This window comes from Loxodonta africana, chromosome 12 (assembly GCF_030014295.1).
Source record: "Loxodonta africana isolate mLoxAfr1 chromosome 12, mLoxAfr1.hap2, whole genome shotgun sequence".
NCBI classification, from domain to species: Eukaryota; Metazoa; Chordata; class Mammalia; order Proboscidea; family Elephantidae; genus Loxodonta; species Loxodonta africana.
The window spans coordinates 56,871,979-57,016,157 of NC_087353.1; the positions used below are offsets into that span (position 1 = coordinate 56,871,979).

General features: G+C 41.3%; 1 protein-coding gene, 1 non-coding gene and 5 pseudogenes across 2 annotated transcripts; all 7 read left to right on the forward strand.

Moving 5' to 3' along the window:
* Window positions 1–11,959: 11,959 nt before the first annotated feature.
* TRNAK-CUU (transfer RNA lysine (anticodon CUU)) lies at window positions 11,960–12,032 on the forward strand. The gene has a single exon. It is a non-coding gene; the product is annotated as a tRNA-Lys (tRNA).
* A 19,491-nt stretch (window positions 12,033–31,523) lies between these two features.
* LOC100654626 (olfactory receptor 1F1-like) lies at window positions 31,524–32,540 on the forward strand. The gene is given in 2 exon segments (XM_023557452.2): window positions 31,524–31,591; window positions 31,593–32,540. Coding segments are annotated over 2 exon segments (930 nt in total). The 3' UTR covers window positions 32,455–32,540.
* An 8,009-nt stretch (window positions 32,541–40,549) lies between these two features.
* Window positions 40,550–64,924, forward strand: LOC100654346 (olfactory receptor 1f45-like; annotated as a pseudogene).
* Window positions 64,925–88,621: 23,697 nt separating this feature from the next.
* LOC100654059 (olfactory receptor 1f45-like) lies at window positions 88,622–92,006 on the forward strand (annotated as a pseudogene).
* LOC100653778 (olfactory receptor 1f45-like) lies at window positions 91,358–93,578 on the forward strand (annotated as a pseudogene).
* Window positions 93,579–121,286: 27,708 nt separating this feature from the next.
* Window positions 121,287–122,349, forward strand: LOC100677770 (olfactory receptor 1f45-like; annotated as a pseudogene).
* Window positions 122,350–129,733: 7,384 nt separating this feature from the next.
* LOC100677489 (olfactory receptor 1f45-like) lies at window positions 129,734–131,205 on the forward strand (annotated as a pseudogene).
* Window positions 131,206–144,179: the final 12,974 nt, after the last annotated feature.

Genomic DNA, 144,179 nt, shown 5'->3' on the forward strand with positions numbered 1-144,179 from the left:
AGATCACTACTGCAAGGGGTAGTAATAGTCTTAGTCTACATATTAAAAAAAAAAATTAGGCATAATAAAATTTATCCTCTATTGTCCTGCACACTTAAAAGGCAAAAGAATAAGCCTCGGGCTAAAATGTTGATATACATTGAGTCTGCAATTGATAAAAGCTTTACTTAAGATCCTGGTGAAGAACCAGATGGTATCTGATAGAAAACCAGCACCCTGGGTTTAAAGAGCCTGCCATGGCCGCCATCTAAGAACTCCATTAAGTCCAGGTATTGATCATCGATGTGTTATCTCCAATCTCCAGTCAAAAAGAGAGAATGATTTAAGAAATAATATTAGAGTCATTATTCCCTGTCCTTGAACACTGAGAAAGTGACCCAGCTGAAGCTGGGCTCACAAGGACTCACTAGGACACATTAACTGAGCCCTGAGATAAAGACAATAGATGGGACAATCTTAAAAACTAAGAAAGAAAAATATCTTTAGGAAACCTTTCACATAAGCCAGAACACAAAAGACTCCCTTTTTTTCCACTAACGTTTAGTGAATAGGAAATTTGTTGGACCAGTAAAGACCCTCCTGTCAGTTACTGAAACCTGTACCAATAATTGTTAAAAAGGACAATTCAAAATATAAAATTACAGTTTCTAGCCAATTTGTAAAAAGGAGAAACTTTCAATGGTTTTGCCCATTTTATACCTTATAATATTCTTAAGACTTAAAGAAGACATGACTCTAGGAACATGCTTGTCTGCTTTCCATTTTTGCCTTTTTAATATATGAACCAGTTAAAAGACTTATGTGACTATTCAAGAGACAAAACAAAGACCGGTAAATAAGCATCATAAGTGCCATAAAAATATTAAGAATTGTTTTTACTCTAGCCCTTTTACTAATCGCTATTTTAACATTTGCATGCATTGTTCCTCTCACTAGACAAGCTTATGTGTTGTAGTGTATGCCTTAATGAGTTGGTGCCTTCTCCTCCGAAACATAGAGTCATTTCAAGCGATTCAAAAATTCCAACTCCAAATGGTGGCTGCTCAGAGATTTCAACCCATTCCCCATCAAGAAGAGAAACATAATAGTTTAACTCAGACAACACAAGAGTTCCACTTCTCTAACCTTTAGGCCTCTACACCCCCATCCAGCTAGAGAGATATGACCCCCCCCGTTTCCCAAGAATGAGAAACTTGCAAAAAAAGAAAAGGGGGGGGGGATTGAAGTAGAGAAAACATATTTTCTTTAGTGTTTTAGTATTGAAGTAGAGAGAATATATTTTCTAATGTTTTAATATAACTGTATAAGCTAGTCTTTGAAACATAGTAACAATATCTTCACAAGCCTCCTTCCCCAAACTGACCTCCCTTTCCTGAAAAGCCCTTATTTGTGTTTAAAACTCAAGTCTTTCTTTATTCTTCTCCACCAAATCCAATGGAATTGCTTGATTTATGCTCTCAATGTGTCCTGTACAACCTTCTCCAGCAGTTGTTTGCATTTTTGGGGGTCTTCCAGAATGAGAATTATGAGCCCCTTGGAAGGAGAAACACACTTGTGGATCTATGGATTAGGGGGACACTCTCTGAACAGAGTGATGCCTTGTGAGTCGGAAAGACATCCCAAGAGAAATCTACTCCAGGAGCCTGGAGTTCCTCAGTCATGACATGCTATGCACTTCCTGGTATTTCCCCTTCTTTCCCCTACCCCATTACACAAAGATTGTCCTTCACACCAAATGCTTTAAGGATTAAGGACAACTTTATAAAGTACCTCAGCATTCCCATTGACTAAAGAATCACTAAGTCCATGCAGTAGACGATCAGAGAAGAGAAAAAAACAGGTTTACAGAGATAACAGTGTAATCCACACAGTTTCTGAGCTAAAAAAGCAAGAAGAAAAATGTCTTAATAATGACATTTCCGTAAGTGGAGATCAGCGAGCTTTGTGATGAAATTTGAGGGCCCCAGGAATTTTGTCTGGGAATTGTCTCCACCCAGATCACTTCATCTCCAAATTCTGACCTTGGAGTTAACTAATATTCTTTGTCATCATTATTGGATCCAAAAGGACCAGGAAGTAGAAAGCAAAATTGTCATCGTTAGGTACCATCAAGTTGGTCCCGACTCATAGCAACCCTAAGTACAACAGAACGAAACACTGCCAGGTCCAGCTTCATCTTCACAATCATTGCTATGTTTGGGCTCATTGTTGCAGCCACTGTGTCAATACATCTTGTTGAGAGTCTTCCTCTTCAGATAAACGCAAATACTTTCTGCTTATCTATAATGAGGCTCTCAGGGAATCTTGCCCCAGTGGCCAGGGAGGCTCTTGTAAATGGCTGTTCTGTGATTGCCCCAAACATCCTTCCTGCACACAGGGCCAAGCCCATGAACCTCTTATCTTCACTCACTCAGGACTTGCCTTTATTTCCAAAACTTTCACATCTTTAGAATACGGTGGAGCATTGGCCACTCCATAGTGACAGCACCCATTTCTCTCAGGTAGGACTATGTTGTTGTTATGTTGTTAGGCGCTGTCAAGTTGGTTGCAACTCATAGCCACCTTATGTATACCTGACTGTAACACTGCCCAGTCCTGTGCCATCCTTATAATCATTCCTATGTTTGAGCCCATTGTTGCAGCCGCTGTGTCAATCCATCTTGTTGAGGGTCTTCCTGTTTTTTGCTGACCCTCTATTTTACCAAGCATAATGTCCTTCTCTAGGGACTGGTCCCTCTTGAAAAACATGAGACAAAGTCTTACTATCCTCACTTCTAAGGAGTGTTCTGTCTTTACTTCTTCCTGAGACAGATAGGGTTAACTGTGCCGGTGGTTGAACAAAAGAGCTTTTAAAAAGATTACCATCTAGAAGTTGGGTAAACAGGAACCCACCCTGCCAACATGAGATAGGATTGGGGCAGCCTGTGAATCACTATCTCCTTCTTAATGTCTTTCTAGTCCCCTCCTCCTTTGCAGGCTCCATATGTGCAGAGGAGAAGAGTGTGACTGCTGTTTGACCTTCTTTAGCCCTCTGAAGACGGGGATGTAGTGCCGAAGATCAAGTGCGCTTTTGCTGTATCTCATAATAAGTGATGTCAAGGGCTGCTGAGAGGACTCCATCTTGAATATCAGTGGGTCCCCTCTTAGATTCCAGATGTGCAGCAACCTAATTAACATACACCGCCATTCTGAGAAGTACCCGCCCCTTGAAAGAAGCCCACTAAATATTCATTACTCTATTGTCTCCACCAAACCCATATAAGCCCTAGCCTTGCTTCCCTTTTCCAGTCAGTCTTTTGGAGAGGCTTAGATCCCCGCTGACTCCTTTTACTTGATTCAAGCAAAATAAAGCATGCTGAATGCTGAATATAAAGTTTGTCTTTCATATGTATTCTTACTCGGGGAAAAGACAAGTACCCTTTGTGTCAGGTTGGCAATTGGTGACATTCAAAGGGAGATTTGTTTGTTCTGGCAGTCCATCGAGTATTCAATATTTTTCACTAACACCGTAATTCAAAGGCATCAATTCTTCTTTGGTCTTCCTTATTCATTGCCCAGCACTCGTTTTGATCAAGTCAATGCACAGAAGTGAACAAAACCTCTAGTTTCTTGTTCTCTAGTATCTTCCCTTCCCTTCCATATTTAGGACTACAACCTACCATGAATTGGTTTCTTTGTATGGTGTGAGGGAGGGTTCAATATTTATTTTTTCTGATCCAGAACTATTTATTTAAAAGACCACCCTTTCTGCCACTGCTCTGCTGTGAAAACATGTTCACAGGTCAAGAATCTGAATACATATGGTTCTATTTCTGGAAAGCTTTTTCCATAGTCTCTTTGTCTACCCTTGCTTGAAAACCAATTTAGCTTTATGATAAGTTTTGACATTCATGAATTTATAAACCCTCTAGACTTTTTTTTTTTAGACTTGTTTTAGTTATGGTTCTGTCTTAGTTATCTAGTGCTGCCATAACAGAAATATCATAAGTGGATGGCTTTAACAAAGAGAAATTAATTTTCTCACAGTCTAGTAGCTTTTGAGTAGGTTACAAGCCCAAATTCAGGGCGTTGGCTCCAGGGAAGGCTTTCTCTCTCTGTCAGCTCTGGAGGAAAGCTTCCGCTGGTTGAGGAGCTTCTCAGGTGCAGGGACCCCATGTCCAAAGGATGCATTCTGCTCCTCGTGCTGCTTTCTTGGTGTTATGAGGTCTCCAACTCTCTGCTTGCTTCCCTTTCCTTTTATCTCTTGAGAGATAAAAGGTGGTGCAGGCCACACCCCAGGGAAATTCCCTTTACACAGGATCGGGGAAGTGACCTTAGTAAGGGTGGTGTTACAATCCCACCCTAATCCTCTCAATATAAAATTACAATCACAAAATGGAGGACAACCACACAATACTGGGAATCATGGCCTAACCAAGCTGACACATGTTTTTGGGGAGACATAATTTAATCCATGACATGTTCATTTGTTTATTTCCGTATTAGATTCAACTTGTCAATTTTCAGAAAAATAGCAACTGGATTTGTTAGAGATTTTTCTATAGATCAGTTTGGAGAGATTTGCTATCATTACAATATTTAATCTTTCAATTCATGAACATGCTGTATGCCTCCATTTATTAACATTTTTTTTTTAACTTATCACATTAGTGTTCTATAGTTTTCTCAGATAGGCTTTACACCTTTCATTAGAATTTTCCCACGTATTTGATGTTTTGGACAGTAGGGTAAATTATGTTTGAACGTAATTTTCTATTTTTTGCTGATCTTTAAAAATGCTATTGATTTTTGCATATTGATCTTGGATTCAGTGACCTTGGAAATTTATTCATTATTTCTAATCTAGATTTTTCTATGTATTCGGGCATGTCATCTGTGAATAATGGAAGTATTTAATCATTTAATTAAGTATTTAATGATTTTTTGATTCTTATTTATACCTTTTAATTACTTTTCTTGCCCTATTTCTCTATCTAGGACTCCCAATAAAACAATAAATAGGAGTGTACTAGAGGATACTCTCTTTTAGTTCTAGAATTCAGGGGAAGAAACTTTCAAAATTCTACCACTAAATATATTTCTTGTGTAACAAACATCCCCAAATTTAGTATCATAACACAACTATTTTATGCTGGTAGATTCTGTGGGTCAGGAATCCAACGGGGAACAGCAGGTTTAACCTGTATTTGTCAAGTCTGGGGCTTGACTGGGAAAAGCTGAAGGCTGGGGGCAGCTAGAGGACTGGTGGCCAAATGCCTCTGAAGGCCCCTTTACTCACTAATCTGTCATGTGGACTGAGGGGAATCAAATGCTGAGCTTGTCTGTCATGTGGACTAAGGGGAATAAAATCATGTGGACTGAGGAGAATCAAATGCTGAGCACAGCTGGGACTGTGTGGAGGCTTAAGAGTGTGGGTAGTATTGCTGGTTTACCCAGTTATCCAGCAGAACTAACCCTTCGCCTGAAAATCTGACTAAGGATGTGAACCTGCAAACCACATCCTGGGATTCAGACGTGCCAGTGCTAGCAACCATGGCATGGGGTGATTGGAGTAATCTGTCAATCAGATGAAGGTTAATTAAACTGACAGTGATGTGGTGGCTCCTTGCTCTAGGGGTGTGGTTCTCACTTTAGGTGCCAGAGGTCCCTGGTTCAAATCCCAGATGAGCTCTGGTTTTCCTCCCTTCTTTAGGGTGACATTTTCACCTTTTCAGAGGGAGATGGAGGACCCAGGAGGTAGAAGGGAGACCCAGGAGGTGGAAGGTTCCAGCTGACACTGCCGTTGGGGGATCCCCAGGGTCGGGAAACTCGGCCATTTGGGACTACCTTGTCTGCCCTGACAATAGAGTCAGGGTCCCAAAAGATCAGGTGCTGAGAGTGGGGCTTGAACCCATATTCACAACCCGGAGCTGGGATCCTGGGCCGGGGAAGGTTATTTAGAATAAGGAAATAAACACAAGTCACCCTGGTTGGTTGGTTGTTGCGCAAGTGCTGTAATTCTTGCGTGGGCTCCAGAGGTTCACCTGTCAGGTCGAGATGAGCCCTACTAGTACTACAGATCGCGTTTTAGAGGAAAGCAGAGGGAGGGGCGGCCCGGGCTTCCCCGGGCAAAACTTCAATGGGCGCTCCTGGCTGGTCTGGGTCCGAGGAAATTCGCATGAGTTGGGGGCGGGGGGGGGGCTGCTGGGAGGGGAAAGGTCGGGCCCTGCAGGGCTGGGGACAGGTTCATTTACACCTGCCGGATTCTTGGGGATCGGATCACTCTTGGACACTTGGAAGGACAGACCAACAGCCAAGTGTGCCCTGAATCTGACCCGGACTCCTGGACTCCTGGATCCTGGACAAGGCCACTGCTCTTCGGCGGGCTGTGTCCTCCACCCTCCCCCAGGACCCGGCTCGACACCCCCATAGGGGTAGGGCATTACTGACTCGCCCCTGTACCAGGGCTGTTGGTGGCCTGACTCACTTCCTCCAGGGGCTGCAGCTCAGGCCGCTGGCCTTCTCCGCACCTGAGGGCACAGCTGGCGCTGCCTGCCTGGTTCACTACTGGGGCAGGTGACTCCTAATTTTAGCCAAGTGGGTTCGAGCCCCCATGTCGGGAGCTCGTTTCCTTGGTTTTGCTCTTGCTGGGAGTGAGGGGAGCGGAGCCCAGAGAAGCCTGCGGGTGTGGGAAGGCAGAGGGACAGGTGTATTTTCAGCACCCACTGTGGGTGCGGCCTTTCCAAGGATTTCGTGATTTCGGCTCCAAGGCCCTCGACGCAGCTGCTGCCCTTTCGAGGACTGTCTGTCTGTCCTGTTGGGTCAGGAGGTCCCCGTAGGTTTTGTCCCCAGCGGGCTCGCGGCTGAGACCAATGCCTGTGAACTGACCTAACGCGGGCCTTTGTGGTACCAAGACGCACAGATGCCGCCTGGTAGTCTGCCTTCCTAGGCAGGCTGGTGCTTGTCCCAGCACGCAGTGGAGGCTGCAGCAGAGGAGGGCGGGCTCAGAAATATCATGCTCGAAGGGCGTGGGCCCGCTGGGCTCCCTGTAGCGTCTGAGCTCTTTCCCAGGAGTCCGCGATCCCTAGTCTTCACCCTGCACTGGTTGGCTTTCCCATCTGCTGCAGGACACAGTTGCCACAGAGCCATGCCCTAAATCTGTGGTTTGTGGCTATTTGGTCTAGGGGTATGATTCTTGCTTAAGTTGCCAGGGGTCCCAGGTTCAAACCCGAAAGAGCCCAACTTTTTTTCCCTATGGGTGCTATTCAGAGATCTAAGTTCCAAGGAGACCTGAGAGCTGGACATTGAATCCGACCTTGTGGAAGGTGGTCTTTAAAAAAAGGCCTCAGAACACCAAACCTGCTAGACCGGTAGAGGCTGAGGATTCTCTCAAACTGTCAATTTGTGATACTCTTCAAACCATGAACTGAAACTTACCCCTGAGGTCACCTTGTAACTAAATAATAACAAATAGACTCAAAAAAAAAAAAAAAAGAGTAACACCATAACTACTGTGCTCCTTTGAGAAATCACCTGTATGAGACCAAACCATCAACAATTACTTTAAAACTAAGATGAGAAGGTAAGGGGGGCAGGGAAACTAGACTGATGGAAATGGAACAACCAGAACAGAAATAATGAGCATGTTCCTATTGTGAAGAATGTAACCAACGTCACTGAACAACTTGTGTAGAAATTGTTGATTGGGAACCTAAACTGTTGGATAAACCCCCACCAAAACCACAATGAAGTATTTTTTTTTTTTTTAAAAAGAGGAAATAAACACAGTAATAAATATTTAATATAACTAAAATAAAAAGGCCTTGAGCTTTTTAAAAAATCTGCCACTGACTCTTTTTAAATTTAATTGGGGCCCTGTAGCCACAACCCTGTCCCCGCCTTGATATGTTACTTTTGTCTGTACAAACTTCAGCACAGAAGAAGAGAGGAGTCCTTTCTATTTCAGTAGGACCCATCTTCCCCACAGTCAGACTCCATCACAGCCTGAGCCTGGGTTCCCACCACAGTCCCTGGCCCAGGAGGCCAGAATTTAGTGATTAAGGTACTGGCACCTTGGGGAAGTTGAAGGGATATTGGATTTGTTCTTCTTCCCCTCCCCTCCCCTCCCCTCCCCTCCCCTCCCCTCCCCTCCCCTCCCCTCCCCTCCCCTCCCCTCCCCTCCCCTCCCCTCCCCTCCCCTCCCCTCCCCTCCCCTCCCCTCCCCTCCCCTCTGCCTCTGGGTCCTTTTTCAAATGGGCTTCATCTCCTGGGGCTCCTCTCTGCCCCTGCCCAAGATCCAGAAGGAGTCCCAGGGCCTGGAGCTGCAGGCTGAATTCCAGCACCTACCCGGAGGGACACCTCTTTGCTCTAGTCTGCCCATCAGCTCTGCGTGGGACACCGGGATCACCTCACAGATCAGTAAACAGACACAGGGACCCCAGACGTGCAACACTGGGTTCCACTAACTTGGGAAAGTTATAAAGTCCAAACGTCTGAAGAACAATATTGGATGAGTTGTTGGTTTGAGGCTGTGATTACACATGGCTACTCTCTGCTCCCCCACCCCCACCCCCAAAGCCCTACCAGCTAAAAAAATGTCAAGCATTGGATTCGGGAGAGCGCATGCCTTAAAGCTGTGGTACAGAATATCAAGTGTCTGTTAATAAACCTTGGAAACCCTGGTGGTGTAGAGGTTAAAGTGCTACGGCTGCTAACTAATGAAGGTCGGCAGTTCGAACCCACCAGGCACTCATTGGGAACTCTATGGGGGCAGTTTTATAGGGTCACTATGAGTCAAAATCGACTCAACTGCAACTGGTTTGATTTTGGTTTTTATTAATAAACCTACAATACACAGCGAAACCTGTGAGAGCTGGAACGCCACAAGACTGCCCTGTTTTTCAGGTTTTGCAAGTTTTCTGCCTTTGATAGATTACAGTCTTACCACTTTTCTATTGCTTGCTTTAGTGGAAAATATTTGAGTTTTCCTTCTTTGCCTTACCCAGGCTCTGGCTTTCTGATTTTACTGTACTGTTGAAAAGTTCTACAAGGGGTGAAAATTGGTTCTTCAGAACCCCTCAGCTGGAAGGCATCTTGTTCCCCAAGTATTTAGGCGTGAGAGCGAGGCTCAGTGGGTTTACACCTAGTCAGTACTCACATGAGGGTGATCAGCTCTGCCATCCACCATGGGACTGGAGAGAGCCCTCTGGTGGGCAGTCACAAGTGCTTGCTGTCCAGTGCCTTCAGCATGTTCTGGAAAGAGGAGTGCTGAGGGCCCAACAGAATCTGCCTCAAACAAGATCTGGTGGACCGTCACACTGGAGAGGTGGAAGCAGGGGAATGGAGATCACATGGCTAGACAGATGTTATTGGTAGAGTCTTCGTTTTTTGGGGTGGATGGTGGGTTTGAGACTTTTGAATGGATTCAGACTCATTGTGACCTTATAGGACAGAGTAGAACAGAGTAGAACACCTCCACAGCATTTTTAAGGCTGTAATCTTTACAGAAGCTGACTGCCTCATCCTCCGATGGAGCAGCTGGTGGGTTTGAACCACTGACATTACAGTTAGCAGATGAGCACACATAACCAACTGCACCACCAGTGCTCCTTGTCATGAATAATCCAGTTTCATGTATTTAAGGACCAATTTTGGCAGGGGGCAGGGGAACAAGGAAACAAACCACCACCTTAAGCAGAAATTAGTTTAAAGTGACCTATGACTGAAACGCCCTTGGGACCCTGGCATAGGCAAACAGAAGCTTTCTGTGGTGGAGAAACACACTTTGATTCTAGATTTCACAAATGAGCAGCTCACAGTAAGAAATAACCAGGACATAAAGTACCATGAGCAAGAACCAATAAACAATAGGCAGCATGAATATAACTGCAAAGACTTCAGATGCTAAGATTATCAGACATAGATTGTAATATTATTACTATTATTACTACTATTATTGGAAATCCTGTTGGTGTAACGGTCAAGAGTTCAGCTGCTAACTAAAAGGTTGGCAGTTCAAATCCACCAGGCACTCCTTGGAAACCCTACTGGGCCAGTTCTCTACTCTGTCCTGTAGGGTTACTATGAGTCAGAATAGACTCAACAGCAACAGTTTTTTTTTTTTTTTTAAATCCTTATTATGGAGTCCCTGAGTGACACAAATTGTTTCGCTAAACTACTAACCTAAAGGTTGGTGATTTGAACCCACCCAGCGGTGCTGTAGAAGAAAGGTCTAATGACCTGCTTCCTTAAAGATTACAGCCAAGAAAACCTTATGGAGCAGTCCTACTCTGTAACACATGGAGTCGCCATTAGTGGAAATCTAAGGCATGGCAATATTATTTAATCCTTATTATGCCTAAATAAATGGACAACAAAGATGAAAGTATTTTCAAGAACAAGAACGTGTAAAATGCTCTAGAAGATTAAGACAGAATCAAACAGCACTCTTAGAAATGCTGGCAAAGAGAAGGGGCGAGGGGGCTCTGGTGGGTTGCCAGGCGCTGCCCTCCCTCGGAAGAAGCGGGTGACAAGCTCCTGGTTGCTGGGTGGAGCATCAGAGGGGCAGGACCAGCTCAGCCTACCTCTAAGGCCACTCAGGGGTCGAAACACCCTCGGACCCACGGACAGACAGACATCAGCTCCCGCATACCCAGGAGGCTGTGCCATGGCCTCTCTGATCTACCCCTTGGTGCCGCCGCTGCTACCCAGTGGGCCTGGTTCTTGTGGCCGTCGTCGGAAACTCAGACCTGGATCGGGCCATGCCTCCTCGGCCTCCGTCCGGCTTGTGTCCATCCTCCAGCCGGGAAAAGGACCAGGGAGAAAAGGCCAGAGCACTGGCATGGGCGGGAACCTGGCCGGAAGACCCTAGGGTCTCGTTCAGGCACCCGCGAAGTGCTGGAGTCCCGACCTTGGCTGGCTCGAATCGATGCTCCAGCTAGTTCTAGCCTTGAGATCGGACACTGGGGCCGGGATGAGTACTGTTGACCCACCCGGGAGCCCCAGTTCAGGTTCAGTGTCCTCCCCCCGCCACCCGCCCCGGCCGCCTGGTACCGGCCAGTTTCTGACGCCTTTAACATTCAGGGCAGTTCAGTCAGTAGAGCTCAGGGCGGTGGGTTCCAGCCCCACGTGTGGTGTCGCTGTTTCTGATTTAGCCTTGGGGAAACTGGCCTGGGAACACGGGCGGGGCGGGGCGTGGGGAGCAAGATAGCCTGTTAGTGAGACTCTGCCGTGTGCCTGCCGTGTGGGTTCGGTTAGGCTGTGCACTCCACCAGGGCACCGGCCCGACGGGGGTTTGTCCCATATATGTGGCTCTGTGATTGTTGATTGTGGAGAGGGGGCGGCTCTCCAGGAGGGTGTCAGCAGAACCCGATTCGGCACCCAGCTCTGGGAGGCTTGTTTTGCGTGGGCAGAAGGCCGGGAGTGGAGGGCAAGAGGCCGGAATCCCGGCTGGGTCTAGCAGAAGAAGAGGGAGGCCGGCGGAAGGGAGAGGAGGTTCATTCGAGCCAGTCGCTCTGTCTCCTCACTCAGTGCACCCAGGGAGGGCCCGGCGCAGGCCTGGAGGCTCCACTGTTTCCGCCCATGGAGCAAACAAGAGAGGGGTAATCGTCCACTCCTCTGGTTGTCATCTCCACGCCGTTTCCTTCGGTCCCCTTTCTCCTCCCGCGAGGCTGCCCCACTCTTTGGGGGCGCATGGCGGTCACTGAGAACGGCTAGCTCTCCTGTTCCTGGGAGACGGACGGGCTCCGGTTCCGACGTGGCTTAGGGGCTGGAGCCCCGGGATGGTGAGGGAAGTCCCCGACGACAAGCACCCTGAAACCGGGATGCCAGTAGAGAGCCGAGCGCCTTGGTTTATGGGTGTTGAGGAGGATTATAGCTGTGCGGTCCCTGGAGCCCAGGTCTGATTCGCCTTCTGATTAATTTCCTGCCACCCGCAGTCAACCCCACCAGCTGGGAATTACAAACCCTGTGGCACGCAGGTGTCTGGCTAGCTCAGTCGGTAGAGCATGGGGCCCTTGACCTCAGGGCTGTGGGTTCGAGCCCCACATTGGGCTTGTGTTTAAACTCTGCAGTCATGGTTTCCTGATCTTTCCTGTAGCCTCACCTCAACTGACTGTCCAGAATTGCAACGCCTTGCGGAGAACCTCCCTCCGACAAGGGGTAAACCAAACAAACGTGGCTCAGGGTCTTTGATGTTTCTACCGTTCAGCCCAGTGCAATCACTCTGTGGGTGTGACCTATCCAAGAAGGGCTTGTTCTGGTGACCTGGCTCCAAGATCCGGACGCAGCCACTGGCTCGGTCTCCGGAGGTCTGTCTGCCCAGCTGGATCGGGGCCTCCCCTCAAGGGTTGCCTGCAGTGCATCATTCCTTCCAGGACGCAGGGATTGCTCTCCACTTTGTGCAGCACAGGCAGGGGTGGGGGCTGGGCACTCTCGGCGTTTACGCCCCCATTATTTGAGGGTCTGGATTCTGGTGTTTTCCCGGCACCACCGGCTGGCTCTGCCTCTCCAGTCCTTGGACTCCACATCACATTCAGAGGAGCCGGAAAAGCAGCCTGCGTGGCTCATTGGTCCAGGGGTATGATTCTTGCTTAGGGTGCCAGAGGTCCGGGATTCAATCCGGGACAAGCCCTCGTCTGTTGCAGAAGTAAAACCTTTTCTTGTCCCAGACAAGAGATCTGGATCAGGCCCCGAGACCCCAGCGCTGGGCCTAAAAACCTGGTCCTGCAAGAGCGAATAAAAGAAATCTTTAAAGGCCTCAGGCTAGCTCCTGAGGCTCCTAAGTTTTTAATTGGAGTCCTGCGATGCCAGAGATTCCGGACTCCACAGAGCTTGTGGAAAGGAGCGGACAGGACCTCCGCGGAGGCTCCAGTCACTTCCCATCCCAGTGCCCAAAGGGATAGACAAGCATCTGCGAACCGTAACAATCCCAGGTTCAAGGTCGGAGGACTAGCCTTAGAATCGTGGGTGACTGTGGAGCGAGGTGGGTCTCCCCAGCGCGCAGAAGACCATGTTGGGCGGCTGGGGGTCTAGGCATGACTTTGACCCTTAAGTGAGGCCAAACGTTCTGAGTTCCAATCCCGGGAGCTGCTTTCCGTAAAGGGCGAAGATTTCCTCTTTCAGGACCACCGTGGGCCCGGAGCCGGGGCTCAGGTCCGATCACCTACTTTCGAGGCATCCCGCAGGCCTTGGGACTGATGGTAGAGATTGATTTCTTTGAGAACCACCTCCGCCCTAAAAAAAAAAAAAAAGTATTTTAAAAAATCTTAGGTGTTGGTTGAAGAAACACCACTGTCCCAGCAGGAAATCACAAAGAAAAACGCTCCAGGAAACAGCTGTCTAATAACACGAGAGGTGGAGTGGGTAGTTGAGAGCAAGCCTCTCGCTGAAAACAACTGAAAATACTGATATTAAAAACAAAGGAACAAACTTAAAAGCGTTGAAGAGCTTTCAGGAGAGTAAAGAAATTCCAAGCCAGATTTAAACGGACGTGTGAACCCAATAACCGCTGGGCGTGAACCCAGTGGGGTGCGCGGAGGCCCAAAGTCGCTATCACTCGGAGGTCACTCGCCAAGCCCACAGTTTTGACCGCCTGCGGAATCTGGGAGATAAAGGCAGAGCCCAGGGCCCGCTCCAGGTGGCGGAATCCCTATTGAATGTGTGACCCCAAAAAACTAAATCCTAGGAGGAATATGCACAGAAATACACCTGGCCCACCCCAAGTGGGGCCCCCTGTTGCTTCAGGAAAGTGCCGCAGCCTCGGGCTGGTTCCTAAGACATTGGGACCTTAGTGCGTGCCTCCCTCCAGGGCTTATGCAGAAGAAAAATCGTATCTCCCACGTCAGCCTCCGCCCCACCCCAAAACGCTCAAACTGTGGAATCAAAGAGGTCACCTTTACAGAAGACAGCAAAAGCACTTTGTATCAAGGCCCATTATGCCACCGCCTGATGCAGCTGGAGGCTGCTCTATAGCTTTCTGGATCCGTTCATCGGAAGGTGAATCCGGCGCCTTGGGGAACCTGAAATCCCTGCTGGAGGAACCAGACGCTTCCGAATCCGCCGAGCCCGCGCGTGCGGGAACCCCGCAGAGTAGAGCGTGGCAGGTGGAGAAGGCGCAGCCTGCAGCTAGTAGCTCCCGGCGAGGGCAAGGGGTCTTCTGCTTTGTTGACTACCCGTCCTCGGCAAGTGGAAGAGAGGCTGGTACGTTGCAGGAACTCAGCGAAGTTTTTTCTCCAGTAAATACTCAAACTCCTTCTTGGATCACTTTCTGGCCACTAGTAATGGATGATTCCTTCTTTCAATGTTCTCATGGAAGCACGTACTGTCTGCCCCCGCGGCCTAGTGAATAAGGCACTGGTCCCCTAAGCCAGCAATGACGGGTTTGAGTCCTACCTGGAGTAATACACCTGTGATTATCTTTAGATGTACAACAAAGTTTTGGACTACATAGACATTTAAAATACTTCTAAAAAAAATACCTCTAGCATGAGGAAAAAAAAAATGTCACCGTCAAATGGAAACAGAAATGTGATAGATGGGGAAATATTTGCAACATCAAGAATAAATAAGGAGTTAAAATAATCCATAAGGCTAACTCCTATGCCTTGATAAAACAACAAAACCACAACTTCATAGAACAATGGGAATAGAACCTTGGCATAGTTGGAAGAGTAGTTTTGTATTTCAGTAATTACATTGAACAAAGATGCTTTATCTCACTCAGTGTGAGGGAAATGCAAATTAAAGTAAGGTGAAACCTTTACTTCTCATCCAATACATTGACAAAAGAAAGAAACAAGGAAGAGCAGTGCACTCTCATAACTCATTGGGAAAAAGTGAAATGTCATTGATTTTTGGGAATACATTCTATTAAGAGATAGTAAAAACAAAAACCTCCTTTCCCACCAATTCCACTATTGTGAATTCAATCCATCTTATAGAATAAAAGTCCCAATGTATATACAGGATATTTTATTGCAGCAGACTTTGATATGGTAAGAAAATAAGAATGGCCACCAACAGGGGAACAGATCACCCTCCAGAGCACAGTTCTTTTTTCTTTCTTTCTCTTTTTTTTTTTTTTATTATGGTTTAGATGAAAGTTTACAGCTCAAGTTAATTTCTCATCCAAAAATTTATACACATATTGTGTGTCATTAGTTGCTATCCCTACAAAATGACAGCACACTCCCTCTTTCCACCCCAGGTTCCCTGTGTCCATTTGAGCAGTTCCTGTTCCTTCTTGCCTTCTCATCTTGATTTTGGGCAGGGGCTGCCCATTTGGTCTCATATATCTGATTCAGCTAAGAAGTACGTTCCTCATGTATATTATTTTTTGTTTTATAGTCCTGTCTAGTCTTTGTAGAGTGGGCTTTGGGAATGGTTTCAGTTCTGGTGTCTGGAGGACATTGTTTCTGGGGTGCCTCCGGTTTCTGTCAGACCATTAAGTCTGGGCTTTTTACATGAATTTGAATTCTGTTCTACATTTTTCTTCTGCTCTGTCTGGGACTTTCTGTTGTGTTTCCTGTCAGGGCGGTAATTTGCGGTAGCTGGGCACCATCTAGTTCTTCTGGTAGAGTCTCTGGTTCATTTGTTCCTTTAGTCCTTTGGGATAGTATTTGCCTTGTGTCTTTGATTTTCTTCATTCTCCTCTGCTCCAAGTGGGATGGGATCAATAGATGTATCTTAGATGGACACTAGATAAAAAGCGCAGTTCAACTCTGACACACATGAGGTTGCCATGAGTTGGAGTCCACTGGACAGCAACTCATTTGTTTAATGTTTATGGTGGATATGTAGGCAGAAATAATCACCAAAAGATTGTGTGGAAACTTGTTTAAATTTGGAAACTACAAATTTTAATAATTCTATTTACCTAGAACATTAAATTTCATTGTGTATCAAGAACCCATTAAAGTCAATGCATCATCAATATACTACTCAAAGTCTGGGTAAAGATCTTTCGAAGTGTTAGTATCAGTTTTCATCTACCCTGAATGACAAGGTAGGAAAAACAGTCATACAGAATAGCATAAATTTATGCTGAATATTCCTAAAGATGGGAGTTCACACCCATACAGCAGTACTGCAGAACAAAAGACCTGGAGATCTGTTTCTGTTAAGATTATAGCCAACAAAATCCTATGGAGCGGTTCTACTGTGTCCACATGGTGTCACCATGAGTTGGAATTTACTCAACTCTGTGACACATCGGATAGCCATGAACTGAAATCAACCTGACCCCAACTAACAACAACAGTACAAAATACTGCCTCCAGAAATCACCCACATTATCATAACTGTATATTTTTGTCTTTGCAATTAGCAAAAAACCTGTAGAGTGATATAATTTGATACTATATGAATATTTTGTTTCCAACAACATTTTATCTCTTGCTTTTGACATCTCTTTATGATCTTTGCTTCTGTCAATTTTTTCATTGGAAGCTGCAAAATGATAATTTCCACATTCTGTCATTTTCTACATTTCTTAATTGGCATTATTCTGTGAAGAATAGCTTTCCTCAATAAACTGGTGATGAAATTCAGATTCATTTTAAGAGAGAAGATAAATGCTTAATTCTTTCCTTTATTGATTTTCACCTTCAATTAAGTCAAATTTGCTTTAAATTTCTCTCTCTACTTACAGTATTACTATTGATTCACAGATTTTAATTTACTTAATAGATTATAGTCATTTATAGTTGTTATTCTTTTTCAGGCTCAGATTGTTCAAAATTTGTCCAGTGGGACAGCCTTTTGAAGCTGGATCCTGTGTTCCTTAAAAACAAACAAAAAACAACTCTGTTTATTACCAACTCTTTATGTCCAAAATGTCCAAACCTAAGAGAAGTTGGAAGATTACTACATTGAATACCATACAGAGGTGGTGATTCATTCAATCTTTTTTCTGCCCCAGACCTGGAATCAGCCATTTCCCTAAGGAATCCTACCTCATTTTACTGTTTCTTGGCATAGATGAGTCAGCACTTCCAGTGCTGCATCCATTAGTTGAAACATCTCAGTTAGTACTCCATAGATTCCTGGAGGCTTGCTCTTCATCGATGCCTTCGGTGCAGCTTGGGTTTCTTCCTTCATTACCATTGATTCTTGATCATGTATTAACCTCCTGAAATGGTTTAATATCGACCAAGTCTTTTTGGTAAAGTCACTCTGTCCATTCTTTCATCTTCTTCTTTTTTAAATTTTTATTGTGCTTGAAGTGAAAGTTTACAAATCAAGTCAGTCTCTCATACAAAAACTTATATACACCTTGCTATACTCTTACTTGCTCTCCCCCTAATGAGACAACACGCTTGTTCTCTCCACCCTGTATTTCCGTGTCCATTCAGCCAGCTTCTGTCCCCTTTGGCCTTCATATCTCCCCTCCAGACAGGAGCTGCACGCATAGTCTCATGTGTCTACTTGATCCAAGAAGCTCACTCCTCACCAGTATCATTTTCTGTCTTATACTCAGTCCAATCCCTATCTGAAGAGTTGGCTTTGGGAATGGTTCCTGCCTTGAGCTAACAGAAGGTCTGGGGACCATGGTCTCTGGAGTCCTTCTAGTCTCTGCCAGACCATCAAGTCTGGTCTTTTTACAAGAATTTGAGGTCCGCATCCCACTGCTCTTGTGCTCCTTCAGGGATTTCTCTGTTGTTCATTGTAGTTTTGATTTGTATTTCTCTAATGGCTGGTGATTGTGAGCATTTCCTCATGTATCTGTTACCTGAACGTCTTCTTTAGTGAAGTGTCTGTTCATATCCTTTGCCCATTTTTTAATTGGCTTATTTGACTTTTTGTTGTTGAGGTTTTGGAGTATCATGTAGATTTTAGAGATCAGACACTGATTGGAAATGTCATACCTAAATACTTTTTCCCAGTCTGTAGGTAGTCTTTTTACTCTTTTGGTGAAGTCTTTGGATGAGCATAGGTGTTTGATTTTTAGGAGCTCCCAGTTATCTAGTTTCTCTTCTGGTGTTTGTGTATTCTAAGTAGTAGTTTGTATATGGTTTATGCCATGTATTAGGGCATCTAGCATTGTGCCTATTTTTTCTTCCATGATCTTTATTGTTTTAGATTTTATATTTAGGTCTTTGATCCATTTTGAGTTAGTTTTTGTGCATGGTGTGAGGTATGGGTCTTGTTTCATTTTTTTTGCAGATGGATATCTAGTTATGCCAGCACCATTTGTTAAAGAGACTGTCTTTTCCCCATTTAACTGCCTTTGGGCCTTTGTCAAATATCAGCTGCTCATACATGGATGGATTTATGTCTGGATTCTGTTCCACTGGTCTATGTATCTGTTATTGTACCAATACCAGGCTATTTTGACTACTGTGGCAATATAATGATTCTAAAATCAGGTAGAGTGAGGCCTCCTACTTTGTTCTTCTTTTCAGTAATGGTTTACTTATCTGGGGCCTCTTTCACTTCCATATGAAGTTGGTGATTTGTTTCTCCATCACATTAAAAGATGTCGTTGGAATTTGGATCAGAATTGCATTGCATCTATAGATGGCTTTTGATAGGATAGACATTTTTGTAATGTTAAGTCTTCCTAACCATGAGCAAGGTATGTTTTTCCACTTACATAGTTTTCTTTGTATAGGTCTTTTACATCTCTGGTAAGACTTATTCCTAAGTATTTTATCTTCTTGGGGGTTACTGTAAATGGTATTGATTTGATGATTTCTTCTTCAATGTTCTTTTTGTTGGTGTAGAGGAATCCAACTGATTTTTGTATGTTTATCTTGTATCCTGATACTCTGCTGAGCTCTTAGTTTCAGTAGTTTTCTTTAGGGTTTTCTGTGTATGAGATCATGTCATCTGCAAATAGGATAATTTGATTTCTTCCACCAATCTGCATGCCCTTTATTTCTTTATCTAGCCTAATCGCTCTGGCTAGGACCTCCAGCACAATGTTGAATAAGAATGGTGATAAAGGGCATCCTTGTCTGGTTCCTGATCTCAGGGGGAATGCTTTCAGACTCTCTCCATTTAGGATGATTTTGGCCATTGGCTTTGTATAAGTGCCCTCAGGAATTTTCCTTCTATTCCTATTTTGCTGAGCGTTTTTTATCATGAATGGGTGTTGGACTTTGTCAAATGCCTTTTCTGCATCAATTGATAAGATCATGTGGTTCTTGTTTTTTGTTTTATTTATACGATGGATTACATTAATGTAATGTTTTTCTAATGTTGAACCATCCCTGCATATCTGGTATGAATCCCACTTGGTCATGGTGAGTTTTTTTTTTTTTTTGATATGTTGTTGAATTCTACTGGCTAGAATTTTGTTGAGGATTTTTGCATCTAAGGTCATGAGGGATATAGGTCTGTAATTTTCTTTTTTTGTGGTGTCTTTACCTGGTGTTGTTATCAGGGATATGCTGGCTTCATAGAATGCATTTTGGAGTATTCTGTCCGTTTCTATGCTCTGAAACACCATTAGAAGTAGTGGTGTTAACTCTTTTCTGAAAGTTTGGTAGAACTCTGCAGTGAAGCTGTCCGGGCCAGGGCTTTTTTTTTGTTGGGTTTTAAAATGACCTTTTCAATCTCTTTTTTTGTTATGAGTTTATTTAGTTGTTCTACCTCTGTTTGTGTTAGTTTAGGCAGGTAGCGTGTTTCTAGGAATTCATCCATTTCTTTTAGGTTTTCAAATTTGAGTATAATTTTTCATAGTAATCTGACATGATTCTTTTAATTTCAGTTGGGTCTGTTGTGATATGGCCCATCTCATTTCTTATTCGGGTTATTTGCTTCCTCTCTTGTTTTTCTTTTGTCATTTTGGCCAATGGTTTATCAACTTTGTTAATTTTTTCAAAGAACCAGCTCTTGGTCTTGTTAACTCTTCCAATTGTTTTTCTGTTCTCTATTTCATTTAATTCTCCTCTGATTTTTATTATTTGTTTTTTTCTGGTGCCTGAGGGTTTCTTTTGTTGCTCTCTTTCTGTTTGTTCAAGTTGTAGGGATAATTCTTTGATTTTGGCCCTTTCTTTTTTTTTGGATGTGTGCATTTATTAGTATAAATTGACCTCTGAGCACTGGTTTTGCTGCGTCCCAAAGGCTCTAATAGGAAGTGTTTTCATTCTCATTGGATTGTATGAATTTCTTTATTCCATCCTTAATGTCTTCTATAAGCCAGTTATTTTGGGCAGGGTATTGTTAGTTTCCAAGTGTTTGATTTCTTTTCCCTGCTTTTTCTGTTATTGATTTTGGTCAGAGAAGATGCTTTTTAATGTTTTGATCTGTTGGATTCTGCTAAGGCTTGCTTTATGACCTAATATGTGGTCTGTTCTAGAGAATGCTCCATGTGCATTGGAAAAGAAAGTATACTTGGCTGCTCTTGGGTGGAGTGTTCTGTATATGTGTATGAGGTCAAGTTGGTTGATTGTGGCATTTAGATCTTCTGTGTCTTTATTGGGCTTCTTTCTGGATGTCCTGTCCTTCTCCGAAAGTGGTGTGTTGAAGTCTCCTTGTATAATTGTGGAGCTGTCTATCTCACTTTTCTATGCTGTTAGAGTTTGTTTTATGTATCTTGCAGCCCTGTCGTTGGGTGCATAAATAATTAATATGGTTATATCCTCCTGGTGTATTGTCCGTTTAATCATTATATAGTGTCCTTCCTTATCCTTTGTGGTGGATTTAACTTAAAAGTCTATTTGTCAGAAATTAATATTGTCACTCCTCCTCTTTTTTGATTGTCGTTTGCTTGATATATTTTTTTCCATCCTTTGAGTTTTAGTTTGTTTGTGTCTCTAATTCTAAGGTGTGTCTCTTTTAGGCAGCATATAGATGGACTGTGTTTTTTAATCCATTCTGCCACTCTCTGTCTCTTTATTGCTGCATTTAGTCCATTTATATTCAGCTTAATTATAAATAGGTATGAGTTTAGTGCTGTCATTTTTATGTCTTCTTTCGAGTGTTGTTGACAGTTTCTTTTTCCCACTTAATTTTTTTATGCTGAGTAGTTTATCTTTATATATTGTGTTTTCCTCATATTCGTTGTTGTTGATTTTGCTGAGCCTTTATTTGTTCCCTGTATTTTATTTTGATGAGCAGGATGGAGACCTTAATATTTACCACTATTTTTCTAACTTTAAACCTAACTTTTATTTCTTTATATAGCCTTGTCTTCCTCTCCATATGAAAGATCTATGACTACATTTCTTAGTCCCTCTTTATTGTTTTAATATTATCTTCTTTTACATAATGACATCTTTGTTTCCCTGTTTTGAGTGTTTTTTTTTTTTTTAATCTTGATTTATCTTTGTGATTTCAATATCTGGGTTGACATCTGATTGCTCTGTCCAGTGTTCTAGTCTTGGATTGATGTTTGATATTATTGATTTTCTAACCAGAGAACTCCCTTTTGCATTTCTTATAGTTTTGGTTTGGTTTTTATCAATTCCCTAAACTTCTGTTCATCTGGAAATGTCCTACTTTTGTCTTCATATTTGAGAGACAGCTTTGCTGGACATATGATTCTTGGTTGGCAATTATTTACCTTCAATTCATTGTATAAGTCGTCCCACTGCCTTCTTGCCTGCATGGTTTCTGCCAAGTCATCCGAGCTTATTCTTATTGACTCTTCTTTGTAGATGACATTTCGTTTATCCCTTGCTGCTCTTAAAATTCTCTTTATCTTTGGTTTTGGCAAGTTCGATTATAATATGTCTTTGTGGCTTTCTTTTAAGATCTACCTTATGTGACATTTGATGAACGTCTTGGATAGGTATCATCTCATCTTTCATGATATCAGAGAAGTTTTCTGCCAATAAATCTTTTGTTATCCCTCCCTGTTCTAGTACTCCAATCACTTGTAGGTTATTTCTCTTGATAGAGTGCCACATGATTCTCAGGATTTCTTCATTTTTAAAAAAATTCTTTTATTTGATTTATCTTCGAATATGTTGGTGCCAGGTGTTTTATCTTCAAACTCACTAATTCTTCCTTCTACTTGTTCAATTCTGTTCCTCTGGCTTTCTATTGAGTTGTATAATTCTGTAATTTTATTGTTAATCTTCTGAATTTCTGATTGCTGTCTCTCTGTGGATTCTTGCCACTCATTTAATTTTTCATTATGTTCTCCAAATAACTTCTTAATTTCTTCAACTGCTTTATCTGTGTGTTCCTTGGCTTGTTCTGTGTTTTGCCTGATCTCCTTCCTTATCTCGTTCTGTATATTAATCTTTTGTATTCTGCATCTTGTAATTCCAGGAAGGCACCTTTATTCAGAAGATCCCTTGATTCTTTGTTTTGGGAGCTTGTTGAAGTGATCATGGTCTGCTTCTTTATGTGATTTGATATTGACCATTTTCTCTGTGACATGTATAAGTTATTGCATTAATTAATTTTATGTTTGCTTAATATATCATAGCTTCTTGCTTTGTTTTTTTTTTTTTTTTTATACTCCTGAATAGGCTGCTTGAGTGAGCTCGTTTGATTATTTTCACCTTTGAAGATCTATCATCTTGTCACCAGATGGCTAGTGCTGTTATCAGGTATATGAGCTTAAGAGTCCTTTTACTTTTCTTGTATAGATTCAGCTCAGGTGTCCAGGTACTTGGTCATCAAGTATGTGGTACCGGCTCTGTCCTACAGTCTTAGAGGGGCAGGGATGATTGGTGTAGGTACCGGTATCTGTTTGCAGCAGGGGGTTATGCACTGAACAAGGCAGGAGGCTGACAACTGTCCCCTGAGTGTTTGTGAGGAAAGCACTTTCCTGTCCCCTAGAGCTCAGAAGTGGGTGGGTTGTGTAGATGGACCATGGGCACCCACTGCTTTTGGTTGTAAGGACTGGGAGGTACCAGTTTTCTTCGGACCTCTGTCATGGGTGGCTGGGTCATGTGAGTGAGCTACCAGTCCTTAGGCCTCTAATGTAGGTGATTGAGGACCCTGTTTACTAGGCAACGTGCTGCCAAACATCAAACATCCACCTCTCCACCGCACAGCTGAAAGAGTTGCAATCTGCCAACAAGGGCCTATTCTCTTGAAATAGGCCCACACAGGTCCATGGAGGGGGGAAAGATATTCAAAGTCCACAGGCCATTTATGCCTGGACAGGATCCGTTTCTGTCCTGAGCTCCTTAGGCAGATTATCTTTTCCCCCAATTGTGAATTTATGCCTTATTCCAAGGCCAGCAGAATGGCTCAGCGTGCTCAGCAGGGCCTATCTCAGGCCAAGAGAAATCAACAGCCACTGAAGCTGGCTTGGAGGCTGGGGGCGCAGTAAAATATATGCAAGTAATTAGCTTTTGCTGAGAGCGCCGTTCTTCTCTGGTTCCAGAGGTGTAAGTAGGCAGTGCATCTGGCCCTTTTTTCTATTTTGATGTGTGTGTCTATTGCTATAGATTGACCTCTGTGGACTGCCTTTGGTATGTTCCAAAGATTATGGTATCCTGTGTCTTCATTCTCTTTTGATTCTAGGAATTAAAAAAAAATTTTTCATTGTGCTTTAAGTGAAAGTTTACAAGTCAGTCTCTCATACAAAAATTTATATACATCTTGCTATATACTCCTAACTGCTCTCCACCTAATGAGACAGTACACTCCTTCCCTCCACTCTCTATTTTCGTATCCATTCAGCCAGCTTCTGACCACCTCTGCCCTCTCATCTCCCCTCCAGACAGGAGATGCCTACATAGTCTCATGTGTCTACTTGATCCAAGAGGCTCACTCTTCATCAGTATCATTTTCTTTCCCATAGTCCAGTCCAATCCCTGCCTGAAGAGTTGGCTTTGGGAATGATTCCTATCATGGGCTAACAGAAGGTCTAGGGACCATGACATCTGGGGTCCTTCTAGTCTCAGTCAGACCATTAAGTCTGGTCTTTTTACAAGAATCTGAGGTCTGCATCCCACTGCTCTCCTGCTCCTTCAGGGGTTCTCTGTTGTGTTACCTGCCAGGGCAGTCCTTGGTTATAGCCTGGAACCATCTAGTTCTTCTGGTTTCAGGCTGATGTAGTCTCTGGTTTATGTGGTCCTTTCTGTCTCTTTGGCTCATAATTACCTTGTGTCTTTGGTGTTCTTCATTCTCCTTTGCTCCAGGTGGATTGAGGCCAACTGAAGCATCTTAAATAGCTGCTTGCTAGCATTTAAGACCCCAGACACCACTCTCCAAAGTGGGATGCAGAATGTTTTCTGAATAGATTTTATTATGCCAGTTGACTTAGATGTCCCCTGAAACCAAGGTCCCCAAACCCCTGCCCCTGCTATGCTGGTCTTGGAAGCATTCAGTTTATTCAGGAAACTTCTTTGCTTTGGGTTTTGTCCAGTTGTACTGACCTCACCTGTATTGTGGGTTGTCTTTCCCTTCACCTAAACTAGTTCTTATCTACTACCTAATTAGTCAATACCCCTCTCCACCCCCCCATACCCATCAAAGAATATTTTCTTCTCTGTTTAAACTATTTCTCCAGTTCTTATAATAGTGGTCTCATACAACACGTTTCCTTTTGCAACGGACTAATTTCACTCAGCATAATACCTTCCAGATTCCTCCATGTTATGAAATATTTCACAGATTCATCACTGTCCTTTATCGATGTATAGTATTCCATTGTGTGAATATACCATAATTTATTTATCCATTTATCTGTTTCTGTGCACCTTGGTTGCTTCCATCTTTTTGCTATTGTAAAAAGTGCTACAATGAACATGGGTGTGCATGGGTGGAAGTTTTATAGTGGCCAAAAACAAAGGTGGGTCCATGCTAGAGAGCTACATAAGATTGCCTCAGCAAATTCACACAACAGGGACTTGGAAAACAGCAGGGAATTAACAGAAAGAATAGTGAACTAGCGGAAAGCATGAGGGCAGCCATGTTCAGCCTTGCAAAGCCTGTTTTCCCCAGCAGGTTGCATCCCTGATTACTGCAACAGGTAATCTGTGAATTCCACTTCTCCAGACTGGATTAAAAATTAAGGTCAATTTTCCTTTGTTTCTTCAATTATTCCCGCCTGATCCCATCTGCAGTTTCTAGGAAGGGTCTAGTACCTCCCTCTTGGTGTCCAAGCTCTCTGGAAGCTCACTCAGTCCAAAGGAGCCAGCCAGTCCTGCTTTCCCCCATTAGGTACAGAGAGAGTACACTGGCATGATCGCGTGACTTCTTGGCCCACAGTGTGGCTGTTCACCTTCATCTTGTTTGATATCCTGCAGACCTGTCTGTTGCAACATTGATGCTGAAAGCCCACATCCCTTTGGCGGCTGCCCTTTGGGGTCCACTTTTGGCTCCCAGGCCACAGCAGTCTGAGTCAAATTCACTTTGTTGTTGTTGTTAGGTGCTGTTGAGTTGGTTCTCACTCATAGTGACCCTATGTACAACAGAACAAAACACTGCCCAGTCCTGTGCCATCTGCACAATCTTTGCTGTGCTTGAGCCCATGGTCGTAGCCACTGTGTCAGTATGTCTCATTGAGGGTCTTTCTCTTTTTCACTGACTTTCTACTTTAAGAAGCATGATGTCCTTCTCCAAGGACTGGTCCCTCTTGATAATATGTCCAAAGTACATGAGACGAATTCTCATCATCCTCACTTCTAAGGAGCGTTGTGGCTGTATTTATCCCAAGATAGATGTGTTCAATATTCTGGCAGTCCATGGTATATTCAATATTCTTCACCAGCACCATAATTCAAAGATATCAATTCTTCTTCAGTCTTCCCAATTCATTTTGCAGCTTGCACATAAATATGAGATTGTTTATCCTCAATTAAAGCCGGACTCTGAGCCATGGTGGCTCTGCCCACAGAGGCTTCCAGTCCTGCTGCGCCAAACCAGCTCTCTGTATGAACATCTAGGTATCAGAACACCCTTCTCCTCTTGAGATCCCCACTAGTTCCTTGGGATGTTTGTAGGTGAATCTCACGTCAATCAGGTTTTTCTCTCCCCAACACACAGCTGTTATGGATTAAATTGTCTCCGCACAAAATATGTGATATAAATCCTAACCTTATACCTGTGGATTCAATCCTATTTGGAAGTAGGGTTTTCTTTGTTAATGAGGCCATATCAGTGTAGGGTGTGTTTTAAACTTACTCACTTTTGAGATACACGCACACACACACACACACACACACACACACTTTTATGTACATACATATAAAGGGCAGATTAAGCACAGAAAAGCAAGCACAGAGGGGAAGATATATGCCATGTGTAGATTGCTTGGAATCAAGGAACACCAGGTGTACAGAAACTGAAAGGGCTCTTCCCCCAGAGATGACAGAAAGCCTTCCCTGAGAGCCGGTGTCCTGAATTCGAACTTTTAGCCTTCTGAACTGTGAGAAAATAAATTTCTGTTCCTTAAGCCACCCACTTGTGGTATTTCTGTTATAGCAGCACTAGCAAACTAAGACAATAGCTACATCTGTAAAATAGAATTCAAATAATTGTGTATGGAAATTATAACAGTCAAATGCCTAATGCCTTTATTTATTTTATTTACTTTGTTTATAACATCTTTTTTTTTTTTGTTTCTGTTTTGTTTTTTATTGTGGTAAATTTTATATAACAAAACATTTGCCTTTTTAACCATGACATTCAGTGACATTAATTACATTCACCATGTTGTGAGGTATAAAGAGTCTTATACTTAACATTTCAGTTGTTTTCTTTCTATATGTTAACAGTGTTTACTTTTTGATTTGATGTTGGGTTATGGAGGACATAGAAGTTAATGAATGTTATTTTCATTATGGATTGTACCTTTTAGTAACAGAACGATCTTTGTCCTTTTTATTCCTTTTAGCCTCTTAAAGTCTACTTTGGTTAATATTAATATCACTCGCTCTGCTTTCTTTGGCTTGTGTTTGCTCATCCTCTTAGACCCTTTGAAACAGTTTGCTTGGATGAAGGGTTTTTTCCCCCCACTGTCAGGATTTTCTTTCTGGACAGTTTGCAGTGGGTGAAAAAACATCTGATTCCTAGAAATAATACTCTACAATGGATACCTCCATCTCCCGTCCACTGTTTAAAAATCATACAAAACTTTGTGACTAAAATTCATACACGCTTGCTGGGAGATTCTTTTCCATGGACTCTTGCTTTTTTAGTATTTTTGTTGTTGAAAATATGCACAGCAAAAGAAACACCAATTAATATATGTACAATACGGTGACGTTGATAACATTCTTCGAATTGTGCAGCCTTTCTCACCGTCCTTTTCCAATTTGTTCCTCTCCTACTGGCAAAAACTTACTTTCCCCTAAGCTTCCTATCTAACCTTTTGAGTTGCTCTTAACAATTTGATTCCATATAGTCAGTTCTTTGCTTCTCTGCATATTTTGTGAGCAAAGACAACTATAATTTTGTTACAGACTACGTCTTTGAGGGTGTTTGCATAACAAACAGTCTTGGAAGATAGAAATGGTGTCTCTTTCCAGAGAAAAGAGCGGGGTTTTTTTTACTGCTAGTGGTAGCAACCTATGTCCAGTGAGATCTGCATCCAAACTTCAGGCTACAACATCTAGTGCTTGGTGGCAGCAGCACCAGTATCCTCACCAGCTGGTTCTGGGGCATGGTGTGGGTACTGGCACAGGATGAATGGCCTTTTCAGCATGGTTGTCCAGCTTCCTGGTGATTTTGAAAGGTGCTCAATAATGCTTTTTTATTACTGTTGTGGAGATACATAAAACAAAACACACCCCACTTCAACAATTTCTATATATATAATTCAGTGATGTTGATTATAGTCGTGTAACCATTCTCACTATCCTTTTCCAAGTTATTCTACCGCCATTAACATAAACTCAATACCCCCTAAGCAAAAAGTCCCCATTTCCTACTCTCCCCACCAATGATCTTTGGTTTCTATATATTTGCTTATTTCATACAAGTGAGATCATAAGTTATTAGTTCCTTTGTAACTCAATATTTTTTTAATCAAAAAAAATTGTTATTGAAAATATACACAGCAAAACATACACCAATCCAGCAATTTCTACATGTAAAATTCTGGTGACATTAATTATGTTCTTCAAGTTGTGCTGACATTTTCACCCTTCTTTTCCGAATTATTTCCCACCATTAATATAAACTCACTGTCCCTCAAGTTTCTTATCTAATGTTTCTCAATATTCTTTTTATGATATTCTCTTCTGTTAAAATTGTCCAGGGTTGGTGTTCATTATTTGCAACTAAGAACCCTTACTGAAATATGCTGAAATATAGCCAGTCATCAGAAAATGACTAAAACCAGAACTAGAAAACTGGGAAGATTTTTTCTGACTAATATGTTCTCCTTTCTTTGTGTTTGCTTCTTTAGCCCCCCTCTGCTCCTCAGTCATGGGCAGTCAGTGGGGTAGGCAGAAGTGGGTTGAGTGTACACATTCCAGCCAACCCACAGAGTGACATGGACTGGCTATCTCCCAAAGATAAAGAAATTGAAGATTTTTACTGACTTTTGCAGTCTGAAATTGATCAAACATGCAATCAGGATGCACTGATAATTGCTGGTGATTGGAGTGCAAAAGTTGGAAACAAAGAAGGACTGGTAGTCGGAAAATATGGCCTTGGTGATAGAAATGATGCCGGAGATCATATGATTGAATTTTGCAAGACCAGTGACTTCTTCATTGCAAATACCTTTTTTCACCAACACAAACGGTGACTATAAACATGGACCTTGCCAGATGGAATACACAGGAACCAAATCGACTACATCTGTGGAAAAAGATGATGGAAAAGCTCAATATCATCAGTCAAAATAAGGGGCCAACTGTGGATTAGACCATCAATTATTTATATGCAAGGTCAAGCTGAAACTGAAGAAAATTAGAAAAAGTCGACGAGAGCCAAAGTAAAACCTTGAGTATATCCCACCTGAATTTAGAGACCATCTCACGAATAGACTTGATGCATTGAACACTAATGACTGAAGACCAGATGAGTTGTGGAATGACATCAAGGACATCATCCATGAAGAAAGTAAGAGGCCATTAAAAAGATAGGAGAGGAAGAAAAGACCAAAATGGATGTCAGAAGAAACTCTGAAACTTGCTCTTGAATGTCAAGTAGCTAAAGCAAAAGGAAAAAATGATGAAAAAAAGAGTTGAACAGAAGATTTCAAAGGGGAGCTTGAGAAGACAAAGTAAAGTATGATGACATGTGCAAAGACCTGGATATAGAGAACCAAAAGGGAAGAACATGCTCAGCATTTCTCAAGTTGAAAGAACTGAAGAAAAAATTCAAGCCTTGAGTTGCAATACTGAAGGATTCTATAGGGAAAATATTAAACGATGCAGGAATCATCAAAAGAAGATGGAAGGAATACAGAGTCACTATACCAAAAAGAGTTGGTCTACATTCAACCATTTCAGAAGGTAACATATGATCAGGAACCGACGTTACTGAAGGAAGAAGTCCAAGCTGCACTGAAGGCATTGGCAAAAAACAAGGCTCTGGGAATTGACGGAATACCAACTGAAATGTTTCAACAAATGGATGCAGCATTGAAAGTGCTCACTTGTCTACGCCACGAAATTTGGAAGACAGGTACCTGGCAACTGACTGGAAGAGATCCATATTTACACCTATTCCCAAGAAAGATGATGAAACCAAATGCAGAAATTATCGAACAGTATCATTAATATTACATGTAAGTAAAATTTTGCTGAAGATCATTCAAAAGTGGTTGCAGCAATACATCAACAGGGAACTGCCAGAAATTCAGGCTGGATTTAGAAGAGCATGTGGAACCAGGGATATCATTGCTAATGTCAGATGGATTCTGGCCGAAAGCAGAGAATACCAGAAAGATATTTACCTGTGTTTTATTGACTATGCAAAGGCATTCGACTGTGTGGATCATAACAAATTATGGATAACATTTCGGAGAACAGGAATTCCACAACAGTTAATTGTGCTCATGAGGAATCTGCACGTGGATTAAGAGGCAGTCCTTCGGACAGAACAAGGGGATGCTACATGGTTTAAAGTCAGGAAAGGTGAGGGTCAGGGTTGTATCCCTTTCCCCATACCTATTCAATCTGTATGCTGAGAAAATAATCCCAAAAGCTGCACTATACAGAGAAGAATGGGACATCAAGATTGGAGGAAGAGTCATTAACAACCTGCATTATGCAGATGACACAACCTTGCTTGCTGAAAGTGAAGAAGACTTGAAGCACTTAATGATGAAGATCAAAGACCACGGCCTTCAGTATGGATTACACCTCAATATAAAGAAAACAAAAATTCTCACAACTGAACCAACAGGCAACATCATGATAAACGGAGACACGATAGAGATTTTCAAGGGTTTCATTTTACTTGGATTCACAATCAACACCCATGGAGGCAGCAGTCAAGGAATCAAAAGACGCGTTGCATTGGGGAAATCAGCTGCAAGAGATCTCTTTAAAGTGTTTAAAAGCAAAGATGTCACCTTGAGGACTAAGGTGCTCCTGACCCAGGCCATGGTGTTTTCAATTGCCTCATATGTATAGGAAATCTGGGCAATGAATAAGGAAGACCGAAGAAGAATTGATAGCTTTGAATTCTGGCGTTGGTGAAGAATATTGGATATACCATGGACTTCCAGAAGAATGAACAAATCTGTCTTGGAAGAAGTACAACCAGAATGCTCCTTAGAAACAAGGATGGCGAGACTGTGTCTCACATACTTTGGACATGTTGTCAGAAGGGATCAGCCCCTGGAGAAGGACATCAGGCTTGGTAAAGTAGAGGGTCAGTGAAAAAGAGTAAGACCCTCAATGAGATAGATTGACACAATGGCTACAACGATGGGCTCAAACACAGCAACAATTGTGAGGATGGTGAAGGACCGGCCAGTGTTCTGTTGTGCATGGGGTCACTATGAGTCAGAACCAATTCGACAGCACCTAACAACAACAACATCTCCCAATCCCAGTTCCAAATACCGTGGTCCAACCAGCTATGGTGAGGGAGAGGGAATGTAGGATAAACGTGATAGCTGGGGCCCCAGTACCCTGTGACTATTTGGATTAGGAGGTTCTACTCTGAGAAAAGGCTAAACCATGTGGGTGGGAAAGAGATCTCAAAAGTGGTCTAGAGTTAATAAATAACAGTGTTCTGGCTGCTCCTAAAGGCACCCCCCCACTTCAGACTATCCTTTAGCCCAAATGGTTTTATGGGCTAAGTACAGCTTTTAATGTGTTCCCAACATTCCTATCCACAAAATGGAGCATACAGGTATCGTTAGCCATCTCTAATGAGTACCACACATGAGAAAGCAAGGATTCCTCAGAAAATACTTGAATAGCCCCACTTGGGAGTGGAAACAGGAAAATGTAAGCAGAGACAGATAGCCAGAGTTGGGCTGTGTTTTTTCAACGTTAAATTACAAAATAAGTGCCAGTGATTCCAGTAGAAATCACATCCAGATTAAGTGTTGGAAATCAGGTGTACAGTTGGGATGTGCTGATTCTGTCTTAGCAACGCTATCATCTGATTTGCAAATGTGGTTCAACTTGAAGCTTGATTTGTCACATTTTCAACGTCCATGCCTAGGTTTCTGAATTTGTTGTTGAGCATTAACCTGTTTTTTTTTTTTTTTTATGCCCATGAGCGGGGTAAACCAGTGGAGTGTCTCCGAGTTCCTCCTCCTGGGGTTCTCCAGGCAGCCCCAGCAGTAGCAGCTTCTTTCTGAGCATGTACCTGGCCACAGTCCTGGGAAACCTTTTCATCATCCTGGCTATTGGTGCAAACTCCCACCTGCACACTCCAACGTACTTCTTCCTCAGCAACCTGTCCTTTGTGGACATCTGCTTCTCCTCTGCCATTGTTCTTAAAATGCTGGCAAATCACATACTCCAGAGTCAGACAATCTCCTTCCCTGGGTGTCTCATGAAGATGTATTTTCTCATTATGTTTGCAGACATGGACAATTTTCTACTGGCTGTGATGGCCTCTGATCACTTTGTTGCTGTATGCCACCCTTTATACTACAGAACAAAGATGTCCCATCAGCTCTGCGCCCTGCTGGTCACTGGGTTGTGGGTCACTGCCAATCTGAATGCTCTGTTCCATACCCTGCTGATGGCCCAACTCTTGTTCTGTGCAGACAATGTGATCCCCCACTTCTTCTGTGATGTGACTCCTCTCCTGAGACTCTCCTGCTCGGACGCACACCTCAATGAGATGATGATTCTCACTGAGGGGTCCCTGATAATAATCACCCCATTTGTTTGCGTCCTGGTTTCCTACATTTGCATCATCTCTGCTGTCCTTAGAGTCCCATCCACAAAAGGAAGATGGAAAACCTTCTCCACCTGTGGTTCCCACCTGGCTGTGGTTTACCTCTTCTATGGCACAATCATTGCTGTGTATTTCAACCCTTCATCCTCCCACTCAGCTGAGAAAGACATCGCAGCTGCTGTGATGTACACAGTGGTGACCCCCATGCTGAACCCTTTCATCTACAGCCTCAGGAACAAGGACATGAAAGGGGCCCTAAGAAAAGTGATTTCTATGAAATTTTTTTCTGTTCAATAATCACATGGACTCTGAAAGTCATAAAGGATAGTTTGTAATAAAATCTTTTTTTTTTCTTCCTATTTTTTTTTATTCTCTGAAACAGCAGTTGTCCATCCATGTATTTGTCTTGGGAAAATGAAACACTTCATACAGACTCTTCAGGTTAAAGAGGGAAAGAGAATTGTTTTACCAAATGACACAACTATTCCAACTGCCAATGCCCTCCAGCCATAACCACCAGTAACACACCTCTAGCTTATTGTGTCTATTACACATTACAACAAGAAAGGACATACTCAATGGGGAACCATGGGACTTCTCAGTAGGAGGATGTTAGAAAGGTCTTGTAGGATTTGAGTGTGAGCTGATTTAGGTGAGGATTTAAGGAGTTGGTGCTCTGTTCTGGATTCCATGTTGTCAGAAATCAGGGGTAATTCTTATTGGGCATGTCAATATCTTATCTAGAGGGACAAAGACTAGAGGGAGCCGGAAGCTGTAACTGGTAAGGAATCAACATCACTCATATCAGCCAGGATGGGGGGGGGTTTGGTCATTTCTGGAGTTTGGACTATGTTTATGGTTTTGTCTGGGCTCAGAAATGAGCACAGTGGTCTTGTTTTGTCTTGATCCATCATAGTCACAGAGTGACCTTGTCTGACACTGATGTTCTCTGAATTTCTCTATGCTCAACAGTGGAAGGGTTCATTTAGGGCTCTGGGAAGTCCTAATTCTGCTAAGCGTTTTAGCTAATTATTCTTACCTTTTAACCTGAGCTTTATGTACCATACAACATAACAGTAGGAATATAGGTAATTAAACAAGAAAGAACTGTCTTCCTCAATTCCAGTGCCCAATCATGCCAACTTCAGCTTTTTCTTGTCTTCTGCCAATGTGCTCAGGTATTTGTACATAGATTCTAATTTAGATCCCAGCTTTTTGCTTTTATTTTATAACATTTTCCAAATTGCTATGCAATCTCCACAATTTTTATTTTACTGCCCTTATTTCCACCAGGTTCCTTTAGCAAAATGTACTCACTAGTAATTTTGTTTCTTCATTTAAACATAATGGAAATTTACTATTTAAAATGTAATTTCAAGTCTGGGGCCTTAAAAGCTTGTGAGCATCCATCTATGATACTCCACTGATTCCACACCTTTTGGAGCAAGGGAAGATGAAGAAAACCGAAGACACAAGGGAAAGATTAGTCCAAAGGACTAATGGACCACAACTACCACAGCCTTCATCAGACTGAGTCCAGCACAGCTAGATGGTACCTAGCTACTACAACTGACTGCTCTGACAGGGATCACAATAGAGGGTCCTGGACAGAGCTGAAGAAAAATCTATAACAAAATTCTAACTCACAAAAAAAAGACTAGATTTACTGGTCTGACGGATACCGGAGAAATCCCAAGAATATGGCCCCTGGACACCCTTTTAACTCAGTAATGAAGTCACTCCGGATGTTCACCCTTCAGCTAAATAGGCAGGCCCATACAACGAAATGAAACTAAATGGGCACAGCAGCTCAGGGGCAGGGACCAGAAGGCAGGAGGGGACAGGAAAGCTGGTAACGGGCAACTCAAGGTCGAGAGGGGGAGAATGTTGACATGTCATGGGAATGGCAACCAATGTCACAAAACAATATGTGCAAATACTGGGAAGTTAGCAGAACCTGTACAAGGAAGGTCCATAGACACATCCAAACTCCCTGAGGGAATGAATTACTGGGCTGAGAGCTGTGGGGACCATGATCTTGGGGAACATCTAGCTCAATTGGCGTAACATAGTATATAAAGAAAATGTTCTACATTCTATCTTGGTGAGTAGTGCCTGGGGTCTTAAAAGCCTGTGAGTGTCCATCTAAGATATTCCACTGGTCTCACCCCTTCTGGAGCAAGGCAGAATGAAGAAAACTAAAGATACAAGAAAAAGATTAGTCCAAAGGACTAATGGACCACATCTACCAAAGCCTCCACCAGACTGAGTCCAGTACAACTAAATGGTGCCCGGCTATCACCATTGGCTGCTCTGACAGGGATCACAATAGAAGGTCCCGGACAGAGCTGGAGAAAAATTCTAGCTCACACACACAAAAAAAGACCAAATTTACTGGCCTGAGAGAGACTGGAGAAATCCTGAGAGTATGGCCCCCAGACACCCTATTAGCTCAATAGTGAAGTCACTCTGGAGGTTCACCCTTCAGCCAAAGATTAGACCCATAAAACAAATGAAACTAAAGGAACACAACAGCCCAGGGACAAGGACTAGAAAGCAGGAGGGGACAGAAAAGCTGGTAAAACGGAACCCAAGGTTGAGAAGGGAGTGTTGACATGTCGTGGGGTTGTTAATGCCATAAAACAATATGTGTGCTAAGTGTTTAATGAGAAACTACTTTGCTCTGAAAACTACCTAAAGTACAATAAAAAAAAGGATTAGAAAGAAAAAAATATGATTGCAAATTTACTTTTAAAACAATCATGGGAAATAAAAAATTGAGAAATATTTGAAACTGGGTAAACCACCACTGAACAGGATGCTCTGGGTTTTCCTTACCTTCTCATTTCAGAGATGGGTCAGGGTGACAGCTTGTGCGCAAACTGGCAGGATTCAGCATCCGAGGCTGTTTCTGAGTTTAACGTATGATCTTCTTTTTCATACTTGTCAGATTTGCTTAATGTTTGCCTTGAAGAAAGCATGGGAGTGTTTTCAATATTTAGTCTACATATCCAAAAATTCTTCATAATATGATAGAAAGTGCCTGTTCCTTGAAAGAAATCACCAGCCTTTAGTTTGTATGTGGATGAGAGAAGACAGTAATGTTTTTAAATGTCTCCCTCACTTAGTGAACTATATTGCTTTTTATTTCATGTATGTTAGTTTTGGCTGCCTTTACATTTTTACAGAAAATCATCTACTTCACTAGGTTTTCAAATATATTACTGTGATTGTGTCTAGTATTTCTATATATGTTTAACAATCTTTTTGTATTTATTACTATTCTTCTTGTTTTTAACTTTATTCATATTTTTCTTGATTGCTTTTTGTAGAGGCTTGTACCATTTATTTCTTCTGAATCAGTTCTTGGATTCACAATCAATTCTAATAATTTTCTAGTTTAAAAAATCAATTTTATCTGAGTATCCTTGGTCTTGTTTCCCATGAACATCTACGTTTTGTATCTTGTTTTATCATTAATTCATGTAACATAAAATCCTTAAATGTTCTTAGAAAACCCATTTCTGGGGAGTCTATTCAGACTCTTAGCCACTTTATCTGACAGAGTATAACTGCCCCTCAGGGATTCCTGTGAGTAATCACTCAGAAGGTGACTCCCACATCTCCCGCTGAAACGCTGGTGGATTCAAATGGCAGAACCATCGACGTTTGGGTTAGTGGCTGTCTTAGTTAAGTGGATGGCTTTAGCAAAGAGAAATTTATTCTCACTCTGTCTAGTAGGCTACAACTCCTAATTCAGGGCGTCGGCTCCAGGGGAAGGCTTTCTTTCTCTGTCAGCTCTGGAGGAAGGTCCTTGTCATCAGTCTTCCCTTAGTCTGGGAGCATCTCAGGGCCGGAACCTCAGGTCCAAAGGATGTGCTCTGCTCCTGGCACTGCTTTCTTGGTGGTATAAGGTCCCCAACTCTCTGCTAGCTTCCCTTTCGTTTTATCTCTTCAGAGACCACACTCCAGGGTAACTCCCTTTACATAAGGGATGTGACCTGGTAAGGGCATTACCCAGTCCCACCCTAATCCTTTTTAACATAAAATTACAATCACAACATGGAGGACAACCACAGAATACTGGGAATCATCGCCTAACCAAGTTAATACACACAATGGGGACTTAATTTACTGTGTAAACTTTCACCAAAAACACAATACTCAAAAAAAAAAGTTCTGATAGGCAATTGTAATACATATTAAAATGTCAACTATCATCCCAAATTCCTTTTTGAGGAATTTATCCTTAGGAAATAAAAGACATCTACAGAAATATATTTACAAAGTTGCCTATTGAGATATTTATGTATAAGAGTAAAAAATCAAAGTAAATGAACAAAATACAATTGAATTTGTAGAGCCCTGTTTGCACAGGGGTTAAGTGCTTGGCCATTGTCACGGATTGAATTATGTCCCCTCCCCCACAAAAAAAAAATTTTTTTAACCCCTGTGGCGCCTGGGGTCTTAAACGCTAGCAAGCAGCCATCTAAGATGCCTCAATTGGTCTTAATCCACCTGGATCAAAGGAGAATGAAGAACACCAAGGACGCAAGGTGATTACGAGCCCAAGAAACAGAAAGGTCCACATGAACCAGCTACTACATCACCCTGAGACCAGAAGAACTAGATGGTGCCCAGCTACAGCCGATGACTGCCCCGACAGGGAACACAACAGAGAACCCCTGAGGGAGCAGGACAGCAGTGGGATGCAGACCCCAAATTCTCATAAGACCAGACTTAATGGTCTGACTGAGACTGGAATGACCCCGGTGGTCACGGCCCCCAGACCTTCTGTTGCCCCAGGACAGGAACCATTCCCGAAGCCAACTCTTCAGACATGGACTGGACTGGACAATGGGTTGGAGAGGGATGTTGGTGAGGCGTGAGCTTCTTGGATCATGTGGACACTTGAGACTATGTTGGCATCTCCTGCCTGGAGGGGAGATGAGAGGGTGGAGGGGCTTAGAAGCTGGCGAAAAAGATACGAAAAGAGAGAGTGGAGGGACAGAGCAGGCTGTCTCATTAGGGGGAGAGTAATTGGGAATGTGTAGCAAGGTGTATATGGGTTTTTGTGTGAGAGACTGACTTGATTTTTAAACTTTTACTTAAAGCACAATAAAAAATTTTTTTTTAAAAAAGAGTGTTTTCTTCTCAGTTTAAAGTATTTCTCAAGTTCTTATAATAGTGGTCTTATATAATATTTCTCCTTTTGTAACTGACTGATTTCACTCAGCATAATGCCTTCTAGGTTCCTCCACGTTATGAAATGCTTCACAGATTCCTCACTGTTCTTTATCGATGCATAGTATTCCATTGTGTGAATATACCATAATTTATTTATCCATTCATCCATTGATGGGCACCATGGTTGCTTCCATGTTTTTGGTATTGTAAACAGTGCTGCAATAAACATGGGTGTGCATATATCTGTTCGTGTAAAGGCTCTTATTTCTCTAGGATAAATTCCAAGGAGCGGGATTCCTGGATCGTACGGTAGTTCTATCTCTAGCTTTTTCAGGAAGCACCAAATCGATTTCCAAACTGGTTGTACCATTTGACATTCCCACCAACAGTGTAGAAGTGTTCCAACCTCTCCACAGCCTCTCTAACATTTATTATTTTGTGTTTTTTGGATTCATGCCAGCCTTGTTGGAGTGAGATGAAATCTCATTATAGTTTTGATATGCATTTCTCTAATGTCTAATGATCGTGAACATTTCCTCATATATCCTTTAGCTACCTCAATGTCTTCTTTAGTGAAGTGTCTATTCGTATCTTTTGCCCATTTTTTAATTGGGTTATTTGTCTTTTTGCAGTTGAGTTTTTGCAGTATCATGTAGGTTTTAGAGATAAGGCTCTGATCAGAAATGTCATAGCTAAAAACTTTTTTCAAGTCTGTAGGTAGTCTTTTTACTCTTTTGGTGAAGTCTTTGGATGAGCATAGGTATTTGATTTTTAGGAGCTCCCAGTTATCTAGTTTTTCTTCTACATTCTTTATAATGTTTTGTATACTGTTTATGACATGTATTAGGGCTCCTACTGTTGTCCCTATTTTTTCTTCCATGATCTGTATTGTTTTAGATTTTATATTTAGGTCTTTGGTCCATTTTGAGTTAGTTTTTGTGCATGGAGTGAGGTATGGTTCTTGTTTCATTTTTTTTTTGCAGATGGATATCCAGTTGTGCCAGTAGCATTTCTTAAAAAGGCTGTCTTTTCTGCATTTAACTGTTTTGGGGCCTTTTTCAAATATCAACTACTCATATGTGGATGGATTTATGTCTGGATTCTCAATTCTGTTCCATTGGTCCATGTATCTGTTGTTGTGCCAGTACCAGGCTGTTTTGACTGCTGTGGCAGTATAACAGGTTCTAAAATCTTAGGAATAAATCTTACCAGAGATGTAAAAAAATCTGTACAAAGAAAACTATAAGACACTACTGCAAGAAACCAAAAGAGACCTACATAAGTGGAAAAACATGCCTTGCTCATGGATAGGAAGGCTTAACATTGTAGAAATGTCTATTCTACCAAAAGCAATCAATAGATACAAACAATGCAATTGTGATCCAAATTTCAATAACATTTTTTAATGAGATGAAAAAACAAATCACCAAATTCATATGGAAAGGGAAGAGGCCCTGGATAAGTAAAGCATTACTGAAAAAGGACAAAGTGGGAGGCCTCACACTACCTGAGTTTAGAATCTACTATACCTCCACAGTAGTCAAAACAGCCTGGTACTGGTACAACAACAGATACATAGACCAATGGAACAGAAAGGAGAATGCATACATCAATCCATCCATATATGAGCAGCTGACATTTGTCAAAGGCACAAAGTCAGTTAAATAGTGAAAAGACAGTCTCTTTAACACATGGTGCTGGTATAACTGGCTATCCATCTGCAAAAAAATGAAGCAAGACCCATAGCTCACACCATGCACAAAAACTAACTCAAAATGGATCAGAGACTTAAATGTAAAATCTGAAACGATAAAGATCATGGAAGAAAAAACAGGGACAATGCTAGGAGCCCTAATACATGGCATAAACAGTATACAAAACATTACTAACAATGCACAAACACCAGAAGAGAAACTAGATAACTGGGAGCTGCTAAAAATCAAACACCTGTGCTTATCCAAGCACTTCACCAAAAGAGTAAAACTATTACCTACAAAGAGTGGGAAAAAGTTTTTAGCTATGACATTTGCAATCAGCATCTGATATCTAAAATCTGCATGACACTGCAAAAACTCAACAACAAAAAGACAAAATCGGCAAAGGATATGAATAGGTACTTCACTAAAGAAGACATGCAGGTAGCTAAGAGACACATGAGGAAATGCTCACATCAGAGAAATACAAATCAAAACTACAATGAGATTCCATCTCTGTCTAACAATGCTGGCATTAATCCAAAAATCACAAAATAATAAATGTTGGAAAGGTTGTGGAGACACTAGAACACTTATACACTGCTGGTGGGAATGTCAAATGGTACAACCACTTTGGAAATTGATTTGGCGCTACCTTAAAAAGCTAGAAATAGAACTAACATACGATCCAGCAATCCCACTCCTTGGTATATATCCTAGAGAAATAACAGCCTTTACACGAACATATATATGCACACCTATGCTCGCTGCAGCAGTGTTTACATCTACAAAAAGATGGAAGCAACAAAGGTGCCCATCAGTGGATGAACAGATAAATAAATTATGGTATATTCACACAGTGTAATCCTACACATTGATAAAGAACAATGATGAATCCATGGAACATTTCATAACATGGAGGAAACTGGAAGGCATTATGCTCAGTGAAATTCATCAGTTGCAAAAGGACAAATATTGTATAAGACCACTATTATAAGAACTCGAAAAATAGTTTAAACAGAGAAGAAAATATTCTTTGATGGTTATGAGAGTGGACGGGGGAGGGAGGGAGGGGGTATTCACTAATTAGATAGTAGACAAGAACTATTTTAGGTGAAGGGAAAGACAACACACAATATAGGAGAGGTCAGCACAAGTGGACTAAACCAAAAGCAAAGAAGTTTCCTGAATAAACTGAATGCTTCGAAGGCCAGTGTAGCAGGGGCAGGGGTTTGGGGACCGTGGTTTCAGAGGACATCTTGGTCAACTGGCATAATAAAATCTATTAGGAAAACATTCTGCATCCCACTTTGGAGACTGGCATATGGGGTCTTAAACGCTAGCAAGTGGACATCCAAGATGCCTCAATTGGTCTCAACTCACCTGGAGCAAAGGAGAATAAAGAACACAAAAGACACGATGTAATTATGACCCCAAGAGACAGAAGAGGCCACATAAACTAGCGACTACATTAGCCTGAGACCAGAAGAACTAGGTGGTACCTGGCTACAATGGATGACTGCCCTGACAGGGAGTACGACAAAGAACCCGTGAAGGAGCAGGACAGCAGTGGGATGCACACCTCAAATTCTCGTAAAAAGGCCAGGCTTAATGATCCGAGTGGACTAGAAGGACCCCGGAGGTCATGGCCCCCAGACCTTCTGGTAGCCCAAGACAGGAACCATTCCCAAAACCACTCTTCAGACAGGGATTGGGCTGGACTATAGGATAGGAAATGATACTGGTGAGGAGTAAGCTTCTTGGATCAAGTAGACACATGAGACTATGTTGGCATCTCCTGTCTGGAGGTGAGATGAGAAGGCAGAGGGGGATAGAAGCTGGGTGAATAGACATGGAAATAGAAGGTGGAGAGGAGGAGTGTGCTGTCTCATTGCGGGGAGAGCAACTAGGAGTATATAGCTAGGTGTATATAAATTTTTATGAGAGACTGACTTGATTTGCAAACTTTCACTTAAAGCACAATTAAAAAAAAATCACGTCCACCAACAGAAATAAGAATAAAAATGCTGATCTTCCTTATCTATGCCCATGACTCCAGAGCCCTATGTCACTGTAGTGTTACATCCTCGTTTGAAGGAGAGGTTATAGGATTCATAATTCCAGCAAAGAAACCGAGGCGTCCCTATTTTTAACACCAAGAATAGGTGGCTAATGGTGTGAGAAGTGTTTCTGGGCCAGGTAAGTGTGTGGCACAAATGGTCTCACAAAGGGCTGAGAAAGAAATTCTCCCCCTCACCGAAAGCATATCTACAAGTTAACAGCTTATATTTTATCTAAACCAGTAATTGGCCTCTAGATCCCTACTGTTATATACTACTGTTATTTTCACAGTAGAAGGTCATTATTCTTCGTAACCCAGCCACCACCAAAAAGAAGACAGAGGATAAAGTTTATAAGCATTACTATTTCTAATGAAAATAAAGGTGTTTTTGCCTCCATTTCCTTGCGCTTTGGTTGTAACTTTCTCTATTGTTGTTGCTGTTAGGTGCCGTGAAGTTATTCTGACTCATAGCGACCCATGTGACAGAGTAGAACTGCCTCGTGGGGTTTTCTAGGCTTTAATCTTTACAGGAGCAGATTGCCAGGTCTTTCTCCCATGGAGGCACTGGGTAGGTTTGAACAGCCAACCTTTCAGTTAGCTAAGTGCTTAATCATTGTGCCACTTCATGCTCATGCAGAAGCCTGGAGGGTCCGGAAGAGGATCCAACTGTAGACTCTACCTTAGGGTAGCAGGATGTGTAGAGAAGGAATAAGGGGAAGGAAATGGGCAAAAGACAAACAGAATTGGGGTTGAAGAGTTTGAGTCAGCACTGAGAAGGAAGATCATAGGAATAAAGAAAATACAGGCCTTTAGTGGGATTTGACCGCAAAGAGAGTAGCAGTCAAATCCAGCTATGGGTGTGAGGAGGAGTAAGAGCCAAATTTAAAACTTACAGATTAAGAACAAGTCATAGGTATTTAAGCTTTTATGAGAACTCCATGGATTTAAAAAAAAAGAATGTTAAAAGATGGGTACGTTGTCCATGGTTCTTGGCCTGTGCACGCAAGGTGTTAGCACCCTAAGTGGTGGTGAAAGGCAACCAGCATGATCTCTGCTTGGGCCTTTTTGAAGAATGAAATGGGAGTAAAGGAAAATATACATTCTACCTAAAATCCAAAAAAATCAACATTCTGGGAAAAAAAGAAGCAGAGACAGAAGAATATACTTAAGTGTTTCCTCAGGGTGAACCCAGCCTGATCCACCCTACTCTTTCCTGCATATGCTCCCCACTTTATTTCTTTATGGATTTGCTTATTCTGGGGGTTTCATATAAATGAAATCATGCAATTCCATTTTGGGTCTGACTTATTTCACTTAGCATGTTTTCAAGTTTCATCCATGTCATAACATGTATCAGTACTTCATTCCTTTTTATGGCTGAATAATATTCCACTGTATGGCTGTACCACATTTTGTTTATCCCTTTGTCAGTTGATGGGCATTTGGGTTTCCACTTCTTGGCTATTAAGAATAATATTGCTTAAAATGGTTCAAATACTACGGAAACGGAATAGTGCTTCCTCGAAAAGCTAGAGACAGAAATACCTTATGACCCAGCAATCCCATTCCTAGGTATATATCCAAGAGAGTTAAGAGCAGTGACACAAATAGACATACGCACACCTATTTTCATTGCAGTATTATTCCCAATAGCAAAAAGTTGGAAACAATCTAAGTGCCCATAAAAGGATGAATAAATAAGCTGTGGTGCATACATACAATACTATACAACTATAAAGAAAAATGAGTCCACAAAACATAATACAGGTGAATCTGGAGGACATTATGCTGAGTGAAGTAAGTCAACCACAAAAGGACAAATACTGTATGGTCCCACTGTCATAAATAGTCAAGAATAGATGTACACGTAGAATGCAATGTTCTTTGATGGTTACCAGGAATGGGAGGGGGAGGCAGGGGGAGTCACTTTCTAGATAGCAGACACTTGTTATTTTTGGTGATAAGAAAGCAATACCAAATATGGATAAACTCTGCACAACATGACCAGTGTAAATGAAGACACTAAGAAGTACGTAAGAAAAAGGTACAATTTCAGAAAACGCTATAACATATACAATTTTGCAACAATAGTAATAACCAAAAAATATCTGCATGGTTACACAGGTAGATATGTATGCATGTATGTTTACAGGAAGCCATATGTGAGCAAATGCACATGCACGTATAGGTGTGTTGTAGGCAGATGGAGGCACTGTGTGTGCTGCATATGTATCCATACATATAATAAGACCACATAGGAGGTATAGTTAGAGAGACTTCCTAGACATAGCCAAACAACTCATGGGATTTACTGGGTTAAAAGTTTTAGGACCAGAGTCTCATGGGATAACTTAGTTGGCACAGCATAATTTATAATGTTCTACATCCTAGTTCGGTGAATAGCCTTTAGGGTCTTAAAAGTGTGAGTGGTGGCCATCTAAGATACAACTATTGGCCTTGACTCATCTGGAGCAAAAGAGAATGAAGGAAACCAAAGACTCAAAGACACTAGTCCACAGGACTAATAGCCTACATGAACCACGGTCTCTTTTAACCTGAGACCAGAAGGGCTGGATGGTGCCTGACTATCACTGCCAACTTTTCTGACCAGGGACACAACAGAAGGTCCCGGATAAAATGGGAGAAAAATGTAGAACAAAATTCAAATTCCTAAAAAAGGCCAGACTTACTGGACAGAAAAGAGACTACAGGAACACTTGAGACTATTGCCCTAAGATACCTTTTAAACTTAGAACTGAAGCTAGTTCTGTAGGTCAGCTTTTAACCAAATAGATTGGCTTATAAAATAAACAATATCACCTGTGAGTAATATACTCCCTTAAACAATCAACTCTATACATATATATATAAAACAAATAATACTGCTATGAACATTTGTGTGGACATGTTTTCCATTCTCTTACCTAGGAGTGGAATTGCTGGGTCATGGGAACGCTACATTTAAGTGTCAAGTCAATTCCAACTCGTAGCAACTTCATGCGACAGAGTAGAACTGACCTGCATGGTTTTCTAGGCTGTAATCTTTATGGGAGCAGATAGCCAAATCTTTCTTCTGCAGAGCTGCTTGGTGGGTTTGAACAGCCAACTGAAAGGCACTTAACTGTTGTACCGCCAGGGTTTCTTCTACCAGTGTATAAGGGTTCTAATTTCTCCACATCCTTGCCAACATTTGTTACTGTCCCTCTTTTTGGTTAGAGCCAGCCTAGTGGGTGTGAAGTGGTACTGTGGTTTTGATTTGCATTTCCTGAGCACTCTCCCCCCACAAGTGCTATGCTGATTTTTTGATAGCAACATGGTAAAAAAATTAGCATATTAGGCTGATGAAAATGCCTCTTGGGAGGAAGTGCTCAGCTGGCAAAAAAAAAAAAAAAAACCCACAAATGTATAACACGTTATTTGCAGTAATGACATTCAGCACCTTTTCATGTAGTTAGTGGGTATTTGTATATCTTCTTTGGAGAAATGTCAATTCAAATAATTTGCCCATTTTAAAACTGGTTTATTGTTAAAAGTTCTCCTGAAATGATATTTATGCCCATTTAATTTTTAGAAATCCTGGCTAAGAGACCAAACCTTGGGAAACAACATTTAAAGCCATGTAAGAAGAGCCAAAACAAACAAACAAACAAACAAATTTTGTTGTGTTTTTTTAAGAAGAGCAGTATTTGGAAAGAACAGACAGAGAGGTTGGAGGAAAGCCAGGAACATGTGTCAAAGAAGTCAGGAGAAGAATTTCAAAGGGAAAGGGAGTGATCAATTGGATTGAACACCAGTGATCTCAAATAAGTTGAGGACCAAAATGTGTTTTTTGGATTTGGCAACATGTAAGTTTAAGTCAATAGAGTCCTCAGCAGGGGCAATTTTCGTTGAATGGTAGTAGCAGAAGCTGGATTACAGAAGAGCAAATGGCAGGAAAACACGTGGAGGAATAGGGCAACAGGTACAGGAAGATGTGCAGTCAAGAATGTATTTTTAAATCATGAGAGATATCACAGCATATCTGAATATAGTGTGAAGGATCCTGTTTTGGGGGTAGGAAACCCTGGTGGCGTAGTGGTTAAGAGTTCGGCTACTAACCAAAAGGTCGGCAGTTTGAGTTCACCAGGCAGGCACTCCTTGGAAACCCTATGGGGCAGTCCTACTCTGTCCTACAGGGTCGCTATGAGTCGGAATTGACTTAACTGCAACAGGTTGTTTTTTTTTTTTTTTTTAAGACCACCCATGTGGTCAGTGATTCATTAGGACTCAAGACTGCATATGGTTTATTACAGGAGGATACACAATAGGATCACAAAGGGAAAAAGACAAGTGAAGTCTAGGGAAATCCATGCACAGGCCTCCTTACGCTTTCTCCTTCCTGTGGAGGGAAAAGCACAAAAACAAGTGTACAATGTTTCTGTCCAGGTAAATCCATTAGAGACTCAGTGCACAGGGGTTTTACTGGGGGCTGGTCATGCAGGTATCCTCGTCTAGCTCATACCAAAATTCCAAACCTCCAGAAGGAAAACAAGTATTCAACTGTTTACACAGTCGAGGCACAGTAAAATGCCGTTAACAATTAGGGAATGGTGGGAACCCTAGAAATCTAAGTTCCCAAATGCCAGCCAAGGGGGCTAACCTTGCAAGCATACCCTTCCAAAAACAGCCCAAGGCCTGTTATGTGTGACTTACACACTAAGGACATAACCTAAATCGCCATAGCTTGCTAGGCATGATTGCAATCCCTTCATCTACGAGCAGGCATTTCGAGAGCCAGAAGATTCTCCTCCACAGAGCTAGCTGAGAGGGACACAACCTGCACAGGAGAAAGATAGAGTTCTGTTGCTGTTAGGTGCCGTTGAGTTGGTTCCGACTCAGGCAACCCTACGTACAAGAGAATGAAACATTGCCCGGTTCTGCACCATCCTCACAATCATTACTATGTTTGAGCCCGTTGTTGCTCAATCCATCAAGCCACATAGTCAATCCATCCCATTGAGGATTTCCTCTCTTTCGCTGACCTTCTACTTTACCGAGCATGATGTCCTTCTCCAGGGACTGGTCCCTCCTGACAACATGTTCAAAGTGCATGAGCAAAGTCTTACCATCTTCACTTCTAAGGAGCATTTTCATTGTATTTCTTCTAAGGGAGATTTGTTCATTCTTCTGGCAGTCCATGATGTATCCACTATTCTTCACCATACCATAATTCAAAGGCATTAATTCTTCTTTGGTCTTCCTTATTCATCGTCCAGCTTTCACATGCATACAAGGCGACTGAAAATACGATGACTCGGTCAAGCGCACCTTAGTCCTCAAAGTGATATATTTGCTTTTTAACACTTGAAATTTCGAGATCTTTTGCAGCAGATGTACCCAATGGAATATGTCATTTGATTTCTTGGCTGTTGCTTCCACTGGCATTGATGTAAAGTTCTACAGGGGACAAAAATCTCCCCTCCTTCACTTCCTAAGAGGAAATAGAAACTTTTTGTAAGCTCAGTGACTGGTGAAACCATTTACCCTCCTTCGTGCAAAGGAGAAGAAAGGCTGTTCTCTTGGGAAAGCTGGCACGGACATAAGTTGGCGTGGAAAACAATCAAGTGCTTAAGAAGCAGCAGCAAAATCAAGTTTCTCCCCTTTGTTCTAGCTGCCTGTCCCCTAACCTGGACCCTCTACAAATTGATCTCCTTCTCTTTACATACTCTCCTACTCACTCATTGCCTTAGTTTCCCAGGTCCTTGCTCCAAATTTTGCACCATGCATTCTCACTGCTTTCCAGATGATACTCCTGTACCTCAGGCTTGGATCTTCCTGAGTAGTATGGTCAGAAACTATTTCAGCCCCAGGATCTTCTCCTTGAGTGTAGCTTGGACTGCAGCCATTCACAACAGAGCTCCCAGAGCTGGCAGAAGGCTATGCGAGTCCCAGACACTTGCTGATAACTGGAGAGTCTGAAGGGTTGGTGGGAGATCTCCAAGACGCCAATTTCCTGAGAGGTTAGGCTCTGCCATCATCTGCCTGAGAGAATGTGAGGAGTGGACAGGAATCCCACTACAAACGAGGTAGATTTGTGGCTCCAAATTCAGTTCTGACAACTCTAATGAATCATCTTCAGCTAGCCTCTCCATTAAAAATTCCAATATGGAAAGAGAAAGCGGTTAATGTGAGAGTCCATTTCTTTTTCACTTTCCTACTCACTAGGAAAGAAGGTATACATTTCTCATCCCTGCCAAATCAGCGTGGTATATGAGACATAGTGTTACCTAATGGAAACACTGCAGACTTTGACAGTTAGGTGGACTTAGTTTCAAGGCCCAGCTCGACCCCATACTGATTTTGGGCAAATTATTCAACTTCTCTGAGCCTCTTTTATCATCTGAGGATAACATTACCCACCTTGTGGGACTGAGGACAACATTAGGAATTATATTTGTAAAACATGAAGCCCAGTGCTTGGCACTTAGAAGATGCTGAGTAAATGGTATATGGTGGTAGTAAGACAAGTCCCATCTTACAGGGGCTTCTTCATAGCTTATCTTACCACCTAACATACATGTGTATGTTTAGTATCTGTCACTCCCTTCAAGAAAGTAAGATCCTCGAGAGCAAGATCTTTGTTCTGTTCATTGCTGAATCCCAGCATCTTGAACATTTCGTGTCTGGTATTAAATAAGTATTTCAGATAAGAATAAATGGGTGGAAAAATAAGAAGGCTGGGCTAATCAGACCTGGTTAATCAACAAGTACTTACTGGGTGTCAAGCACTTAAGCACCAAAAAGGATACAGAAGGAGGCTAATACTGGTCTCTGTCCGAGATGTCTCTGACATCTGTCCGCTCTCCATTTCCACTGCTGTCATTCTAGGGCGGGGCTTCTCAATGTCAGCATTACTGGCATTTTGGGCAAGAGATTTCTTTGTCAGAGGTTGTTCTGTGCATTGTAGGATACTCAGCAGCACCCCGGCCTCCACCCACTAGATGTCAGTAGCACGCCCCCAGTTGTGACAATGCAAATGTCCCCTGGGGGGCAAAATCCACCCCTCCCAATTAGGAGCCGCTGCTCTAGAGACACATTACTAGACAGGGCCAGTATAAGAGTCTTCCACCTGGTCTTCCTACAGAGCAGATCTGGACTTCTTGATTCTTTCCTCAAAGCAAGTCCAATTGTACAACCAATCTGCTTGAAAGCCATCAATGACTTCCTAAATCCCAAAAAAAACAAACCCATTGCCATCAAGTCAATTTCAACTTACAGCAGCCCTATAGGACAGAGTAGAACTGCCTCATAGAGTTTCCAAGGAGCACCTGGTAGATTCAAACTGCCAACATTTCGGTTATCAGCTGAGCTCTTAACCACTGCGCCACTGGGGCTCCCAATGACTTCCTACTACCACCAAAATAAGCCAAAGATCAAGCCTTCAAGGCTCTCCCTGGCATTCAAGGCCTCAGCTGTTCTAGCTGTATTGCCCTCTATTCACACACATTCTGAAAGGGCTCTAGTTCTCGGAACAGGCTCTGTGCTTTCCAGCCTTAGTACCTTGCTCAACAAACGTTTCCTGCCTGGGATACTCTTTCCTTATGGTCTGATACACTCATTCCATTGACACTCAACACAGGGACTGCCGGTCTGCATCCCTCCCAACCGGGGAAGGAAGGGCACCTGAAGCTAGGCATTAGAAATGCAGAAATAAGAAAAATTCTATGTGAAGGAGTGCATAAAGAAAACAAGAAATCTACACGATGAGGACTGGTTAAAGCAACACCACTCCATTCTCAAAGTCTCCTGATCTTTGGGCCCTGTCTATAACTCTCTCCCAGGGTGCCTTATCTTATCCCACCTAATAGGAGAATTTGTTTCTTGTGGGCTTATGTCCTTCGCCAGCTGGGAAGCTCTCTGAGGGCAAGGAGTGTGTCTGAGTGATCTTCGTGCCCCCGGTGTCCAGCATAAACACGACGAATGCAAAGGGACCTTAGTGAACCAACGTTTTTATTCAACTGCATGAGAAAAACTCAGGAGCTTTTCAAAGGAGTCTTCCCCAAGGAACCTGGGCTACCCAGCTCCCAAACCTGACCAAACTAAGGGAGGAAGCCCCAGCCCACCGCCACTCGAGTCTTTGCCTCCCAGAACACCAGGATGCAAAGGGCCGCAGCCCTCAGACCCACACCGTCCAGTTAAGACAGGGAACAGAGGGGCCCCCAAATCTGCAAATGAAGTAACAATAAATGGGCCAGGGCAAGAAACAAAGCCATTCCCCAGAACAATGGGGCAAGGTATCAGAAAATAGCCCGCAAACTTTTTTAAAGTTGTCTTTCAGAAGCAGCCAGAGAAAACCAGCCCCAGGAACACGCACAGAACATCCACCTGTGACCGCTGTGTGACCTTCTATCAGGGGCAGTGAGGGGCTGCAGCAGCAGCTGGGAGACTGTGCAGGCAGAACGCCCCATAATAAATCCTGCTAGGAATCCCAGAGGCCTCCGGGACAAGAGCCATCTTGGAAAGCTGCTGCTCACAGAAGGAAGTTAACAAATCCCCGCCTGTGCCTATGAATAAACATGAATCTTTTCCAGCCCCAAACTTTAAAAAACCCAGGCCCCTCTTTTGTTCTGTGAGATGGGGGTATGTGTTGCTTAGGCCCTCCTTGTCTCAGCTTGCGAGCCTCTTCAATAAAGCTTTGCTCCTGTGAAAAACTCTAGGTGCCTTACCTGCTCATTCTTGGCCAGTGAGAGGCAAGAACTTTATTCAGGTAACACTGTCAGGAAAAAACTCACTTCACATTCCGATTCACCAGCCAGCCACCTTCTCCTTCAATGCCACACTGGAAGATGCCGCAGGCCACTTAAGACCTGTATCCAAAAAGCGCAGCGCCAGGTTGGCAAGCACTGCAGTAAAGCACTACCCACTCCAGTTGGTTTCCGCCCTCTGTTAACAGACAGCACTCTTCGCCAATGATAAGACAGGATCTTCTTGCGAGTTATTTCCTAGGACCAATCACAATGTCTGAGAGCCGCGGCCTAGGATCCGGGTGTTCATCAATCCATCAATTCTGGCAGACACCTTATTGAACAGATGAGGTGGTAACAATAGTAATAGGAACACAACAACCCTAGGAAGTCAATGTTGTTAGTTGCCGTGGAATCGACTCCAAATCCTGGCAGCCTTACATATAACAGAGCGGAACGTGGCCCAGTCCTGAGCCATCATGATCGTCGGTATGTTTGAGGCCGTTGCTCTGGCTGTTGTACCAATCCATCTCATTGTGGGTTTCCCTCATTTTCCTTGGCCGTCTAACAAACATGATGTCCTTTCCTAGTTATTGGCCTTTCCTGATGATATGTGCAAAGTAAACTAGTGGAAGTTTTTACCACCTTCACTTCTAAAAAACATTCTGGTTGTATTCTGAGACTCATTGTTTGTACTTTTGGCAGTCCACGGTGTAGTCAGTATTCTTCACCAACACCGCATTAGTTCTTTTGCCTTCCTTTTTCAATATCCAACTTTTGCACGCATACGAGGCGATCAAAAAGACCATGGCTTGGGTCAGACGCACCTTGGAAAAGGAAGTCAATATGATTATTATTTTCATTTTACAGATGAGGAAACCATGGCACAAAGTTTAAGTGACTTTCTAACAGCAGAAGTAGGACTAGAACTCAGTTCTGACGGAATAGTTTTTCTGTCTAAATTGCTTTTAAAATCATGCAAGTACTGTAAAGAACATTCTCTCTGTAAAAAAGAAGTTTCCCTTTGTCCCATACTTCCCAAACTACACACCCTCCCCAAAGGAAATAACTGTTAATAGTTTGTGTATTTTTCTGGACCTTAAATCATAACCTGCTTTTTTTCATTTGCTACATTTTTAAGGTTTTTCTATTTTGTCTACCTCTTTTTTTTTTTTTTTTTCTTAAACTGCTCCGTGTAGGGAGGTAGCATGATCAGCCTTCAACCATTTAATTCCCTTGTGACGGACATTCAGAAACTTTCCTCCTGTCTCTCTCTGAATACTATTAGAAATATTCTTGTATGTGTATCTTTGGTCATAAATGTAATTATTTTCTGTAGGCTGACATAGTAAAAATGCTAGATCAAAGGATATACACATGCCTGATTGTCCCCCAATGCCAACTCTGGTTATTATCAATATTTTAATTTTTGTCCATTTGAGGAGTTCAGTGCATTTTCTCCTCTAACAAAGGGTGGGTCTACAGGTAGTTTTGGTGGGGCCTGCAATTTACAAGCAGACTAGGTGAACAGCTATGTGATGGGGACATGGAAACGGTCTCTATCCTTAAATCTCCACTGACTGCCTAGAATTTTGCCAATAGGGAATGCCGTGTTAAAATGAAAAAACCTCAGGAGAGATTAGACATTAAACCAATCTCAGCCATCAACACCTCAATGTAAAGGAGGTTATTAGACCCAGACTTCCAGAGAGCTCCACAAGAGAACTTTTGATAGTAGGTAAAAGATTAAGAGTTCGCAACCGGGAACACTGGCCACATAGACCTGAGTGGATAGAAGGTTTGGGGAAATTTGAAGTTACAGCTCTTAAGGTACCTTGTATTTGTATAGATCAGGGAACCCTCGTAGGTGTAGTGGTTAAGAGCTCAGCTGCTAACCAAAAGGTCAGCACCACCAGGTGCTCTTTGTTAATCCTATGGGGCAGTTCTACTTTGTCCTGTAGGGTCACTGTGAGTCGGAATTGACTAATGGCAATGGGTTTGGGTTTGGTTTACAGTGTTCATATAGGGCTTTTGGTTATAATGATCGTATTTGATTCTCACAACTGCCTTATCGAAGTTGGCAGGACAGATACTCGTTTCATTTTCCTTTATACACTACTCCTGCACCTATATTCCGTTTTGTTAGGTAACAGCACTATTCACCCACACACTTAAATATGATACCTGAGTTATTCTAGACTTGTTCGTTTCAATCATCCCCTGCACTGGTCAGTCACCAAATCCTGTGAAATTCCATCTCCTCTGTATTGCTTGTATTCGTCTTCTTATTTGCACCATTGAAGAAAATAGACAAAGTCCCTGTTCTTGTGAAACTTACGTTATGGAGAGGGGAAATAGCAAACAAATGTATAGCCAATGACTACAAATGCCCTTAAGAAAAATAAAGTAGGGTAAGGGGCTAGGGTGGTGCACATGATCAGCATGCTTGGCTGCTAATCCAAAGGTTAGAAGTTCAAGTCTACCCGGATGCACCTCAGAAGAAAGGGCTGGTGATCTACTTCTCAAAAATCAGCCATTAAAAATGCTATAGAAACAGTTAAATGGGGAAAAGACAGTCTTTTTAACAAATGGTGCTGGCATAACTGGATATCCACCTACAAAAAAATGAAACAAGACCCATTCCTCACTCCATGCACAAAAACTAACTCAAAATGGATCAAAGACCTAAATATAAAATCTAAAAGGATAAAGATCATGGAAGAAAAAATAGGGACAACGTTGTTGTTGCTGTTGCTGTTGTTAGGTGCCGTCGAGTCGGTTCCGACTCGTAGCAACCCTATGCACAGCAGAACGAAACACTGCCCAGTCCTGCGCCATCCTTACAATCGTTGTTATCCTTGAGCTCATTGTTGTAGCCACTGCGTCAATCCACCTCGTCGAGGGTCTTCCTGTTTTCCGCTGACCCTGTACTCTGTCAAGCATGATGTCCTTCTCCAGGGACTGATCCCTCCTGACAGCGTGTCCAAAGTATGTAGGATGCAGTCTCGCCATCCTTGCTTCTAAGGAGCATTCTGGTTGTGCTTCTTCCAAGACGAATTTGTTCGTTCTTTTGGCAGTCCACGGTATATTCAATATACTTCGCCAACACCACAATTCAAAGGTGTCAGCTCTTCTTCAGTCTTCCTTATTCATTGTCCGGCTTTCACCTGCATATGATGCAATTGAAAATACCATGGCTTGGGTCAGGCGCACCTTAGTCTTCAGGGTGACATCTTTGCACTTCAACACTTTGAAGAGGTCCTTTGCAGTAGATTTGCCCAGTGCAATGCGTCTTTTGATTTCTTGACTGCTGCTTCCATGGGTGTTGATTGTGGATCCAAGTAAAATGAAATCCTTGACAACTTCAATCTTTTCTCCGTTTATCATGATGTTGCTCATTGGTCCAGTTGTGAGGATTTTTTTTTCTTTATGTTGAGGTGCAATCCATACTGTAGGCTGTGGTCTTTGATATTCATTAGTAAGTGCTTCAAATCTTCTTCACTTTCAGCAAGCAATGTTGTGTCATCTGCATAATGCAGATTGTTAATGAGTCTTCCTCCAATCTTGATGCCCCGTTCTTCTTCATATACTACAGCTTCTCGTATTATTTGTTCAGCATACAGATTAAATAGGTATGGTGAAAGAATACAACCTTGACACATACCTTTCCTGACTTTAAACCAATCAGTATCCCCTTGTTCTGTCCCAACAACTGCCTCTTGATCTATGTAAAGGTTCCTCATGAGCACAATTAAGTGTTCTGGAATTCCCATTCTTCGCAGTGTTATCCATAGTTTGTTATGATCCACACAGTTGAATGCCTTTTCATAGTCAATAAAACACAGGTAAACATCCTTCTGGTATTCTCTGCTTTCAGCCAGGATCCATCTGACATCAGCAATGATATCCCTGGTTCCATGTCCTCTTTTGAAACCCGCCTGAATTTCTCGTAGTTCCCTGTCGATATACTGGTTCAGCTGTTTTTGAATGATCTTCAGCAGAATTTTGCTTGCGTGTGATATTAGTGATATTGTTCTATAATTTCCACATTCGGTTGGATCACCTTTCTCGGGAGTAGGCATAAATATGGGATCTCTTCCAATCAGTTGGCCAGGAAGCTGTCTTCCATATTTCTTGGCATAGATGAGTGAGCACCTCCAGAGCTGCATCTGTTTGTTCAAACATCTCAATTGATATTCCATCAATTCCTGGAGCCTGGTTTTTCGCCAATGCCTTCAGAGCAACTTGGACTTCTTCCTTCAGTACCATCAGTTCCTGATCATATGCCACCTCTTGAAATGGTTGAATATCGACTAATTCTTTTTGGTATAGTGACTCTGTGTATTCCTTCTATCTTCTTTCGATGCTTCCTGCATCATTTAATATTTTCCCCGTGGAATCCTTCACTATTGCAAATTGAGGCTTGAATTTTTTCTTCAGTTCTTTCAGCTTGAGAAATGCCGAGCGTGTTCTTCCCTTTTGGTTTTCCATCATCAGCTCTTTGCACATGTCATTATAATACTTTATTTTGTCTTCTCGAGAGGCCCTTTGAAATCTTCTGTTCAGTTCTTTTACTTCATCAATTCTTCCTTTTGCTTTAGCTGCCTGATGCTCAAGAGCAGTTTCAGAGTCTCCTCTGACATCCACCTTGGTCTTTTCTTTCTTTCCTGTCTTTTCAGTGACCTCTTGCTTTCTTCATGGATGATGTCCTTCCACAACTCGTCTGGTCTTCGGTCACTAGTGTTCAATGCATCAAATCTATTCTTGAGATGGTCTCTAAATTCAGGTAGGATAGTCTCAAGGTCGTATTTTGGCTCTTGTGGACTTGCTCTGATTTTCTTCAGTTTCAGCTTAAACTTGCATATGAGCAATTGATGGTCTGTTCCACAGTCGGCCCCTGGCCTTGCTCTGACTGATGATATTGAGCTTTTCCATTGTCTCTTTCCACAGATGTAGTCAATTTGATTTCTGTGTGTTCCATCTGGCGAGGTCCATGTGTATAGTCGCAGTTTATGTTGGTGAAAGAAGGTGTTTGCAACGAAGAAGTCGCTGGTCTTGCAAAATTCTATCATTCAATCTCTGGCATTGTTTCTATCACCAAGGCCATATTTTCCAACTCAGGACAACGTTAGGAGCCCTAATACATGGCATAAACAGTATACAAAACATTATAAAGAATGTAGAAGAAAAAGTAGATAGCTGGGAGTTCCTAAAAATCAAACACCTATGCTCATCCAAAGACTTCACCAAAAGAGTAAAAAGACTACCTACAGACTGGGAAAAAGTTGTTAGCCATGACATTTCTGATCAGCGGCTGATCTCTAAAATCTACATGATACTGCAGAAGATCAACTGCAAAAAGACAAATAGCCCAATTAAAAAATGGGCAAAAGATATGAATAGACACTTCACTGAAGAAGACATGGAGGTAGCTAAAGGATATATGAGGAAATGTTCACGACCATTAGCCATTAGAGAAATGCGGATCAAAACTACAATGAGATTTCATCTCACTCCAACAAGGTTGGCATTAATCCAAAAAACACAAAATAATCAATGTTGGAGAGTCTGTGGAGAGATTGGAACACTTCTACACTGCTGGTGGGAATGTCAAATGTTACAAGCACTTTGGAAAGCGATTTGGCACTTCCTTAAAAAGCTAGAAATAGGACTACCATATGATCCAGCAATCCCACTCCTTGGAATATATCCTAGAGAAATAAGAGCCTTTACACAGACAGATATATGCACACGCATGTGTATTGCGGCACTGTTTACAAGAGCAAAAAGGTGGAAGCAACCAAGGTGCCCATCAATGGATGAATGGATAAATAAATTATGGTATATTCACACAATGGAATACTACGCATCGATAAAGAACAGTGAGGAATCTGTGAAACATTTCATAACATGGAGGAACCTGGAAGGCATTATGCTGAGTGAAATTAGACAGTTGCAAAAGGACAAATATTGTATAAGACCACTATTACAAGAACTTGAGAAATAGTTTAAACTGAGAAGAAAACATTCTTTTGTGGTTACAGGAGGGGGGAGGGAGGGGGGTAGGAGAGGGGCATTCGCTAGTTAGATAGTACATAAGAACTACTTTAGGTGAGGGGAAAGACAGCACACAATACAGGGGAAATTTTTTTTTTTTTTTTACTGGGAAGGTCAGCACAATTGGGCTAAACCAAAAGCAAAGAAGTTTCCTGAATAAACTGAATGCTTCGAAGGCCAGTGTAGCAGGGGCAGGGGTCTGGGGACCATGGTTTCAGGGGACATCTAAGTCAATTGGCATAATAAAATCTATTAACAAAACATTCTGCATCCCACTTTGAAGAGTGGCATCTGGGGTCTTAAATGGTAGCAAGCACCCATCTAAGATGCCTCAATTGGTCTCAACCCACCTGGATCAAAGGAGAATGAAGAACACCAAGGGCACAAGGCGATTACGAGCCCAAAAGACAGAAAGGGCCACATGAACCAGAGACTACATCAGCCTGAGACCAGAAGAACTAGATGGTACCTGGTACAACTGATGACTGCCCTGACAGGGAACACAACAGAGAACCTCTGAGGGAGCAGGACAGCAGTGGGATGCAGACCCCAAATTCTCATAAAAAGACCAGACTTAATGGTCTGACTGAGACTGGAAGGACCCTGGTGGTCATGGACCCCAGACCTTCTATTGACCCAGGACAGGAACCATTCCCAAAGCCAAGTCTTCAGACATGGATTGGACTGGACAGTGGGTTGGAGAGGGATGCTAGTGAGGAGTGAGCTTCTTGGATCAGGTGGATGCTTGAGACTATGTTGGCATCTCCTGCCTGGAGGGGAGATGAGAGGGTGGAGGGGCTTAGAAGCTGGCAAAATGGACACGAAAAGAGAGAGTGGAGGGAGAGAGCGGGCTGTCTCAGTAGGGGGAGAGTAATTGGGAGTGTGTAGCAAGGTGCATATGTGTTTTTGTGTGAGAGACTGACTTGATTTGTAAACTTTCACTTAAAGCACAATAAAAATTATATTAAAAAATGCTATAGAACCCAGTTCTACTCTGACACACATGGAGTCGCCATGAGTAAGAATCAACTCCATGACAACTGGTACTGGTAAAGGGGCTAGAATGGCAGGGAGGTATCATTTTAGATAAAGTGGTCAGGGAAGGCCTCTCTGATGACGGGGCATTAGAACAGAGAACTGGAGGAACAGAGTGAGCAAAGGATGATGATATCTGGGGGAAGAGCGTTTCAGATCACAGCAATGACAATTGCAAAGCCCTGAGATAGGTGTATGCTAGATCAAGGAATAAGCAGGAGACCAGTGTGGCTGGAGAAGCCTGTGCAAGGGGAGAGGGGGAAGGGGAGGTGGTGAAGGAGGTAGCTGGGTGCTGGGTTGTGTCAGGTCTTGTATGCTGATGTAGGGACTTTGGCAAAGTGGGATGGAAAACCATGTGAGGTTTTGAGCAGAAGAGGGGCACTATCTAATTTGAAATGATCACCCTGGCTACTGGGTGGAGAATGAGTGTAGTGAGGAAGGGAAGAAGCCAGGAGACCATTTAGGAGGTGTTATGAACTGAATTGTGTCCCCCTAAATTAAATTTTGTATTGTAGATCCTAACCCCTGTACCTGTGGTTATAATCCCATTTGGGAATGGGTTTTCTTGTTATGTTAATGAGACAGTGTTAATGTAGGGTGTGTCTTAAGACAATCTCTTTTTTTTTCTAATTAAAAAATTTTTTTATTGTGCTATAAGTGAAAGTTTACGAATCAGGTCAGTCTCTCACACAAAAATTTATATACACCTTGCTATATACTCCTAGTTGCTCACCCCCTAATGAGACAGCACACTCCTCCTCTCCACCCTCTGTTTCTGTGTCCCTTCAGCCAGCTTCTGTTCCCCTCTGCCTTTTCATCTCCCCTTCAGGAGGAGCTGCCCAACACAGTCTCATGTATCTACTCGATCCAACAAGCTCACTCCTCACCTGTATCATTTTATATCTTGTAATTCAGTCCAATCCCTGCCTGAAGAGTTGGCTTTGGGAATGGTCCCTGTCTTGGGCTAACAGAAGGTCTGGGGACCATGACCTCCAGGGTCCTTCTAGTCTCAATCAGACCATTAAGACTGGTCTTTTTATGAGAATTTAAGTCTGCATTCCACTGCTCTCTTGCTCCTTCAGGCGTTCTCTGTTGTGTTCCCTGTCAGCGCAGCCATAGGTTGTAGCCAGGTACCATCTAGTTCTTCTGGTCTCAGGCTGATGTAGTCTCTGATTTATGTGGCCCTTTCTGTCTCTTGGGCTCATAACTACCTTGTGTCTTTGTTGAAGTCAATCTCTTATGAGGTATAAAAAAGACAAAACAAGCAAGAAGAGAGCAGAGATGGGGAATGATGGATGCCACATCACATAAAGATCACCAAGGAGCCAAGGAATAGAAGCTGAAGAGACAAGGACCTTCCCTAGAACTGACAGAGTGAGAACCTTCCCCTAGAGTCAGCCTCCTGATTTCGGACTTCTAGCCTCCTGAACTATGGAAAAACAAATTTGTGTTTGTTAAAGGTACCCACTTGTGGCATTTCTGTTATAGCAGCACTAGACAACTAAGATAGGAAGCTATTATAGTAATCTGGATGAACACTGAAGGTGGCTTAGACAAAGATAACAGTGGAGAAGATTGAGAGAAGGGTCATATGCTAGATATATTAAGAGGGAGCTGATGGGTTGGGATGTGGAGTGTGAGAAAAAGAAGAGTGGAAGATAACACTAATGTTTCTCCCTGATTTATTACAAGAGCCTCGTAGGTGGTCTCTCTGCTTTCAGTTTAACCCCACTTCATCCAACCATCAGTTTTGGAGACTCAGAGCACAAAGAAGGAGTGATTCTCAATCAGGATATAATGGAGGGAGGAGGGGTGTAAAATAGACTGATAAACCTTCTTAGGGAAAGTATTCCATCTTCGATTAAGTAACAATAAGCAGTTTTCTAAGCACTATCACACGCATTATCTATTTTGATCCTTGTTGTTAGGTGCTGTCAGGTCAGTTCCAGCTCATAGCAACCCTGCGTACAACAGAATGAAACACTGCCCTGTCCTGCTCAATTATTGTTATGCCTCAGCCCATTGTTGCGGCCACTGTGTCAGTCCATCTTGTCGAGGGTCTTCCTCTTTTTCACTGACCCTCTACTTTGCCAAGCATGATGTTCTTCTCCAGGGACTGGTCCCTCCTGATGACATGTCCAAAGTGTGTGAGATGAAGTCTCGCCATCCTTGTCTCCAAGGAGCATTCTGGTTATACATTTTCCAAGACAGACCTGTTTTTAGTTCTCACAGTCCATGGTATATTCAGTACTCTTTGTCTCTACCACAGTTCAAAGGTGTCAATTTTTCTTTGGTCTTCCTTACTTGTTGTCCAGCTTTTGCATGCATATGAGGTGATTGAAAAGACCATGGCTTGGGTCAGGTGTACCTTAGTCCTCAAGGTGACATCTTTGTTCTTTAACACTTGAAAGAGATCTTTTGCAGCAGATTTGCCCAATATAGTATGTAGCTTGATTTCTTGACTGCTGCTTCCATGCACATTGATTGTGGATCCAAATAAAGGATTCTTACAGTGTTCCATTTTACAGACGACAAAACAGAGGACTGGAGAAATCCTGTAGTTACCTAGCTAATTTGTTGTAGAGTGCACCAAAACCCTCAAGTCTCCAAACCTCTATTGTCATGAACTTTCGGGAGCTACCTTGCTGCCTCCCTATTCAGAGGGCAGAGTAAGCAAGTAACTGTATTGACAGGACAGAGAGAAAGACAAAGAAGAACCTCAGCATGGGAAGAAGCAAGGGCAGAACTTTGTTTCTCAGTTGCCCTGGTCATGTGTGTCCTGAGTCCTCCCTCCCCCCACCCCCCGCCCAGAAGCTTCTTCAGTGTACCCTTATGGTCCCTGTCCTTCTGGGTATAGATAAGACGGTAGAACATGAGCATGACCATGATAAGGAGAGAAAGTAGCTGTTCTCAGTCTAGATTTAGTCAGAGGTCGCTGTCCCAAATAAAGGAAAATTGCTGCCTTTGCTCCTGTCTGTCTTTAGCTGAGCAGATCCTTAGCCAGCTTTGGAAATGACACCATAGGAGTCATCTAGTTCTTCTGGTCTCAGGATGATGTAGTCTCTGGTTCATGTGGCCCTTTCTGTCTCTTGGGCTCGTCATTGCCTTGTGTCCTTGGTGTTCTTCATTCTCCTTTGATCCAGGTGGGTTGAGACCAATTGAGGCATCTTAGATGGCTGCTTGCTAGCGTTTAAGACCCCAGACGCCACTCTTCAAAGTGGGATGCAGAATGTTTTGTTAATAGATTTTATTATGCCAATTGACTTAGATGTCCCCTGAAACCATGGTCCCCAGACCCCTGCCCCTGCTACACTGGCCTTCGAAGCATTCAGTTTATTCAGGAAACTTCTTTGCTTTTGGTTTAGCCCAATTGTGCTGACCTCCCCTGTACTGTGTGCTGTCTTTCCCCTCACCTAAAGTAGTTCTCATCTATTATCTACTTAGTGAATGCCCCCTCCCACCCTCCCTCCCTCCCCCCTCTCATAACTGCAAAAGAATGTTTTCTTCTCAGTTTAAACTATTTCTCAAGTTCTTATGATAGTGGTCTTATACAATATTTGTCCTTTTGCAGGCTACTAATTTCACTCAGCATAGTGCCTTCCAGGTTACTTTTATGCTGAGTCTGTATTTTTCCCTTGTATTTTATTTTGATGAGTAGGATAGTTTGTCTCCTTTGTGGTTACCTTATTATTTACCCCTATTTTTCTAAATTTAAAACTAACTTTTATTTCTTTGTATCACCGTATCTTCCTCTCCATATGGAAGGTGTATGATTACATTTCTTAGTCCCTTTTTATTATTTTAATGTTGTCTTCTTTTATATAGTAACATCACTGTTACCCTGTTTTGGGCTTTTCTTTTTTTTATAATCTTGCTTTGTTTTTTTGGATTTTCCTTTCTGGGTTGACTTCTGGTTGTTCTGCCCAGTGTTCTAGTCTTGGGTTGATACCTGATATTATTGATTTTCTAACCAAAGAACTCCCTTTAGTATTTCTTGTAGTTTTGGTTTGATTTTTATGAATCCCCTAAACTTGTGTTTGTCTGGAAATGTCTTAATTTCACCTTCATATTTAAGAGACAGTTCTCCTGTATATATGATTCTTGGCTGGCAATTATTTTCCTTCAATTTTTAAAATATGTCATCCCATTGCCTTCTTGCCTTCATGGTTTCTGCCTTGTAGTCTGAGCATATTCTTACTGGCTCTCCTTTGTAGGTGACTTTTCATTTATCCCTTGCTGCTCTTATAATTCTCTCTTTATCTTTAGTTTTGGCAAGCTGGATTATAGTATGTCTTGGTGACTTTCTTTTAACATCTGCCTTATGTGGAGTTTGATGAGCATCTTGTGTAGATATCTTTTCATCTTTCACAATATCAGGGAAGTTTTCTGCCAACAAATCTTCAACAATTCTCTCTGTATTTTCTGTTATCCCTCCTTGTTCTGGTACTCCCATCACTCGTGGGTTATTTCTTTTGATAGAGTCCCACACGATTCTTAAGGTTTCTTCATTTTTTAAAATTCTTTTATCTGATTTTTCTTCAAATATTTTAGTGCCAAGTGATTTATCTTTGAGTTCAGAAATTCTAGCTTCTACTTGCTCAATTCTGCTCCTCTGACTTTCTATTGAGTTGTCTAATTCTGTAATTTTATTGTTAATCCTCTGAATTTCTGATTGCTGTCTGTCTATTGATTTTTCCAGTTTATTAAACTTTTCATTATGTTCCTGAATAATCTTTCTGAGTTCTTCAGCTGCTTTATCTGTGTGTTCCTTAGCTTGTTCTGCGTATTGCCTCATTTCCTTCCTGATGTCTTGAAGGGTTCTGTATATTAAACTTCTGTATTCTGCATCTGGTAATTCCAGGAATGCACTTTCATCTAGAAGATCCCTGGGTTCTCTGTTTTGAGAGCCTGTTGAGGTGATCATGGTCTGTTTCTTTATGTGACTTGATATTGACTGTTGTCTCCAAGCCATCTATAAGTTATTGTATTAGTTTATGCTTGCTTACTGTGTTGTAGCTGCTCGCTTTGTTTTGTTTTGGTATACCCCTACGTGTTGCTTGAGTGAGCTAGCTTGATTGTTTTCGCCTTTGGAGCTCTGGTGTCCTGTCCCCAGCTGGCTAGAGCTGTTATCAGGTATATAAGTCTAGGAGTCCATTCAGCTTTCTTGTATGAATTCAGCTCAGGTTTCCAGGTAGCTGATATCAAGTGTGGTACAGGCTCTGTCCTACAGTCTTAGAGGGGCAGGGCTGATTGGCATATATACCGGTATTTGATTGCAGCAGGGGGTCACACTCTGAACAAGGCAGAGGGCTGAGAACCAACCCCCAAGTGTCTGTAAAGAAAACACATCTCTGTTCCCTAGAGTATGCTGGTGGGTGGGTTCTGCAGAGGGACCATGGGCACCCAAAGTTTTTGGTTGTAAGGACTAGGAGGTACCAGTTATCTTTGGACCCCTGTCGCAGGTGGCTGGGTGACCTGAGTGGAGCTTCCAGCCCTTCGGTCCCTGATTTGGGTAGGTCAGGACCTTGTTTAATAGGCAAAGCAGTGTCAAATGTCAAATACCCACCTCTCCACCGCATAGCTGAAATGGTTGGAGTCTGCCAACAAGGGCCTATTCTCCCGAAATAGGCTGACACAGGTCCATGCAGAAGGGAAAGGTGCTGAAGGTCCACGGACGGTTTATGCCTAGACAGGAGCCACTTCTGCCCTGAGCTGCCCCGGTTAGTGGAGCTAGGAAATTATCTTTTCCCCCCAATTGCAAATATTTCTTTCCCCAAGGCCGAGAGGATAGCTCTAGGTGCCCACCAGGGTCTATCTCAGGCCCAGGGATTCAGCCACTGAAGTCGGCTTGGGGGTCGGGGGGTGGCATGGTAAAATATACGCAAGTACTTAGCTTTGGCCAAAAGCGTGCAGTTCTCCTCAGGTTCCAGTGGTGTGAGTAGGCTGTGTGGATGGCTGCCCAGCACCGCCGTGGCTGCCGCTCAGGGAATGGTGCCTGAGGGCTCCCTGTGATTCAGGTCCGGTAACTCCTCTCCAGTTTTGAATGGTGTCTTCCTTCCCCTGCCCCTCAGCTCGTTGTCTAAGCTTACCTTTGATGCTCAGGGCTCCCAGCTTGTCACTTGTTTTTTCATGTTGTAAAGAGGGCTCGCGGGAAGCGTCTGTCTATTCCTCCATCTTGGCTCTGCCTCGATTTGTCGTATCTTAATGATCCATGCACAGGTTTCTGAATTTGCTATTGTGTACTAACTTGGGTCTATGCCCAAGAGAGGGTTAAACCAGTCAGCTGAGTGTCTCCTAGTTCCTCCTCCTGGGGCTCTCCAGGCAACCCCATCAGCAGAAGCTCCTCTTCATGCTCTTCTTGAGTGGGTACCTGGCCACAGTTGTGGGAACCTGCTGATCATCCTGGCCATCAGCACAGACTCCCACCTGCACACCCCCATTACTTCTTTCTCAGCAGCCTGTTCTTTGTAGACATCTGCTTCACCTCCACCACTGTCCCCAAGATGTTGACCAATCATATATTCACCAGGCAGAACTTCTCCTTCTCTTGTTGTCTCACACGGCTGTATTTTCTCACTACGTTGCTGACATGGACAATTTCCTTCTGGCTGTGATGGCCTATGACTGCTTTGTTGCTGTGTACCAATCAGCTTTGAGCCCTGCTGGTAGCTGGGTCATGGGTCATTGTCAATCTGAATGCTCTGTTGCATACCCTGCTGATGGCTCAATTCTCATTCTGTGCAGACAACATAATTCCCCACTTCTATGAGTTAGTCTCCTGAGACTCTCCTGCTCTGACACTCACCTCAATGAGATGATTGTTCTTACTGAGGGTGCCCTGATAATGATCACACTGTTTGTTTGCATTCTGGTTTCTTACATTTGCATCACCTCTGCTGTCCCTAGAGTCCCATCCACAAAGGGAAAATAGTCTTTTCCACCTGTGGCTCCCACCTGGCTGTGGTTTCCCTCTTCTATGGCAGCATCGCTGCTGTGTATTTTAACCCTTCATCCTCCCACTCAGTTGAGAAAGATGTTGCAGCCGCTGTGATGTACAGTGGTGACTGCTATACTGAGTGAGCCCTTTCATCTACAGCCTCAGAACAAGGACATGAAAGGGGCCCTAAGAAAAGTGATTTCTATGAAAGTATGTTCTGTTCAATAATGACATGGACACTGAATGTCATAAAGGAAACCAGTTTGTAATAAAAACTTTTTTCCCCCTGTTTCCTGAAATGTAACAGTTGTCCATTTATGTATTTGCTTTGGGGGAACGAAACTCTTGATACAGAGTCTTCAAGTGAAAGAGGGAAAGAGAGATCCTTTTACCAAATGACTCAACTACTCCAAGTGCCAGTGCCCTCCAGCCAAAACCACCAGGAACACACCTTTAGCTTATTGTTTTTTATCATTCATTACAACAAGAAAGAACACATTCAATGTGGAACTGTAGGACTTCTTAGTAGGAAGTGTTAGAAAAGTCTTATAAGATTTGAGTGTGAGCTGATTTTTGTTAGGATTTAAGGAATCAGGGCTTTGAGCTGAATTAGATGTCAGAAATCAGAGGTAAATCTTATTGGGCATGTCAATATCTTATCTAGGAGGGAAGGCTAGAGGGAGGTGAAAGCTATAACTGGTAAGGAATCAACAATCACTCATATCAGCCAGAATGGGGAAGTTTGGTCATTTCTGTGGCTTGGACAATGTTTATGATTTTGTCTGTGTTTGGACATGACCACAGTGGTCTTGTTTTGCTTTGATCCATCAGAGTCACAGAGGGACCTTGTCTGATACTGATGTTCTGTGAATTTTTCTATGCTCAACAGGGGAAGGGTTCATTTAGGGCCCCAGAAGTCCTAATTCTGCCAGGCATTTGAACTAATTATTCTTACCTTTGAACCTGAGCTTTTTGTATCATACAACATTATAGCAGGAATATGGGTCATTTAAACAAAAAAGAACTATCTCCCTCAATCCCAATGCCCAATCATGCTAAATTCAGCTTTTTCTTGTCTTCTGTCAATGTGCTTAGGTGTTTGTATTTAGATCCTAATTTATATCCTGCTTTCCATTTTCATTTTATAACAAACCTTTTCCAAATTGCCATTCAGTCTCCAGTTTCTATTTTACTGCTTTCATATGTTTCCATCAAGCTCCTTTTGCAAAATTTACTCGCTAGTAATTTTGTTCCTGCCTTAAAACATAATGGGAATTTATTATCTAAAATGTTACTTCAAATTTATTTTGAAAAAATAGTGGGAAATAAAAAATTGAGAAATACTTGAAACTTTCTGAGTTTAACATGATTTTCTTTTTTATACTTATCAGATTTGTGTATTAAGATGTTCACCTTGAAGAATACATGATATGGGGAAAGCAGGTTTTGGGAAGCTGAACATGGCTGCTCTCATGCTTTCCGTTAGTACACTGCTGTTTCTGTTAGTTCACTGCTGTCTTCCAAGCCCCTGTTATGTGACCTTGCTGAGGTAGTCTTATGTAACCCTCTGGCATGGAGCCACCTTTGGCTTTGACCACTATAAAACCTCTATCCCCCTGCTGCTGCGTGCAGAGATCTGCCTTGGTCCTCCTTATGCCGGGAACCACTGCCTAGTTATGCAAATCTCTCTAGTAGAGACTCTCTTGCCACCACACTGGAGTTGCCCACCTCTTTCTTTGGTCTCTCGGCACACTCCAATTTTGGAAGCAAATTTCAAGTTACTGGTGCATGCCTGGACAACACTGGAATGTTTTCAATATTTAGCCTGTATATCCACAAATTCTTCATAAAATGATAGAAAGTGTGTGTTCCTTGAAAGTGTGAGAGAAATCACCAGCCTTTGGTTTGTATGTGGGCATGTGGAAAGGGTGGGAGTGAGAGAGGGGGTGATGTTTTTAAATGTCTCCCTCACTTAGTAAGCTATTTTGCTTTTTATTTCATGTATATTAGTTTTTGCTACCTTTACATTTTTACAGAAAATCATCTATTTCACTAGGTTTTCAAATATATTAACATGTAATTGTGCCTAGTATTTCTATATATGTTTAAAAATCTTTTTATATTTATTACTATTTTTGTTTCTAACGTTATTCATATTTTTCTTGATTGCTTTTAGTAGAGACTTGTACCATTTATTTCTTCCCAACCAATTCTTGGATTCATAATCAATTCCAACAATTTTCTAGTTTGAAAAATCTATTTTATCTGCATATCCTTGGTCTTGTTTCCCATGAACACCTAAGTTTTGTGTCTTCTTTTACCGTTAACACTAATTCATAAAACACAAAATCCTAAAACATTCTTAGAAATACATACTTGAATACTTATTGCTGACGAATCTATTCTGACTCATAGGAACCCTACAGGACAGAATAGAACTTCCCCAAAGGGTTTCTTAGGCTGTAATCCTTATGGAAGCAGACTGCCACATTTTTCTCTTGTGGGGCAATGGGTGAGTTTAAACTGCTGAACCGCTGACCTTTCAGTTAGCAGCCAAGCCAAGTGGTTACTTACCATTTCATCACCATGGCTCCTCCAATTCAATCCTCATTTACTCTGATTTTTTGCTCTTATACATAATATGTCAATATACAGCTTTGTAAATATATTTCTGTATGCATCCTTGATTATTTCCTAAGGATAAATTTCTCAAAAATGAATTTGGGATGATAGTTTATATTTTAACACATATTACCTAATTGCCTATCAGCACTTAAAAAATATATATTTTATTTTGTTTTTGGTGAAAGTTTACACAGTAAATTAGATTCCCATTTGACAATTTCTATACAAACTGTTCAGTGACATTAGTTTCATTTTTCACAATGTGTCAGTGTCTTAAGCTGAGCTCTCTAGAGAAGCAAAACCAGTAAAGCATATAAATATATATAATATATAAAAATACATATAAATATAAATAAATAAGTAAATATACATATATATACACCAAAGAAACAGCTCACATGATTGTAGAGGCTGGAATGTTCCAAGTCAGTGGATCGAGATAGAGGCTTCTCCTGATTCATGTAGCCACAGGGGCTGGCGAACCCAAGATTGTCAGGGCAGAGAGCAGGGCTCTTGCTCACAGGCTGTGAAGGTTGATGAATCCCAAGATTGGCAGACAAGACCACAAGGCTTCTCCTGATTCACGTAGCTGCTGGCGCTGGCAAACCCAAGATCAGCAGGTTGGAGAGCAAGACTCTTGCTCACAAGCTGTGAAGATCAACAAATCCCACATTTGACAGGTAAGGTGCCAGCTCAACTCTCAAGAACCAGAGGTCAGGTGAACAAGAGGCAGCCGCAGGATCCAGAATAAGCCAAAAGGATTGGCAAGGTGAGCAGGAAGGAAGCAGGCTGTGGAGGGTGGAGAGATGAAGGCTGAGGGGGTAGTGAGCTGTCATAGGCCCCACCCCTGTTGGTACCACTCAGCAGATTCCATCTTGGGGGTGGTCACATATCAAATTTCAACAGGGAAGTGATCACATTATGTTGTTGTTAGGTGTCATCGAGTTGGTTCCAACTCAGAGATCCTATGTACAACAGAACGAAACACTGCCTGGTCCTGTGCTACCCTCACAATTGTTATGCTTAAGCCCATTGCTGCAGCCACTACGTCGATCCATCTTATTGAGGGTCTTCCTCTTTTTAGCTGACTCTGCACTTTACCAAGCATAACGTCCTTCCCCAGGGACTGATCTCTCCTGACAACATGTCCAAATTATGTGAGACGTAGTCTCGCCATCCTTGCTTCTAAGGAGCATTCTAGTTGTAGTTCTTCCAAGACAGATTTGTTCATTCTTTTGGCAGTCCATGGTATATTCAATGTTCTTCTCCGATACCGCAATTCAAAGGCGTCAATTCTTCTTCAGTCTTCTTTATTTGTTGTCCAGCTTTCACATGCGATTAAAAATACCATGGCTTGTGTCAGGAGCACCTTAGTCTTCAAGGTGACATCTTTGTTTTTGAACACTTTAAAGAGGTCATTTGCAGCAGATTTGCCCAATGCAATGCATCTTTTGATTTCTTGACTGCTGCTTCCATGGGTGTTGATTGTGGATTCAAGTAAAATGAAATTTCTTGACAATTTCAATCTTTTCTCCATTTATCATGATGCTGCTTATTGGACCATTTGTGAGGATTTTTGTTTTCTTTAGTGGAGGTAATCCATTCTGAAGGCTGTGGTCTTTGATCTTCATTAGTAAGTGCTTCAAGTCCTCTTCACTTTCAGCAAGCAAGGTTGTGTCATCTGCATAACGCAGGTTGTTAATGAGCCTTCCTTCAACGCTCATGCACCATTCTTTATATAGTCCAGCTTCTCAGATTATTTGCTCACCATACAGATTGAATAGGTATGGTGAAGGGATACAACCCTGACTCACACCTTTCCTGACTTAAAAATACTCAGTATCCCCTTGTTCTATCTGAACAACTGCCTCTTGACTTATGCACACATTCCTCGTGAGCACAATTAAGTGTTCTGAAATTCCCATTCTTCACAATGTTATCCATAATTTGTTATGATCCACACAGTCGAATGCCTTTGCATAGTCAATAAAACACAGGTAAACATCCTTCTGGTATTCTCTGCTTTCAGCCAGGATCCGTTTGACACCAGCAATGACAGCCCTAGTTCGATAATTTTCACGTTCAGTTGGATCACCTTTCTTGGGAAAAGGCATAAATATGGATCACTTCCAGTCAGTTGGCCAGGTAGCTCACTTCCAAATTTTGTGGCATAGATGAGCGAGCACTTTCAGTGCTGAATCCGTTTGTTGAAACATCTCAGTTGGTATTCTGTCACCTCCTGGATCCTTGTTTTTTACCAATGCCTTTAGTGCAGCTTGGACTTCTTCCTTCGGTACCATCAGTTCATGATTATATGCTACCTCTTGAAGTGGCTGAACGTCAACAAATTCTTTTTGGTATAATGACTCTGTGTATTCCTTCCATTTTCTTTTGATGATTCCTGCGTCCTTTAATATTTTCCCCATAGAATCCTTCACTATTCCAACTCAAGGCTTGCATTTTTTCTACAGTTCTTTCAGCTTGAGAAATGCTGAGTGTGTTCTTCCCGTTTGGTTTTCTATATCCAGCTCTTTGCACATGTCATTATAATAATTTGTCTTCTTGAGCTGCCCTTTGAAATCTTCTGTTCAGTTCTTTTACTTCATTTCTTTCTTGTGTTTTAGGTGCTTGATGTTTGAAAGCAAGTTTCAGAGTCTCCTCTGACATCCGCCTTGGTCTTTTCTTTCTTTCATGTCTTTTCAATGACCTCTTTCTTTCTTCATGTATGATGCCTTTGATGTTATTCCACAACTCTTCTGGTCTTCAGCCATTATTGTTCAATGCGTCAAATCTATTCCTGAGATGGTCTCTAAATTCAGGTGGGATATACTCAAGGTCGTGCTTTGGCTCTTGTGGACTTGCTCTGATTTTCTTCAGTTTCAGCTTGAACTTGCACATGAGCAATCGATGGTCTCTTCCGCAGTTGGCTCTGGCCTTGTTCTGACTGATGATATTGAGCTTTCCCATCGTCTTGTTCCACAGATATAATCGATTTGATTCCTGTGTATCCCATCTGGTGAAGTTTATGTTGGCAAAAGAAGGTATTTGCAATGAAGAAGCCGTTGGTCTTGAAAAATTCTATCATTCGATCTCCGTCATTGTTTCTATCACCAAGGCCATATTTTCCAACTACTGTTCCTTCTCCTTTGATTCCAACTTTCGCATTCCAATCACCAGTAATTATCAATGCATCCTGATTGCATGTTTGATCAATTTCAGACTGCAGAAGCTGATAAAAATCTTCAATTTCTTCATCTTTGGCCTTAGTGTTTAGTGTGCAAATTCGAACAACAGTTGTATTAACTGGTCTCTCTTGTAGACTTATTATCCTATCACTGACAGCCTTGTACTCCAGGATAGATCTTGAATTGTTCTTTTTGAAGATGAATGCAACACCATTCTACTTCAAGTTGTCATTCCCAGCATAGTAGATTATATGATTATCTGATTCAAAACGGCCAGTACCAGTCCATTTTAGCTCAGTAATGCCTAGGATATTGACGTTTATGCATTCCTAGATACATACTTCATACATTCCAGGTTCCGATTTTATTATTTTATTGTGCTTTAAGTGAATGTTTACAAATCAAATCAGTCTCTCATAGAAAAATTTATATACACCTTGCTATACACTCCTAGTTGCCCTCCCCCTAATGAGACAGCATACTCTTCTCCACCCTGTATTTCTGTGTTCATCCAGCAAGCTTCTGTCCCCCTCTGCCTTCTCATCTCCTCTCCAGACAGAAGCTGCCCACATAGTCTCAGTGTCTACTTGATCCAAGAAGCTCAGTCTTCACAAGTATCACTTTCTATCCCATAGTCCAGTCCAATCCCTGTCTGAAAAGTTGGCTTTGGAAATGGTTCCTGTGCTGGGCTAACAGAAGGTCTGGGGGCCATGACCTCCGGTATCCTTCTAGTCTCAGTCAGACCATTAAATCTGGTCTTTTTACAAGAATTTGAGGTCTGCATTCCACTGCTCTCCTGCTCCCTCAGGGGCTCTCTGCTGTGTTCCCTGTCAGGGAAGTCATTGGTTATAGCCAGGCACCATCTAGTTCTTCTGGTCTCAGGCTGATGTAGTTTCTGGTTTATGTGGCCCTTTCTGTCTCTCGGGCTCATAATTACCTTGTATTTTTGGTGTTCTTCCTTCTTTTTTGCTCCAGATGGGTTGAGACCAATCGACACATCTTAGATTGCCGTTTGCAAGCATTTAAGACCCCAGATTCCACTCACCAAAGTGGGATGCAGAATATTTTCTTAATAGATTTTGTTATGCCAACTGACCTAGATGTCCCCTGAAACCAAGGTCCCTAAACCCCTGCCCCTGCTACACTGGCCTTTGAAGCATTCAGTTTATTCAGGGAACTTCTTTGCTTTTGTTTTAGTCCAGTTCTGCTGACCTTGCCTGTATTGTGTGTTGTCTTTCCCTTCACCTAAAATAGCTCTTGTCTACCATCTAATTAGTGAATACCCCCCTCTCCCTCCCTTACTCCCTCCCCACTCTCGTAACTATCAAAGAATATTTTCTTCCGTGTTTAAACTATTTTTCGAGTTCTTACAATAGTGGTCTCATACAATGTTTGTCCTTTTGCAACTGAGTAATTTCACTCAGCCTAATGTCTTCCAGATTCCACCATGTTATGAAATGTTTCACAGATTCATCATTGTTCTTTATCGATGCATAGTATTCCATTGTGTGAATATACCATAATTTATTTATCCATTCATCCGTTGATGGGCACCTTGGTTGCTTCCATTTTTTGCTATTGTAAGCAGTGCTGCAATGAACATGGGTGTGCATATATCTGTCTGTGTAAAGGCTCTTATTTCTCTAGAATATATTCCAAGGAGGGCGATCGCTGGATTGTACGGTAGTTCTATTTCTAGCTTTTTAAGGAAGCGCCAAATCGATTTCCAAAGCGGTTGTACCATTTTACATTCCCATCAACACTGTATAAGTGTTACCGTCTCTCCACACCCTCTGCAAGATTTGTTATTTTGTGTTTTTTGGGTTAATGCCAGCCTTGTTGGAGTGAGATGGTATCTCACTGTGGTTTTGATTTGCATTTCTGTAATGGCTAATGACCGTCAGCATTTCCCCGTGTATCTGTTAGCTACCTGAATGTCTTCTTTAGTGAAGTGCCTGTTCAGATCCTTTGCCCATTTTTTAAAAAATAATTTTTATTGTGCTTTAAGTGAAAGTTTACAAATCAAGTCAGTCTCTCACACAGAAACCCATGTACGCCTTGCTACACACTCCCAATTACTCTCCCCCTAATGAGACAGCCCGCTCTCTCCCTCCACTCTCTCTTTTCGTGTCCATTTCGCCAGCTTCTAACCCCCTCCACCCTCTCTTCTCCCCTCCAGGCAGGAGATGCCAACATAGTCTCAAGTGTCCACCTGATCCAAGAAGCTCACTCCTCACAAGCATCCCTCTCCAACCCATCGTCCAGTCCAATCCATGTCTGAAGACTTGGCTTCGGAAATGGTTCCTGTCCTGGGTCAATAGAAGGTCTGGGGGCCATGAGCACTGGGGTCCTTCCAGTCTCAGTCAGACCATTAAGTCTGGTCTTATGAGAATTTGGGGTTTGCATCCCCGTGCTCTCCTACTCCCTCAGGGGTTCTCTGTTGTGTTCCCTGTCAGGGCAGTCATCGGTTGTAGCTGGGCACCATCTAGTTCTTCTGGTGTCAGGATGATGTAGTCGCTGGTTCACGTGGCTCTTTCTGTCTCTTGGGCTCATCATTGCCTTGTGTCCTTGGTGTTCTTCATTCTCCTTCGATCCAGGTGGGTTGAGAACAATTGAGGAATCTTAGATGGCTGCTTGCTAGCATTGAAGACCCCAGATGCCACTCTTCAAAGTGGGATGCAGAATGTTTTCTTAATAGATTTTATTATGCCAAATGACTTAGATGTCCCCTCAAACCACGGTCCCCAGACCCCTGCCCCTGCTACGCTGGCCTTCGAAGCATTCAGTTTATTCAGGAAACTTCTTTGCTTTTGGTTTAGCCCAATTGTGCTGACCTCCCCTGTATTGTGTGCTGTCTTTCCCTTCACCTAAAATAGTTCTTATCTACTATCTAATTAGTGAATGCCCCTCTTCCAACCCCCTTCCCTCTCCCTTCTCGTAACCACAAAAGAATGTTTTCTTCTCAGTTTAAACTATTTCTCAAGTTCTTATGATAGTGGTCTTATACAATATTTGTCCTTTTGTAACTGACTAATTTCACTCAGCATAATGCCTTCCAGGTTCCTCCACGTTATGAAATGTTTCACAGATTCCTCACTGTTCTTTATCGATGCATAGTATTCCATTGTGTGAATATACCACAATTTATTTATCCATTCATCCGTTGATGGGCACCTTGGTTGCTTCCATCTTTTTGCTATTGTAAACAGTGCTGTAATAAACATGGGTGTGCATATATCTGTTCGTGTAAAGGCTCTTATTTCTCTAGGATATATTCCAAGGAGTGGGATTGCTAGATAGTATGGTAGTCCTATTTCTAGCTTTTTAAGGAAGCGCCAAATCAATTTCCAAAGTGGTTGTACCATTTGACATTCCCACCAGCAGTGTAGAAGTGTTCCAATCTCTCCACAGCCTCTCCAACATTGATTATTTTGTGTTTTTTGGATTAATGCCAACCTTGTTGGAGTGAGATGAAATCTCATTGTAGTTTTGATCCGCATTTCTCTAATGGCTAATGATCGTGAACATTTCCTCATATATCTGTTAGCTACCTGAATGTCTTCTTTAGTGAAGTGTCTATTCATATCTTTTGCCTGTTTTTTAATTGGGTTATATGTCTTTTTGCAGTTGAGTTTTTGCAGTATCGTGTAGATTTTAGAGATCAGGCACTGATCAGAAATATCATAGCTAACGACTTTTTCCCAGTTTGTAGGTAGTCTTTTTACTCTTTTGGTGAAGTCTTTGGATGAGCGTAGGTGTTTGATTTTTAGGAGCTCCCAGTTATCTAGTTTTTCTTCTACTTTCTTTATAATGTATACCATTTATGCCATGTATTAGGGCTCCTAATGTTGTCCCTATTTTTTCTTTCATGATCTTTATCATTTTAGATTTTATATTTAGGCGTTTGATCCATTTTGAGTTAGTTTTTGTGCATGGAGTGAGGTATGGGTCTTGTTTCATTTTTTTGCAGATGGATATCCAGTTATGCCAGCACCATTTGTTAAAAAAACTGTCTTTTGCCCATTTAACTGTTTTGGGGCCTTTGTCAAGTATCAGCTGCTCATATGTGGATGGATTTATGTCTGGATCCTCAATTCTGTTCCATTGGTCCAAGTATCTGTTGTTGTACCAGTACCAGGCTGTTTTGATTACTGTTCTTTGCCCATTTTTCAGTTGGGTTATTTGTCTTTTTGTAGTTGAGTTTTTGCAGTATCATGTAGATTTTAGAGATCAGACACTGATCAGAAAAGTCATAGTTAAAATCTTCTCCCAGTCTGTAGGCAATCTTTTTCCTCTTTTGGTGAAGTCTTTGGAGGAGCATAGATGTTTGATTTTTAGGTGCTCCCAGTTATCTAGCTTCTCTTCTGGTGTTTGTGCATTTTTAGTAATGTTTTGCATACTGTTTATGCCGTGTATTAGGGCTCCTAGCCTTGTCTGTATTTTTCTTCCATGATTTTTATTGTTTTAGGTTTTATTTTTTTAGTTTTTGAAAAATTTTTATTGTGCTTTAAGTGGAAGTTTACAAATCAGGTCAGTCTCTCACACAAAAACTTGAATACACCTTGCTACACACTCCCAATTTCTCTCCAAAATATGTATATATATATATATATATTTTTTAATGATACAGCACACTCCTTCTCTCCACTTTCTCTTTTCGTGTCCATTCTGCCACCTTCTAACCCCCTCTACCCTCTCTTCTCCCCTCCAGACAGGGGATGCCAACATAGTCTCAAGTGTCCACCTGATCCAAGAAGCTCACTCCTAATCAGCGTCCCTCTCCATCCCATTGTCCAGTCCAATTCCTCTCTGAAGAGTTGGCTTTGGGGATGGTTCCTGTCCTGGGCTAACAGCAGGTCTGGGGGCCATGATCATCGGGGTCCTTCTAGTCTCAGTCAGACCATTAAGTCTGATCTTTTTTTTAATTTAAATAATTTTTATTGTGCTTTAAGTGAAAGCGTACAAATCAAATCAGCCTCTCACATATAAACTTACATACGCCTTACTACCTACTCCCACTTACTCTCCCCCTAATGCGTCAGCGCATTCCCTCTTTCCAGTCTCTCCTTTCATGATCCTTTTGCCAGTTTCTAACCCCCCCTACTCTCACATCTCTCCTCCAGACAGGAAAGCCAACATAGTCTCAAGTGTCCACCTGATGCAGGTAGCTCACTCCTCATCAGCATCTCTCTTCAACCCACTGTCCAGCCCAATCTATGTCTGATGAGTTGGCTTTGGGAATGGTTCCTGTCCTGGGGCACAGAAGGTTTGGGTACCATGACCACTGGGATTCTTCTAGTCTTAGCCAGACCATTAAGTCTGATCTTTTTATGAGAATTTGGGGTCTGCGTCCCACTGTCCTCCTGCTCCCTCAGGGGTTCTCTGTTGTGTTCCCTGTCAGGCAAGCCATCGGTTGTGGCCGGGCACCATCTAGTTCTTCTGGTCTCAGGATGATGTAGTCTCTAGTTCATGTGGCCCTTTCTGTGTCTTGGGCTCATAATTACCTTGTATCCTTGGTTTTCTTCATTCTCCTTTGATCCCGGTGGGTTGAGACCAATTGATGCATCTTAGATGGCCGCTTGTTAGCATTTAAGACCCCAGACGCCACTCTTCAAAGTGGGATGCAGAATGTTTTCTTAACAGATTTTATTATGCCAATTGGCTTAGATGTCCCCAGAAGCCATAGTCCCCAAACTGCTACACTGGCCTTCAAAGCATTCAGTTTATTCAGGAATCTTCTTTGCTTTTGGTCCAGTCCAGTTGTGCTGACCTCCCCTGTATTGAGTGCTGTCCTTCCCTTCACCTAAAGTAGATCTTATCTACTATCTAATCAGTAAATAACCCTCTCCCACCCTCCCTCCGTACCCCCTCTCGTAACCACAAAAGAATGTTTTCTTCTCAGTTTAACATATTTCTCAAGATCTTACAGTATTTGTCCTTTTGCATTTGACTTATTTATTTTTTTTTAATGCATTCCAGATTCCTCCATGTTATGAAATGTTTCACAGATTCATCATTGTTCTTTATGGATGTGTAGTATTCCATTGTGTGAATATACCATAATTTATTTATCCATTCATCCGTTGATGGGCACCTTGGTTGCTTCCATGTTTTTGCTATTGTAAACAGTACTGCAATAAACATGGGTGTGCATATATCTGTTCATATAAAGGCTCATATTTGTCTAGGATATATTCCAAGGTGTGGGATTTCTGGGTCGTATGGTACTTCTATTTCTAGCTTTTTAAGGAAAAGCCAGATAGATTTCCAAAGTGGCTGTAGCATTTTACATTCCCACTAGCAGTGTTTAGGTGTTTCAGTCTCTCCACAACCTCTCCAACATTTATTATTTTGTGTTTTTTGGATTAATGCCAGCCTTGTTGGAGTAAGATGGAATCTCATTGTAGTTTTAATTTGCATTTCTCTAATGGCTAATGATTGAGAGTATTTCCTCATATGTCTGTTAGCCACCTGAGTATCTTCTTTAGTGAAGTGCGTGTTCATATCCTTTGCCCAATTTTTAATTGGCTTGTTTGTCTTTTTGTGGTTGAGTTTTAACAGAATCATATAGATTTTAGAGACCAGGCTCTGGTCGGAGATGTCATAGTGGAAAATTTTTTCCCAATCTGTAGGTGGTCTTTTTACTCTTTTGGTGAAGTCTTTAGATGAGCATAGGTGTTTGATTTTTAGGAGCTCCCAGTTATCTGGTTTCTCTTCATCACTTTTAGCAGTGTTTTGTACTCTGTTTATGCCTTGTATTAGGGCTCCGAATGTTGTCCCTATTTTTTCTTTCATGATCTTTTATCATTTTAGTCTTTACGTTTAGGTCTTTGATCCATTTGGAGTTAGTTTTTGTGCATGGTGTGAGGTATGGGTCCTGTTTCATTTTTTTGCAGATGGATATCCAGTTATGCCAGCACCATTTGTTAAAAAGACTATCTTTTCCCCAATTATCTGACACTGGGCTCTTGTCAAATATCAGCTGCTCATATGTGGATGGGTTTATATCCGGGTTCTCAGTTCTGTTCCATTGGTCTATGTGTCTGTTGTACCAGTACCAGGCTGTTTTGACTAGTGTGGCTGTATAATATGTTCTAAAATCAGGTAGAGTGAGGCCTCCCACTTTTTTCTTGTTTTTCAGTAATGCTTTACTTATCCGGGGCTTCTTTCCCTTCCATATGAAGTTGGTGATTTGTTTCTCCATCACATTAAAAAATGTTGGAATTTGGATCGGAAGTGCATTGTGTATGTAGATGGCTTTTGGTAGAATAGACATTTTTACTATGTTAAATCTTCCTATCCATGAGCAAGTATGTTTTTCCACTTATGTAGGTCCCTTTTAGTTTCTTGCAGTAGTAGTTTGTAGTTTTCTTTGTATAGGTCTTTTACATCTTTGGTAAGATTTATTCCTAAGTGTTTTATCTTCTTAGGGGCTACTGTGAGTGGTATTGATTTGGTGATTTCCTCTTCGCTGTTCTTTTTGTTGATGTAGAGGAATCCAGGTGATTTTTGTATGTTTACCTTGTAACCTGAAACTCTGCTGAACTCTTCTATTAGTTTCAGTAGTTTTCTTGAGGATTCCTTAGGGTTTTCTGTGTATAAGATCATATCATCTGCAAATAGAGATAATTTTACTTCTTCCTTGCCAATCCGGATGCCCTTTGTTTCTTTGTCTAGCCTAATTGCTCTGGCTGGGATCTCCGGCACAATGTTGAGTAAGAGCTGTGATAAAGGGCATCCTTGTGTGGTTCCCGTTCTCTAGAGAAATGCTTTCAGGTTCTCTCCATTCCAGATGATGTTGGCTTCGTATAAATGCCCTTTATTATGTTGAGGAATTTTCCTTCTATTCCTATTTTGCTGAGAGTTTTTATCATGAATGGGTGTTGGACTTTGTCAAATGCCTTTTCTGCATCAATTGATGAGATCATGTGGTTCTTGTCTTTTGTTTTATTTATATGATGGATTACATTAATTGTTCTTCTAATATTGAACCAACCTTGCATACCTGGTATAAATCCCACTTGGTTGTGTTGTATTATTTCGTTGATATGTTGTTGAATCCTATTGGCTAGAATTTTGTTGAGGATTTTTGCATCTACGTTCGTGAGGGATAGAGGTCTGTAATTTTTTTTCTGGTGTCTTTACCTGGTGTTGGTATCAGGCATATGCTAGCTTCATAGAATCAGTTTGGGAGTATTCCATCGCTTTCTATGCTTTGAAATACCTTCGGTAGTAGTGGTGTTAACTCTTCTCTGAAAGTTTGGTAGAACTCTGCAGTGAAGCCGTCCAGACCAGGGCTTTTTTTGTTCGGAGTTTTTTGATTTCCTTTTCAATCTCTTTTTTTGTTATGGCTCTATTTAGTTGTTCTCCTTCTGATTGTGTTAGTTTAGGTAGGTAGTGTGTTTCTAGGAATTCATCCATTTCTTCTAGGTTTTCAAATTTGTTAGAGTAGAATTTTTCATAGTAATCTGATATGATTCTTTTAATTTCAGCTGGGTGTGTTGGGATATGGCCCATCTCAGGTCTTATTTGGGTTATTTGTTTCCTTTCCTGTATTTCTTTAGTCATTCTAGCCAATGGTTTATCAATTTTGTGATTTTTTTCAAGGAATCAGCTTTTGGCTTTGTTAATTCTTCCAATTGTTTTTCTGTTCTCTAATTCATTTAATTCTTCTCTAATTTTCATTATTTGTTTCCTTCTGGTGTCTGACGGGTTCTTTTGTTGCTCGCTTTCTACTTGTTGAAGTTGTAGGGAGAATTCTCTGCTTTTGGCTCTCTCTTCTTCATGTATGTGTGCATTTATTGATATAAATTGACGTCTGAGCACTGCTTTTGCTGTGTCCCAGCGGTTTTGATAGGAAGTGTTTTCATTCTCGTTGCATTCTATGAATTTCTTTATTCCCTTCTTAATGTCTTCTACAACCCAGTCTTTTTTGAGCAGGGTGTTGTTCAGTTTCCAAGTATTTGATTTTTTTTTCCTTGCATTTTCTGTTATTGATTTCTACTTTTATGGCCTTATGGTCTGAGAAGATGCTTTGTAGTATTTCGATGTTTTGTATTCTGCAAAGGTTTGTTTTATGACCTAATATGTGATCTATTCTAGAGAATGTTCCATGTGCACCAGAAAAAAAAGTATACTTTGCAGCTGTTGGGTAGAGTGTTCTGTATAAGTCTATGAGGTCAAGTTGGTTGATTGTAGCAATTAGATTTTCCGCGTCTCTATTGAGCTTCTTACTGGAAGACCTATCCTTCTCCGAAAGTGGTGTGTTAAAGCCGCCTACTCTAATTGTGGAGGTGTCTATCTCACTTTTCAATGCAGTTAGAGTTTGTTTTATGTATCTTGCTGCCCTGTCACTGGGTGCATAAATATTTAATAGAGTTCTATCCTCCTGGTATATTGTCAGTTTAATCATTATATAGTATCCTTTCTTATCCTTTGTGGTGGATTTAAGTTTAAAGTCTATTTTATCAGAAATTAATATTGCCACTCCTTCTCTTTTTTGATTGTTGTTTGCTTGATATATTTTTTTCCATCCTTAGAGTTTTTGTTTGTTTGTGTCTCTAAGTCCTTGTTGTGTGTCTTGTAGGTAGTGTATAGACAGATCTTTTTTTTTTTTTAATCCATCCTGCCACTCTCTGTCTCTTTACTGGTGCATTTAGTCCATTTACATTCAGTGTAATTATGGATAGGTATGAATTTAGTGCAGTCATTTTGCTGTCTTTTTTTGTGAGATGTTGACTGTTTCTCTTTCCTGCTTAATTTTTCAGTCTGAGTAGCTTATTTTTTTATATTGGCCTTTCCTCTTATTCGTTGGTCATTTTCTTTTTGCTGAGTCTTTATTTTTTTCTTGTATTTCATTTTGATGAGTAGGATTGTTAGTCTTCTTTGTGGTTACCTGAATACTTACCCCCATTTTCCTAAGTTTAAACCTAACTTTCATTTCTTTATATCACCTTGACTTCCTCTCTATATGAGATAGCTATGACTACATTTCTTAGTCTCTCTTTATTGTTTTAATGTTGTCTTTTTGTTTACATGATGACATCGCTGTTTCCCTGTTTGGAGCTTTTTTTTTTTTTTTTTTTTTAATCTTCATTCATTTGTGTGATTTCCCTATCTGGGTTGACATCTGGTTGCTCTGTCCTGTGTTCTAGTCTTGGGGTGATATCTGATATTATTGATCTTCTAACCAGAGTAATCTCTTTAGTTTTTTTTGTAGGCTTGGTCTGGAAATGTCCTATTTTTGTCTTTGTATTTGAGAGACAGTTTTCCTGGATATTTGATTCTTTGCTGGCAATTTTTTTCCTCCAATGCTTTATATAAGTCATCCCATTGCCTTGCCTGCATGGTTTCTTCCAAGTAGTCCGAGCTTATTCTTATTGACTCTCCTTTGTAGGTGTCTTTTTGCTTATCCCTAGCTGCTCTTAAAATTCTCCCTTAATCTTTGGTATTGGCAAGCTTGATTATAATATGTTTTGGTGACTTTCTTTTGAGATCTACCTTGTGTGGAGTTCGATGAGCATCTTGTATAGATATCTTCTAATTTTTCACCATATCAGGGAAGTTTTCTGCCAACAAATCTTCAACAATTCTCTCTGTATTTTCTGTTATCCCTCCCTGTTCTGGTACTCCAATCACTCTTAGGTTATTTCTCTTGATACAGTCCCACATTATTTTAAGGGTTTCTTCATTTTAAAAAAAAAATTCTTTTTTGTGATTTTTCTTCAAATGTATTGGTGCCAAGTGTTTTATCTTTAGTCTTACTAACTCTGCCTTCCACTTCCTCAATTCTGCTCCTCTGACCTTCTATTGAGTTGTCTAATTCTGTAATTTTATTGTTAATCTTCTTAATTTCTGGTTGCTGTCTCTCTATGAATGCTTTAGGCTTATAAAATTTTTCATTATGTTCTTGAATAACTTTTGAATTTCTTCAACTGCTTTATCTGTGTGTTCCTTGGTTTGTTCTGTGTTTTGCCTGATCTCCTTCCTGATGTCTTGAAGAGTTCTGTATATTAATCTTTTGTATTCTGCATCTGATAATTCCAGGAAGGCGCCTTCATCCAGAATATGCCTTGATTCTTTGTTCTGAGAGCTTGTTGAAGTGATCGTGGCCTGCTTCCATTTGTGGTTTGATATTGACTGCTGTCTCCGAGCCATCTATAAGTTATTGTGTTAGTTTATTTTATGTTTGCTTACTGTATCCTAGCTTCTTGCTTTGTTTTGTTTTGATATGCCCTAATAGGCTGCTTGAGTGATCTAGCTTGATTATTTCACCTTTGAAGCTCTAACATCCTGTCACCAGGTGGCTAGAGCTATTACCAAGCATATGAGCCTAGGAGTCCATTCACTTTTCTTGTATGGATTCAGCTCAGGTGTCCATGTAGTTGGCCATGAAGTGTGTGGTACAGGCTCTGTCCTACAGTCTTAGACAGGCAGGGTTGCTTGGTGTATGTATAGGTGCCTGATTGCAGCATGGGGTCACACTCTGAACAAGGCTGGGGGATAACAACTATCCCCTGAGTGTCTGTGAGGAAAGTGCATCCCTGTTCCCTAGAGCTTAAACGTGGGTGGGTTCTGTAGTTGGGCCGTAGGCACTCAATACTTTTGGTTGTAAGGACTGGGAGGTACCACTTATTGTTGGACCCATGTCGTGGGTAGCTAGGTGAAGTGGGTAGAGCCACCAGCCCTTAGGACCCTGATATGGATAAATGAGGACACTGTTTAATAGCCAAATCGGTGTCAAACATCAAACACCCCCCTCTCCACTGCACAGCTGAAAGAGTTGCAGTCTGCCAACAAGGGCTTATTCTCTTGAAATGGGCGCACACAGGTCCATGCAGGAGTGGAAGGTATTCAAAGTCCATGGATCATTTTCACCTGGACAGGATCTGCTTCTGTCCTGAGCTCCCCAATTTACTGGAGCTGGCAGATATTCTTTTCCCCCAATTGTTAATTTATTCCTTCTCCAATTCCGGGAGAATGGCCCAGGCCATGCAGCAGAAACTACCTCAGGCCCAGGGAAATGGACAGGCACTAAAACCAGCTTGGGGGCTGGAAGTGCAGTAAAATAAACAAAGTACTTCACTTTTGTGGAGAGTGCCCTTTTTCTGTGGTTCCGATGGTGTGAATAGACTGTGTGGTTCACTGTCTCTCCCTGAGAAAATCACTTCCATAATGCTACTGCTAGCCCTGCCGTGGTCACTACAGGAAATGGTGCCTGAGGGTTCCAGACTATTCAGGTCCGGCACCTCCTCTCCCCTTCTGAACTGTCTTTCTGTCCCCCTGCCACCCAATCTGTTTTCTAACTTTTCCTTTGATTTTCAGGTCTTCTACCTTGTCATATATATAATCTTTTCACTTGTTTTCTCTGGTCTTTGCTGTAGTAGGGATCTCTGGAAGTGTCTGACTGCTCTGCCATCCTGGCCCTGCCTCTTAAGGTTCCAATTATTAATGGATGTTTGCAGCTTTTTTTCTTCTCCCTTTGAGTCATGCCACATCAGCAAACAAAGGTCCTGAAAGCTTTACTCCATCCATGTCATTAAGGTCAACTCTACTTTGAGGAGGCAGGTCTTCCCCTGTTGTCTTTTGAGTGACTTCCAACCAGAGGGGCTCATCTTCGGGCACTACATCAGACAGTGTTCCACTGCTATTCATAAGGTTTTCATGGGCTAATCCTTTTCAGAAGTAGACTACCAGGTCCTTCTTCCTAGTCTGTTTTAGTCTGGAAACTCAGCTGAATCCTGTCCTTAATGGCTGACACTGCTGGTATCTGAGTACTGGTAGCATAGCTGCCAGCATCATAGCAACACGCAATTCCCCACAGTACAGCAAACTGACAGACACTGATCTCAATGTGAAGGAGCTCTGATTGTTCAATGGTTGAGTGCTTGGCTACTAACCAAAATGTTAGTGGTTCGAACCCACACATTGGCTCCTTGGGAGAAAGACCTGGCCATTTGCTTCTGTAAAGATTATGGACAAGAAAATCCTATGGGGCAGTTTAACTCTGTCATATGAATTTGGACATACTTGGAAGAGTAACTTCATATTTCGGTAATCCCATAGAACAAAGATGGCTTATCTCACTAGGCATGAGGGAAATGCAAATTGAAGTAAGGTGAAATGTTTACTTCTCATTCAACATACTGAGGAAAGAAAGGAAGAAAGAAAGAGCAGTGCATTCTCATACCTTGTTGGGAAAATGTGAAATGTCATTGATTTTTTGGAATGCATTCTAGTGAGACATATTAAAATTACAAGTCTCCTTGACCCATTAATTCCACCCTATGAATTCAATCCATCTTATAGAATAAAAGTCCCAATGTATGTACAGGATATTTTATTGCAGCAGAGTTTGATATGATAAGAAAACAAGAATGACCACCAAGAGGAGAAGAGTTCACCCTCTAGAGCACAGCTCTACTCTGACACACATGAGTCAGAATCCACTGGACAGCAACTCATTTTTTTGATGCTTATGGTGGATATGTAGGCAGAAATCATCCCCAAAAGATTATACGGAAAAGTTTAAATTTAAAAACTGGAAATTTTTGTAGTATTATTTCTTTACCTAGAACATTAACTTTCATTGTGTAGAAAGAGCTCATTAAAGTCAATGCCTCACCAATATACTACTTACAGTGCGGGTAGAGATCTTTCAGTGCTAGCATCAGTTTTCATCTACCCTGAATGACAAGATAGGAAAACAGTCATAGCGAATGGCATAAATTTACACTGAGTAGTCCTAAAGGTTGGAAGTTTAAACCCATTGAGCAGTACCACAAAAGAAAAGACCTAGAGATCTGCTTCTTTTAAGATTACAGCCTAGAAAAGCCTATAGAGCAGTTCTACTGTGTCCACACAAGGTCGCCATGAGTTGGAATTCACTCAACTCTGTAACACACAGAATCTCCATGAACTGGAATCAATCCGACGGCTACTAACAACACCAACAGCAGTCCAAAATACTGCCTCTAGAAATCACCCACATTACCATAAGGGTTTATTTTCCCCTTTGTAATTAGTGAGCAACCTGTACACTGATATAATTTGATACTACGTGAATATCCTGTTTCCAACAACCTTTTGTCTCTTGCTTGTAACACCCCTTTATGATAATTGTCACACACATAGCAACATTGTGAGAATGGTGCAGGACTGAGCAGTATTTCCTTCTGTTGTGCATAGGTTCACTATGAGTTGGAACCGACTCAACAAAAAAACCAAACCAGTTTTTGTCAACCCTTACTCATAGTGACTCTATAGGACAGAGTAGAACTGCTCCATAAGGTTTCCAAGGAGCAGCTGGTTGACAACAATAAAAATATTTTATAGTCATTTGTAGTTGTTATTCTTTCTGACACTGAAATTGTTCCAAATTTGGCCAGTGGGGGAGCACTTTCAAAGAAGCATCTGTGTTCCTTAAAAAAAACAAAAAACACTGTTTATTGGCTGTTGTTGTAATGTGCCATCAAGTCGCTTCCAACTCATAGTGACCGTACGAGGAACAGAAGAAACACCACCCAGTCCTGTGCCACCCATATACTCTTTGTTATGCTTGAGCCCATTGTTGCAGTCACTGTGTCAATACACCTCACTGATGCCCTTCCTATTTTTTGTTGACCCTATACCAAGCATGATGTCCTTCTCCAGGCAATGGTCCCTCCTGATAACATGTCCAAAGTACATGAGAGAAAGTCTTGCCATCCTCACTTCTACAGAGCATTCTGGCTCTACTTCCAAGGCTGATTTCTTTGTTCGTCTGGTAGTCCATGGTATTTTCAATATTCTTCACTAACATCATAATTGAAAGGCATCAATTCTTCTTCAGTCTTCCTTATTCATTGTCCAACTTTAGCATGCATATGAAGTGATTGAAAATATTATGGCTTGGGCCAGGCCCCACTTAGTTCTCAAGGTGACATTTTTGCTTTTTAACACTTTAAAGAGGTTTTTTGAAGCAGATTTGCCTAACGTAATACAACTTTTTTTTTTTTACTGCTACTTCCATGGGCATTGATTGCGGATCCATGTGAAATGAAAGCCTTGACAACTTCAATATTTTTTGTTTATTTACAGCTTTTCATTAAAAAAAAATTTCAAACCTAAACTGAAATTGAAAAAATAGTACATTAAATACCATACAGAGATGGTGATTCAGTTGATCTTTTTTCTGTCCCAGACCTGGAAGCAGCCATTTCTCTAACCTGCTAAAATCTGTCGACATTCAATCGATTCCAACTCATAGTGGGAACCCTATTTCATTTTATTACGGATTGGTACTTAGAAACAAAGATCTGGGTATTATGGGAACTCATTGACACTGGGCTGTCGTTTGCTTACAGGTCTTTTCAGTTCACCTTAACTTTGAAAGCAGCTTACTAATTTCTCTCTCTACCTTAAGTGTTCCCTCTCTAATCCTTTTCTCCACCCTGTTGATGGAGTGACTCTAGTGGATTATGGTAACTAGGCTCTTTGTTCATGGACTTCACTTCCCGTTTCCATTCTTCACTTCTGTTTGGGAAACTCCTCCGCTACTTCACTTAGTCCTAGTGAAAATGTCCATCACTGAATCCCCATCTGCCATAGAGCAGGTTTAAGACTCAGTCTAACCAGAATACCTCACTCTGTCATCCAGAATGGCTGGATCAGGCTTAGAAAGATGACCTAATTAGGGCTGATAACTTTCCGAGAATTAATGAATAATCACTGATAGAGAAAGAAGTTCTGAGACCCTGGGAGTTGCAAACAGTTATGAAACTCAGGTGTTAATTGAAAGGTTGGGGTTCAACTCCACTGTGTCTTGGAGAGGAGGTGCCTCAGAAGAAAGTCCTGATAATCTACTTTCAATAGAGAGTAGATAGTCAGGAGTTTGAAAACTCTGTGGACAGTTCTGCTTGACACACCTAGGGTCAGCATGAGTCAGAATCAACTTGAAGGCAACTGGCTTATGGGGACAGTGGTGGTTCAGTGGTAGAATTTCTGCCTTCCATACAGGAGACCTGGATTCTATGTGCCCTGGGATTGCTATGATGGGTGAATGTTTGTTCAGAGCTACTCATGGCCATCTTGCCTGCCACTTGGAGAGAGAGAGTATGCAGAATGAAGTCGAATAGACACAAACAGAGTGGAGAAGTACAAAGTCCTGTTGCCATTATTTGGGTCCTTGAATCTAGCCCTACCTGAACACACAGGCTTTGCAAGCAGATACCATGGACTTTGCAATTTCAGCAAATAACAGATTCCGCTTCTACTCAAGCTAATATGAATTGATTTTTTATCACTTGCAAACTAATGTCATTACTAACTCAGTACGTATTTCCCCCTTTGTGGGTTTTTTTTTTTTTTTCCTTAAGGAAGGCTGGATAGAACTTGATGCCTGATAATATGTGTCTGACGGATACATGAGGGTTCGTTATTACTTGAGGTTCTTATCTTGAATTATTGGGAGTATGTGAATGCTATTTATTAAGATATCACTCAGAATGAGGAACACATTGTTTATAAATAACTCCAAGTGAAAGATAAGTTAGAGGAACACTCTGGTGTCCAGAGAACAAATTTCAGGATGCAACTGCGACCTTAGTCTCAGGGTGCATGTATTCATGAGCAATTCTTTAATGTTATCAACCCAGGAAAGTAAACTTTATAATCAAACGTCAAACGCTTTGTGGAAAAGTTAAAGTCAGATCTTGTCTTCAGAAAAACCATAGAGGAAAATTCTTGAAGCGTGACAGCTATTGGACTCAGGAATTCTCTGTTCCTCATCGGAGTCCTTATTCTACCAATTTATAAGTGGATTCTTCAAGGTTTCCTACTTCCACCTAATTTACCCAAACATTAAAATATTGAAGAAATGACTTGGTATCTGGCCCTTTATAAAAATGACTACTGACATACAAAGACAAGCATGTGACACTACTTTCAAATAATATTTATCCAAAACCCAGGTGATCGAGCAGAGTGAAGGATATAAATATCACTTAGTATCTTTAATATTTACCTAGTGGGCGTGGTCCTAGCCCAGTACTTTGATGAGGCTAGGACTCGAGGAGTGCTTAATATAAACTACCTCATTTAGTATTCACAACTCTACAAGGTGAATAGTATTTCTCCACTCTACAAACTATTCCACTTTGGAAGCAGTGATTGGTGGGTGGCTGATAAAATTTTCCAAACGTATGTGTTAGCCATGTGTACCACGTAATTCAGTAAGGCTTGGCTACTTACTTTGAACATATTACCAGGCAGGACACATCTCTGAAGAAGAACAGTAGAGGTTCAGTGAAAAAGAGAAAGACCTTCGATAAGATGGATTGACACAGTGGCTGCAACAATGAACTAAAAAATACCTATTTTTCTGAGGATGACACAGGACTGGGCAATGTTTCCTTCTGTTATACATAAGGTGACAATGAGTCGGAGCTGACTTGATGGCACCTAACAACGACATCCAAGGTCACACAACTGGTAAAGGTGAACCCAGGAATTGAGTACAGGTCTGTGTGGATCCACAGATACTCGTAATCCCTATACAGCTCCATGTATGTTTTCCAGCAGTGATACCACACAAGGTTGGGGGAGGTATAAAGTACAGGATTGTGAGTTCTCTTTAGCAGAAGGGTTGTTGCCAGTGATTACCCCAAGAATGCATCATTTCTGATGTTGCCAAGTCCCATGGCAGGAATTACATAACTTGGATGACAGGTCTTTATTATCAGTGTTGGATTGCTAATGAGGCTCTTGGGAAATATGGCCCCAGTGGCTGTGGAGGCTCCTGTAAAGTTCTCACCCTGAGATTCCCCCAAATACCCTTCCAGCACTGAGTGCTGAGGCCATGCATTCCAGCTCCTCATTCATGCATACTTAGCCTGCAAACCCCAGTGACAAGTCCCTGTCCTTCTGACTAATAACCTCTGACCAGGTCTGAAAAAGTGAAGTGAGCCTGGGACTCTTGGTGACAGTGAGGACTGCAATTCTTCCCATGTAGATTCACACCAGTGGAGACTTCATCAATAACTGCTTGTTGGGGTGGAAAGCCTTATAGAGGTGTTCCTCACTAAGTCTTTTAAGTGAAGCCACAGCTCTAAACACGTCAGATGTTTCTTGAGATCACCCAGGAATGACCAGTGCGTGTCCTGCCTGTTTATGAGTCCCTGGACTGTGGGTATCGCTAGTTGGCTGAGTTTCTGCCTATACCTTTGGGTCATTTCTGTTTTAATTTTACCAGTGGGACTTAGGGAGCTCAGTGGACACAGCAAAGAAGTCCTGACTCAGGGTTCTGTAAAGTCTCTGTAAGCATGAGCCCAGGTAGACAGAAGTAACAGCACCAGCAATTTATCACTGTCATTTTGGAAGCAGTGGTGGAGGGATTGCAGATATAATTCTCTGAGCATATGTGTTAGGAATGTATACCGTGTCAAGTTAAAGATCATGAAACTGAAACTCAGAGAATTTAAACATTTCCTCTAAGGCAACATCACTGAAAATACTGATGACATAAGTTGACAATATTAAATACTTTGTACATGTCAGTCTCTATGGTAATTATTGTACATACATGTTGTCCACTACTTAAAACAAGTCTTGAAGTCTCTATTAATATGTTATGTTTATAGTGCTTTATAACATTTACTTAAAAAAAATTCATGGTAATGGTAGAAAGTTCAAACAGTACAAAAGGATCTACAGATAAAACCACAGCCACAACCTTTAGAGCATCCTTTCAGAGGTACTATGTATGCATAAGTGTTTGTTTTGATTTTGCTAATGAAGAAATGGAGGCTCAGAGAGATTCAGTAGCTGGCTGATACCCCAAGGAAGTAAAATTCTAACAACTTACCTATGTCACACAGAAATTTCCACTTGCAATCTTCTTAATTTTCCCACCTTAACAATTCTTTTCCAGGTTTTAAAATTGATCCCATCTTATGTGCATGTGGACTTAGGTCCCTATGCCCATGATCAGGGTAAACCAGTTGAATGTCTCCGAGTTCCTCCTCCTGGGGCTCTCCAGGCAGCCCCAGCAGCAGTAGTTCCTCTTTGTGCTCTTTCTGAGCATGTACAGTCTTGGGAAACCTGCTCATCATCCTGGCCATCAGTGCAGACTCCCACCTGCACACCCCCACGTAATTCTTCCTCAGCAACCTGTCCTTTGTGGATGTCTGCTTCTCCTCCACCACTGTCCCAAAGATGCTGTCAGATCATCTCCTTCTCAGGGTGTCTCACACAACTGTATTTTCTCATTGTGTTTGGTGGCACAGACAATTTCCTCCTGGCTGTGATGGCCTATGACTGCTTTGTTGCTGTGTGCCACCCTTTACACTACACAACAGAGATGACCCATCAGCTCTGTGCCCTGCTGGTCACTGGGTCATGGGTCATTGCCAATCTGAATGCTCTGTTGCATACCCTGCTGATGGCTCGACTCTCATTTTGTTCAGACAACACGATCTTCCACATTTTCTGTGATGTGACTCCTCTCCTGAAACTCTCCTGCTCTGACACACACGTCAATGACTTGATGATTCTTACCGTAGCAGGGCTGATAATAATTGCTGCATTCATTTGCATGCTCACCCCATATATCCTTATTGTTTCCGCTGTTCTGAGAGTCTTATTTACAAAGGGAACAGGGAAAGCCTTTTCCACCTGTGGCTCACAGCTGGCTGTAGTTTCCCTCTCTTATGGCACCATCATTGCTGTGTATTTCATCCCTTCATCCTCCCACTCAGCTGAGAAAGACACCGCAGCTGCTGTAATGTACACAGTGGCAACCTCCATGCTGAACCCTTCCATCTATAGCCTGAGGAGCAAACACAAGAAAAGCGATTGGCAGGAACAGGTTTTCTACCTGATGAAAGCATCAATGCTGAATCTCATTCTCAAGCAAAGTTCTTTTTCACCAATTTATTATAAGGTAGCTGTTGTTTTGTCAAAGCCAGTCTGGAAACAAACATTTCTATGGGCACATAGGAGGCTGTCATTTCTTATTGATTAGTACACTGGGATTCACCTGTGACTCTGCTGTTTATGCCAGGTAATGAGACTTCTTTTTGATTACTAACTTTTGAATTATTTTACACCCCAAAATTTTACTTTCTTGGTGGTGTGTTTGGAAAGACACATGCTACAAGTATTTTTGAATATTAGAATCACTTGGAAAGTTTTTTAAACACCCTGTTGTCCAGTTCCCAGGACTGACCAAATAAATCAGAACCTCTGGGGTGGGCCCGACACTGATAGTTTAAGGAAATTCTCAGGTGATTGTAATGTGCAGTCAGTGTTGAGAATCACTGGTCTACTTCATACTCTTTATATGTCCTCCATGAGAGTCAGCCTTAAAGGTTGAGTCTCAAAAACCCTCGCAAAATCATTTTGAGACTCAGACAAAAGAAAGGCAAGGTGAAATCAGAGGACTCAAGTGCGTAATGACATTTCAGATAAGAAGCATCCCCGTTAGTCTGCATACCTGATTATTGCCGCAAGTACTCTGTGCATTTTACTTCTCCAGCCTGGATTAAAACTTAAGGTCTTCTTTCCTTTATTTCTTTAATTATTCCCACCTGATCCCATCTACCATTTCTAGGAGAGGTCCCAGTACCTCTCTCTTGGTGTCTAAGCTCTCCAGAAGCTCACTCATTCCAAAAGAACCAGCCAGTCCTGCTTTCCCCCATCAGGTGGAGAGAGAGAACTGAGGCTCGCTGCCATGATTTCATGAATTGCTGTTACACAGTGTGGTGTTGAGCCTCAGTGTCATTTGATTGCCTGTAGGCCTGTCTGCTACAGCTTTGACGTTCATCGCCCACATCCCTTTGTGACTGGCTTTTTTTTTTTTACTTTAAAAAAATTGTTGAAAATACAAACAACAAAATATACTCCAATTCAGCAATTTCTGCTTGTAAAGTTCAGTGACATTGATTACATTCTTCAAGTTGTACAGCCATTCCTACCCTTCTTTTCACTGCCCCTTAAGCGTCTTACCTAATATTTCTCAATTTTCTTTTTATGAAATCTTCTTCTACTAAAATTGTCCAGGGTTTGTTTTCATTATTTGCAACTAAGAACCCTTTTTTTTTTTTTTTTAAGAACCCTTACTGAAATATGTTGGAATGTAGCCAATCATCAGAAAAAGACTAAAATGCAGAACTAGAAAACAAGAATTTTCTCCAACTAATATCCGCTCCTCTCTGTTTGCTTCTTTAGCCCCTCTCTGCTCCTCAATCCATGGGCAGTCAATGGGGCAGGCCGAAGAGGGTTGAGTGTACACATTCCAGCCAAGCCACAGAGTGATATGGACTGGCTGTCCCCCAATCCCGTTTCCACATAGACTGGTCCAATTAGCTATGGTGAAGGCAGAGGGGATGTAGGATAAACATGATTTCTGGGGCCCCACTACACTTTGACTATGTGGGTTAGGGGCTTCTACTCTGAGAAAAGGCTAAGTTGTGTGGGTTGGACAGATATCCCAAAAGGGGCCTAGAGTTCATAAATCACAGCATGCTGCCCTCTCCTTGAGACAAATACCCCTCAGACTATCCTTTATCCCAAATGGTTTTATGGGCTAAGTCTAGCTTTGTAATGTGTTCCTAACATTCCCATTGGCAAAATAGAGAAGAATCACTAATCATCTCTAATGATGACCACACATGAGAAAGCAAAGGTTACACAAAAAACATAGGAATAGCCCCAGTTCTGAACTAGGAAGTGAGAAGAGAGAGGATTTAATAACTGAATTTCCACATCTCTGGACAGAGAACTAGAAGAGTAAAGTGATGAGGACTGAGGTCCCAGGAAATTTTGTCTGGGATTTGTCTCCACCAAGATGGCTCCATGCCAAATATCTTCAAGTTTTGACTGGAAAGTTACATCTAAACCGTAGGTAATCTTTTTCATCATTGTTTGGTCCAAAGGGGTCAAAAGGTAGGTAGGACAATTACTTTCTTCTTGTCTGTAATGAGGCTCTCAGGGAATCTGTTCCCAGTGGCCACAGAGACACCTGTAAATGCCTGCTCTGTGATTCCCTGAAACGTCCTTCCTGCAGAGAAGACTAAGACCATAAACGCCTGTTCCTCGCTTGCTCAGGACCTGCCTATATTACAAAGACTTTCCAATTCTCACAATAAAAAGAAGCATTGGCCAGTTATGCAGAGGCGAAGAACACATGATAGTTACAGAATCAACCTCCCTCAGTAAGATTACAGCAAAGGACACATCAATTTTTGTTTATTGAGACATGAGTTCTTCAAGATCCAGGGAGAAATAGTAGGAGTCCTGCATCCATCAGCTAGAACTTGTGATAAACCCAGTGACCATTAGCTGTTTCTCTTATCTCTTTAGGCATGACTGAGGACTTGGGGGTGGAAACTGGAATATGTAAGCAGAGATATAAATAGTCAGAGTTCGTCTGTGTATATGCCTGCGTGTTTTTCAATGTTAGATATGCAAAATAAGTGCCAGTGACTCCAGGAGGAATGACATCAGGGTTGAGTATTGGAAATTCGGTGTATAATTTGTATGAACTGTTCTATTTTAACAACACTATTAACTGATTTGCAAATGTAGCTCAACCTGGAGCTTGATGTGTCATATCATAGCCATCTGTGTCTGGGTTTCTGAATTTGCTGTTGTGCATTAACCTGGTTCTATGCTCGTGATAGAAACCCTGATGATGTAGTGGTTAAGTGCTATAAAAACCCCACAGCTGTCGAGTAGATTCTGACTCACAGCGACTCTATAGAGATGGAGTAGAACTGCCCCATAGAGTTTCCAAGGAGCGCCTGGTGGATTTGAACTGACGACCTCTTGGCTAGCAGCTGTAGCACTTAACCATTATGCCACCAGGGTTTCCTAAGTGCTATAGCTACTTACTAAAAGGTCAGCAGTTCAACTCCATCAGGTGCTCCTTGGAAACTCTATGGGGCAGTTCTACTCTGTCCTATAGGGTCGCTACGAGTCAGAATTGACACATCGGCAATGAACTCGGATTCAGATGTTCATGATCGGGGCAAACCAGTCCAATGTCTTTGAGTTCCTTCTCCTAGGGCTCTCGAGGCAGCCCCAGCAGCAGCAGCTCCTCTTTGTGCTCTTTCTGAGCACGTACCTGACCACAGTCCTGAGAAACCTGCTCATCATCCTGGCCATCATGCAGAGTCCCACCTGCACACCGCCATATACTCTTTCCCCAGCAACCTGTCCTTTGTGGACATCTGTGTCTCCTCCACCATCATCCCCAAGATGCTGACCAACCACATACTCGGGAGTCAGGCCATGTCCTTCCCTGGATGTCTCATACAGATGTACTTTCTCTTTGAATTTGCTGACATCGACAATTTCCTCCTGGCTGTGATGGCCTATGACCGCTTTGTTTCTGTGTGCCACCCTTTATACTACACAACAAAGATGACCCTTCAGCTCTGCCCTGCTGGTTGCTGGGTCATTGCCAACCTGAATGCTCTGTTACATACCCTGTTGATGGCTTGACTCTCATCTGTGCAGACGACAGGATCTCCCACTTCTTCTGTGATATGACTCCTCTCCTGAGACTCTCCTGCTCTGACACACACCTCAATGAGATGATGATTTTTACTGAGGGGTCCATGATAACGATCACCCCATTTGTTTGCATCCTGGTTTCCTACATTTGCATCACCTGTGCTGTCCTGAGAGTCCCATCCACAAAGGGAAAATGGCTGTGGCTCCTGCTTGGCTGTGGTTTCCCTCTTCTATGGTACCATCTTTGCTATGTATTTCAACCCTTCATCCTCCCACTCAGCTGAGAAAGACATCCCAGCCACCGTAATGCACACAGTGGTGACCCCCATGCTGAACCCTTCCATCTATAGTCTGAGGAACAAGGACATGAAAAGGAGCCTGAAAAGATTGATTTCTATGAAAAAGTTTTTTTCTTTTCAATAATAACATGGACTCTGAATGTCACAAAGGAAATTAGTTTGGAATAAATTTTTTTTTTTCTTTTCTATTCTCTAAAACTTTATATTTGTTCAATCATGTATTTGTCTTGGGAAAATGAAACTCTTAATACAGACTCTTCAAGTTGAGGAGGAAAAGAGTAATCCTTTTACCAAATGACTGAACTATTCCAACTGCCAATGCCCTCCAGCCAAAACCACCAGCAACACACCTCTGGTTTATTGTGTTTGTTACCCATTACATGAAGAAAAACACTCTCAGTCAAGTACCATGAAACTCCTCAGTAGGAAGTGTTAGAAAAGCATTATAGGATTTGAGTGTGAGCTGATTTGGGTGAGAATTTAAGACCAGGGCTTTGATCTGAATTAGATGTTGTCAGAAAGCAAGCATAATTCTTATTGGGTATGTCAGTATCTCATCTAGAAGGGGGGAAGACTAGAGGCAGGAGAAAGCTGTAATTTGTAGGAATTAACCACATTCATACTAGCCAGGATGAGGGACTATTGGTTATTTCTGTGGCTTGGACAATGTTCATGGTTCTGTGTTCAGACATGATCACAGTGGTATTGTTTTGTCTTGATCCATCATGGTCACAGAGGGACATTTTCTGATACTGATGTCCTGTGAATTTCTCTAAGTTCAACAGTGGAAGGGTTCATTTAGGGCTTTGGGAGGTCCTAATTCTGCTAAGCATTTAAGCTAATTATTCATTTCTTTTTACCTGAGCTTTTTGTATCATACAACATTACAGTAAGAATATGGGTAGTTTAAAGAAGAAAGAACTATCTTCCTCAATCCCAATGCCCAGCCGTGCTATCTTCAGCTTTTTCTTGTCTTCTGTCAGTGTGCTTGGGTATTTGTACATATATACTAACTTATATCCTGACTTTCTGCTTTCATTTTATAATAGGCTTTTTCCCCCAAATTTCTATATAATCTCCACAATTTTTATTTACTGCCCTTATATATTTCCATCAGGTTTCTTTAGCAAAATTTACTCACCAGTAATTTGTTTCTGCATGAAAACATAATGGAGATTTACTATTTAAAAGTGATTTGAGCTTTATTTTGAAAACAATTGTGGGAAATAAAAATTGAGAAATATTTGAAACTGAGTAAAATACCACTGAACAGGATGCTCTGGATTTTGAGGAGGAAAGAGGAAAACAGGGCAGTTTTCCCTAATTTCTCACTTCAGAAAGATGGGTAGATGATATTTGTGTGAAAACTGGCAGAATGCAGAATTGGATGCTGTTTCTGAGTTTAATGTATGATTTTCTTTTTAATACTTATTTGATTTGTGTATTGAGATGTTTGCCTTGGCCCAAAGTCCACTAAATGGGGGTAAAGACAGTCTTTTTAATAAATGGTTCCAGCAAAACTGGGTGTCCATGTGTAAGAAAATGAATCAGGACTCACCCCTCACACCATACACAAAAACTAATTCAAAATGGATCAAAGACCTAAATATAAAACCAAAAACTCTGAAGATCATAGAAGAAAAAATAGGATCAAAGCTAGAGAGCATAAAACATGGCATATATAGGATACAAACCATAACTAACAATACACAAACACCAGAAGATAAGCTAGATTAATGGGATCTTCTAAAAATTAAACATCTGTGCTCATCAAAAGACTTCACTAAAATAGTAAAAAGAGAATCTACAGAATGGGGGAAAAATTGTCTATGACAAATCAGACAGAGGTCTAATCTCTATGATCTATAGGAAAATCTAACACCTCTACAACAAAAAGACAAATAAACCAATTAAAAAATGGGCAAAGAAGAGAGGCAGGGCCAGGATGATGGAGAAGTCAGACATTTCCGGTGAACCCTCTTACAACAAAGACCTGAAGAAACAAGTGAAATGATTATATTTATGATAAACTAGGAGCCCTGAACATTAAAGGCAAAGTTAGAAAATGGACTGAGCAGCAGAGGGAGGGAGAGATGGTTCAGAAGCAGAGAGGAGTTGCTGGACCTGAATCTCTGGGAACACCTCAGGCACCATTCCCAGAGTGTCTGTGGTGGGCTGCTGGTAGCATTCAGGCACCGTTTCCTCAGGGAGAAACAGCCAGCCACACAGCCTACTTGTACCTCCGGAACTAGAGAAGAACAGTGCTCTCGGCAAAAGCTAAGTACTTGTGTATATTTCACCACACCCCAGCCCCCAAGCTGGCTACGGTGGCTGTTGATTTCCCTGGGCCTGAGATAGTTCTGCTGAGCATCCTGAGCCATTCTCCTGGCCTTGGAGAAGGAATAAATTCACAACTGAGGAAAAGATAATTTGCCACCCTTGCTAACGTGGGGAGCTCAGGACAGAAGCAGATCCTGTCCAGGAATAAATGGTCCGTAGACTTGGAATACATTTCCCCCCTGCATGGACCTGTGTAAGTCTACTTCAGGAGAATAGGCCCTTGTTGGAAGACTGCAATTGTTTTAGCTGGGTGGTGGAGAGGTGGGTGTTTGATGTTTGACACTGATTTGACTATTAAACAGGGTCCTCACCTATCCAAATCAGGGGCTTAAGGACTGGTGGCTCCATTCACATCACCCAGCCACCCACCACAGGAGTCCAAGGATACCTGGTACCTCCCAGTCCTTACAACCAAAAACATTGGGTGCCTATGGCCTGACTACAGAACCCACCCATGTGTAAGCTCTAGGGAACAGGGACGCACTTTCCTCACAGACACTCAGGGGATGGTTGTCATCCCCCAGCTTTGTTCAGAGTGTGACCCCATGCTACAACCAGATACTGGTACCTACACCAATCACCCATGCCTCTCTAAGACTGTAGGACAGAGCCTGTACCACTAACTTCATGACCAACTACCTGAACACCTGAGCTGAATCCATACAAGAAAAGTGAATGGACTCCTAGGCTGATATACCTGATTACAGCTCTAGCCATCTGGTGACAGGAAGTTACAGCTTCAAAGGTGAAAATAATCAAGCTAGCTCACTCAAGCAACCTATTTGAGCATATCAAAACAAAATAAAGCAAGAAGCAAAGATACAGTAAGCAAACAGAAAATAAACTAACACAATAACTTATAGATGGCTCTAAGACAACAGTCAGTATCAAATCACATAAAGAAGCAGAACGTGATTGCTTCAACAAGCTCTCAAAACAAACAGTCAAGGGATATTCAGGATGAAGGTGCCTTCCTGGAATTGCCAGATGCAGCATACAGAAGATTAAGATACAGAACTCTTCAAGACATCAGGAAGGAGATCAGGCAAAATGCAGAACAAGTCAAGGAACACACAGATAAAGAAGTTGAAGAAATTCAAAAGTTATTCAAGAACATAATGAAAAAATTAATAAGATGCAAGGATCCACAGAGAGACAGCAATCAGAAATTCAGAAGATTAACAATAAAATTACAGAATTAGACAACTCAATAGAAAGTCAGAGGTGCTGAATTGAGCAAGTGGAAGGCAGAATTGGTGAACTTGAAGATAAAGGACTTGGCACCAATAAATTTGAAGCAAAATCAGATAAAAGAATTGAAAAAAAAAATGAAGAAACCTTAAGAATCATGTGGGACTGTATCAAGAGAAATAACCTATGAGTAATTGGAGTACCAGAACAGGGAGGGATAATAGAAAATACAGAGAGAATTGTTGAAGATTTGTTGGCAGAAAACTTCCCTGATATCATGAAAAATGAGATGACACCTATCCAAGATGTTCATAGAATGTCACATAAGGTAGATCTTAAAAGAAAGCCACAAAGACATATTATAATCAAACTTGCCAAAACCAAAGATAAAGAGAGAATTTTAAGAGTGGCTAGGGATAAACAAAAAGTCACCTACAAAGGAGAGTCAATAAGAATAAGCTTGGATAACTTGGCAGAAACCATGCAGGCAAGAAGGAAGTGGGATGACTTATATAATGAAATTGAAGGAAAATAATTGCCAACCAAGAATCATATATCCAGCAAAACTATCTCTCAAATATGAAGGCAAAACTAGGATGTTTCCAGATAAACAGTAATTTAGAGATTTTGTAAAAACCAAACCACAAGTACAAGAAATGCGAAAGGGAGTATTCTGGTTAAAAAAAAAATCAATAATATCAAATATCAATCCAAGACTAGAACACTGGACAGAGCAATCAGATGTCAACCCAGATAGAGAAATCACAAAAGTAAATCAAGATTAAAAAAAAAAAATGCTCAAACCAAGGAAGCAGTGATGTCAGTATGGAAAAGAAGATGACATTAAAATAATAAAGCAGGACCAAGAAATGTAGTCATAGGTCTCTCATATAGAGAGGAAGACAAGGCAATAATAAAGTAAGGCTTAAACTTAGAAAAATAGGGGTAAATATTAAGGTAACCACAAAGGAGACTAACAATCCTACTCGACAAAATAAAATACAAGAAAAAAAAAGAGACTCAGCAGAAACAAAATCAACAACAACAAATAACAGGAAAAGACAATACATAAAGATAAACTACTCAGCATAAAAAAATTAAGCAGGAAAAGAAACTGTCAACAACACACACAAAAAGACATCAGAATGACAGCACTAAACTCATACCTATCCATAATTACGCTGAATGTAAATGGACTAAATGCACCAGCAAAGAGACAGAGAGTGGCAGAATGGATTAAAAAAACATGATCTGTCTATATGTTGCCTACAAGAGACACACCTTAGACTTAGAGACACAAACAAACTAAGACTCAAAGGATGGAAAAATATATATCAAGTAAACAACAATCAAAAAAGAGCAGGAGTGGCAATACTAATTTCCAACAAAATAGACTTTAAAGTTAAATCCAGCACAAAGGATAAGGAAGGACACTATATAATGATTAAAGGGACAATATACCAGGAGGATATAACTGTATTAAGTATTTATCCACCCAGTGACAGGGCTGCAAGATACATAAAACACACTCTAACAGCATTGAAAAGTGAGATAGCTCCAAAAATTATAGTAGAAGACATCAACACACCACTTTCGGTGAAGGACAGAACATCCAGAAAGAAGCTCAATAAAGACATGGAAGATCTAAATGCCATAATCAACCAACTTGACCTCATAGACATATACAGAACACCCCACCCAACAGCATTCAAGTATACTTTCTTTTCCAGTGCACATGGAACATTCTCTAGAATAGACCACATATTAGGTCATAAAGCAAGCCTTAGCAGAATCCAAAACATTGAAACAGTACAAAGCATAGCCTCTGACACTAAGGCCATAAAAGTAGAAATCAATAACAGAAAAAGCAGGGAAAAGAAACCAAACACTTGGAAACTGAATGTCATAGAAGACATTCAGGGTGGAATAAAGAAATTCATAGAATACAATGAGAATGAAAACACTTCCTATCAGAACCTTTGGAACACGGCTAAAGCGGTGCTCAGAGGTCAGTTTATATCAATAAATGCACACGTCCAAAAAGAAGAAAGGGCCAAAATCAAAGAATTATCCCTACAACTTGAACAAATAGAAAGGGAGCAACAAAAGAAACCCTCAGGCACCAGAAGAAAGCAAATAATAAAAACTAGAGCAGAATTAAATGAAATACAAAACAGAAAAACAGTGGAAAGAATTAACAAGACGAAAGGCTGTTCTTTTGAAAAAATTAACAAAATTGATAAACCACTGGCCAAACTGACAAAAGAAAAACAGGAGAGGATGCAAACAACCGAATAAGAAATGAGATGGGCAATATTACCAAGAATCATATCAGATTACTATGAAAAATTGTACTCAAACAAATTTGAAAACCTAGAAGAAATGGATGAATTCCTAGAAACACTCTACCTACCTACCTAAATTAAAACAAACAGAGGTAGGACAACTAAATAGACCCATAACAAAAGAAGAGATTGAAAAGGTAATCAAAAAACTCCCAACAAAAAAAAAGCCCTGGCCCGGACAGCTTCACTGCAGAGTTCTACCAAACTTCCAAAGAAGAGTTAACAGCACTACTACTAAAGGTATTTCAGAGCATAGAAAAGGAAGGAATACACCCAAACTCATTCTGTAAAGCCAGCATATCCCTGATACCAAAACCAGGTAAAGATACCACAAAAAAAGAAAATTATAGACCTATATCCCTCATGAACTTAGATGCAAAAGTCTACAAAGAAATTCTAGCCAATAGAATTCAACAACATATCAAAAAAAAAAAAAATTCACCATGAACAAGTGGGATTCATAACAGGTATGCAGGGATGGTTCAACATTAGAAAAAAATCAATTTAATCCATCATATAAATAAAACAAAAGACAAGAACCACACGATCTCATCAATTGATGCAGAAAAGGCATTTGACAAAGTTCAACACCCATTCATGAGAAAAACTGTCAGCAAAATAGGAATAGAGGAAAATTCCTCAACATAATAAAAGGCATTTATACAAAGCCAACAGCTAACATCATCCTAAATGGAGAAAGTTTGAAAGCATTCCCCCTGAGAATAGGAACCAGACAAGGATGCCTCTATCACCACTCTTATTCAACATTGTGCTGGAAGTCCTAGCCAGAGCAGTTAGGCTAGATAAAGAAATAAAGGGCATCCAGATTGGCAAGGAAGAAGTCAAAGTATCTCTATTTACAGATGACATGATCTTATACACAGAAACCCTAAGAAATCCTGAAGAAACCTACTGAAACTAATAGAAGAGTTCAGCGGAGTATCAGGATACAAGATAAACATACAAAAATTAGTTGTATTCCTCTACAACAACAAAAAGAACATCAAAGAGGAAATCATCAAATCAATACCATGTACAGTAGCCCCCAAGAAGGTAAAATATTTAGGAATAAATCTAACCAGACACGTAAAAGAACTATACAAAGAAAACTATAAGACCCTACTGCAAGAAACCAAAAGAGACCTACATAAGTCGAAAAACGTACCTTGCTCATGAAGACTTAACATTGTAAAAATATCTATTCTACCAAAAGTGATCTATAGATACAATGCAATTCTGATCCAAATTCCAATCACTTTTTTTAATGAGATGGAGAAACAAATCACAAACTTCATATGGAAGGGAAAGATGCCCCAAATAAGTAAAGCATTACCAAAAAAGAAGAACAAAGTGGGAGGCCTCACTCTACCTGATTTTAGAACCTATTATTCTGCCACAGTAGTCAAAACAGCCTGGTACTGGTATGACAGATACATAGACCAATGGAACAGAATTGAGAATCCAGATATAAATCCATCCACATACAAGCAGTTGATATTTGACAAAGGCCCAAAGGCAGTTAAATGGGGGAAAAGACAGTCTCTTTAACAAATGGTGCTGGCATAACTGGATATCCATCTGCAACAACATGAAACAAGACCCATACCTCACTCCATGCACAAAAACTAACTCAAAATGGATCAAAGACCTAAATATAAAATCTAAAACAATAAAGATCATGGAAGAAAAAACAGGGACAATGCTAGATGCCCTAATACATGGCATAAACCATATACGAACAATTATTAACAATACACAAACACCAGAAGAGAAACTAGGTAACTGGGAGCTCCTAAAAAGCAAACACCTATGCTCATCCAAACACTTCACCAAGAGAGTAAAAATATTACTACGGACTGGGAAAAAGTATTTAGGTATGACATTTCTGATCAGTGTCTGATCTCTAAAATCTACATGATACTCCAAAACCTCAACAACAAAAAGACAAATAACCCTATTAAAAAATGGGCAAAGGATATTAAAAAGGCACTTCACTAAAGAAGACATTTAGGTAGCTAACAGACACATGAGGAAATGCTCACGATCATTAACCATTAGAGAAATGCAAATCAAAACTACAATGAGATACCATCTCACTCCAACAAGGTTGGCATTAATCCAAAAAACGCAAAGTAATAAATTTTTGAGACATTGTGAAGAGACTGGAACTCTTATACACTGCTGGTGGGAATGTAACATGGTACAACCACTTTGGAAATCAATTTGGCGCTTCCTAAAAAAGCTAGAAATAGAACTACCATATGATCCAGCAACCCCACTCCTTGGAATATATCCTAGAGAAAGAAGAGCCTTTTCATAAACAGATACATGCACACCCATGTTCATTGCAGCACTGCTTACAATAGCAAAAAGATGGAAGCAACCGAGGTGTCCATCAATAGATGAATGGATAAAGAAATTATGGTACATTCACACAATGGAATACTATGCATCGATAAAGAACAATGATGAATCTGCGAAACATTTTAAAACATGGAGGAACCTGGACGGCATTATACTGAGTGAAATTAGTCAGTTGCCAAAGAACAAATATTGTATGAGACCGCTATTAATAGAACTCGAAAAATTAGTTTAAACAGAGAAGAAAATATTCTTTGATGGTTATGAGAGTGGGGAGGGAGGGAGGGAGAGGGGTTTTCACTAGAGAAGAACTATTTTAGGTGAAGGGGAAGACAACACACAATACAGGGGAGGTCAGCACAACTGGACTAAACCAAAAGCAAAATGTTTCCTGAATAAACTGAATGCTTCAAAGGCCAGCATAGCAGAGGCAGGGGGGTTTGAGGACCATGGTTTCAGGGGATATCTAAGTCATTTGGCATAATAATATCTATTAAGAAAACATTCTGCATCCTACTTTTGAGAGTGGTGTCTGGGGGCTTAAATGCTAGCAAGCTGCCATCTAAGATGCATCAATTCTGCTCAACCCACCTGGTGCAAAGGAGAATGAAGAACACCAAAGACACAAAGTAATTACTGGCAGAAGAGATAGAAAAGGCCACATAAAGCAGGGACTACATCAGCCTGAGAGCAGAGCTAGATGGTGCCCGGCTACAATCGAGGACTGCCCTGACAGGGAACACAACAGAAAACCCCTGAGGGAGCAGGAGAGCAGTGGAATGCAGACCTCAAATTCTCATAAAAAGACCAGACTTAATGGTCTCACTGAAACTAGAAGAACCCCGGGAGGTCATGGTCCCCAGACCTTTTGTTAGCCCAAGACAGGAGCCGTTCTCAAAGCCAACTCTTCAGATAGGGCTTGGACTAGAGTATGGGATAGAAAATGACACTGTTCAAGAGTGAGCTTCTTGGATCAAGCAGACACGTGAGACTATGTGGGCAGCTCCTGTCTGGAGGGGAAATGAGAAGGCAGAGGGGGTCAGAAGCTGGCGGAATAGACACAAAAATAGAGAGTGGAGGGAAGGAGTGTGCTGTCTCATTGAGGGGAGAGCAACTAGGAGTATATAGGAAGGCGCACATAAATTTTTGCGTGAGAGACTGACATGATTTGTAAGCTTTCACTTAAAGCACAATAAAAATTTTTTTTAAATGTGCAAGGGCTGGACACAGACACTTCACCAGAGAAGATATTCAGGCAGCTAACAGACACATGAGGAACTGCTCAAGATCACTAGCCATTACAGAAATGCAAATCAAAACTACGATGAGATACCAATTCACCCCGACATTACTGGCACCCGTCTGGAGGGCATTTTGCTGAGTCAAATAAGTCAACAACAGAAGGACAAATAGTGTGTAAGACCACTATTATAAAAAGTCAAGAAAATGTTTACACACAGAAAACAACAACCTTTGAAGGTTACGAGGGAGGAGAGGAGGGGTGGGAAGGGAAAAAAACTAACCAGACAACAGATAAGTGGTAATTTTGGTGACAGGCAAGACAGTACACAATACTGTGGAAATTAGTACATCTTGACCAAGGCAAAGTTATAGAAACTTCTTGGACACATCCACATTCCCTGAGGGACCAAATGACTGGGCTGAGGGATGGGGACCATGGTCTCCAGGGACATCTAGCTCAATTGGCATATATTATGTATTGAATTGTGTCCCCCTCAAAAGGTATGTCAACTTGGTTAGGCCTTGATTCCTGGTATTGTGTGATTCTCCACCATTTTGCCATCTAGTGTGATTTTCCTATGTGTTGCAAATCTATGATGTTAAGAGACAGGATTAGAGGCAATTATGTTAATCAGTCTTGCAAAATTCTATCATTCGATCTCCGGCATTGTTTCTAGCACCAATGCCATATTTTCGAACTACCGATCCTTCTTTGTTTCCAACTTTCACATTCCAATCGCCAGTAATTACCAGTGCATCTTGATTGCATGTTCGATCAATTTCAGACTGCAGCAGCTGATAAAAATCTTCTATTTCTTCATCTTTGGCCCTAGTGGTTGGTGTGTAAATTTGAATAATAGCCGTATTAACTGGTCTTCCTTGTAGGGGTATGGATATTATCCTATCACTGACAGCTTTGTACTTCAGGATAGATCTTGAAAAGTTCTTTTTGATGATGAATGCAACACCATTCCAACGACTTCTTCATTGCAAATACCTTCTTTCACGAACATAAACGGCGACTATACACATGGATCTCACCAGATGGAACACAAAGAAATCAAATTGACTGCATCTGTGGAAAGAGACAATGGAAAAGCTCAATATCATCAGTCAGAACAAGGCCAGGGGCCAACTGTGCAACAGACCATCAATTGCTCATATGCAAGTTCAAGCTGAAACAAGAAAATCGGAGCAAGTCCACGAAAGCGAAAATATGACCTTGAGTATATCCCACCTGAATTTAGAGACCATCTCAAGAATACATTTGACACATTGAACACTAGTGACCGAAGACCAGGCGCGTTGTGGAAATGACATCAAGGACATTATCCATGAAGAAAGCAAGAGGTCACTGAAAAGACAGGAAAGAAAGAAAAGACCAAGGTCAGAGGAGACTCTGAAACTTGCTCTTGAGCAATGAGCAGCTAAAGCAAAAAGAAGAATTGATGAAGTAAAAGAACTGAACAGAAGATTTCAAAGGGCCTCTCGAGAAGACAAAATGAAGTATTATAATGACATGTGCAAAGAGCTGGAGATGGAAAACCAAAAGAGAAGAACATGCTCGGCGTTTCTCAAGCTGAAAGAACTGAAGAAAAAATTCAAGCCTTGAGTTGCAATAGTGAAGGATTCCATGGGGAAAATATTATATGACGCAGGAAGCATCGAAAGAAGATGGAAGGAATACACAGAGTCGTTATATCAAAAAGAATTAGTCGATATTCAACCATTTCAAGAGGTGGCATATGATCAGGAACCGATGGTACTGAAGGAAGAAGTCCAAGCTGCTCTGAAGGCATTGGCGAAAAACAAGGCTCCAGGAATTGATGGAATATCAATTGAGGTGTTCCAACAAGCAGATGCAGCTCTGGAGGTGCTCACTCATCTATGCCAAGAAATATGGAAGACAGCTTCCTGGCCAACTGATTGGAAGAGATCCATATTTATGCCTGTTCCCAAGAAAGGTGATCCCACCAAACGCGGAAATTATAGAACCATATCACTAATATCACACGCAAGCAAAATTCTGCTGAAGATCATTCAAAAACAGCTGAACCAGTATATCGACAGGGAACTGCCAGAAATTCAGGCCAGTTTCAGAAGAGGACGTGGAACCAGGGATATCATTGCTGATGTCAGATGGATCCTGGCTGAAAGTAGAGAATACCAGAAGGATGTTTATCTGTGTTTTATTGATTATGCAAACGCATTTGACTGTGTGAATCATAACAAACTATGGATAACATTGTGAGGAATGGAAATTCCAGAACACTTAATTGTGCTCATGAGGAACCTTTACATAGATCAAAAGGCAGTTGTTTGGACAGAACAAGGGGATACTGATTGGTTTGAAGTCAGCAAAGGTGTGCACCAGGCTTGTATTCTTTCACCATACCTATTTAATCTGTATGCTGAACAAATAATACGAGAAGCTGTAGTATATGAAGAAGAACGGGGCATCAAGATTGGAGGAAGACTCATTAACAACCTGCGTTATGCGGATGACACAACCTTGCTTGCTGCAAGTGAAGAGGACTTGAAGCACTTACTAATGAAGATCAAAGACCACAGCCTTCAGTATGGATTACACCTCAAAATAAAGAAAAGAAAAATCCTCACAACTGGACCAATGGGCAACATCATGCTAAATGGAGAAAAGATTGAAGTTGTCAAGGATTTCATTTTACTTGGATCCACAATCGACACCCATGGAAGCAGCAGTCGAGAAATCAAAAGAGGCATTGCATTGAGCAAATCTGCTGCAAAAGACCTCTTCAAAGTGTTGAAGAGCAAAGATGTCAGCCTGAAGACTAAGGTGCACCTGACCCAAGTCATGGTATTTTCAATTGCATCATATGCATGTGAAAGCTGGACAATGAATAAGGAAGACTGAAGAAGAGTTGATGCCTTTGAATTGTGGTGTTGGCGAAGTATATTGAATATACCGTGGACTGCCAAAAGAACAAACAAATCTGTCTTAGAAGAAGCACAACCAGAATGCTCCTTAGAAGCAAGGATGGCGAGACTGCGTCTTACATACTTTGGACACGCTGTCAGGAGGGATCAGTCCCTGGAGAAGGACATCATGCTTGGCAGAGTACATGGTCAGTGGAAAAGAGGAAGACCCTCAATGAGGTGGATTGACACAGTGGCTGCCACAATGAGCTCAAGCATAACGATTGTGAGGATGGCGCAGGACACAGCAGTTCATCGTTCTGTTGTGCATAGGGTCGCTATGAGTTGGAACCAACTCGACAGCACCTAACAACAACAACAACAACAATGTTAATGAGTTAGGACTCAATCTACAAGATTAGGTTGTATCTTTAATCAATCTCTTTTGAGATATAAAAGAGAAGCAAACAGAGAGACATGGGGAGCTCATACCACCAAGAAACAAGAACCAGGAGAGCAGCACATCCTTTGAAGCCGGGGTCCCTGCAATGAGAAGCTGCTGGGGAAAATAGATGACAAGGACCTTCCCTTAGAGCCAACAGAGACAGAAAGTCTTACCCTGGAGCTGGCACCCTGAATTCAGACTTTTAGCCTCCTAGACTGTGAGAAAATAAATTTCCCTTTGTCAAAGCCATCCATTTGTACTATTCCTATTATAGCAGCACTAGATAACTAAGACAGCATAACACAGTGTATAAAGAAAATGTCTACATTCTACTTTTGTGAGTAGCGTCTGGAGTCCTAAAAGCTTGTGAGTGGCCATCTAAAACACCCCATTGGTCCCACCTCATCTGGAGAAAAGGAGAATGAAGAAAATTAAAGACACAAGGGAAAGATTAGTCCAAAGGACTAATGGACCACAACTATCACAACCTGCAGCAGACTGAGCCCAGCACAACTAGATGCTGTGTGGCTACCTCCACTGGCTGCTCTGGCAGGGATCACAATAGAGGATCCTGAGCAGAGCTGGACAAGAATATAGGACAAAATTAAACTCACAAACAAGGATCAGACTTACTGGTCTGACAGAGACTGGAGAAACCCCAAAAGTTTGGCCCCTGGACATCCTTTTACTCAGTATTGAGGTCACTCCTGAGGTTCATCCTTCAGCCAAATATTAGACAGGCCCATAAAACAAACAATAATACACATAGCTCAACCATTTATATGAGATTAAATAGGCACAGCAGCCCAGGGGCAAAGACAAGAAGGTAGGAGGGGACAGGAAAGCTGGATGAATGAAAATGGGTAACCTAAAGTCAAGAAGGGGAGAGTGTTGACATGTCGTGAAGTTGGCAACCAATGACACAAAACAATATATGTATTACTTGTTTAGTGAGAAACCAATTTGCTCTGTAAACCTTTACCTAAAGCGTGTGCGCGCACACACACACACGCACAAAAGTTTGCCTTGAAGAATACACGTGAAGAAAGAAAACAGAGCTTGTGAGGCTGAACTCGGCTGCCCTCATTGTTTCAGTTAATTCATTGCTGTTTTTTTTTAGTTCACTGCTGATTTCCAGGTCCCTGTTATGTGACCTTCCTGAGGTAGTCTTACTTAACCCTCCGGTGTGGAGCCACTTTTGTCTTTGACCACTATAAAACCTCTGTCCCCACTCCACCTGCCCCCACTGCTGGGTGTGGAGATCTCCCTTGGTCCTCCTGACGCCAGGGACCACTACCTCAGCCTGTAAATATCCCTAATAAAGACTACTTTGCTGCAACACTGTAGTTGCCCGCCTATTTCTTTGATCTCAATTTTTGAGGCAAATATCAAGTTACTGGTCCAAGCTTGGACAATTGACGAGCCCTCCAGGAGACTGAATAAATGGTGCATGGGAGTGAGGCATCCGCGGGGGAAATCCAGGGTTGGCCAGCAACCTCTATGTGGGTAGGTCTGGCCCTTATGCTTGATATGTGCAGCCTACCACGTGAATAAGGGATTGCCTGGAAAATGTCAATCAGCATAGCAGGGTTGTGGTAAGATTCATGCCTTCATAAGTGTGGAAAGGAAGCTAAGAGAGTAGTGACAGCCACCAGATGGCCACTGCTCTGGGCTGTTTGGCTGACCGCCGAGGCCCAGCTGGCTACTGAAGTGTGTCCAAGAGTTTTGGGTGAAGAGTTGAAGTTAGAAAGGTATGTTTGTCAGTTCTGTGTGGTAATGGCTGGCATATTAAGTATCCGCGTTCTGGAGCAGGACAAGCAATTAGAGATGCTTGCCTGCAGGTTTGTAAAGCTAGGGGCAGGGGAAGTGCCAAAGACAAGGATTACAGCAGCGTTGATGAGAGGCGACAGGGATGCAAAAATGTGAACTCCGTGGGAGAGCGGAACAAGTAGTGAATTGAATGTGGAAGTGATAATAGAGGAGGAATTTAACAGCACAGAGTACCCACCCCCGCCTCCAAGTCACTCATTACTCATAAGATGAGAGATACACAGGAACCCCATGACCCCAGACACAAAATACCACCAGGCAGTTCCAGGACAATGCAGGAATACACCCCTATGGAGCTGATTGAGTTGTGTGGGAAATTGCAACAGAAAGGGAAGGAAACTATTGCAGCTTGGTTACTATGTGGGTTATTGGGGGAGGAGGTGTCTCTTTAAATGGAGCTGAGGCTGAGGAAATGAGTACTTTAACCACCTTCTGGCAGTGTTTACACTCAGAACACGGAGGGCATAGACACCCTCACAGATTAGATCGTCTTGTGTTGCAAAAGGGCTTGGCCGAATGAGTGGGATCTTCTCAGGTTGGTGGGGAAATGGTCCTCCACAGAGGCATTAAAAATTACAGCGGTTAATTTGGGAGTTATACCGAGCATTTCTGTGGGCCTGATAATAAACTTTTTACTGCAGGAGTGAAAGCAAGAATCCTGCAGGCTGCTTCTCCATCCTGGTACTGCACGGTGGTGGTGATTCTTATTCCCTTAGTGGGTCAGACAGTGTATCAGGTAGGATAAGCCTTAGCTGATTTGGGTAAAACCAAGAAGGCTAGAGAGCTGTGGGAAAAGAGAAAAGAAAGACTGAGATGACCATCCAAGGGGCTCTTGAAAGTGACCTAAAGACAGATGTGGTGGACTTAATGGCTGCCCGAATGGCAATGCATGAGACAGATTAAAAAACAAATTCAGTTTTTTTAAAAATAATTTTTATTGTGCTTTAAGTGAAAGTTTACAAATCAAGTCAGTCTCTCACACAAAAACCCATATACACCTTGCTACACACTCCCAATTACTCTCCACCTAATGAGACAGCCCGCTCTCTCCCTCCACTCTCTCTTTTCGTGTCCATTTCGCCAGCTTCTAACCCCCTCCACCCTCTCTTCTCCCCTCCAGGCAGGAGATGCCAACATAGTCTCAAGTGTCCACCTGATCCAAGAAGCTCACTCCTCACCAGCATCCCTCTCCAGCCCATTGCCCAGTCCAATCCATAGCTGAAGAGTTGGCTTCAGGAATGGTTCCTGTCCTGGGGCAACAGAAGGTCTAGGGGCCATGACCACCGGGGTCCTTCCAGTCTCAGTCAGACGATTATGTCTGGTCTTATGAGAATTTGGGGTCTGCATCCCACTGCTGTCCTGCTCCCTCAGGGGTTCTCTGTTGTGTTCCCTGTCAGGGCAGTCATCGGTTGTAGCTGGACACCATCTAGTTCTTCTGGTCTCAGGGTGATGTAGTTGCTGGTTCATGTGGCCCCTTCTGTATCTTGGGCTCGTAATCACCTTGAGTCCTCGGTGTTCTTCATTCTCCTTTGATCCAGGTGGATTAAGACCAATTGAGGCATCTTAGATGGCTGCTTGCTAGCGTTTAAGACCCCAGACGCCACTCTCCAAAGTGAGATGCAGAATGTTTTCTTAATAGATTTTATTATGCCAATTGACTTAGATGTCCCCTGAAACTGTGGTCCCCAGACCCCTGCCCCTGCTACGCTGGCCTTCGAAGCATTCAGTTTATTCAGGAAACTTCTTTGCTTTTGGTTTAGTCCAATTGTGCTGACCTCCCCTGTACTGTGTGCTGTCTTTCCCTTCACCTAAAGTAGTTCTTATCTAATAGTTAGTGAATACACCTCTCCCACCCTCCCTCCCTCCCGCCTCTCATAGCCACAAAAGAATGATTTCTTATCAGTTTAAACTATCTCTCAAGTTCTTATAATAGTGGTCTTTTACAATATTTGTCCTTTTGCAACTGACTGATTTCACTCAGCATAATGCCTTCCAGGTTCCACCATGTTATGAAATGTTTCACAGATTCCTCACTGTTCTTTATCGATGCGTAGTATTCCATTGTGTGAATATACCATAATTTATTTATCCATTCATCCATTGATGGGCACCTTGGTTGCTTCCACCTTTTTGCTCTTGTAAACAGTGCCGCAATACACATGCGTGTGCATATATCTGTCTGTGTAAAGGCTCTTATTTCTCTAGGATATATTCCAAGGAGTGGGATTACTGGATCATATGGTAGTTCTATCTCTAGCTTTTTAAGGAAATGCCAAATCAATTTCCAAAGTGGTTGCACCATTAGACATTCCCACCGGCAGTGTAGAAGTGTTCCAATCACTCCACAGCCTCTCCAACATCGATTATTTTGTGTTTTTTGGATTCATGCCAGCCTTGTTGGAGTGAGATGAAATCTCATTGTAGTTTTGATCTGCATTTCTCTAATGGCTAATGATCGTGAACATTTCCTCATGTATCTGTTAGCTACCTGAGTGTCTTCTTTAGTGAAGTGTCTATTCATATCTTTTGCCCATTTTTTAATTGGGTTATTTGTCTTTTCGCAGTTGAGTTTTTCCAGTATTATGTAGATTTTAGAGATCAGGCACTGATCAGAAATGTCATAGCTAAAAACTTTTTCCCAGTCTGTAGGTAGTCTTTTTACTCCTTTGGTGAAGTCTTTGGATGAGCATAAGTGTTTGATTTTTAGGAGCTCCCAGTTATCTAGTTTTTCTTCTACATTCTTTATAATGTTTTGTATACTGTTTATGCCATGTATTAGGGCTCCTAACATTGTTCCTATTTTTTCTTCCATGATCTTTATCATTTTAGATTTTATATTTAGGTCTTTGATCCATTTTGAGCTCCTTTTTGTGCGTGGAGTGAGGTATGGGTCTTGTTTCATTTTTTTGCAGATGGATATCCAGTTATGCCAGCACCATTTGTTAAAAAGACTGTCTTTTGCCCATTTAACAATTGTGGATGGATTTATGTCTGGATTCTCAATTCTGTTCCGTTGGTCCATGTATCTGTTGTTGTACCAGTACCAGGCTGTTTTGACTACTGTGGCAGTATAATAGGTTCTAAAATCAGGTAAAGTAAAGCCTCCCACTTTGTTCTTTTTCAGTAATGCCTTATTTATCCGGGGCCTCTTTCCCTTCCATATGAAATTGGTGATTTGTTTCTCCATCTCATTAAAGAATGTCTTAGGGATTTGGATCAGAATTGCATTAAATGTATAGATCGCTTTTGGTAGAATAGACATTTTTATAATGTTAAGTCTTCCTATCCATGAGCAAGGTATGTTCTTCCACTTATGTAAGTCTTTTCTGGTTTCTTGCAGAAGTGTACTGTAGTTTTCTTTGTATAAGTCTTTTACATCTCTGGTAATATTTATTCCTAAGTATTTTATCTTCTTGGGGGCTACTGTAAATGGCATTGATTTGGTGATTTCCTCTTCGATGTTCTTTTTGTTGGCATAGAGGAATCCAACTGATTTTTGTATGTTTATCTGGTATCCCGATACTCTGCTGAACTCTTCTATTAGTTTCAGTAGTTTTCTGGAGGATTCCTTAGGGTTTTCTGTGTATAGGATCATGTCATCTGAAAATAGAGATACTTTGACTTCTTCCTTGCCAATCTGGATGCCCTTTATTTCTTTATCTAGCTTAATTGCTCTGGCTAGGACTTCCAGCACAATGTTGAACAGGAGTAAAAAGACTACCTACAGACTGGGAAAAAGTTTTTAGCTATGACATTTCTGATCAGAGGCTGATCTCTAAAATCTACATAATACTGTAAAAACTCAACTGCAAAAAGACAAATAACCCAATTAAAATAAGCTCTCTCCATTTAGGGTGATGTTGGCTGTTGGCTTTGTATAAACGCCCTTTATTATGTTGAGGAATTTTCCTTCTATTCCTATTTTGCTGAGAGTTTTTCTCATGAATGGGTGTTGAACACTGTCAGATGCCTTTCTGCATCAATTGATAAAATCATGTGATTCTTGTCTTTTGTTTTATTTATGTGGTGGATTACATTAATTGTTTTTCTAATGTTGAACCATCCCTGCATACCTGGTATGAATCACACTTGGTCATGGTGAATTATTTTTTGATATGTTGTTGAATTCTATTGGCTAGAATTTTGTTGAGGTTTTTTGCATCTACATTCATGAGGGATATAGGTCTATAATTTTCTTTTTGTGGTGTCTTTACCTGGTTTTGGTATCAGGGACATGGTGGCTTCATAGAATGAGTTTGGTAGTATTCCATCCTTTTCTATTCTCTGAAATACCTTCAGTAGTAATGGTGTTAACTCTTCTCTGAGTTTGATAGAACTCTGCAGTGAAGCCATCCAGACCAAGGCTTTTTTTTTCTTTTGGCTGGGAGTTTTTTAGTTACCTTTTGAATCTCTTGTTTTGTTATGGGTCTATTTAGTTGTTCTACCTCTGTTTGTGTTAGTTTAGGTAGGTAGTGTGTTTCTAGGTATTCATCCATTTCTTCTAGGTTTTCAAATTTGTTTGAGTATAGTTTTTCATAGTAATCTGATATGATTCTTTTAATTTCAGTTGGGTCTGTTGTTATCACCCATCTCATTTCTTATTCTGGTTATTTGCTTCCTCTCCTGTTTTTCTTTTGTCAGTTTGGCCAATGGTTTATCAATTTTGTTGATTTTTTCAAAAAACCAGCTTTTGGTCTTGTTAATTCTTTCAATTGTTTTTCTGTTTTCTATTTCATTTAGTTCAGCTCTAATATTTATTATTTGTTTTCTTCTGGCTCCTCTGGGTTTCTTTTGTTGCTCTCTTTCTGTTTGTTCAAGTTGTAGGGATAGTTCTTTGATTTTGGCCCTTTCTTCTTTTTGGATGTGTGCATTTATTGATATAAATTGGCTCTGAGCACCGCTTTTGCTGTGTCCCAAAGGTTCTGATAGGAAGTATATTCATTCTCATTGGATTCTCTGAATTTCTTTATTCCATCCTTAATGTCTTCTATAATCCAGTCTTTTTTGAGCAGGGTATTGTTCAGTTTCCAAGTGTTTGATTTCTTTTCCCTGCTTTTCCTGTTATTGGTTTCCACTTTTATGGCCTTATGGTCAGAGAAGATGCTTTGTAATATTTCAATGTTTTGGATTCTGCTAAGTCTTGCTTTATGACCTAATATGTGGTCTATTTTAGAGAATGTTCCATGTGCACTAGAAAAGAAAGTATAGTTGGTTGCTGTTGGGTGGAGTGTTCCATATATGTCTACGAGGTCAAGCTGGTTGATTGCGGCATTTAGATCTTCTGTGTCTTCATTGAGCTTCTTTCTGGATGTCCTGTCCTTCACCAAAAGTGATGTGTTGAAGTCTCCTACTATTATTGTGCAGCTGTCTATCTCACTTTTCAATGCTGATAGAGTTTATGTATCTTGCGTCCCTGTCATTGGGTGCAAAAATATTTAATATTGTTATATCTTCCTGGTAAATTGTGCCTTTAATCATTATGTAGTGTCCTTCTTTATCCTTTGTGGTGGATTTAAATTTAAATTGTATTTTGTCAGAAATTAATATTGCCACTCCTGCCCTTTTTTGATTGCTGTTTGCTTGGTATATTTTTTTTTCCATCCTTTGAGTTTCAGTTTGTTTGTGTCTCTAAGTCTGAGGTGTGTCTCTTGTAGGCAGCATATAGACGGATCATGTTTTTTTATCCTGTCGGAGACTCTCTGTCTCTTTATTCGTGCATTTAGTCCATTTACATTCTGTATAATTATAGATAAGTATAAGCTTAGTGCTGGCAATTTGATGCCTTTTTTTTGTGCATTGTTGACCTTTTCATTTTTCCACTTACTTTTTTGTGCTGAGAAGTTTTTCTTTGTAAATTGTGTGTTCCTTATTTTCATAGTAGTTGAGTTTATTTTTGCTGAGTCATTATGTTTATCTTGGTTTTTATTTTGAAGTACGGAATTGTTAGACCTCTTTGTGGTTACCTTAATATTTACCCCTGTTTTTCTAAGTAAAAACCTAACTGGTATCGCCCTATATTGCCTTGGTTTCCTCTCCATATAGAAGATCTCTGCCCCCTGTATTTAGTCCCTCTCTTTTGATTATTGTAATCTTTTACATAGTGACATCAATGATTCCTGTTTGCAGCATTTTTAAAAAAAAATTAATCTTATTTTGTTTTTGTGATTTCCCTTTTTGAGTTGATATCAGGATGTTTGTTCTGTGACCTTGTGTTGTGTTGGTGTCTGATATTATTGATTTTCTGACCGAAGAATTTCCTTTAGTAATTCTTGTAGCTTTGGTTTGGTTTTTGCAAATTCCCTAAGCTTGTGTTTATCTGTAAATGTCTTAATTTCACCTTCATATTTAAGAGAGAGTTTTGCTGGATATATGATTCTTGGCTAGCAGTTTTTCTCCTTTGGTGCTCTGTAAACCAAACCAAACCAAACCAAACCAAACCCAGTGCCATCAAGTAGATTCCGACTCATAGTGGCCCTATATATGTCACCCCAATACCTTCTTGCCTGCATGGTTTCTGCTGAGAAGTCCGAACTTATTCTTATTGATTCTCCTTTGTATGTGACTTTTCTTTTACCCCTGGCTGCTTTTAAAATTTTCTCTTTATCTTTGGTTTTGGCAAGTTTGATGATAATATGTCTTGGTGATTTTCTTTTGGGATCTATTTTGTATGGGGTTCGATGAGCATCTTGGATAGATATCCTTTCATCTTTGATGATGCCAGGGAAGTTTTATGCCAACAGATCTTCAGTTATTCTATCTGTATTTTCTGTTATCCCTCCCTGTTCTGGAACTCCAAGTACATGCACGTTATTCTTCTTGAAAGAGTCCCACATGATTCTTAGTTTTTCTTCATTTTTTAAAATTCTTTTATCTGATTTTTCTTCACATATATTGGTGCCAATTGCCTTATCCTCCGTCTCCCTAACTCTGCTTTCCAATTCCTCAATTCTGCTCCAGTGACTTCCTATCGAGTTGTCTAATTCTGTAATTTTATTGTTAATCTTTTGAATTTCTGAATGCTGTTTCTCTATGGATTCTTGCATCTTATTAAATTTTTCACTACGTTCTTGAATAATCTTTTTGATTTCTTCAACTGCTTTATCAGTGTGTTCCTTGGCTTTTTTGGTAGATTGCCTTATTTCATATCTGAGGTCATCCCTGATGTCTTGTATATTAGTTTTTTATATTCTACATGTGGCAATTCAGGAATGTATCTTCATCTGGGGAAGATTTTGATTCTCTGATTAGGGGGTTTTTGGAAGCAATCGTGGTCTGCTTTATGTGATTTGATATTGACTGCTGTCTCTGAGCCATCTATAAGATATTGTAATGATTTATATTTGCTCACTGAGTCTTACGTTCTTGTTTTGTTTTGTTTCAATACACCCATATGGGCTACTAGAGTGCACTGACTTGATTGTTGTAGCCTTTGAATCACTTATGTCCTGGCATGAGCAGGTTTGAGCTGTTACCAGGTATATAAGCCTGTGAGTCCATTCACTATTCTTGAATAGAATCAGCTCTGGTGTCCTGATAGTGGGTCACCTAGTGTGTGGTGTAGGCTCTCACCTATTATCTTAGAAGGGTAGTGGTGATGGTTGTATGCACCAGTTTCTAGTAGCTGCAGGGGGTCACACACTGAGGAGTGCAGGATGCTGACAGCCTTCCCCCAAGTGAAGGTGAGGTAGGAGTGTCTATTCTCTAGAGCGGTCTGGTGGGTGGGCTCTGCAGCTGTACCTTAGGTACCCAGTGCTTGTACCTCTAAAGATTGGTAGGTGTCTCTATCCTCAGACCCCTTTAGCAGGTGGCTACGTGGTGTGTATGGAGCCTCAGCCCTCAGTTCCCTGCTGTGAATCAGTGAGGGCTCTGTTTTATAGGTAGAGAGGTATCAGACCTCCAAAACTTGCCTTCCCACTGCTCAGCTAAAACAATTACAGTCAGATCTCTATCAGAATGCCTTTGCATTATAATAGCCACCTGGTTCCCTGTAGGGGTGAAAGCCAAAGACTTGATCTCTTATGCCTGGTTGGAGCTGGTTCTGTATTGTTATTCCAGCTTAGGGAAGTCAGGAAAGGATTTTCCCCCAATTGTTAATTGCTGTTTTTCCCAGGCCAGGAGAATGGGTTAGAAAACAAAAACAAAAACCCCACAGTGCACTTCACTCTCTGGCCCAGGGAATTCCAATGTTAATGAAGCAGTCTGGGGCAGGGAGGGGAGGGATCAGATAGATAGGAGAGAGTAGCGCAGTGAAATAGACAAAATTACTTATCTTGTTTGGTGAGGGCTGTTTTATCTGAGATTCCAGAGGGATGTGTAGCCTGTGTGCATTGGCTGGGTCCCTGCCGAGGTTGCCCCAGTGGGTTAGGGCTGCGTCCCGTGCTTGCCCCAGCTGAGGAAGCCACTATCAGCCGTGCTGTGCTTAGTCCAAAGCCCAGCTCCGAGGTCTCCTGGCTGGGCTGCTGCTTTCCAGGGTCCAAAACCAATCGCTTCTTCCCCACAGTTTCTCATTCCCCCGTCAGGAGTGTCGGTGTGTAACCTGTGTCTGCTGGCTGGGTCCCTGCCGAGATTGCCCCAGTGGGTTAGGGCTGTGTCCTGTGCTTGCCTTGTCTCAGGAAGCTGCGATCATCCCCACTACTCTGGCTCCAGGGAACCACAAGGGCTCAGGACTGGGGTGCGGTGCGCTGGGCTCTGGAACTGGACACTGGTCTGTCACTCAGGTGAATTCTTTAGTTCTGTGTTTGATGGTCAGGGTTTGTAGATTGTCATGTACTTAATCAATTCACTTGTTTTTCTGAGTCTTTTTGCAAGAGGGTTCAGTAGAAGCTACTGCCTAGTCAGCCATCTTGGTCCCGCCTCCTCCACAATGACTTCATTAGTTATCAGGCACACAGGTTCATGGCTACCCTGGACACCAGAGATCTCAATTCACCAGGGGAAAGGAGAGGGAAAGCAAGCAAGCTTACAGCAAATGAGGACCATGTTTGGGCATTGCTTTTCTCTGGCCCAGGCCAACTCTTGACCACATCGTCTTCGGTGGCTCAGATGTCAAATCAGCCTTGGTCCCAGAGAATCTCTCGTGGATCTCTGTCACATCTCTTGAGCACAAGGGCTTATTATCCCTTAGCTCCCAACGTATGACCAAAGCAAGTGTGTTGGGTCAGGAGTGAACTAAGAGTAAGCCTGGGTGAGCTACCGCAGCCCACTGTTTCCTGACCTCCTGGGCCCTAGTCCTCGACGTATGACTGAGATAGACAATGTCTCTAGGACTTGAGAGTAAGCCTGTGTGAGCTACTGTGCATCCCGATCCACAATGTATGACCGAGGTGGCTCTAGTTATGACTCTGAGCAAAGCTGAGTCTTAGTGTCCCTTCTTTTATACACATTGGAGCTCTTTGAGCCCTTTTGGTTGGTGTTGATAAGTCCTTGTTTACAACTTAGCTGGAGCTCTTTGAGCCCATTTGGTTGGTATTGATAAGTCCTTGTTTGTGACTTAGCTGGTCCTGGTGTCTTCTGTTGATAAGGTTGTTTTTCTCCTCTAGGTTAGATCATCTTCTTTATCTCCTTTCTTCACATGTTGTTTGCTTCTACATTTGCTTTCAGCTAGCCTGCTCTCCACAATGTTTTCATAGAAGAAAGTGCTGTCTGCCCCAATAGCCTAATGGTAAGACACTGGCCTCCTAGTCCAGGGATTGTAAGTTTGATTCCCATCTGGAAAATGTGGTTGTGTTCTTATTTAGGCGTACAACAAAGTTTCTGACAAAGCTTACATAGACATTTAAGATATGTCTATCATGAGGTAAAAAAAATGCCACCTTCGAAAGGGAAACAAGAATGTTATAGATGGGGAAATACTTGCAACATCGAAAATAAATAAGGAGTTAAAATAACCCATAAGGTTAAATCTTACACATTGATAAAAGAACAGCAATAAAACCACAACCTCATAGAACAATGAGGAAAGGACCCCAATTTTTCAGCCAATACTTGAAATTGTATTTTCAAATTTCAGTAATCAAGTAGAAAAAAGGTGTTTTATCTCACTAGGTGTGAGGGAAATGCAAATTAAAGTAAGGTGAAATATTTTCGTCTCATCCAACACATTGACGAAAGAAAGGAAGAACAAAAGAGCAGAGCGCTCTCATACCTGGTTAGGAAAATGTGAAATGTCACTGATTTCTTGGAACATATTCTAGTAAGAAATATTAAAAATATAATCCTCCTTGACCAATCAATCTCAGTATTTTGAAGTCAATCCATCTTATAGAATAAAAGTCCCCATATATGTACAGGATATTTTATTGCAGCAGAATTTGATATGGTAAGAAAACAAGAATGACCACCAATAGGGGAAAGGTTTACCTTCTAGAGCACAGTTCTATTCTGACACACACACGGTCACCATGAGTTGGATTCCGTTGGACAGCAACTCATTTTTTAAATGCTTATGGTGGATATATAGGCAGAGATAATCACCAAAAGATATGGAAACTTGCTCAAATTTAAAAACCGGAATTTTTTGGAATTCTATTTTTTTACCTAGAACATTAAATTTCATTGTGTATCAAGAACCCATTAAAGTCAATGCCTCATCAAGGTACTACTTAACGTCTGGGTGGAGATCTTTCAAAGCGTTAATATCAGTTTTCATCTACCCTGAATGACAAGGTAAGAAAAACAGTCATAGAGAATGGTATAAATTTACACTGAGTAGATCTAAAGATAGGGGTTCATACCCACTCAGTGGTACTGCAGAAAAACCTGGTGATCTACTTCTGTGAAGATTATAGCCAAGAAAATTCTATAGAGCGTTCTACTCTGCCCACATGAGGTCGCCATGAGTTGGAATTCACTCAACTCTGTAATACACGGGACTGCCATGAATTGGAATCAACTGACAGCAAATAACAACAAAAACAACAGTCCAAAATATCACCTCTAAAAATCACCCACATTTTCATAACGGTATGTTTTCCATTTTGCAATTAGCAAGCAACCTGTGGAGTGATATAATTTGATTCTATGTGAATGTTTTGTTTCCAACAACCTTTTATCTCTTGCTTTTAACATAACTTTCTGATCATTGCTTTTATCAATTTTATCATTTTCTATTTTTCTTAATTGGCATTATTCTGTAAAGAAGCTACTTGGGTTATTATTAATATCACTAGCTCTGCTTTCTTTTGGCTTCTGTTTGCCCATTCTCTCAGACCCTCTGAAACAGTTTGCTTGGATGAAGGGTTCTTTCCCTCAGTGTCAGGATCTTGTTTTTGGAAAGTTTGCAAAATTCTGTCATGTGATCTCCAGCATTGTTTCTATCCTCAAGTCCATATTTTCCAACTTTTGCATTCCAATCATCAGTACTTATCAATGCATCCTGGTTTCATGTTTGGTCAATTTGAAACTGCAGAAGTTGGTAAAAATATTTAATCTCTTCACCTTTGGACTTAGTGTTTGGTGCTTAAATTCGAAAAATAGTCATATTAACTGGTCTTTCTTGTAGGAACTTACTTTGGACATGTTATCAGGAAGGGTGAATCTCTGGAGAAGGACATTATGCTTGGTAGAGTGGAAGGTCAGTGAAAAAGAGAAAGACTGTTAACCAGGTGGCTTGACACAGTCGCTGCTACAGTGGGCTCAAAAATACATTCTATTTTGAGGATGTTGCAGGACTAGGAAACATTTCATTATGTTACACATAAGGTCGCTATGAGTCAGAGCTGACTTCACTGCACTAGCAACAATAACCAAGGTCACACAACTGGTAAAGGTAAACCTGGGAATTGAGTACAGGTCTGTGTGAACCCAAAGATACTCTTAATCCCTATACAGCTGCATGTATATTTCCCAACAGTGACACCATCCAGGGTTGGGAGAGGTATAAAATATAGGATTGTGAGTTGTATTTAGCAGAAGGATTGTTGCCAGTGATTACCCCCAGGATTGCATCATTTCCAATATTGCCAAGTCCTGCGGCAGGAATTACATAACTTGGATGACAGGTCTTTATTATCAGTGTTGGATTGAAAGAGCCCAAGGAGGAGAGGGACAATTACTCTCTGCTTGTGGCCATAGTCCCTGAGAGCCTTATTAGAGACAATTTTTTTTTTTTGTCTCTAATAAGGCTCTCAGGGAGTATGGCCCCAGTGGCCATGGAGGCTCCTGTAAAGGGTCCACCCTGTGATTCCCCCAGACACCCTTCCTGCATCAAGGACTGAAGTCATGCACCCGCTCCTCATTCATGCATACTTAGCCGGCAATCCCCAGTGATAAGTCCCTGTCCTTCTGAGTCAACCTCTGTCCAGGTCTGAAGAAGTGAAGTGAGCCTAGGATTCCTGCTGACAGTGAGGACTGCAATTCTTCCCAGGTCAGAGTCACACCAGTGGAGACTTCATCAATAACTTCTTTTTGGGGTGGAAAGCCTTATACAGGGGTTCCTCACTAAGTCTTTTAAGTGAAGCCACAGCTCTAAACTCATCAATTGTTTCTTGAGATCACCCAGGAATGACCAGTGCATGTCCTGCCTGTTTATGAGTCCCTGGACTGTGGGTATCACTAGTTCGCTGAGTTTCTGCCTATACTTTTGGGTCATTTCCATTTTAATCTTACCAGTTGGACTTAGGGAACTCAGTGGACAAAGCCAAGAAGTCTTGACTCAGAGTTCTGTAAAGCCTCTCTAAGCATGAGCCCAGAAAGAAGCAACAGCAGCAGCAATATTTTCACTGTCACTTTGGAAGCAGTGACTGATGAATGGCTGATATAATTCTCTGAGCGCATGTGTTAGTGATGTGTATTGTGTTGAGATTAAAGATGATGAAACTGAAACTCAGAGAAGTTAACCATTTCCTCTAAGGCAACATCACTGATAATGTTGATGACATCGGTCACCTGTATTGAATACTTGCTACGTGTCAGTCTCTGTGGTAACCATTGTACTTATGTGTTGTCCACTACTCAATACAAGTCTTAAAGTCTCTATTAGTATTTTATATTTACAGTGTTTCAAAAATTTACTTTAAAAAATTCATGGTGGTGGTAGAAAGTTCAGACAGTACAAAAGGTTCTATAGAAAAAAAACACTGTTACAACCTTTTGAGCATCCTTCCAGAGGTACCATGTATGCATAAGTGTTTGTTTTGATTTTGCTAATGAAGAAATGGAGGCTTTGAAAGGTCCAGTGGTTGGCTGAAACCCCCAGGGAGAAAATCCTAATGACTTTCCCATGTCACACAGAGATTTCCCCCTATGATCTTCTTAATTATCCCAAATCAACTGTCCTTTTCTAGGTTTTAAAATTTATTCTGTCTTATCTGAATCTGGACTCAGGTCCCCATGCCCATAAGCGGGTCAAACCAGTCAAGTGGTTCTGAGTTCTTCCTTCTGGGGCTCTCCACGCAGCACCAGCAGCGGCAGGTCATCTTCGTGCTCTTCCTGAGCATGTACCTGGCCACAGCCCTGGGAAACCTGGCCATCAGCGCAGACTCCCACCTGCACACCGCCATGTACTTCTTCCTCAGCAACCTGTCCTTTGTGGACGTCTGCTTCTCTTCTATCACTGTCCCCAAGGCGCTGACTAATGGCATCCTCAGGAGTCAGACCATCTCCTTCCCTGGGTGTCTCCTGCAGCTGTATTTTCTCATTGTGTTTGGTGATGTGGACAATTTCCTCCTGGCTATGATGTCCTATGACTGCTTTGTTGCTGTGTGCTACCCCTTACACTACACAACAAAAATGACTTGCCAGCTCTGTGCCCTGCTAGTTGCTATGTCGTGGGTCATTGACAATCTGAATGCTCTGTTGCATACCCTCCTGATGGCTCGACTCTCTTTCTGTGCAGACAACACTATCTACCACTTCTTCTGTGATATGTCTCTTCTACTAAAACTCTTCTGCTCTGACACTCACCTCAATGAGATGACGATTGTTACCGGGGGGGGGCCTGATAATGGTCATCCCATTTGTTGGCATCCTGGTTTCCTACATTTGCATCCCCTGTGTTGTCCTGAGAGTCCCATCCACAAAGGGAATAGGGAAAGCCTTCTCCACCTGTGGCTCCCACCTGGCTGTGGCTTCTGTCTTCTATGGCACCATCATTGCTGTGTATTTCAACCCTTCATCTTACTGCTCAGCTGAGAATGATATCCCAGCTACTGTGATGTACAGTGGTGACCCCCACGCTGAACCCTTTCATCCACAGCCTGAGGAACAAGGATGTGTGAGAGTCCTTAAGAAAAATGATTGGCAAATAGCAAAAATTAGAGCTGAACTAAATGAAATAGAAAACAGAAAAACAATTGAAAGAATTAACAAGACCAAAAGCTGGTTTTTTAAAAAAATCAACAAAATTGATAAACCATCGGCCACGCTGACAAAAGCAAAACAGGAGAGGAAGCAAATAACCAGAATAAGAAATGAGATGGGAGATATTACAACAGACCCAACTGAAATTAAAAGAATCATATCAGATTACTATGAAAAACTATGCTCAAACAAATTTGAAAACCTGGAAGAAATGGGTGAATTCCTAGATACACATTGCCTACCTAAACTAACACAAACAGAGGTAGAACAACTAAGTAGACCCGTAACAAAAGAAGAGATTGAAAAGGTAATCAAAAAACTCCCAACAAAAAAAAGCCCTGGTCCAGACGGCTTCACCGCAGAGTTCTACCAAACTTTCAGAGAAGAGTTAACACCACTACTACTAAAGGTATTTCAGAGCATAGAAAAGGAAGGAATACACCCAAACTCATTCTATGAAGCCACCATATCCCTGATACCAAAACCAGGTAAAGACACCACAAGAAAAGAAAATTATAGACCTATATCTCTCATGAATGTAGATGCAAAAATCCTCAACAAGATTCTAGCCAATAGAATTCAACAACATATCAAAAAAATAATTCACCATGACCAAGTGGAATTCATACCAGCTATGCAGGGATGGTTCAACATTAGAAAAACAATTACTGTAATCCACCACATAAATAAAACAAAAGACAAGAATCACATGATTTTATCAATTGATGCAGAAAAGGCATCTGACAAAGTTCAACACCCATTCATGATAAAAACTCTCAGCAAAATAGGAGTAGAAGGGAAATTCCTCAACATAATAAAGGGCGTTTATACAAAGCCAACAGTCAACATCACCCTAAATGGAGAGAGCCTGAAAACATTCCCATTGAGATCAGGAACCAGACAAGGATGTCCTTTATCACCACTCTTATTCAACATCATGCTGGAAGTCCTAGCCAGAGCAATTAGGCTAGATAAAGAAATAAAGGGCATCCAGATTGGCAAGGAAGAAGTCAAAGTATCTCTATGTGCAGATGACATGATCTTATACACAGAAAATCCTAAGGAATCCTCCAGAAAACTACTGAAACTAAAAGAAGAGTTCAGCAGAGTATTGGGGTACAAGGTAAATATACAAAAATCAGTTGGATTCCTCTACACCAACAAAAAGAACATCAAAGAGGAAATCACCAAATCAATGCCATTTACAGTAGCCCCCAAGAAGATAAAATACTTAGGAATAAATATTACCAGAGATGTAAACGACTTATACAAAGAAAACTACAGTACACTTCTGCAAGAAACCAAAAGAAACTTACATAAGTGGAAAAACATGCCTTGCTCATGGATAGGAAGACTTAACATTATAAAAATGTCTATTCTACCAAAAGCGATCTATACATTTAATGCAATTCCAATCCAAATCCCAAGGACAGTCTTTAAAGAGATGGAGAAACAAATCATCAATTTCACAGGGAAGGGAAAGAGGCACCTGATAAATAAGACATTACTGAAAAAGAAGAACAAAGTGGGAGGCCTTACTTTACCTGATTTTAGAACCTATTATACTGCCACAGTAGTCAAAACAGCCTGGTACTGGTACAACAACAGATACATGGACCAATGGAACAGAATTGAGAATCCAGACATAAATCCATCCACATATGAGCAGTTGATATTTGACAAAAGCCCCAAAACAGTTAAATGAGGAAAAGACAGTCTTTTTAACAAATGGTGCTGGCATAACTGGATATCCATCTGCAAAAAAATGAAACAAGACCCATACCTCACTCCATGCACAAAAACTAACTCAAAATGGATCAAAGACCTAAATATAAAATCTAAAATGATAAAGATCATGGAAGAAAAAATAGGAACAATGTTAGGAGCCCTAATACATGGCATAAACAGTATACAAAACATTATAAAGAATGTAGAAGAAAAACTAGATAACTGGGAGCTCCTAAAAATCAAACACCTATGCTCATCCAAAGACTTCACCAAAAGAGTAAAGAGACCTACAGACTGGGAAAAAGTTTTTAGCTATGACATTTCTGATCAGTGCCTGATCTCTAAAATCTACATGATACTGCAAAAACTCAACTGCAAAAAGACAAATAGCCCAATTAAAAAAACTGGCAAAAGATATGAATAGACACTTCACTAAAGAAGACGTTCAGGTGGCTAACAGATACATGAGGAAATGTTCACGATCATTAGCCATTAGAGAAATGCAGATCAAAACTACAATGCAATTTCATCTCACTCCAAGAAGGTTGGCGTTAATCCAAAAAACAGAAAATAATCGATGTTGGAGAGGCTGTGGAGAGATTGGAACACTTCTACACTGCTGGTGGGAATGTAAAACGGTACAACCACTTTGGAAATTGATTTGGCGCTTCCTTAAAAAGCTAGAAATAGAACTACCATAGGATCCAGCAATCCTACTCCTCGGAATATATCCTAGAGAAATAAGAGCCTTTACACAAACAGATATATGCACACCCATGTTGATTGCAGCTCTGTTTACGATAGCAAAAACATGGAAGCAACCAAGGTGCCCATCAACAGATGAATGGATGAATAAATTATGGTATACTCACACAATGGAATACTACACATTGGTAAAAAACAGTGAGGAATCTGTGAGACATTTCATAACATGGAGGAACCTGGAAGGGATTATGCTGAGTGAAATTAGTCAGTTGCAAAGGGACAAATATTGTATAAGACCACTATTATAAGAACTTGAGAGATAGTTTAAACTGAGAAGAAAACATTCTTTCGTGGTTACAAGATGGGGAGGGAGGGAGGGTGGCAGAGGGACATTAAAAAAAAAAAGAAAAGTGATTTGCAGAAAGAGATTTTCCATCCAACGAAAGCATCAATGCTGAATCGATTTCTCAAAGTCCTTTTTCACTGTTTGAGTGTAAGGTAGCCGTTGTTTTGTCAAAGCCAGTCTGGAAACAAACGTATTTCTAGGGGCACATAGGAGGCTGTCATTACTTACTGATTAGTAGACTGGGATTCACTGTAACCCTGCTGTATATGCCAGGTAATGAGACTTCTTTTTGATTACTAACTTTTGAATTATTTTACACCCAAAGTTTTCCTTTTTAGGTGGTGAGTTTGGAAAGAAACATGCTATAAGTATTTTTGAATATTAGAATCAGCTGGGAAGTTTTTAAAACACTCTGTTGTCCAGTTCTCAGCACTGACCAAATAAATCAGAATTCCCACGGTGGGCCCGACACTGATAGTTTAAGGAGATTCTCAGGTGATTGTAATGTGCAGTCAGTGTTGAGAATCACTGGTCTACCTCATACTCTTTATATGTCTTCCGTGACAGTCAGTCTTAAAGGTTTAGTCTCAAAAACCCTCACAAATTCATTCTGAGACTCAGACAAAGGAATGGTAAGGTGAAATCTGCGGACTCAATTACGTAATGGCATTTCAGATGAGAAGCATCCCCATTAGTCTGCATCCCTGATTATTGCCACAAGTATTCTGAGAATTCTACTTCTCCAGCCTGGATTAAAATTTAAGGTCTTCTTTCATTTATTTCTTCAATTATTCCCACCTGATCCCATCCTGCATTTCTAGGAGGGGTCCAATACCTCCCTCCTGGTGTCTGAGCTCTCCAGAAACTGTCAGAAGGAACCAGCCAGTCCCGCTTTCCTCCACTAGGTGGAGAGTACTGAGGCTCACTGACTCGAATTCATTGGTTGCTGGTACAGTGTGGTGTCGAACCTTGGTGGTGTTTCATTGCCTGTAGGCCTGTCTGCTGCAGCATTGATGCCCATTTCCCCCACCAGCCCCCCTTTTTAAATTGTCCTTTAGGTGAAAGTTTACAGCTCAAGTTAATTTCTCATACAAAATAGTTGCAATCCCTATAACGTGACAACACACACACCCTTCCCACCCCGGGTTTCCTGTGTCCATCCAACGAGCTCCTGTCCGTTCCTGTCTTCTCATCCTGCCTCTGGACAGGAGCCACCCATTTGGTCTCCTTTATCTGCTTGAACTAAGAAGCACACTCTTCACAAGTATTATATTATGTTTTACAGTCTGGTCTAATCTTTGTCTGAAGAGTGGGCCTTGGGAATGGTTTTAGGTCTGGATGAACAGAGCGTCCCGGGGGCCATAGCTATGAGGGTCTGGTCTTTTTACGTGAATTTGAGTTCTGCACCACAATTTTCTCCTGCTCTGTCAGGGACTCTCTGTTGTGTTCCCTGCCTGGCACTATCTAGTTCTTCCCGTCTCAGGCTGATAGAGTCTCTGGTTTATGTGGCCCTTTTGTCTCTTGGGCTAATATTTTCCTTGTGTATTTGGTGTTCTTCAATCTCCTTTGCTCCAAGTGGGTTGGGACTAATTGATGGCATCTTAGATGGCCGCTTGCAAGCTTTTAAGACCCCAAAAGCCACCCACCAAAGTGGGATGCAGAATATTATCTTAATCAAGTTTGTTATGCCTGTTGACCTAGATGTCCTCTGAATCCATGGTCCCCAGACCCCAGGCCCTGCTACTTTGTCCCTCAAAGTGTTTGGTTTGGCTGTGTTCAGGAAACTTCTTAGCTTTTGGTTTAATCTAGTTGTGCTGACTTCCCCTGTTTTGTGTGTTGTCCTTCCCTTCACCTAAGATGGTTCTTGTCTACTATCTACTTAGTGAATTCCCCTCTTCTTCCCTCCCCACCCTCATAACCATGAAAGAATGTTTTCTTTTATGTTTAAATCTTTTCTTGAGTTCTTATAATAATAGTCTCATACAATATTTATCCTTTTGCGACTACTTTCACTCAGTGTCACGCCTTCCACATTCATCCATGTTGTGAGATGTTTCTTGGATTCATCACTGTTCTTTATCATTGCATAGTATTCCATTGTGTGTATGTGCCATAATTTGTTTATCTATTTGTCTGTTGATGGGCACTTAAGTTGTTTCCATCTTTTTCTTACTGTGAACAGTGTTGCAATGAACATGGGTGTGCATATATCTATTCCTGTGAGGGCTCTTATTTCTATAGGATATATTCCAAGTAGTGGGATTGCTGGATCTTACGGCACTTCTATTTCTAGCTTTTTAAGGAAGCAGCAAATCGATTTCCAAAGTGGTTGTATCATTTTACTTTCCCACCAGCAGTGTATAAGTGTTCCAGTCTCTTCACGAGCCCTTCAACATTTATTATTTTGTGTTTTTTGGATTAGCACTAGCCTCATTGGGGGTGAGATGGTATCTTATTGTAGTTTTGATTTGTATTTCTCTAATGACTAATGATCATGAGCATTTCCTCATGTATCTGTCAGTCACCTGGAAGTCTTCTTTCATGAAATGTCTGTTCAAATCCTTTGCCCATTTTTTAATGGGGCTATTTGTCTTTTTGTTGTTGAGGACTTGCAGTACCTTGTAGATTTTAGAGATTAGACCCTGATTGGATATGTTGTAGCCAAATTTTTTTTTCCAGTCCATAGGTTGTCTTTTTGCTCTTTTGGTGAAGTCTTTTGATGAGCGTGTTTGATTTTTAGGAGCTCTCAGTTATGTAGTTCCTCTTTTGGTGTTTGTGCATCATTAGTTATGGTTTGTATTTTGTTTATGCCATGTATTAGGGCTCCTAATGTTGTTGCTAATTTTTCTTTCACGATCTTTATCGTTTAGGTTTTATATTTAGGTCTTTGATGCATTTTGAGTTAGTTTTTGTACACCACATCTCTTTTGTGCTTCAATATTTTATTTTTTTGCATTTAAAAATTGTTTGTTGAAAATATATACAGTGAACATACACCAATTCAGCAATTTCCACTTATAAAGTTTGGTGATGGAGATTACGTGCTTTAAGTTGGGGAGCCATTCTTACTCTTCTTTTTCCAAATTATTTACCACCATTGTATATAACTTGGAAACCCTGGTGGCATAGTGTTAAGAGCTACAGCTGCTAACCAAAATGTTGGCAATTTGAATCTACCAGGCACTCCCTGGAAACTCTATGGGGCAGTTCTACTCTGTCCTATAGGCTCACTCTAAGTTGGAATCGACTCAATGGCAATGGGTTTTGGGTTTTTAATTTAAACTCACTGCTCCTCAATCTTCTTATTTAATAATTCTCAATATTCTTTTTATGAAAATTTCTTCTACTAAAATTGTCCAGGGTTTGCATTTGTTACTTGCAACTAAGAATCCTTGAGAAAATTATGCTAGAATGGGGCCAATCATCAGAAAAAGACTAAAACCCAGAACTAGAAATCTTCTCCTTCCTGTGTGTTTGCTTCTTTAGCCCCTCTCTGCTCCTTAATACATGGGCAGTCAATGGGGCAGGCAGAAGAGGATCTAGTGTACACATTCCAGGCAAGTCACAGAGTGATACGGACTGGCTGTCCCCCAATCCCTGTTCCAAATACCCTGGTCCAGTCACCTATGGTGAAGGGAGAGGATAAACGTGATGGCTGGGTCCCCCCCACACTGTGACTATGTGGATTAGGGGCTTCTACTCTGAGAAAAGACAAAACCATGTGGGTTGGACAAATATTCCAAAAGGGGTCTAGAGTTCATAAATCACAGCGTGCTGCCCTCTCCTTGAGACAAACCCCCTTCAGGCTATCCTTTGTCTCAAATGGTTTTATGGGCTAAGTCTAGCTTTGTAATGTGTTCCTAACATTCCCATCAGCAAAATGGAGAAGACAGCTATCACTAATTATCTCTAAAGATGACTACACATGAGAAAGCAAGGGTTACACAAAAAAACACAGGAATAGCCCCAGCTCTGAACATAGGAAGTGAGGAGAGGATTTAATAACTGAACTTCCATATCTGTGGACACAGAATCAGAAGGCAAGGTGATCAGGATTGAGGTCCTAAGGAATTTTGTTTGGGATTTGTCTCTACTAAGGTGGCTCCATGCCTAATATCTTCAAGTTTTGACCCAAAAGTTACATCTAAACCTTAGGTAATCTTTGTCATAATTTTTTGGTCCAAAGGGGCCAAAAGGTAGGTAGGACAATTACTCTCTTCTTGTCTCTAATGAGGCTCTCAGGGAATCTATTCCCAGTAGCCATGGACATGCCTGTAAATGCCTGCTGTGTGAATCCAGAAACATCCTTCCTGCAGAGAAGACTAAGACCCTGAATGCCTGCTCCCCATTTGCTCAGGACCTGCCAGTATTTCCAAGACTTTCCAATCCTCACAATAAAGAGAAGCATCGGCCAGTTATGCAGAGGTGAAGAACACATGATAGCTACAAAACCAAACTCCCTTGGTGAGATTACAGCAGAAGAGACTTCATTTTTTGTTTATTAAGACATGAAGTTCTTCCAGATCCAGGGAGTAATAGTAGGAGCCCTGCACCCATCAGCTAGAACTTGTGATAAACCCAGTAACAATTACCCATTTCTGTTGTCTCTTTAGGCATGACTGAGAACTTGGGGGTGGAAACTGGGAAATGTAAGCAGAGATATAAATAGGGTTGGGTTGTGTTACGCCTGTGTGTTTTTCAATGTTAAACATACAAGGTTAATGCCAGCTATTCTAGTAGGAATACTATGAGGATTGAGTGTTGGAAATTGGGTGTATAATTTGGTTGACTCATTCTATCTTAACAATACTATTAACTGATTTGCAAATGTGGCTGAATCTGGAGCTCGATGCATTATATTGTAATCATTAGTGTGTCTACATTTCTGAATTTGCTGTTCTGTATTAACCTGGTTCTTTTATGCCCGTGAGCAGGGCAAACCAGTCAAGCGTCTCCGAGTTCCATCTCCTGGACTCTCCAGGCAGCCCCAGGAGCAGCAGCTCCTCTTCCTGCTCTTCCTGAGCATGTACCTGGCCACAGTCCTGGGAAACCTGCTCATTATCCTGGCCATCAGCGCAGGCTCCTGCCTGTACACCCCCATGTACTTCTTCCTCAGTAACCTGTCCTTCGTGGACCTCTTCTTCTCCTCTACCACCGTCCCCAAGATGCTGGCCAATCACATACTCAGGAGTCAGACCATCTCCTTCCCTAGGTGTCTCCCCCAGATGTACTTTCTCTCTGAGTTTGCCAACATGGACAATTTCCTCCTGGCTGTGATGGCCTATGATTGCTTTGTTGCTGTGTGCTACCCCTTACATTACACAACAAAGACAATCCCTCAGCTCTGTGCCCTGCTGGTCATTGGGTCCTGGGTCATTGCCATTCTGAATGCTCTATTGCATGCCCTGCTGATCGCTCAACTCTCGTTCTGTGCAGACAACATTATTCCTCTCTTCTTCTGTGTTGTGACTCCTCTCCTGGGAGTCTCCTGCTCAGACACACACCTCAATGAAATGATGATTTTTACTGAGGGGTCCCTGATAATGATCACCCCATTTGTTTGCATCCTGGTTTCCTACATTTGCATCACCTCTGTTGTTCTGAGAGTCCCATTCACAAAGGGAACAGGGAAAGACTTCTCCACCTGTGGCTCCCACCTGGCTGTGGTTTCCCTCTTCTATGGCACCATCATTGTTGTGTATTTCAACCCTTCATCCTCCCACTCAGCTGAGAAAGACATCGCAGCTGCTGTGATGTACACAGTGGTGACCCCCATGCTGAACCCTTTCATCTATAGTCTGAGGAACAAAGACATGAAAAGAGCCCTAAAAAATTTTATTTTTATGAAAATTTTTTTTCTTTTCGATAATAACATGGACTCTGAATGCCATAAAGGAAAGTAATTTGGAATAAAATCTCCCCCCCCACCCCCCGTTCTCTAAAACTTAGCATTTATTCCACCCATGTATTTGCCTTAGGAGAATGAAATTCTTGATACTGAGTCTTCAAGTTAAAGTGGGAAGAGTAATCCGTTTACTATATGACTGAACTATTCCAACTGCCCCAATGTCCTCCAGCCAAAACCACCAGGAACATACCTCAAGTTTATTGTGTTTATTACTCATTACGAGAAGAAAGAACACACTCAGTGGGGAACCATGGAACTTCTCAGTAGGATGGTGGTAGAAAGGTCTTATAGGTTCTGAGTGTGAGCTTATTTTGGTGAGGATTTAAGAATCAGGGCTTTGATCTGGATTAGATGTTGTCAGAAAGCAAGGGTAACTCTTATTGGGCATGTCAATATCTTATCTAGAAGGAGGGAAGACTAGAGGGAGGGAAAAGCTGTAATTTGTAAGGAATCAGCCATCACTCATCAGCCAGGATAAGGGATGTTTAGTCATTTCTGGGGCTTGGACAATGTTTATGGCTTTGTCTGTGTTCAGATATGACCACAGTGTTCTTGTTTTGTCTTGATACATCATGGTCACAGAGGGACCTTGGCTGACACTTGATGTTTTGTGAATTTCTTTAGGTTCCATAGGTGAAGAGCTTATTAGGGCTCCAAGAAGGGCTGCCAGACATTTGAGCTAATTATTCTTACCTTTTTACCTGGGCCTTCTGTATCATACAACATTACAGCAGGAATATGGGTAATTTAAACAAGGAAGGACTGTCTTCCTCAGGCCCAACGCCCACCATGCCAACTTCAGCTTTTTCTTGTCTTCTGTCAACATGCTCAGGTATTTGTACGTAGATCCTAACTTATATCCTGACTTTCCACTTTCATTTTATATCAAACTTTTTCCAAAATTTTATTTTTTATTATTGTACTTTAGATGAAGGTTTAGAGAACAAACTAGCTTCTCGTTAAACAATTAATACACATATTGTTTTGCAACATTGGTTACCAATTCCACGACATGTCAACACTCTCCCCTTCTTTACCTTGGGTTCTCTATTACCACCTTTTCTGAATCCTCCTGCCTTCTAGTCCTTGCCCCTGGGCTGGTGTGCCCCTTTAGTCTAGTTTTGTTTTATGGGCCTGTCTAATTTTTGGCTGAAGGGTGAACCTCAGGAGTGACTTCATTACTGAGCTAAAAGGGTATCTGGGGGACATATTCTCGAGGTTTCTCCAGTCTCTGTCAGAACAGTTAAGTCTGATAATTTTTTGTGAGTTAGAATTGTGTTCTACATCTTTCTCCAGCTGTGTCCAGGACCCCCTATTGTGATTCCTGTCAGAGCAACTTTGACCTATGAGTTAGCTAATATTCTTTGTCATCATTGTTGGGTCCAAAAGGACTAGGAAGTAAGTTGGACAACTATTTTCTGCTTTCTGTAATGAGGCTTTCAGGGCATCTAGTCCCAGTGGCCATGGAGGCTCCTGTAAATGTCTGTTCTGTGATTGCCTGAAACATCTTTCCTGAATACAGGGCCAAGGCCATGAGCCTCTTGTCTTTGCTCACGCAGAACTTGTCTTTATTTCCAACACTTTCTTATCTATAGAATACATTGGAGCACTGGCCACTCCATAGTGACAGCGCCCACTTCTCCCATGTAAGACTATGTTGTTGTCGCTGTGTCGCTAGGTGCTGTCGAGTCATTTCTGACTCATACCAACCCTATGCACACCAAAAGCAAACACTGTCCTGTCCTGTGCCATTCTCACAATCATTGCTATGTTTGAACTCATTGTTGCAGCCACTGTTTCAATCTGTCTAAGGAGCATTCTGACTGCGCTACTTCCAAGACAGATTTGTTCGTTCTTCTGATTCTATTTCTGGAAAGTTTTGCTGCATAGTCTCTTTGTCTACACTTTTGCCAAAACTAATTTAGCTTTATGATAAGTTTTGACATCCAGGAATGTACAAACCGTCCAGACTTGTTTTAGCTATTGTTTGTCCATTGCATTTCCATATTAGAATCAGCTTGTCAATTTACACAAAAACAGCACCTGGGATTTTGATCGGAATTTTTTTTATAAATGGATTTGGAGTGACTTGACACCATTACAATATTGAATATTGCAATTCATGATCATGCTGTATTTCTCCATTTATTAAGGTCTTTTTTTTGTTTTCACTTATCACAATAATGTTTTATATTTTACTCAGATAGGTTTTGCACCTTTCGTTAGAATATTCCAGGCATTTGATATTTTGGATGGTAGTATAAATTATATTTTGAAAATAATTTTCTATTTTTCACAGATCTATAAAAATACAATTGATTTTTGTATATTAATCTTGGATTCAGTGACCTTGGAAATTCACTTATTATTTCTATAGATTTTTGTACATATTCAGAAATGTCACCTGTGAATAATGGCAGTGTTTAATTATTTAATGATTTTTGATTTTTTTAATATCTTTTATTTAATTTTCTCGCCTTATTGCTCTATCTAGGACTTCCAATAAAATGTTAAATAGAAGTGTGATAGAGGTAATTCTTACTTAGCTTTGGAATTCAGAGGGAGCAGCTTTCAAAATTCTATCATTAAGTGACATTTATTAATTAAAAAATAGTTACCATTTATCAGTTACTATTTCTATGTAACAAACATCCCCACATTTAGTGTCATAAAACAACTATTTTATTATTGCTGGTGGATTCTGTGGGTCAGGAATCCAATGGTGAACAGCAGGTTTAACTTGCATCTGTCAAGTCTGGGGCTTGGCTGGGAAGAGCTGAAGGCTGGGGGACAGAAGCATTCGGAGGCCCCTTTACTCACATGTCTGTCTTGTGGACTGAGAGGAATCAAAGGCTGAGCTCAGCTGGGAGTGCATGGAGGCTTAAGGGAGTGGGTCGTATTGCTGGTTTATCCAGTTATCTAGCAGAACTAACCCTACATCTGAAAATCTGACTAAGGCTGTGAAGTACAGGGTCATCAGAATAGAGGAAGACCCTCAACAAGATGGATTGACACAGTGGCTGCAACAATGGACCCAAGCATAACGATGATTGTGAGCATGGCATAGGACCAGGCAGTATTTTGTTCCATGGTATATAGGGTAGCTAAGAGTTGGAACCAACTCGACGGCACCTAACAACATCAATTTCAAGATGTCCAAACCTAAGAGAAGTTGAAAGAATAGTACATTAAACACCATACAGAGATGGTGATTCATTTGGTCTTTTTTCTACTCCAGACCTGGAATCAGCCATTTCTCTAAGGAATCCTATTTCCTTTTATCAGGGATTGGTATTTAGAAACCAGGATCTTGGTTCTAGTCAAGCTTATTCATACTGGGCTGTCATTTGCTTACAGGTTTTTTCAGTTCACTTTAACTTTGAAAACAGCTTACTAATTTTTCTCTCTACCGTAAGTGTTCCTTTTCCAATTCTTTCTCTACCCTGATGATGGAGTGACTCTAGGGGATAATGGTAATTAGACTCTTTGTTCATGGGCTTCCCTTCCCATTTCCATTCTTCACATCTCTTTGGGAAACTCCTCCCCTACTTCATTTAGCCCTGGTGATAATGTCCATCACTGGATCCCCCATCTGTCATGGAGTGGGTTTATGACCCAGGCTAACTGGAATACCCCACTCTCCCACCCAGAAGGGTTGGTTCAGGCTTGGGAAATTGATCCAAGTAGGGCTGATTATTTTCCAGATGAACACTGGTAGAGAAAGACGTTCTGAGTCCCTGGGTGGTGCAAACAGTTGAGGCACTCAGCTGCTAACCAAAAGGTTTGTGGTTTGAATTCACTCACAGGTGCCTCAGAAGAAAGTCCTGATAATCTACTTCCCATAGAAAGTAGATTGACAGGCCTTTGAAAACCCTACAGACCACAGTTCTACTCTGACTCACATAGGGTCACTACGAGTCAGAATCAACTCAAAGGCAACTGGTTTATGGGGGCAGTGGTGGTTTAGTGGTAGAATCCTTTTCTTCGATGCAGGAGATCCGGGTTCTATGTGCCCTGGAATTGCTACTCTGGAAAAATGTGAGTTTGGAGAACTCATGGCCATCTTGCCTGCCACTTGGAGAGGGACAGTATGCAGAATGAAGTTGAAAAGTATAAACAGAGTTGAGAAATACAAATTCCTGATGCCATTATTGGAGTCCTAGTGGTGCAGTGGTTAAGAGTTCAGCTGCTAACCAAAAGTTTGGCAGTTCAAATCTATCAGCTGCTCCTTGGCAAACCCTATGGGGCAGTTCTACTTTGTCTAGGTGGCAATGGGTTTCTTTTTTTTTTTTTTTTAACTTATGCCATTATTTGGGTCCCTGAATCCAGCCCTACCTGAAACACACAGGCTTTACAAGCAGATATCATGGACTTTGCAATTATATCAACTAACAGATTCCATTTCTACTTAAGCTAGCGTGAATTGGTTTTCTGCCACTTGCGAACAAATGTCCTTATTAATTCAGCAAGTACTACCCCCTGATCTTTTATAATTAGATTTGTTTTTCCTTTGAGGAAGAATGGATAGAGCTTGATGTCTGATAGCATGTGTCTGACGGATACATGAGGGTTCATTTTAACCCTGAGGTTCTTATTTTGAGATACTGGGTGTATGTGAATGCTATTTATTAAGAGGTCACAGTCTGGATGAAGAACACATTGTTTATAAATAACTGTAAGTGGAAGAATAGTTTGAGAAACACTGGTGTCCAGAGGACAACTTTTCAGGGATGCAACTGCCACTTCTGACTCAGGGTGCAATAATGGTATTTATGAGTCATTCTTTAATATTATCAACCCAGGAAAGTAAACTTTATAATACATAAGGTCAAATGCTTTATGGACACATTAAAGCCATACCTTATCTTCAGAACAACTATAGAAGAAAATTCTCGAAGTGTGATATCTTCTGGACTCAGGAATTCTCTGCTCCTCATCGGAACCCTTATTCTACTAATTTATAAAAGGACTCATCAAGGTTTCCTATTTCTACCACATTTACCCAAACATTAAGATATTGAAGAAATGACTTGTTATCTGGCTCCTTATAAAAATGACTATTGACATACAAAGATGAGCGTGTGACATTATTTTCAAATGATATGTACCCAGAACCCAGGTGATTGAGCAGAGAGTGAAGCATATAAATATCATACAATATTTTTAACCTTCACCTAGTGGACATGCCCTAGCCCAGCGCTTAGATGAGGTTAGGGCTCATGGGGTGCTTAACATACGTTACACACTTAGTCTTCGCAACTCTGTTGTTGTTGTTAGGCCATCGAGTTGGTTCCAACTCATAGCGACCTTACGTACAACAGAATAAAACACTACCCGGTCCTGCACCATCCTCACAATCCTTGGTATGCTTCAGTGCATTGTCGCAACCACTGTGTTAATCCATCTCATTGAGGGTCTTCCTCTTTTTTGCTGACCCTCTACTTCACCAAGCATGACATTCTTCTCCAGGGACTGATCCCTCCTGATAACATGCCCAAAGTGTGTGAGAATGAGTCTTGCCATGCTTGCTTCTAAGGAGTATTCTAGTTGTATTTCTTTCAAGACAGATTTGTTTGTTCTTCTGGCAGTCCATGGTTTATTCAATGTTCTTTGCCAACACCACAGTTCAAAGGCATCAATTCTTCTTAAGTTTTCCTTAGTCTTTCTCCAGCTATTGCATGCATATGATGCAATTTAAAAAATACCATGGCTTGGTTCAGGCACACCTTAGTCTTCAAGGTGACATGTTTGCTCTTCAACACTTTGAAGAGGTCCTTTGCAGCAGATTTGCCCAATGCAACGCATCTTTTGATTTCTTGACTGCTGCTTCCATGGGTGTTGATTATGGATCCAAGTAAAATGAAATCCTTGACAACTTCAATCTTTTCTCCCTTTAGCATGATGCTGCTTATTGGTCCAGTTGTGAGGATTTTTTTTTTTTTTTATGTTGAGGTGTAATCCATACTAAAGGCTGTGGTCTTTGATCTTCAACAGTAAGCGTTTCAAGTCCTCTTCACTTTCAGCAAGGAAGGTTGTGTCACCTGCATAATGCAGGTTGTTAATGAATCTTCCTCCAATCCTGATGCTCTGTTCTTCTTCATATAGTCCAGCTTCTCGAATTATTTGCTCAGCATGCAGATTGAAAAAGCATGGCATGGTGAAAGGATACAACCTTGATGCACAGCTTTCCTGACTTTAAACCACACAGTATTCCCTTGTTCCGTTGAATGACTGCCTCTTGATTTATGTACAGGTTCCTCACGAGCACAAGTAGGCATTCTGGAATTCCCATTTTATGCAATGCTATCCATAATGTGTTATGATCCACACAGTTGATTGCCTTTGCGTAGTCAATAAAACACAAGTAAACATCTTTCTGGTATTCTCTGCTTTCAGTCAGGATCCATCTGACACCATCTATGATATTCCTGGTTCCAAGTCCTCTTCTGAATCTAGCTTGAATTTCTGGCAGTTCCCTGTCAATGTACTGCTGCAGTAGCTTTTGAATAATCTTCAGAAAAATTTTACTTGCATGTGATATTAAAGATATTGTTCGATAATTTCTGCATTTGGTTGGATCACCATTCTTGGGAATAGGCATGTCTTAGTTATCTAGCCCCGCTATAACAGAAATACCAAAAGTGGATGGCTTTATTACAGAGAAATTTATTCTCTCACAGCCTAGTAAGTTAGAAGTCCAAATTCAAGGCCCCAGCTCCAGGGGAAGTCTTTCTCTTTCTTTTGGCTCTGGGGGAAGGTCCTTGTCACTGATTTTCCCTTGGTCTAGGAGCTTCTCAGCACAAGAACCCGGGGTCCAAAAGACACACTGTGCTCCTGGAGCTGCTTTCTCGGTGGTAGGAGGTCCCCACATGTCTCTCTGTTAGCTTCTCTCTTTTATATCTCCAAATAGATTGGCTCAAGACACAGTCCAGTCTTGTAGATTGAATTCTGCCCCATTAACATAACTGCTGCTACTCCCATCTCATCAACATTATAGAGGTAGGATTTATAACACATAGGAAAATCACATCAGATGACAAAATGGTGGACAATCACACAATACTGGTAATTACAGCCTAGCCAAGTTGATACACATATTCTTGGGAGACACAATTCATTCCATGACAAGGCATAAATGTGCATCTCTTCCAGTCAGTTGGCCAGGTAGCTGTCTTCCAAATTTCTTGGCATAGATAAGTGAGCACTTCCAGCGCTGCATTCATTTGTTGAAACATCTCAATTTGTATGCCATCAATTCCTGGGTCCTTGTTTTTCACCAGTGCTTTGGGTGCGGCTTGGACCTCTTCCTTCACTACCATCAAATGCTACCTCCTGAAATGGTTGAACATCAAGCAATTCTTTTTGGTTTAGTGACTGTGTATTCCTTCCATCTTCTTTTGGTGCTTCCTGAGTCGTTTAATATTTTCAACTTGAGGTTTAAATTTTTTCTTCAGTTCTTTCAGCTTGAGAAATGTCCAGAGTGTTCTTCCCTTTTGATTTTCTGTCTCCAGGTCTTTGGACATGTCATTATAATACTTTATTTTGTCCTCTGTTCATTTCTTTTACTTCATCATTTCTTCCTTTTGCTTTAGCTACTCGATGTTCAAGAACAAGTTTCAGAATCTCTTCTGACATACATTTTGGTCTTTTTTTTCTTTCCTTGTCTTTTTAATGACCTCTTGCTTTCTTCCTGTATGATGCTCTTGGTGTCATTCCACAGCTCATCTGGTCTTCAAATAGTAGTGTTCAATGCATCAAATCTATTCTTCAGGTGGCCTCTAAATTCAGGTGGGATATACTCAAGGTCATATTTTGGCTCTCCTGGACTTGTTCTAATTTTCTTCAGTTTTAACTTGAACTTGCATATGAGCAATTGATGGTATGTTTCACAGGTGGCCCCTGCTCTTGTTCTAACTGATGACATTGAGCTTTTTCATCGTCTCTTTCCACAGATGTAGCCGATGTGATTCCTGTGTATTCCATCTGGTAAGGTGAACATGCATAGTTGCTCTATATGTTGTTGAAAAAAGGCATTTGCAATGACAAAGTCGTTGGTCTTGCAAAATAATATCATGGGCTCTCCAGCATCGTTTCTATTGCCAAGATCATATTTTCCAACTGCTAATCCTCTTTGTTTCCAACTTTCGCATTCCAATCACCAGTAATTATCAGGGCATCCTGGTTGCGTGTTTGATCAATTTCAAACTACAGAAGTTAGTAAAAATCTTCAGTTTCTTTATCTTTGGCCTTAGTGGTTGGTGGGTAAATTCGAATAATAGTTGTATTAGCTGGTCTTCCTTGTAGGTGTATGGATATTGTGGTAGCATTGTACTTCAGGAAAGATCTTGAAATGTTCTTTTTGACAAGGAATTCAATGCCATTCCTCTGCAAGTTGTCATTCCTGGCATAGGAGACCATATGATTGTCCAGTTCTAAAGGGCCAATACCAGTCATTTCAGCTCACTAATGCCTAGGATATCTATGTTTATGCATTCCATTTCATTTTTGATGATCTCTAATTTTTCTAGATTCATAATTCGTGCATTCCACATTCCAATTAATGGATGTTTGCAGCTGTTTCTTCTCATTTTTGTCATACCACTTCAGCAAATGAAGGTTCTGAAAGCTTGACTCCATTCCATTATTAAGGTGCATTTTACTTTGAGGAGACAGCTCTTCCCCAGTCATATTTACAGTGCCTTCCAAACTGAGGGGCTTGTCTTCTGGCACTATATCAAACAACGTTCTGCTGCCATTCATAAGGTTTTTACTGGCTAATTCTTTTCAGAAGCAGATGGTCTGGTCCTTCTTCCTAGTCTGTCTTCATCTGGAAGCTCAACTGAAACCTGTCTGCCACGGGTGACTCTGCTGGTATTTGAATAGCAGTGGTATAGCTTCCAGCATCACAGCCACATGCAAGCTCCCACAATATGACAAACTGACAGATACATGGGAGCTCCACAACTCTGCAAGGTGAATATTATTTCTCCACTCTATAGACGGTGAAATTTTGTGATTCAGTGAGGATCAGTCACTTACTTTGGACATGTTATCAGGAAGGATGAATTGCTGGAGATGGACATTATGCTTAGTAGAGTAGAGGGTCAGTGAAAAAGAGAAAAACGCTCAATGAGATGGATTGACACAGTGGCTGCAAAAGTGGGCTTAAAAAACATTTTATTTTGAGGATATTGCAGGACCAGGAAATGTTTCATTCTATTATACATAAGGTCACTGTGAGTCAGAGCTGACTTCATGGCATCTGACAACGACAACCAAGGTCATACAACTGGTAAAGGTGAACATGAGAATTGAGTACAGGTCTGTGTGAATCCACACACTCCTTTTTTATTTTAATTTTTGTTGTGCTTAAAGTAAAAGTTTACAAATCAAGTTAGTCCCTCATACAAAAATTTATATACTCCTTGCTATATACTCCTAATTGCTCTCCCCCTAATGAGACAGCACACTCCTTCCTTCAACTCTCTCTTTTATGTCCATTCGGTCAGCTTCTGGCCACCTCTTCCCTCACATCTGCCCTCTGGACAGGAGATGCCAACATTGTCTCACATGTCTACTTGATCCAAGAAGCTTATGCATCACCAGTATCATTTTCTATCCCATTGTCCAGTCCAATCCCTGTCTGAAGAGTTGGCTTTGGGAATGGTTCCTGTCTTGGGCTAACAGAAGATCTGGGGACCATGACGACCGGGGTGCTTCTAGTTTCAGTGAGACCATTCAGTCTGGTCTTTTTATGAGAACTGGGGGTCTGCATCCCACTGCTCTCCTGCTCCCTCAGGGGTTCTCTGTTGTGTTCCCTGTCAGGACAGTCATCGGTTATAGCCAGGCACCATCTAGTTCTTCTGGTCTCAGGCTGATGTAGTCTCTGGTTTATGTGGCCCTATCTGTCTATTGGGCTCACAGTTACGTTGTGTCTTTGGTATTCTTCATTCTCCATTGATCTAGGTGGATTGAGACCAACTGATGCATCTTAGATGGCCACTTGTTAGCGTTTAAGACCCCAGACGCCACACTCCAAAGTGGGATGCAGAATGCTTTAATGGATTTTATTATGCCAATTGACTTAGATGTCCTCCGAAACCACTACCCCTGCTACGCTGGCCTTTGAAGCATTCAGTTTATTCAGGAAACTTCTTTCCTTTGGTTTGGTCTAGTTGTGCTGACCTCTTCTGTATTGCGTGTTGTCTTTCCCTTCACACAAAATAGTTCTTATCTACTATCTAATTAGTGAATATCCCTCGCCCTCCTTCGCTTCCTCCCTCCCCCCTCTCGTAACCATAAAAGAATATTTTCTTCTCTGTTCAAACTATTTCTGAAGTTCTTATAATAGTGGTCTTATACAATATTTGTCCCTTTGCAACTGACTAATTTCGCTCAGCATAATGCCTTCCAGATTCCTCCATGTTATGAAATGTTTCACAGATTCCTCACTGTTCTTTATCAATGTGTAGTATTCCATTGTGTAAATATACCATAATTTATTTATCCATTCATCCTTTGATGGGCACCTTGGTTGCTTCCATCTTTTTGCTATTGTAAACAGTGCTGCAATAAACATGGGTGTGCATATATCCGTTTGTGTAAAGGCTCTTACTTCTCTAGGATATATTCCGAGGAGTGGGATTGCTGGATCGTTTGGTAGTTCTATTTCTAGCTTTTTAAGGAAGCACCAAATCGATTTCCAAAGTGGTTGTACCATTTTACATTCCCACCAGCAGTATATAAGTGTTCTAATCTCTCCACAGCATCTCCCACATTTATTATTTTCTGTTTTTTGGATTAATGCCAGCCTTTTTTTTGTTGTTGTTGGAGTGAGATGAAATCTCATTGTAGTTTTGATCTGCATTTCTTTAATGGCTAATGATCGTGAACATTTCCTCATGTATCTGTTAGCTACCTGAATGTCTTCTTTAGTGAAGTGTCTATTCATATCTTTTGCCCATTTTTTAATTGGGTTATTTGTCTTTTTGCAGTTGAGTTTTTGCAGTATCATGTAGATTTTAGAGATCAGGCGCTGATTGGAAATGTCATAGCTAAAAACTTTTTCCCAGTCTGTAGGTAGTCTTTTTACTCTTTTGGTGAAGTCTTTGGATGAGCATAAGTGTTTGATTTTTAGGAGCTCCCAGTTATATAGTTTTTCTTCTGCATTCTTAATAATGTTTGGTATACTGTTTATGCCATGTATTAGGGCTCCTAACGTTGTCACTATTTTTTCTTCCATGATCTTTATCGTTTTAGATTTTGTATTTAGGTCTTTGATCCATTTTGAGTTAGTTTTTGTGCATGGAGTGAGGTATGGGTCTTGTTTCATTTTTTTGCAGATGGATATCCAGTTATGCCAGCACCATTTGTTAAAAAAGACTGTCTTTTCCCCATTTAACTGTTTTGGGGCCTTTGTCAAATATCAACTGTTCATATGTGGATGGATTTATGTCTGGATTCTCAATTCTGTTCCATTGGTCCATGTATCTGTTGTTGTACCAGTACCAGGCTGTTTTGACTACTGTGGCAGTATAATAGGTTCTAAAATCAGGTAAAGTAAGGCCTCCCACTTTGTTCTTCTTTTTCAGTAATGCCTTATTTATCAGGGGCCTCTTTCCTTCCATATGAAGACTGTGATTTGTTTCTCCATCTCATTAAAAAATGTCTTAGGGATTTGGATCAGAATTGCATTAAATATATAGATTGCTTTTGGTAGAATAGACTTTTTTTTTTAATAACTTTTATTAAGCTTCAAGTGAACGTTTACAAATCCAATCAGTCTGTCACATATAAGTTTACATACATCTCACTCCCTACTCCCACTGCTCTCCCCCTCTTGAGTCAGCCCTTTCAGTCTCTCCTTTCTTGACAATTTTGCCTGCTTCCCTCTCTCTCTATCCTCCCATCCCCCCTCCAGACAGGAGATGCCAACACAGTCTCAAGTGACCACTTGATATAATTAGCTCACTCTTCATCAGCATCTCTCACCTACCCACTGTCCAGTCCCTTTCATGTCTGATGAGTTGTATTCGGGGATGGTTCCTGTCCTGTGTCAACAGAAGGTCTGGGGAGCATGGTCACCGGGATTCCTCCAGTCTCAGTCAGACCATTAAGTTTGGTCTTTTTATGAGAATTTGGGGTCTGTATCCCACTGATCTCCTGTTCCCTCAGGGGTCCTCTGCTGTGCTCCCTGTCAGGGCAGTCATCGATTGTGGCCGGGCACCAACTAGTTCTTCTGGTCTCAGGATGATGTAGGTCTCTGGTTCATGTGGCCCTTTCTGTCTCTTGGGCTCTTAGTTGTCGTGTGGCCTTGGTGTTCTTCATTTTCCTTTGCTCCAGGTGGGTTGAGACCAATTGCTGCATCTTAGATGGCCGCTTGTTAGCATTTAAGACCCCAGACGTCACATTTCAAAGTGGGATGCAGAATGATTTCATAATAGAATTATTTTGCCAATTGACTTAGAAGTCCCCGCAAACCATGTTCCCCAGACCCCCGCGCTTGCTCCGCTGACCTTCGAAGCATTCAGTTTATCCCGGAAACTTCTTTGCTTTTGGTCCAGTCCAATTGAGCTGACCTTCCATGTATTGAGTGTTGTCTTTCCCTTCACCTAAAGCAGTTCTTATCTACTGATTAATCAATAAAAAACCCTCTCCCACCCTCCCTCCCTCCCCTCCTCGTGACCACAAAAGTATGTGTTCTTCTCAGGTTTACTATTTCTCAAGATCTTATAGTAGTGGTCTTATACAATATTTGTCCTTTTGCCTCTGACTAATTTCGCTCAGCATAATGCCTTCCAGGTTCCTCCATGTTATGAAATGTTTCACAGATTCGTCACTGTTCTTTATCGATGCGTAGTATTCCATTGTGTGAATATACCACAATTTATTTAACCATTCATCTGTTGATGGACACCTTGGTTGCTTCCAACTTTTTGCTATTGTAAACAGAGCTGCAATAAACATGGGTGTGCATATATCTGTTTGTATGAAGGCTCTTGTATCTCTAGGGTATATTCCGAGGAGTGGGATTTCTGGGTTGTATGGTAGTTCTATTTCTAACTGTTTAAGATAACGCCAGATAGATTTCC